The 134,624-nt window shown below is 41.3% G+C and overlaps 2 protein-coding genes across 2 annotated transcripts; one reads left to right on the forward strand and one right to left on the reverse strand.

Moving 5' to 3' along the window:
* Positions 1–8,383: 8,383 nt before the first annotated feature.
* MSH2 (mutS homolog 2) lies at positions 8,384–105,103 on the forward strand. Its single transcript, XM_053586955.1, has 16 exons — positions 8,384–8,716; positions 28,814–28,968; positions 32,697–32,975; positions 34,883–35,029; positions 38,215–38,364; positions 38,807–38,940; positions 53,327–53,526; positions 64,905–65,014; positions 87,726–87,849; positions 90,632–90,782; positions 93,829–93,926; positions 97,164–97,409; positions 99,036–99,240; positions 100,550–100,797; positions 102,629–102,804; positions 104,672–105,103. Exons 1-16 carry the CDS (start codon positions 8,506–8,508, stop codon positions 104,840–104,842), a joined length of 2,805 nt encoding a protein of 934 aa, XP_053442930.1. The 5' UTR covers positions 8,384–8,505; the 3' UTR covers positions 104,843–105,103.
* LOC128583356 (prothymosin alpha-like) lies at positions 8,998–23,486 on the reverse strand. The gene is made up of 2 exons (XM_053587539.1): positions 22,863–23,486; positions 8,998–9,063 (listed from the first exon to the last, which is right to left on the reverse strand). The coding sequence occupies exons 1-2, from the start codon at positions 23,205–23,207 to the stop codon at positions 8,998–9,000; spliced, it is 411 nt and encodes a 136-aa protein (XP_053443514.1). The 5' UTR covers positions 23,208–23,486.
* Positions 105,104–134,624: the final 29,521 nt, after the last annotated feature.

Raw genomic sequence — 134,624 nt, forward strand, 5'->3', positions numbered from 1 at the left:
CTCTGGAGTTCAAGACCAGCCTGAGCAACAGAAAGACCCTGTCTCTACAAAAACTAGAAAAACTAGCCAGATGTGGTGGCACAGGTCTGTAGCCCCAGCTACCCAGGGAGGCTGAGGCAAGAGGATTGCTTCAGCCCAAGAGTTTGAGGTTGCTATGTGCTATGATGCCACAGCACTCTATCCAGAGTGACAGAGACTCAATCTCAAAAAAGAGGAAAGGAAAAGAAAACTCATATTTCATATATGTGTCTTCTTACAATAGAGAAGCTAGAGAAAAGAAAATGTTATTGGGAAAATCATAAGGAAGAGAAAATGTATTTACTATTCATTAAGTGGAACTGGATCATCATAATGATCTTCATCTTTATCATCTTCACATTGAATAGGCGAGTGAGGAGGAGGAGGAAGATGAATGGTCTTTCTTGCTGTCTCACGCCATAGCACGCTACTCAGAGTGTCGGAGGTAGGGGAGGCAGAAGAGGCAGGAACACTCAGTGTAACTTTTATCAAAAAAATCTGTGTATAAATAGATTTGTGCAATTCAAACCTGCACATAAATAGACTTGTCCAATATCCCACAACGTGTAAAATATTTACTCTGGTCCTCTGCAGGAAGTTTGCTGACCCCTGCTCTCAGGTGGGATGGGGGCAGCTATTCACAGGCAGGTGTCTCAGCCCTCTATGAAATTGCTTGTGGGATGGAGTGGGAGACACTCAGGGAAGCCTCTGGATGCTGTCCACTGCCGGAGCAGCAGTGTGCTAGGGAAGCCACCCATGCTGCAAGAGCCTGATGATGGAGAAGCCCTGGGTGTTGCAGGAGCCTGCCAAGCCAGCACACCAGAGCTAGAAAACAATCCTTCCTCTTGAGGTGCCTCCCAGCGCCCTCTGCTGACCAAACTTCAGATCATTTTCACAGAAAAGGGAAAAGGGTGAATTTAAAAACAAAGGCAATAAGCCAACAACTGGCAGTCTTCAACCTGTTGCCTTCTTTCTAGTCTGTCCTGTCACTTCTTAAGCTACTGTTGCTAAGGTCAACACTGACCCTATTCCCCTAGTGTTGAATCGTTTGAATTCCCCGCAATCTATCAGCCGTTCTAACAATCTATCAGCCCTTTTGCCTATCCCAGTATGTTGCCTGTACATCATTTTCCTTGCCTTCACTAGTATGCTGATTGTTTTCCTCTGAAATACTGATGTTCCCAGGCTTTTTTTTTGGAGACAAGAGTCAGGGTCTCGCTTTTGCTCAGGCTAGTCTTGAACTCCTGAGCTCAGGCAATCCACCTGCCTCAGCCTCCCAGAGTGTTAGGATCACAGACGTGAGCCACCACACTGGGCCCATAAGAAATATGTTAATTGTTTGTTTATGTTATCAGTGAGGCTTCAGTCAACTGTAAGCTATTAGTAGTTAAGTTTGGGGGGGAGAGATGGAAAATGAGCCACTGTACCCAGTCTTTCCTCTCTTTTTCTTCTTGGAGGATTTCATCCATTGTTTTAGGCATACCTAGATGATAACAGAAGCACCATCTTCATTTCTGTCCTTCATCCTGAGCTTTGTACTAAACTGTTTCATGTAACTAGGCTTTAATAATCTCTTCATCTTCCTCCATGAACCTAGTCCCAAATTCCCTTCTTTTTTTTTTTTTTTTTTGAGACAGTTTCACTTCATCACCCTCGGTAGAGTGCCGTGGTGTCACAGCTCACAGCAACCTCCAACTCCTGGGTTTAGGCAATTCTCTTGCCTCAGCCTCCTAGTAGCTGGGACTACAGGTGCCAGCCACAACACCCAGCTATTTTTTTGTGCAGTTTGGCCGGGGCTGGGTTTGAACTCACCACCCTCGGTATATGGGGCCGGTGCCCTACTCACTGAGCCACAGGTGCCACCCCCAAATTCCCTTCTTTTACCTCTGCTGTTGCTTCAGTTGCCAGTTCCTGTGATTCTCCCCCCTAAAATATGCTCATCTTACACATTTCCCCTGAACTCTTTGCCACCCATCTAGTCCCTCTCCTGCACAAACCCCACATTTGCTACTAGAATTAGTTGCCTAAAGTTGATCATAACCCTTCTTTTTTTGTCATAACACTTTATTAAATTTCAAAATATAAAGTGGGTACACGTTTTTTTACATGGATAGCTTTTATAGTGCTTAAGTCAGGGCTCTTAGTGTGCCCATCACCTGAATAGTGTTTTCTGTATCTGATGGGTAAGTTTTTAGACCTCCCTCTTTTTTTTTGAGAGATAGAGTCTCACTATGTTGCCCTCCGTAGAGTGCTGTGGCATCACAGCTCACAGCAACCTCAAACTCTTGGGCTTACGCGATTCTCTTGCCTCAGCCTTCCAAGTAGCTGAGACTATAGGTGCCTGCCACACGCCCAACTATGTTTTTTGTTGCAATTGTCATTATTGTTCAGCTGGCCCAGGCCAGGTTTGAACCCTCCAGTCTGGGTGTATGTGGCTGGCACCTTAACCACTGTGCTACAGGTGCCAAGCCTAGACCCCCTCCTTTTTTGAGACAGTCTCACTCTGTTGCACCCTGGGTGTAGTGCTGTGGGGTCATAGCTCACAGCAACCTCAAACTCTTGGGCAATCCTCTTGTCTCAGCCTCCAGAGTAGCTGAGACTACAGGCATCTGCCACAACATCCAGCTAGTTTTTCTATTTTTGGTAGAGACGAGGTCTCACTCTTGCTCAGGCTGGTCTGCAACTCCTGGAACTCTTGGAACTTCTGCCTCAGTGCTAGCATTACAGGTGTGAGCCACTGCACCTGGCCTTCTTGATTTCTAATGACCGTTACATCTCTTTGTGTCTATCCTGTGCTCATCGATTGATTAGTCCCCAACCATTACAGAGAACATGTGTTTGTTTTTCTATTCCTGAGATTCTTTGCTTAGGATAATGGTCTCCAGTGCCATTCAGATTTCTGCAAAAGACGTTATTTCATTCCTTTTTTGTGGCTGAGTAGTACTCCATGGTATACAGTACAGTATATACATTTTGTTAATCCTCTCATGAATTGATGCACACCTAGGTTGATTCTGTATCTTTGCAATTGTGAATTATGCTGCAATAAACATTCAAGTGCAAGGGTCTTTGGTAAAATGACTTCTTTTCCTTTGGATAGATACTCAGTAGGGGATTGTTGGATTGAATGGTGTGGGTCTACCTTTATTTCTTTGATGAATCACCGTACTGTTTTCCATAGAGATTGTACTGATTTGCAGTCCCACCAATAGTGAATGTGTATAAGCATTCCTATCTCTCTGCATCCATGTCAACATCTATTGTTTTTTTGAGACAGAGTCTTACTATGTCGTCCTCTGGTAGAGCGCTGTGATATCACAGCTCACAGCAACCTCAAACTCCTGGGCTTAAGCGATTCTCTTGCCTCAGCCTCCTGAGTAGCTGGGACTACAGGTGTCCGCCACAACATCTGGCTAATTTTCTTGTTGCAGTTGTTCTTGTTTAGCTGGCCCAGGCTGGGCTCGAACCCACCAGCCTCAGTGTATGTGGCTGGCGCTGTAACCACTGTGCTGTGGGTGCTGAGCCTGCTTTTTTGATTTTTTGATAATGGCCATACTGACAGTGGTAAGGTGATAACTCATTGTGGTTTTAATTGCATTTCTCTGATGAGTAGTGAAGTTGAGCATTTTTTTGTATGTTTTTTTAATATCTATTTTCTTTTGAGAAACTTCTGATGTCTTTTACCCACTTTTAAGTGGGTTTTTTTCTTGCTGATTTGTATGAGTTCTCTGTAGATTGATCAAAACACTTAATATGGCATAAAATCTACCCCTGTCCTCTGCCAGAGGGGCATATAAGGCTTTTCATAGTCTGGCCTTGTAGCAAGCACTTTTTCTCCTTTTGACTGTCCAGCATGCTATCTCCTCTTTAACCTAGGAAGTGTGTTTGTGTGTGTGTGTGTGTGTGTGTGTGTGTGTGTGTGGTGTTAGTGAAAATGACTTCTCTACCTCCCTTATTGGAAGTTTAAGGGCAGAGATCCTATTTTTGTTGTGAGCATCCAGGACATAAGCATCCCCACCTATGACTTTTTGTGATGAAAAGAAATAAGGACTGTTGAGCACACACTCATGGCAATGGTGTCATGAGACCAGTGACACCAGTCATAGGAGCATTGCAGAGCTGGCATTCCAGCCAGTGGGGTCCTATGGTCATCTAGCTGTGGTCGCTCTGCTTGGTCTCCTTTGGCCCCTTCTTCCTCTCCATTCCTGCTGCCAATAACCTGCTCCAGAATTTCATCCCATGTCTGGATTAATGTAATTAGTGACTTCCCTAAAACCAAATTCTCCACACTCTAAATCAGGGGTTCTCAACTTGTGGGTTGTGACTCACAGGAACTGTATTAAAAGGGCCTTGGCATCAGCAAGTTTGAGAACCACTGCTCTAAATCATTTGTCAATGTCATTCATAGAATTAAAATCTACTCATAATCTGCCTTATTTCCCACTATATCCCCAATATATCAAATTTTACTGCTTTGAAGATTTTCCTTCCTACTCCAAATGTTCCTGTTCCTATGTCTACTCACATCTTTGCTTGGGTTCTATCTTGTCTTTGCTTATTATGTTCTTTCTTATGCCTGGGAAACCCTCTACCCAGCCAAGGCTCAATGCAAGATCTATTTCTTTCTTAAATCCTCTTAACACTTCAACCTCTGCTCTTTCTACTTTCACTTAAAGCATATATAATTTCACAACTCTTTCCCATCATCCTAAAACATGTTCCCCTTCCCTCACTAAAAATTCCCACTGACACTGTCTCCCTAACAAGCTACCATTCACATTCCCATCTGTCTTTTCCTTTCTTATCAAACTTAAAAGGGAACTAGCAAATTCTGCTTTCAGAATGAATTCTTAATGAACTGGTAGAGCTTTTGTTCCCTATGTTTAACTATAAAGAGCTTTTTCAAAAACTAAAGATGACTTCTTGAGATTCTTTGTCTATTTTTTTTTCTTCTTGAGACAGAATCTTACTCTCCCACCCTGGATAGACTGCTGTGGCATCATCATAGCTCACAGTAACCTCAAACTCTTGGGCTCAAGTGATCCACTTGCCTCAGTCTCCCGTGTAGTTGGAGGGACTACAGATGCTTGCCACAATGCCCAGCTACTTTTACTATTTATAGTAGAGATGGGAATCTCAGTCTTGCTCAGGCTGGTCTTAAACTCCTGAGCTCACAGGATCCTTCTACCCCAGTCTCCCAGAGTGTTTAATCACAGGCTTGAGCCAGCAGGCCCAATCTATCCCCCTTCTTGAATTTAATTGTGTTTTTCTCTTGTGTTGTAACATTTCTTTGTATATTCTGGATATAAGCCACTCATCAGATAAAGATTTTATTTATTGGGCGGCGCCTGTGGCTCAAGGAGTAGGGCGCCGGTCCCATATGCCGCATATGCCGGAGGTGGCGGGTTCAAACCTAGCCCTGGCCAAAAACCAAAAAAAAAAAAAAAAAAAAAGATTCTATTTATTTATTTATTTTTGAGACAGAGTCTCAGCTCACAGCAACCTCAAACTCTTGGGCTTAAGCAATTCTTTTGCCTCAGCCTCCCAAGTAGCTGGGACTACAGGCACCTCCCACAACACCCGGCTATTTTTTGTTGTTGTTGTTGTTGTTGCAATTGTCATTGTTGTTTAGCTGGCCTGGGCTGGGTTTGAATCCGGCTCCCTTGGTGTATGTGGCTGGTGCTGTAACCACTGTGCTACTGGCATCGAGTCCAGATAGAAGATTTTACACCCACTAGAATAGTGATAATAAGGAAGATAGACAATAACAAGTGTTGGTGAGGCTGTGAAGTTGGAACCCTCATACATTGCTCGTGGGGATGTAAAATGTTGCATCAGTTTGGAAAATAGATTGGTAGTTACTCAAAATGTTAAACACAGCACATAAATCATATGGATTGTTGTTTGGCATAAGAATTACAGTTAAGGGCGGCGCCTGTGGCTCAGTCGGTAAGGCGCTGGCCCCATATACCAAGGGCAGTGGGTTCAAACCCGGCCCCGGCTGAACTGCAGCCAAAAAATAGCTGGGCATTGTGGCGGGCGCCTGTAGTCCCAGCTATTCGGGAGGCTGAGGCAAGAGAATCGCTTAAGCCCAGGAGTTGGAGGTTGCTGTGAGCTGTGTGATGCCACGGCACTCTACCGAGGGCCATAAAGTGAGACTCTGTCTCTACAAAAAACAAAAAAAAGAATTACAGTTAAATATAATTAGCCGCGATCCTTTCTCCAGGCATATTAAAATATGAGCGTATTAAAAATATGAGCTAGGAGAGCAGCGCCTGTGGCTCAGTGGGTAGGGTGGCAGGTTCCAACCTGGCCCTGGCCAAACTGTAACAAAAAGTAGCCAGGTGTTGTGGTGGACACCTGTAGTCCCAGCTACTTGGGAGGCTGAAGCAAGAGAATCGCCTAAGCCCAGGAGTTGGAGGTTGCTGTGAGCTGTGACACCACGGCACTCTACTGAGGGTGATAAAGTGAGACTCTGTCTCTAAAAAAAAAAATAAATAAATATGAGCTAGGAGTTCCACTTGGTCTAGATATATATATGGAAGAGCAATAAAAACATCTCCACATGCAAACTTGTATACAAAAGTTCATAGCGTAATGGCCTCCAAATGTCCAGCAAGTGATGAATGGATAAATAAAATGTGATGTAGACATACAATGAAATATTATTTAATAATAAAAAGAAGTACTGATACATGATATAACATGGATGAACTTCAAAAATATTATGGTAAATGAAAAGCCAGTCACTAAGTTATATGATTCCATTCATACGAAATGTTGAGAAGAGGCAAATCTATAGAGATAGGTAGAAGATTAGTGGTTATGACCCATTGTAGGTAGGTGAGGCCAATGAATATGTTTGAACTCCCCCCTTTCCCTATTCTGCCGCTGAATTAAGTTTGGGCCATTTCGGTTGGGGAAGGGCAAGGTGAACAGGATTGTGCAATACCTTTTCTAAGGGAATTAATTAGAAAATTAATCGATGGGTCCTTAGCTCCTTCAAGTTTTTGCTCAACATTTACAAAAACTTCAATCTTAAGTTTTTTGTCTTTTTTTTTTGAGACAGAGTTTCACTATGTCACCCTCTGTATAATGCTATGACATCATAGCTCACAGCAACCTCAAACTCTTGGGCTTAAGCAATTCTCTGCTTCAGCCTCCCAAGTAGCTGGGACTACAGGCGCCCGCCACAATGCCCAGCTACTTTTTGGCTGTAGTTGTCATTGTTGGGCAGGCCCGGACTGGGCTTGAACCTGCAAGCTCCGGTGTGTGTGACTGGTGCCCTAGCCGCTTGAGCTATAGGCACCGAGTCTAATCTATATATTTTTCAAATGTACTTCTTCTTCTTCCTTTTTTTTTGTTTTTTGAAACAAAGTTTCACTTTGTTGCCCGTAGTAGAGTGCCATGGCTTCTAGATCACAGCAACCTCAAACTCTTGGGCTCAAATGATCCTCCTGCCTCAGCCTCCCAAGTAGCTGGGACTACAGGCACCCACCACCACGACCGGCTATATTTTAGAGACTGGGTCTCGCTCTTGCTCACGCTGGTCTGGAACTCTTGAGCTCAGGCAATCCACCTGCCTCTGTCTCCCACACTGCTGGGATTACGGGCGTAAGCATCTAATGCATTTCGTTTACTTAACTAAATCCTTTCATTAGAATGTAAGCAGAACAACGGCTGTGATTTTTCTTTTTACTGGTGCTCCTGGAGCCAAGAAGAGCCATACAGTCCGAGCAGGCCATATAAATACACATTTCTGAATGAATGAATTTTTTTTTTTCTTGTGGTTTTTTGGCCGGGGCTGGGTTTAGAACCCGCCACCTCCAGCATATGGAACCGGCACCCTACTCCTTGAGCCACAGGCGCCGCCCCTGAATGAATGAATTAATCAAAGAGTGGACTAAACGAGAATTTGGCTAGTAAGAGGCAGTAAGGAGGCTGTGGGGCAAAAACCTGTGTTTGCTTAAAAAAAAAAAAAAAAAAAAAAAGGAGGGCACAGTTGGAGAGGGGCACAAGTTTGAAAAAACTACTGGGAGGAGGAGGAAGTTTAGTTTTCCTTTGTTTTCAATGATCTTTGTAGTGTCACACCCACGCTTCCTGGCTCGAAAGCTCCACACCCGCCGGGAACTTCCCACCTGGTCGCCGCCCGCCCAGCCTCTCAGCTACCTGAATTCCAATTGGCGTATCTCCGAAAACCTGGAGAAAGGATCGCGGCTAATTATTCGCTTCTGCGGGCCCAAGCGCGACCTGGGGGCAAGCATGCGCAGTGGACAGAGTCCCAGAGTTCGCGGGAAGCTGGGCCGCGTCTGTTTATGATTGGCTGCTACAGCAGACTCCCGCCCAGCAAAACCCAGCGCTGGATGCTGATTGGGTGTATCCTCAGAGGCCGACTCCGCCTGCGGGGCGAAGGAGGGGAGGCGGGAAACAGTGGTGGGTGCGGGGTCGTGTGGCTCTCTCAACCAGGTGGTGGAGTAAGGTTTTGAAATGGCGGTGCAGCCGAAGGAGACGCTGCAGCTGGAGAGCGCGGCCGAGGTCGGCTTCGTGCGCTTCTTCCAGGGCATGCCGGAGAAACCAACCACCACGGTGCGCCTCTTTGACCGAGGCGACTTCTACACCGCGCACGGCGAGGACGCGCAGCTGGCCGCCCGGGAGGTGTTCAAGACCCAGGGCGTGATCAAATATATGGGGCCAGCAGGTGAGGGCCGGCACGAGCGGGCTCGGGAGGGACCCGGGATCCTAAGCGGGCAGTCTCCCCCACCCCACCCCAAAGAAGTGAGTGGCGAGCAGCCTTTCCGCCACGGGGGCGGGGACGTTGGTGGTGCCTTGTCCAGAATTCTGCTTCCCCCTAGCCCTGCTTTGTGCAGTAGGGACGGCCCCGGCCAGCTCAGCCCCCAAATCCGTGCCTCTCCAGGTGCCAAACTCATAACTAACACTCACGAAGTATTGACACCGTCCCTGGCTTTTAAAAATATTTTTTCATTTTCCAGCAGTCGCGTAGGTCTCGCGTTGGCCTGTAGCATTCATTGCAAACGCTGCCAAAATCTTTTATTACAAACAGCAGCCAGGAGTGAGATTTAGACTAGAGGGAGATTTGGGAATATTTTTTATGTCACCTACATAATTTTGTGCACATGACAACTCCATTTATGCTGCCGGCCCACTTTAGGGATCTGTAATCGACCACTATTGAGTAGTATGGGGAAGTGGTCAGAACCGTAGACTCTGGAGGCGAGCTGCTTGGATTCAAGTCGCCGCCCCTGACCTTGGGCTAGTCATGGAAGTTGTCTGTGCTTTAGCTTGGGATTCAGTGCCCTCCATCACCTGGCCCCATCTCCCCCTGCATCCTTCAGCATCTTTTGTGGAAAGCTACGGACTTCTCATTCTGTGTGGGCTGCATGTTCTAGATAGTTAATGTTGACCTCTTTTCTTCCCGACTTCTTTGCTTTTTCTTTTAGTTCTTATAATGGAAAGAGCATTCTAGGGGGAGTAAGGAGTTGTGGTTTCTCGTCCTGAGTCTGCCGCGTGCGAATGCGGTATTACTGAGAAAAGATGTTTCATTCATTAGATAGAAATTTGTTGTCAGGGTTATGGACACTAGATGAAAAGGCAACATTTCCACTTTTGTAGAGCTCACTCTATTGGAGAGCAAGGCAGACTTAATTACAAGATGGAGATTTATGGAAGTGAGCTCCATAAGAAGTTGGTCAAGATGCATAGAGGCAGGATCGCCCAAGCTGGAGACTTCAGAAAGAGGCATGGAAAACTAAATTCCATTGGGAGTCATGGGTTAATTTGAGAGGGAGAGGGCCTGGAAGGAGGTAGACTGGGATCTTTGGTGTAGAAATTGAGGGGGGGTGGGTGGGATCAGATGACAAAGGCTTTTTATGTTGTGCTGAGATACTGGAATTTTATCCTGTAAGCAGTGAAAAGTTAAAGACTTTTCTTTCTTTCTTTTTTTTTTGTAGAGACAGAGTCTCACTGTATCGCCCTCGGGTAGAGTGCCGTGGTGTCACACGGCTCACAGCAACCTCTAACTCTTGGGCTTACGCGATTCTCTTGCCTCAGCCTTCCGAGCAGCTGGGACTACAGGCACCTGCCACAATGCCCGGCTATTTTTTGGTTGCAGTTTGGCCAGGGCTGGGTTTGAACCCGCCACCCTCGGCATATGGGGCCGGTGCCCTACTCACTGAGCCACAGGCGCCTCCCGACTTTTCTTTTTTTTAAGACAGAGTCTCACTATATCACCCTTGGTGAGTGCTGTGGCGTCACAGCTCACAGCAGCCTCAAACTCTTGGGCTTAAGCGATTCTCTTGCCTCAGCCTCCCAAGTAGCTGGGACTGCAGGCACCCGCCACAACGCCCAACTATTTTTTGTTATTGTTGTCCTCATTGTTGTTTAGCTGGCCAGGGCCACGTGGAAGGTACTGTCACCACTGAGCTATGGGCCTGAGCCAAGACTTTTAAGTAAATGTCAAATAGTGTGTTGGATCATTTTGGCTATCCTGTGGAGGATGAGTAAGGGGCAAGAGTTGAGATATAGGACTAGTTAAGACTAACCAGAGATTGTTATAGGTGGCTTCATGGTTAATGATGGTCTCAGTTCCTTTTTTCAATGTAAAGCAATTATTTGGATCCTGTTACTCAAGACTAGAGCACATAGCTCTTTTCTTGAATTCAGTTTAGAGTGCTAAAACGCATTTTGAGTGGTATAAAAAGTTCTAAGCTACTGTATACATTTTCATTTGGATCACTGACTTTTTTTTGAGAAAAGATTTTATTTTATTTTGTATGGAACTTTAGCAAAAGTTGTTTACCATTTCAGAAAAATACATTGCCAATGGCAATACCTCTCATATATTTGAGTCAGAAACATACAAAGAAACAAAATCCAGCAGTATTAATATGCTGTATAATTATTCCATTCTTGGTGATTCTATGTTTAGGGGCAAAAATTAGATTACTTATTAAAGTGTTTTGGTGTGATCATACCTGAATGTGTATCTATTGAAATACATATTATTGGTTATTAATTATTTTTTAAATAAATTTTTTACATTAAAAAAATACTTCAGAATATTATGGAAGGTACACACATTTTGCTTTTGTATATTTTAGGTCAAAGTTATAAATGTGTCCTTCACCCAGAAAGTGTATGATGTACCCACTAAGTGTAAGTTTACTCGCCCCTTCTCCCCTCTTCCATATACTTGAATTCCCTTTAGTTTTGTTTCCATATGTGCAAATACCTGTTGATCAACAAGTTCTAAGTATTGAGTACATGTGGTGTTTGTTTTTTCATTCTAGCCATACTTCCCTTAGGAGAATAGTTTCTGATTCCATAAATTGTTACAAAAGACACCATAGGTCACCATTTTTTATGGTTGAGTAGTTTTCCCTGGTATACAGATATCACATTTTATTAATCCATTCATGTTTTATTAATGGGCAGTTGGGTTGTTTCCACATCTTTGCAATTGTGAATTGTGCTGCTATAAACATTCTAGTGCTGGCTCGGTGCCCGTAGCACAGTGGCTAAGGTGCTAGCCACATAAACTGAGGCTGGCAGGTTTGAACCCAGCCCGGGCTAGCTAAACAATGATGACAACCTCAACAAAAGTAGCTGGGCATTGTGGCAGGCGCCTGTAGTCCCAGCTACTTGGGAGGCTGAAGCAAGAGAATTGCTTAAGCCCAAGAGTTTGAGGTTGCTGTGAGCTGTGATGCGATGGCACTTTACCAGAGGACGACATAGTGAGACTCTGTTTCAAAAAAAAAAAAATTCTAGTGCAAGTTGTCTATGATAAAATGTCATTTTTTTTCCCGTTTGGGTAAATTCTTAGTACTGGAATTGCTAGATCAAATGGTAGTTCTACTTTTAGTTCTTTAAGGCATACTACTTCTTTGCAGTCCCACCAACAGTGCTTGAGTGTTGCTTTCTCTCCACATCCTGGCCAGTATCTTGCGTTGGGACTTTTGATATGCACCATTCTCACTGGTGTTAGGTGATAATTTCAGTGTGGTTTTGATTTACATTTCCCTGATGATTAGAGATGTTGAGCATTGTTTCATATGTTTGTTGGCCATTAGTCTGTCTTCATTTGAAAAGTTTTTGTTCAGGTCTTTTTACCCACTTTTTAATGGGGTTGTTTGACTTTTCATGTTGATTTGCTTGAGTTCTTTGTAGATTGTGATTATCAGCTCTTTATCAGGTATATAGCATGTAAATATTTTCTCCCATTCTGTAGGTTGTCTATTTGCTCTGTTGATTGTGTCCTTGGCTATGCAGAAACTTTTTAATTTGATCAGGTTCCATTTTTTTCCTTTTTTTTTTTTTTTTTTTAAGAGACTTTGTCGCCCTCGGTAGAGTGCTGTGGCATCACACCTCACAGCAACCTCCAGCTCTTGGGCTTAGGTGATTCTCTTGCCTCAGCCTCCCAAGTAGCTAGGACTACAGGCTCCTGCCACAACACCCGGCTATTTTTGTTGTTGTTGTTGTTGCAGTTTTGGCTGGGGCCAGGTTTGAACCTGCCACCCTTGGTATATGGGGCTGGCGCCCTACTCACTGAGCTACAGGTGCCGCCCCATTTTTTCATTTTTGTTGTGATTGCTTTTGGATCTTCCGCCTAAATTTTTTACCTAGGCTGGTATCTATAAGAGATTTTCCAACGTTTTCTTGTAGAATTGTTATATTTTCCTGTGTTAGGTTAGTCTTTCCATTTTGAATTAATTTTTGTGAGTAGTGAGAGGTACAGGTCCTGTTTCAGTCTTCTACATGTGGCTATCCAGTTTTCTCAGCACCATTTATTGAATGGAGATTCTTTTCCCTAGTGTATGGAATATGAGGATGAATTCATATTCTGATCCATAGGTCAAATTTGCATATTTATGCCAGTATCATGCTAACTTGATTCTGTAGCCTTGTAGTATAGTTTGAAGTCTGGTAAAATGATCCCTCTAGGTTTGTTCTTATTACACAAGTTTGCATTAGCTATTTGGGGTCTTTTCTGATTCCATATCAAGTGTAGAACTATTTTTTCTAGATCTGTGAAAAATGATGTTAATACTTTAATGGGGATTGTCTTGAATCTGTATGTCACTTTGGGTACTATAAACATTTTAACAGTGTTGATTCTGTTGATCCATGAGCATGATAGGTTTTTTTTTTTTTATTTTGGCCAGGGCTAGGTTTGAACCCGCCACCTCCGGCATATGGGACTGGCACCCTACTCCTTGAGCCACAGGCGCTGCCCAGCATGATAGGTTTTTACATTTGTTTGTATCCTCTGTGATTTATTTCCTCAGTGTTCTGTAATTCTTCCTGTAGAGGTCTTTCACCGCCTTAGTTAAGAATGTATTCCAAGGGCAGGGTGCGGTGGCTTACGCTTGTAATCCTAGCATTTTGGGAGGCTGAGGTGGGTGGATCACCTGAGCTCACAAGTTTGAGACTTGTCTGAGCTACAGTGAGACCCCATCTCCAAAAAAATAGCCGAGTGTTGTGGTGGGTGCCTCTAGTCCCAGCTACTCGGGAGGCTGAGGCTAGAGAATCGCTTGAGCCCAAGAGTTAGAGGTTGCTGTGAGCTATGACACCAGAGCACTCTACCAGGATCGACAAAGTGAAACTCTGTCTAAAAAAAAAAGAAAAAATATATATATTGCAAGATATTTCATTTTTTTTCTGATGCTACTCTGAAGGGTATTGTCTCTTAAATTTGATTCTCACCTTGACTGTTGCTGAATGTGAAAGCTACTACTGACTTGTGTACATTGACTTTGTAACCTGAAACTTTGATGAATTTATTTATCAATTCCCTCGTTGGAGGGCCGGACTATAGTTTATAGTTCCTTGGGGTTTTCTAGATACGAAATCATATCGTTGGCAAAGAGCAATAGTTTGATCTCTTTCCCCATTGGAATACTCTTGATTTCCTTCTCTTGTCTGATTGCTCTGGCTAGGACTTTCAACACCATGTTGAATAGAAGTGGCGATACCCTGTTTTTCCAAAAATAAGACATCCTCCGAAAATAAGACCTACTTACAGGAAAGATAAGACGTCCCCTGAAAATAAGACCTAGCGCATCTTTGGGAAACAGGGTAGTAGACAACCTTGTCTGGTTGCAGTACTAAGCAAGAATGCTTGCAATTTTTCCCATTCAATAGTGGATTTTTTTTAAAGCACCCATTAAATATTCTAATACTTTTATTTTTGTAGTTTAGATTGTGAAACGAATAATGGATGCTAAGTATTACATCTGTTTATTGGGAAGGGAATTTTGTATGAACAATCAATTATATTGGAGCACAGATGCAAAAAAACCAGAATGCCCCCTTTGTTGCCCTTGAGTTAAATGTGAGTGTTTAACAGGGACATTTCTAGAAATAGAACAATCTAGACCAGGTGTCCTCAAACTTTTTAAACGGGGCCAATTCACTGTCCCTCAGACCGTTGGAGGGCCGGACATAGTTTAAAAAAAAATGATGAACAGGGTGGCGCCTGTGGCTCAAGGAGTAGGGCGCCGGTCCCATATGCTGGAGGTGGCAGGTTCAAACCTGTCCCCGGCCAAAAAAAAAAAAAAAAAAGATGAACAAATTCCTATGCACACTGCACATATCTTATTTTGAAGTAAAAAACAAAATGGGAACAAATACAATTCACACCACTTCATGTGGCCCGCGGGCCGCAGTTCGAGGACGCCGGACCTAGACAGTTACCTCATCTTAATCATGTTGAGAGTGTGGTTAAAGGTGAATTTAACTTTTCAAATAGATTAGCAAGGAAATATGAGTTATTCCCAAGGATCTATTTCTCACGTTAGGGACTTATACCAAAAGCATAAAGTGTTGTTCTAATATTTATTTGGGATTACAGTAAGAGTTATAAGAAGATGGGTAGTTTGTTGCTAGAAATTGACTGAAATAACTGAGAAAGGGAGGTACTCAAAAATAAAAATGTACCATGATTCCCTGAAGCTGGTGAACTGTACAAGGTGAAATGTAACTAATGATTTTGTACATTGATATAAGGTTGCCAATACTTCTTTTTGGGGAGGTATTTTTCTTCATTTTAATACCATGTCATCTAGGCAGAAGGTTAACTAACTGCTTTTGCTATGCTGTTCCCCTAGAAACCTCATAAGGTAAAGAAAGTTAGTTATGTTTCCAGGCAGCATTGCTTGTTACAAAAATGATCCCAGATTAGTAAATTACATTGGACTTGAGGAAATATAAATACCTGATAAGGACCCCATACTTTGAGCTGTCTAAATTCATTGCCTCTCAAAACTAGCATGTTCCTTGTGGGGCTGCTGGAAGCTGTGCTCATGGAGTGGTATAGGAGACACTGGCTCCTGGGGGCATGAGCTTCTAAACCAGGGGTCCTCAAACTTTTTAAACAGGGGGCCAGTTCACTGTCCCTCAGACTGTTGGAGGGCCGGACTATAGTTTAAAAAAAAAACCATGAACAAATTCCTATGCACACTGCATATATCTTATTTTGAAGTAAAAAAGCAAAACGGGAACAAATACAATCACACCGCTGCATGTGGCCCACGGGCCGTAGTTCGAGGACCCCTGTACCAAGATAATTTGGTCCACACATGTAGATTTGCTGTTTGCACCTGAAGAGTCCTGAGGAGAAGGGCCGTGTGGACTGCAACTACATGCTGAGAGGAATGTGTGATACTGTCCAGCTGGCAAGAGATTTCTGAGTGGACTGATCATACGTGTATGGTTATCTTCTTAGGGTGAATGTTTAGTTGAACCTGGCAGTCAAGTGCACTTACTAGTTTTTTGGGTTAAAATGATCAATTTGTGAAACGATGGTTATAGTATACGTGGTTTTAAAACATTTCCTTACCTGACAAATGAAAATGTTGATAACTCTGAGTTGGTACCTAATTTTCTGTTTTTGAAATATGCTGGTCTGTGAAATCTAAATGCCTAAGAACCATTCTTATTCTGGATTTAGTTTAAAAAAATAGGCAAAAGTTACAAAATTACAGGGCTGGCTATGTTATGGTGAAACAATATTCTTATTTTCTGAGCAATTTGGTTGTATATTAATCCTTGAAAATCTTCATGGACATATAAAGGATTCCTACAATTCAGTGTAAAAGTACTGGCAGAAAACTTTACAGAAGATATTTAAGTCCAATAAATTGTATGACAAGGACTTCAGTTAGTCATCAGAGAAATGCAATTTATTTATTTATTTATTTTTCAGACAGAGTCCCAAGCTGTGGCCCTGGGTAGAGTGCTGTGACATAACAGCAACCTCAAACTCTTGGGCTCAGGTGATTCTCTTGCCTCAGCCTCCCAAGTAGCTGGGACTACAGGCGTCCACCATAAGGCCTGGCTATTTTTTTTGTTCCAGTTGTCATTGTCGTTTGGTGGGCCTGGGCTGGATTCGAACCTGCCAGCTCTGGCGTACGTGGCTGGTGCCTTAGCCACTTGAGCTACAGGCACCCAGCCGGGAAATGCTAGGAAATGCAATTTAAAACTGCAGTATAATACCACTATTTTATCATTAGAATGACTAAAAATGCAAAAATGATGGCAAATAACAAGGGGTGGTAAGGATGTGGAACACCTGGAATACCTATACACAGCTGGTGGGACTTTTTTTTCCCCCTTGTTTTTTTTTTTTGTTGAGACAGAGTCTACCCTATGCCCTGAGCAGAGTGCAATGGCGTTGTAGCTCACTGCAACCTCAGACTTGGCAGCCCTTGGGGTTACAGATGCTTGCTGTGGCACCTGGCTGGGTTTTTCCATGTTTGTTTTTTTTTTTTTTTTTTAATGAGTCGGGTTATCACTCTTGCTCAGACAAGCCTCAAACTCCTGAGATCAAGCAATCCTCCCGCCCCAGCCTCCCACAGTGCTGGGATTACAGCGCCCAGCGCTGGTGGGACTTTTTTAACTGGTGCAGCTATCTTGGCAATATCTATTAAAGTTGAACATACACATATCCCTTGACCCAGCAGTTCTACTTAGCGGTTTAACACTCAGGAGTATACACCAACAGAAGTACATACATATTTGCTCACCAAAAGACATGTAAAAGAATGTACATAGCCCTAAATGGGAAATTACCCAAATGCTAATCAGTAGTAGAATAGATAAGTAAATTTTGGTTTATTCAAAGTAGAATATGCTGTAGATAATGAACAATACTCTATGTTCATTATGGGTGAATCTCATGAAAATTGTGTTGAGTAAAACAGAAGCCAGGCATAAAAGGGAAGTTACAGTTTGATGCTGTTTAGATAAATACAAAAATAGCAAACATAATTTATATGCTGTTAAGAGTCAGTGTGGTTACCCTTGGTGGGGAAGGAGTGAATGACTGACTAGGAAGGGGCACAGGAAGAGAGGGTGTTTTCTGGGGCAAGTAGTTTCTGTTCTTGATCTGGATCCTGCTTTTTAGGAGTATGTTCAGTCTTATAATTCATTGGCTCTACATTTATCATAGGTATAACTTATCATAGGTATACTTTTCTGTTTGTATAATCTCTTGTACTTCAAGAAAAAGTTTAGAAAATGCTCTTACCTTTTAATTAGTAATGCCACATCTAGGAATTTATCCTAAGGAAGTAATCAGATAACTGTACACATTCATGTTCAGAAATGCTTGTCACGTCATTATTTTTTTTTTTTCCTTAGAGACAGGATCTTGCTCTCTGTCGCCTAGGCTGGGGTGCACTGGTGCGATCATAGCTTACTGTAACCTCAAAGTTCTGGGCTCAAGCAGTCTTTAGTAGCTAGGATTATAGGTTCATACCAGCATACCTAGCTAATTTGAAACATTTTTTGTAGGGATAAGGTCTTACTATGTTGCCCAGGCTGGTCTTGAGCTCCTAGCCTCAAGTGATCCTCCCAAAATTCTGGGGGATGAGTCCCTGTCATTATTTATAACAGGATTATTTACTTATATTCTAACAAAGAGAGGGACCTAAGGATATCTGTGCACCCATGTTATTTGCAACATTATTCATAATAGCCAAGATATATATAGAAACAACCTAAGTATCCATTGATACCTGAATGGTTAAAGAAACACACACACAGTGGAATATTATTTATCCTTAAAAAGGAGGTCTTGCCATTGTGACAACATGGATGAACCTAGAAGACATTATGCTAAGTGAAACAAGCCAGACACAGATAGGAAAATGCTGCGTGATCTCACTTACATGTACATTAAAAAAAAAAGTTGAATATGCAGAAACAGTAGACTGATATTTACCATAGTGGGGTGAGGAAAAGGAAATGAGGAGATGTAGGTCAAAAACAAAGTTGCAACAATGTAGGATGACTAAGTCTGGAAATCTAATACACAGTATGAGGACTATAGTTAATGTTGTATACTGAATATTTACAGAGATAGTAGATTTTAGGTGGTCTTACCTAAAGTTAACTAACTGGAGGGTGGTGCCTGTGGCTCAAGGAGTAGGGTGCCCGCCCCGTATACTGTAGGTGGCAAGTTCAAACCTAGCCAAGGCCAAAAACTGGAAAAAAAAAAGAAAAGAAAAAGAAAGTTAACTAGCTGAGGTGGTGGGTGTGTTAATTTCCTTTAGTGTAATAATCATTTTACTATGGATGTGTATATCAAGATAACATTTCTTAGTGTACTTTAAGTACATATAATTTTTTTTTTTTTTTTTTTTTTTCTGGAGACAGAGTTTTGCTCTGTCTCTCAGGTTAGAGTGCTATGGCCAGCTTAGCTCACAGCAATCTCAAACTCCTGGGCTCAAGCAATCCTCTTGCCTCAGCCTCCCACATAGTTGGAATGACAGGCTCATGCTACCATGCCTGGCTAATTTTTTCTATTTTTAGTAGAGAGAGGATCTTGATTTGCTCAGTCTGTTATTGTCCTAAGCTAACACATATCCTCCCACCTTGGATTCCCGGAGTGCTAGACATGAACCACCATACCTGGCTAAGTATATATCATTTAAAAAAAATGAACAGAGGGCAGTAATTTCATAAGTTATGGCACCAAACTTAAAGTCCCTCTATTTGTTCTCCCAGGACTGATTTCCAGTATTTCTTTTGCAACTTTCACTTTAGCTCCCAAAGTCCTCATATTGTGTGTGTGTGTTGTTTTTTTTTGAGACAGAGTCTCAAGCTGTCGCCCTGGGTAGAGTGCTGTGGCATCACAGCTCACAGCAACCTCCAGCTCCTGGGCTCAAGCGATTCTCCTGCTTCCACCTCCCAAGTAGCTGGGACTAGGCACCTGCCACAGTGCCTGGCTATTTTTCGGTTGTAGTTGTCATTGTTGTTTGGCGGGCCTGGGCTGGATTCGAGCCCGCCAGCTCAGGTTTATGTGGCTGGCGCCTTAGCTGCTTGAGCCACAGGCACTGAGCCAAAGTCCTCATATTGTTTTATTTTAGTCTCTTTCCCTTCCGTTACCCCAAACAGTTGTTCTTTTCTTCCTCCATTTTTCTACTTACCTACTCTCAGTTCTCATTTTCTGGATAACAGTTTTCCCTATAATTTTTGGCCTCTTCACCTTCTGCTCTTACCTAAACCCAGCTCTTTAAACCCTGCTACTCAAAGTGTTGGCATCACCTGAGTGTTAGAACTTTAGAATCTGAGGCCCCACGTCAGACTTGTTGGATATTAATCTTTGTTTAAGGATGTCCACAGGTAATTGATACACACCTCAGTCAGTATTTGAGGAACCTTGATAGAGGCTGTACTTCTGCTCTTGACAATCTTGGATTTTGTTACGTTTCCTTACATTCTTTTTTTTTTTTAATTTTTTTTTATTTTTAGAGACAGAGTCTCACTTCGTCGCCTTTGGTAGAGGGCCATGGCATCACACAGCTTACAGCAACCTCCAACTCCTGGGCTTAGGCGATTCTCTTGCCTCAGCCTCCCGAGTAGCTGGGACTACAGGCGCCCGCCACAAAGCCCGGCTATTCTTTTTTGTTATTGTTGTTGCAGTTTGGCCTGGGCTGGGTTTGAACCTGCCACACTCAGTATATGGGGCCGGTGCCCTACTCATTGAGCCACAGGCGCCGCCCACACTCTTTTTTTCATTGTTGTTGAATCAAAGTCTCACTTGTCGCTTTCGGTAGGATACCCTGGCATCACAGCTCAGAGTAACCTCAAACTCTTGGGCTCAAGCGATTCTCTTATCCTCAGCCTCCTGAGTAGCTGGGACTATAGGCACCCGCCATAACACCAGGCTAATTTTAGAGATGGGGTTATGCTCTTGCTCAGGCTAGTCTTGAACTCCTGAGCTTAGGCAATCCACCTGCCTTGGCCTCCCAGAGTGCTAGGCGTTACAGGCGAGCCACCAGACCAGACCTCTTTCCCTACATTCTTTAGCAGTCTTGTCTTTGACTATGGAAAATATAATTGCTAGCTGAGAACTCCATCAATTTCTTGCCCTTAAACTTGTACTTTTTAAAACAATATGAACATACAAGTCACTTACTTAAAATGTGTTTACGGGGGTTTTTAATATATTCACAAAGTTGAGTAACAATCACCACAGTAAATTTTAGAAAATTTCCCTCCCTTTTGGAATGAAATCTAGAACATTTAACTTCAAAAAGAAACCTGTACCATGATTAGTCACTCTTTTTCTCTTATAATCTCCCCAGTCCTAGGCAGCCACTGATCTATTTTCTGTCTCTAAATTTGCTTATTATGGACATTTATTTTTATTTTTTTATTAAATCATAAACACATAGATCATGTCTACATTATGCATTTATGAGGTACAATGTGCTGATTTCATACAGAGTTAGGAACGCTTACATCACACTGGTTAATATCTATACCTCATCTCATTTACTTAATTATTGTGTTAAGACATTTATACTCAATAGATCTGACTGTACTCTTGAAATATGCACCATAGATGTGATCCCACCATTTACCCTCCCTCGATCTGACCTCCCTCCTCCTCTCCCATTCATCCTGGGCCATAGTTGTGATCTGTTCTTCATACGAAAGTGTGAGTGGAAGGGTAATTGGTGGGACTACACCTACGGTGCATCTTACAAGGGTACATGTGAAACTTACTAAATGTAGACTATAAACGTCTTAACACAATAACTAAGAAAATGCCAGGAAGGCTATGTTAACCAGTGTGATGAAAATATTTCAAATTGTATATAAAATGAGTGCACGGTGCCCCATGATTGCATTAATATACATGGCTATGATTTAATTAAAAAAAGAGAGAGAAGGTGTGAGTGATTGTAAATTGATTTCATAGTAGTACTGAGTACATTGGATATTTTTTCTTCCATTTTTGAGATACTTTACTAAGTAGGGTATGTTCCAGCTCCATCCATGTAAACGTAAATGAGGTAAAGTCTTCATCTTTTTTTTTGTAGAGACAGAGTTTCACTTTATTGCCCTCGGTAGAGTGCCGTGGCATCACACAGCTCACAGCAACCTCCAACTCCTGGGCTTAGGCGATTCTCCTGCCTCAGCCTCCCAAGTAGCTGGGACTACAGGCGCCCGCCACAACGCCCGGCTATTTTTTTGTTGCAGTTTGGTCGGGGCTGGGTTTGAACCCGCCACCCTCTGCATATGGGGCCGGCGCCCTGCTCACTGAGCATAGACACTGCCCCTTCATCTTTTTTTTTTTTTTTTTGTAGAGACAGAGTCTCACTTTATGGCCCTCAGTAGAGTGCTATGGCATCACACAGCTCACAGCAACCTCCAACTCCTGGGCTTCAGCGATTCTCTTGCCTCAGCCTCCCGAGTAGCTGGGACTACAGGTGCCCGCCACAACACCTGGCTATTTTTTTTGGTTGCAGTTCAGCCGGGGCCTGGTTTGGGGCCGGGTTTGAACCCGCCACCCTCGGTATATGGGGCCGGCACCTTACCGACTGAGCCACAGGCGCCACCCCAACCCCCTTCATCTTTTTTAAGGCTGCATAATATTCCACAATATACATATGCCACAATTTATTAATCCATTCATGGGTTGATGGGCACTTGGGCTTCTTTCATGACTTGGCTATTATGAATTGAGCTGCAGTGAACAATCTGGTGCAAATATCTTTGTTATAAAGTGATTTTTGGTCTTTTGGATATACACCTAGGAGAGGAATTGCAGGATCAAATGGCAGATCTACTTTTAGATCCCTGAGTAGTCTCCATACCTCTTTTCAAGAGGGACATATTAGCTTGCTCTCCCACCAGCAGTGCAGAAGTGTTCCCTTTTGTCCACATCCACGCCAGCATCTGTGGTTTTGGGATTTTGTTATGACATTTCATGTAAGTGGAATCATACATTATGTGATCTTTTGTGAGTTGGCTTCTTTCACAATGTATTCAAATTCATGTTACCAGTTCTTCACTAACAAATAATATGCCGGTGTGTGGATAATCCTACATATTTTTTTTCCTTTTTAAAGTACTTTTAAGAAAAAAAGCAGGGCCTTGGAAGTTTTAGTTTTTTTTTCCTCCCCTGTTGCAAATTCTCGTGGTTTTGGTTGGGTAGTGAAGAGCACATGTCATCTGCGGGTGGCACTGCCTGCCGTGGGCGGGCGGGCAGGCCTCTCTACTCCAAGGTGACCATGTTTAGATTCCAAGACGGGAAGTGGAGGGTGAATAGGTCACGGTGGCCTTTTTTTTTGTAGAGATAAAGAGTCTCACTTTACTGCCCTCGGTAGAGTGCCGTGGCATCACACAGCTCACAGCAACCTCCAACTCCTGGGCTGAGGCGATTCTCCTGCCTCAGCCTCCCGAGTAGCTGGGACTACAGGCGCCCGCCACAACGCCCGGCTATTTTTTTGTTGCAGTTTGGTCAGGGCTGGGTTTGAACCCACCACCCTCGGCATATGGGGCCGGCGCCCTACTCATTGAGCCACAGGCGCCGCCCTGGCCTTTTTTTTTTTTAAGTTTAACTTTTCCTTTTTTGCTGTCTCGTCATCCTCCTCAGTCTTCTGCTTCTTGGTATCAACATCCTCCTCATCATCTTCAGCTGCCCTTTCGCCCGTGGTGGCCTCAGCGTCCTCCTCTTCATCTCCATCCTCTTCTTCACCATCACCTTCTTCCTCTTCTTCATCTACCTTATTGTCAGCCTCCTGCTCCCCATTTTCCTCATTAGCGTTCCCATTAGCAGGGGCGTCTCTTCCATTCTCTGCCTCGTGCACACCTTCCTTCTTCTCCTTTAAGTCCTTGGTAGTGATCTCGGAGCTGGTGTCCACCGCTGTGTCTGACATGGTGGGGCACGTCGGTGATCCGATGCGGGGGATGGAAAAGAAAGCGAGAGTTCGGGGACCCTGGCGATAAAGCTGCCGGAGTCCGCAGCGGCGGAGGAGGAGCGCGGCGGAGGTGGTTGCCACCAGGGGGAAGCCGGACCCAGGAACAATGCCAAGATGGCTTTTCAGAGCCGCCAGTCAATCCTACATTTTGTTTATTCACCTGTCAATTGCTTTGATTTGTTTCTTGATCCTATACTTTTAATTTCATCTGTGTCTGTTTGGAAGAATCTTCAGTGTCATTGAGAAATGAGCCTTTGCTGTGCTCTGGATCCCATCTCTTCTTCTCAGAGATGGCTTTCTGTTTTTCTTTTTCCCTGAAAAAAAATTATTTAGAAGACATCACCTCTTGAAAGCTTTCCTTCGAGCCTAGTTAGCTGCCCTTCTTAGGTGTTCCTTGCCCTAGGACCTTCTCCCTACCCTAGAGATAGTTTACTCCTGCCTGCTTCTCTTAATGGATAGAAAGCTCCAGAGCGCAAAAATTGTATTTTAATTCATCTCTTTCTCTAAACACCCAGCACCTGGCACAGATGGAGGTGGAGGTTTTAAATTATTCTTGAAGAAAAGAACCTTGAGTAGTGAGGCTATTTCACTTTTTTCTCTGGTAACCCATTTCTTTCTTTCTTTCTTTTTTGTTGTCGCCCCCAGTAGAGTGCTGTAGCATCACAGCTCACAACAACCTCAGACTCCTGGGCCAAGCAATTCTCTTGCCTCAGCCTCCCGATTAGCTGGGATTACAGGTGCCTGCCACAATGCCCGGCTATATTTTAGAGATGGGAGTTTCATACTTGCTCAGGCAATCCACCTGCCTTGGTCTCTCAGAGTGCTAGGATTATAAGCGTGAGCCACCGTGCCAGGCTTGGTTCCCTGTTTCATACCAGGAGGTCAGCCCTACTGCCTAGCTAGCTGCACTTAAGATGCTTGTCAGGAAGCATGACTTAAAATGCACTGCTACCGGTACAGTGTGACACAAAAACTCCTTCAAGAGAAATAGTACCTTTGGAGGATAATCTTGAAGACTGGGCAACCTATCTGTTTGTTCATAATGGGGGTAGGGAAGTCCCGGGCAGGGAGTGGAGGGAAATCACGTCATATACCTTTTTACCTCGACCCACTCAGTAAGAAATCCCCACAGTTGTTCCTGTTGACGTGTCAGCAAAAAGACTGAACCATTGTTCTGTTTCTTTCTCAAGAACAGTCCAGATAACATTGATATGCAAAGTAGTCAAGTGTAAGAGTGGTAGGGCTTGTGGATCTGAGTGTGTTTATGCATCTAGAGAAAAGCATTCTAATTCAGATGCTTTAAAACCCTATATTGGCCAAAAAATTCTCCTGCTGGCACATCTTATTGGATTGATGATTTAAGAGCTGTTCCAGAATTATGCCAGACCAGTGGTTTTTTTTTTCCATTCTCCATATTTGTTTTTGCTGAATTGTGTTTTAAATTGAGGGATGATATGAAAAACAGTGTTTTTGAAACTTACTGCTGTATTTACTGAAAGTTGCTGCTTACATCCATAATAGCATTTATGAGTATTGCTGGCAAAATCTGTCTTTAGTTTTGTATTAACTATGGTTTGGTGCTTATGTTGAGTAAGTTTGCTGTTTTGATGCATGTACATAATACATAACTTATGTAGAGTTAAAGTAGATAGGCTAATATTACGTAGCCAGTCATTCTGGTTTGCCTGGAACTGAGGGAATCTTGGGCAAACCATAAGGAACTGATCATCTCATATGCTATGCAAAAACAGGAAATAGCTGGGCGTTGTGGCAGGTGCCTGTAGTCCTGGCTACTCGGGAGGCTGAGGCAAGAGAATCGCTTAAGCCCAGGAGTTGGAGGTTGCTGTGAGCTGTGTGATGCCATGGCACTCTACCGAGGGCCATAAAGTGAGACTCTGTCTCTACAAAAAAAAAAAAAAAACCGTTCTGTGAGACTGTTACAGGCTAACTCAGATAAGAGACATGCTGCAAACTCGAGTCCTTGCACCAGCCAAATTACAGACCCAAGAAAAATATGCTGACACTGCAAGCCTCTGACACTCTGGTAAGAGCCCAGGAGGATAACATCTTTACTTCTGATAACAACAATTTGGCGCTCCTTGATAGAAATCAGCTCCCCTTGCAAGCTATAAAAGCTAACTAAACCCTGCTAACGTCCTTTAGATCTTAGCCAGCTTGTACCCAAGTGTCAAAAGAAACATTGCCATCTTTCTTATACTTTGGTCTTGAGTGTTCTGATCCACTCCATTTCAGTTTTTACCTATCAAAATCCAACAGACACCCTCAAAACCAGCTCAAATCTTGCCTCTCTAGGCCCTAGAACATTCCTTGTGACCTAATCCAGGACTGGCAAAGTGAAGAAGACCAAGCAGGTAACGAATAGAGGTCACATAAAATTAAAACAGAGCTAGCAGGTAACGAATTGATCCGACAGAGACCATATAAAATGGGGGGCACTGTGATAAAATAAGGAAAGCAAATGAGGGCAGAAGAGGACTCTCAACTCCCTAAATCAGAGGGAACAGCTACTCAGTTTATATTCCCAATAATTTATGCTTAGTCTCAAAAGAAACTCAAAACCTAAATTTTTCCATAAAAATCTCTCCACTTAAAAAATACAGACAATTCGGGCGGCGCCTGTGGCTCAAGGAGTAGGGCACCAGTCCCATATGCCGGAGGTGGTGGGTTCAAACCCAGCCCCGGCCAAAAAAAAAAAAGAAAAATCTAGACAATTCCAACTATCATGAAAACACTATTCAGGCCACCAGTTGTCAACTCAGTAAATTCAACACAACTTTTGTTCAGATGCCTGTAGTCCAAGTATAAATGGATACATGAACAAATTTCAATGACCCCTATGCGTGGTTTTTTTTTTTTTTAATTGCAGTTTGGCCGGGGCCAGGTTTGAACATGCCACCCTCGGTTTATGGGGCCAGCGCCCTACTTACTGAGCCACAGGCACCGTCCTGGTTTTTGTTTTTTGTTTTTGTTTGGAGACAAGAGTCTCACTCTGCCAACTTGGGTAGAGTGCCGTGACATCATTGTAAGTCACAGCAAACTCTTGGGCTCAGGTGATTCTCTTGCCTCATCCTCCTGAGTAGCTGAGACTACAGGCGCCCACTACAACACCTGGCTAGTTTTTCTCTTTTTGGTGGAGACGGAATCACATGCTTGCTCAGGTTGGTGTGGAACTCTTGATCTCAGAAGATCCACCCACCTTGCCCTCCCAAAGTGCTAGGACTACAGGCCTGAGCCACCAGGGACAGAGTAATGGCTTCTTTTTTTTAGTTTGTTTGTTTGAGACAGAGTCTTACTGTGTCGCCCTTGGCAGAGTACTGTGGCATCACAGCTCACAACAACCTCAAACTCTTGAGCTCAAGAGATTCTCTTGCTTCAGGCTCCCAAGTAGCTGGGACTACAGACACAACACCTGGCTATTTTTGGTTGCAGTTGTCATTGTTGTTTAGCAGGCCCGGGCTCGAACCCGCTAGCTTTGGTGTACGTGGCTGGCGCCCTACTCACTGAGCTACCGGTCACTCTTGGTAGAGTGCCATGGTGTCATAGCTCATACTAACCTCAAACTCTTGGGCTCAGTGATTCTCTTGCCTTAGCCTCCTGAGTGGCTGGAACTACAGGGACCTGCCACAACACGCGGCTATTTTTTTTTTTTTTTTTTTTTTTAAAGAGATGGGATCTTGTTCTGGCTCAGGCTGGTCTCAAACTCCTGAGCTCAAGCAGTCCACCTACTTTGGCCTCCCAGAGTGCTAGGATTGTAGGCATGAGCCACCGCACCAGCCTCAAGAGTATGGCATTGTTTTTGTTGACAAATCTATATATTCATTAGTAAGAGACTAATTCAATTATATAACACCCTTCTAGTAGGAATGTTTGCAACTGTAAACAGAAAGAAATACAGTATATACTGATGGACTGTTCTCCAAAATATATTAATGTTTAAAAGAAAACATGTTATGGTGTTGAGGGCCATAAGCCGGGCCTCCCCAAACTCTGGAATTTGCCTACTCCCTACTGCTCCCATATAAAAGGGGTCTCTAACTGCTCCTGGATGTACCCAGATGCCATCTTTGCCCTGCCCAGGCAGACGACTGTCTCTTTCAATAAACTTGCCCTAAACCTCTCCACTGGCAGTCTCTTGTGTTTGGGCACCTTTCATGGGGGACTTTTTTTTTTTTTTTTTGAGACAGAGCCTCAAGCTGTCGCCCAGGGTAGAGTGCTGTGGCATCACAGCTCACAGCAACTTCCAACTCCTGGGCTCAAGCAATTCTCCTGCCTCTGCCTCCCAAGTAGCTGGGACTACAGGTGCCCTCCACAACGCCTGGCTGCTTGAGCCACAGGCACTGAGCCTCATGGGGGACTTTATGTATAGCGTGCAACTATTTACGTAAAAGAGGAAAAGAAAAAAATTTTTTTTTTTTTTTTTGAAAGAGACTCTCAAGCTGCCTTCCTGGGTAGAGTGCTGTGGTGTCACAGCTCACAGCAACCTCAAACTCTTGGGCTTAAGTGATTCTCTTGCCTCAGCCTCCCAAGTAGCTGAGACTACAGGTGCCCTCCACAATCCCCGCTATTTTTTTGTTGTTGTTTTAGCTGAACTGGACTGGGTTCGCAACCGCCAGCCTCAGTATATGTGGCTGGTGCACTACCCACTGCATAGGGACTGCCCGAAATGAAATATTTTATATCTGCAAATGTGTGTATGGATTATGTTTGGAAATATAGTCTACAAACTGGTAAATTAGGTTGGTGAACTGAATTTGTAGAGGACAGTGGTGAAAAGGAGACTTCACTTGTACTCCTTTGAACCTTCGAGTTTGAATTATATGAATATTTGACCTAGAACAGTTTGCAATGGATAATGACTAATTGATTTTCATGGACCTTTTGAAAAGTTAATTCTATCTTACATAAATACTGTATAGTTTTTATATGAGACTTTTATTCAGACTTGTGAAAAACAAGTTATAAAAAAGGACAAATAAGGTTACTCATTCTTTTATCTTTATATCATCTTTAGAAGTTTAACTTTCTGTCTTCTCGCCCGTAGCTCACTGAGTAAGGGCGCTAGCCACATACACTAAGGCTGGCGGGTTCGAGCCCGGCCAGGCCTGCTAAATAACAATGACAACTCCAAGCAAAAAATAGCCAGGCATTGTGGTAGGTGCCTGTAGTCCCACCTACTTGGGAGGCTGAGACAAGAGAATCTCTTAAGCCCAAAAGTTGGAGGTTGCTGTGAGCTGTGACGCTAGAGCACTCTACTGAGAGCAACATAGTGAGACTCTGTCTCCCAAAAAAAAAAAAAAAAAAATAGTTTAGCTTTCCATGTTCACGCTTCATAGAAGCAAAGGGGCTATATTTATTCAGTATTTTATGTCTCACTTAACATAGTCCTTGGACCTAATTGCTTGATAACCAATTTATTGAATGCATAAATTAAATTATTGAGAACTCTATTAAGACTTCTTGGAGAAGCATTGTTAGGTACTTTTGAACACTTACTACCTCAAATTTGTAACATGTACCTGTAATTCTTTTTTTTTTTTTTTAAGGAGCAAAGAATCTACAGAGTGTTGTGCTTAGTAAAATGAATTTTGAGTCCTTTGTGAAAGATCTCCTTCTGGTTCGCCAGTACAGAGTTGAAGTTTATAAGAATAGAGCTGGAAATAAGGCATCCAAGGAGAATGACTGGTATTTGGCATTTAAGGTAATTATCTTTTTTAAAAATTTACTTTTTTTAAGAGTAGTAAAAAATGAAAAAATTAGGAGTGCAGCTGTGCTTTCATAATCTGAGCAGGTTTTCATAATAAGATGCTTTGAAAAACTTCAGTGGTATTGAGCATGTGGTTTTTAAAAAGTAACAGTTTAATAACAATTTAGAAATTGAATAGATCGTTATAAGGTAAATTTGAGTACATTGAACTTTGTCACTGCTCCTAAAACAATTGTAGCTAATAACCTGGACATGAAGTTGAATACCAGCATTAAACAAAGATTTGATTTTACTGTTATATTTTTGAAGTGCACAGATTTATATTATACCAAATTCTCGTTTATGCAGTTTTTTTATGTTTATATATATATATATATTTTTTTTTTTGTAGAGACAGAGTTTTACTTTATTGCCCTCGGTAGAGTGCTGTGGCGTCACACAGCTCACAGCAACCTCCAACTCCTGGGCTTTGGCGATTCTCCTGCCTCAGCCTCCCGAGTAGCTGGGACTACAGGCGCCTGCCACAACGCCCGGCTATTTTTTTGTTGCAGTTTGGCCGGGGCTGTGTTTGAACCCGCCATCCTTGGCATATGGGGCCGGCGCCCTGCTCACTGAGCCACAGGCGCTGCCCCTTTATGTTTATATTTTTGTATATAACTTCTTTTCCATTAGATTATAAATTTATGTTAGTTTAGGACATTGGTGTTGATAACTGCGTCCCTTGGTGTGCCTAGGAAGGTGCACTGACAGGCATGTGTCTAACGCCTTTAAGGAGATAGTAGTGCTATTGAATTTTTTTTTTTTTTTAGATAGAGTCACTCTCTCACCCTGGGTAGAGTGCTGTGGTGTCTTCATAGCTCACAGCAACCTCAAACTCTTGGGCTCATGTGATCCTCTTGCCTCTGCCTCCCAACCTTAGACTACAGGTGTGTGCCCCCAGGCTCATTTTTCTATGTTTAGCAGCAACGATGTCACGCTCTTACTCAGGCTGGTCTCGAACTCTTGAGCTTAAGTAATCTACCTGCCTTGGCCTCTCAGAGTTCTAGAACTGCAGGCGGGAACCACCATAACCGGCCCAGTGCTGCTGATTTTTGTTTTATTTATTTAATGGCTGTCTTTTTTTTTTTAGTCTGTAAGGTCATGCGTTTTTCACACATGCAACACCTGCAAAGAGTATGTTTTAAGAAATACTAGATTGAATTAATGGTTAAAATGTTGGGGAGATAAGATTTTTCTCAAAAGGGAATAAGTGAATGTATGGTAAGGGGGACAACACTCTGGGCTTGCAGTCAGGTTCATTTCTTTTCTTTCTGTAATGCATGATCTTGGCAAATACCCCAACTTTCTCCTGTATCTGTCTTTTTGGTTTTTTTGGGGGTTTTTTTTGAGGCAGAGTCTCACTCTGTTGCCCTAGGTAGAGTGCTGTGGTGTCATCATAGCTCTCAGCAACCTCAAACTCTTGGGCTTAAGTGATCCTCCTGCCTTAGCCTCCTGAGTAGCTGGGAATACAGGAGCCCGCCACAACACCTCGCTAGTTCTTTCTATTTTAGTAGAGATGGTGGGGGGTCTCATCCTCAAGCTGGTCTTGAACTTATGAGCTCAAGCAAACCACCTGCCTTGGCCTCCCAAAGTGCTGTATCTATTTCTTACAATTATAAGTTTTTAGGATGCTTTTTGACTTTAAAGTTCTATGAGTTTTTTATTGTGAGGTTTCAGATAATATTTAAACATCTTATGTTGAAGCTGTGTCAAAACACTATTCTTCACTCTTCATTCCATATTCCCTCTCCCCCTGAATACCCTGGCAAATATAGGCATTTACTGTAGGTTTTATCTGTGAGATTTTACCATCCAACAATATTAGAGCTTCCTGTTTTAATTGTTGCTGTACTGAGAAAAGTAGGACCAACAATTTTAGCCTATGTCTTGAAAGGATTTTAATGTAAAATTAAGGGTATCACAAAGAGATGTTTTCTATCCCATTCTTTTTTTATTTTTTTGAGACAATCTCACTATATCATCCTCAATAGAGTGCTGTGGTGTCACAGCTCACAGCAACCTCAAACTCTTGAGCTTAAGCGATTCTCTTGTCTCAGCCTCCCAAAAAGTTGGGACTACAGGAGCCCACCACAACATATGGCTATTTTTTTGTTGCAGTTGTCATTGTTGCTTTAGCTGGCTCGGGCCAGGTTCTAACCCACCAGCCTCAGTGTATGTGGCTGGTGCCCTACCCACTGAGCTACGGGCATCGCCTTTCTATCCCATTCTTAGCAGAACTGAATAAGTAACAGAACAAAATATGAAATCACAAATTCAGATGGTTGCCGTGATGATCAGCTGATCACACCTTCCTTAATGTCATATCAGAATTCTTCAAGGTGAATTTTTTTTTTTAAACTCCAACCCTGTAGGTCAGGGGAAAAAAAATCTTAAGATATGTATCTTTACTAGGTTAAAAGGAAGGTATCTTCATCCTGACATTTTAAGAAGTTCAGATCTGGCTCGGCGTGGGTAGCACAGCAATTAGGGCACCAGCCGCATACACCACAGCTGACAGGTTCAAATCCAGCCCAGGCCTGCCAAACAACATGAAATTCATTTGTTTCATATATATCTTATATACATAGCCTGAAGGTAATTTTATTCAATATTTAAATAATCTGGTACATGAAATAAAGTTTATATTAAATACTTAATATTTGGAATTTTCCACTTGTGACACCGTATTTCTGTGCAAAAAAATTTCAGATTTTCGAGCACTTTGAATTTTTTAATTAGAGATACTCAATTGTATTGAAAATAGGCCAGGGACCCTTTATTTGGAAATCATGATCTAGAACAATTTCTACATTTTATAAAGAAATGTATTTATTGACTTAGAGAGGTGTCTTTCCCAGTTCAATATTTAAGCTAATAGGACTATTCTCCTATGTGATATATCTATTCGGTGAAAATACTGATATGAGCAACCATTAGGTAGTTTGAGAAAATAGAAATTTAAGCATAGCACTAACAGGATTACCAGTTTGGGTACTTTAATGATTATGTGTGTATAAACACAGCTGCCAAACTTCAGACTGAAAATCACTTTTGATACAATTATTTTTAGATGTGCCCAAGTGTTCTGAGAATATTTGGAAACAGGAAGAATATTTTATAGAAAATGTAATAATAGGGCGGCGCCTTTGGCTCAGTGAATAGGGCGCCGGCCCCATGTGCCGAGGGTGGTGGGTTCAAACCCAGCCCCGGTCAAACTGTAACAGAAAAATAGCCGGGCGTTGTGGCGGGCGCCTGTAATCCCAGCTGCTCGGGAGGCTGAGGCAAGAGAATTGCGTAAGCCCAAGAGTTAGAGGTTGCTGTGAGCCGTGTGACGCCACAGCACTCTACCCAAGGGCGGTACAGTGAGACTCTGTCTCTACAAAAAAAAAAAAAAGAAAATGTAATAATAATTATAATTTTTTATAAGAAAAAGTGAGTAAAATTCATCAAGTTTGGGTAATTCTTGTTTGCTAGTAAAATTTCAAAGTATGTTCAGTTTCTTTTTTTTTATTAGATCATAGCTGTGTACATTAGTGCAGTCAAGGGGTACAATGTGCTGGTTTCATATATAATCTGAAATGTTTTCATCGAACTGTTTAACATAGCCTTCATGGCATTTTCTTAGTTATTGTCTGAAGACATTTGTATGTTCAGTTTCTTAAAAGATTTTATTTTTTCTTTAGGCTTCTCCTGGCAATCTGTCTCAGTTTGAAGACATTCTCTTTGGTAACAATGATATGTCTACTTCCATTGGTGTTGTGGGTGTTAAAATGTCCACAGTTGATGGCCAGAGACAGGTTGGAGTTGGGTATGTTGATTCTATACAGAGGAAGCTAGGACTGTGTGAGTTCTCTGACAATGATCAGTTCTCCAATCTTGAGGCACTCCTGATTCAGATTGGACCAAAGGAATGTGTTTTACCAGGAGGAGAGACTGCAGGAGAGATGGGGAAACTAAGGCAGGTAAGAAGATCAACTCTAATGATAGAGAGTCCGAGCCTAGGAAAAGCTCTTTAATTAACATGATACTCTTTTATTTAAGAAACAAATTAATTCAAAAGTCAGATTTTTTGTATCTAATTAATGTTTTATTTTGAGGAACAAAATAATGATGTTTAATCTGTGATGGAAACTTTGTGTCTCTAATTAGAGATTTATTTTACCTCAGCTCTTGTCTCCTCTCCTTTCCTCTGTCCTTCCTCCTTACCTTACTTTGTTCCAAAAGAATAATTACTATCTCAAATATTACTGTATGATTTATCAAATAAGATGCAGTTCTTTTGGGTTAGTTTTTGATAGTTTGAATGGAACTATATCTTCCAAGGATTCTTTTCTTTCTGTGGGCCTCACATACCATGAACATGCTGTGCAAATCTATGATTGTCATTTTTAGCATAGATAGTGTCTCAGCAAATTTCCACAAGCGAAATTAAATGTTTTTTGGTTTAATTTTCTTATTTTTGTTTTGAGGCAGGATCTCACTCTCTCACCTAGGTAGAGTGGGAGTGTATCATCAGAGCTTACTGCAATCTTTTTTTTTTTTTTTTTTTGATTTTGGCCAGGGCTAGGTTTGAACCTGCCACCTCTGGCATATGGGACCGGCGCCCTACTCCTTGAGCCACAGGCGCCGCCCGCTTACTGCAATCTTTAACTCCTGGGTTCAAGCTATCTTCCTGCCTCAGTCTCCCGAGCAGCTGGGACTACAGGTGTGCATCACAAGGCCCGCTATTTTTTCTATTTTTGTTAGAGACAAGTCTCACTCCTGCTGAGGCTGGTCATGAACTCAAGAGGATTACTCAAGCAGTCCTCCTGCCCTGGCCTCCCAGAGTGCATGGATCACAGGCATGAGCCACTCACTATACCTGGTCCCACAAGTCATATTCTATTACGAGTTTATGTTGTTGATTGAGACAGAGTCTCACTCTATGACCCTAGTTTGAGTGTCATGGCGTCATAGCTCACAGCAACCTCAAACTCCTGGGTTTGAGTGATCCTTTTGCCTCAGCCTCCCAAGTAGCTGGCTTGTCGTTCTATTTTTAGTAGAGATGGGGTCTTGCTCGTGTTCAGGCTGGTCTAGAATTCCTGAGCTCAGGCTATCCACCTGCCTTGGCCCCTCAGAGTGCTAAGTTTACAAGTGTGAGCAACCGGGCCTGACCCTATTATGAGTTCTTACTGTTAACTTTTTTTAAAGTTTTATGTGAAGATAATATTATATTTTAATAAAAATCATTTTACAGATTTTAAAAATGTATTTATTTATTTATTTTTTAGAGACAGTCTCACTTTATGGCCCTTGGTAGAGTGGCATAGCATCACAGCTTACAGCAAACTCCAACTCCTGGGCTTAGGTGATTCTCTTGCCCCAGCCTCCCGAGTAGCTGAGACTACAGGCACCCGCCACAACACCTGGCTATTTTTTTGTTGTAGTTTGGCCAGGGCCAGGTTTGAACTGACCACCCTTGGTATATGGGGCCAATGCCCTACCCACTGAGCCACAGGCACCACCAAAATGTCTTTTCTTTTTTTTTTTATTGTTAAATCATAGCTGTGTACATTAGTGCAATCAAGGGGTACAATGTGCTGGTTTCATATACAATCTGAAATATTCTCATCAAACTGTTCAACGTAGCCTTCATGGCATTTTCTTAGTTATTGTATGTAGACATTTGTATTCTGCATTTAGTAAGTTTCGCCTGTACCCACAAACTGTCTTTATACATGTATGTTACCAATGTTTTGCACACTGTGTAAACATTTAGTATGGGTTGATAATCTGTTAAATTCTCATCAGTTTATATTTACAAATGTTAAAATTTTCTTTATTGCTTTTCTCATTCCTTTTATCCTTTGAACTATTTCTTGTAAAATAGGTTATTCAGAGAGGAGGAATTCTGATAACAGAAAGAAAGAAAGCTGACTTTTCCACAAAGGACATTTATCAGGACCTCAACCGGTTGTTGAAAGGTAAAAAGGGAGAACAGATGAACAGTACTGTTTTGCCTGAAATAGAGAATCAGGTATGTAGAGTGTAAACATCTATTCTTAAATTATAATAGTGACTTTTTAGAAGTATGTAGATTGTAAACATGAATTTATTCTTAAATTATAATAGTGACTTTTTAGAAGTATGTAGATTGTAAACATGAATTTATTCTTAAATTATAATAGTGACTTTTTAGATGTATGTAGATTATAAACATGAATTTATTCTTAAATTATAATAGTGACTTTTTGGAAGGCTAATTGATCTCAAAACCTAAACTGCATCAGTAATATTAAGCTTATTTTATCTATGATAAAGCTTATACAAAACTCAAGGAAATGACTAGAAAAATTTAAACATAACCTTAAATATAATTTCATTATTTTTATGTTACATGTATTCCTGGAGTTTGGAGGGTTTTTTTTTTTTTTTTTTGTAGAGACAGAGTGTCACTTTATGGCCCTGGGTAGAGTGCCGTGGCCTCACACAGCTCACAGCAACCTCCAACTCCTGGGCTTAAGCGATTCTCTTGCCTCAGCCTCCCAAGTAGCTGGGACTACAGGCGCCCGCCACAACGCCCGGCTATTTTTTTGTTACAGTTCGGCCGGGGCCGGGTTTGAACCCGCCACCCTCGGTATATGGGGCTGGCGCCCTACCGACTGAGCCACAGGCGCCGCCCATGGAGGGGGTTTTTAACAGTTTCACATGAGAGAGCCTGACTTCTGGTTCCTAAGTAGATTAAGGTATCATAATGACTGGAGGGGAAAAAAGACCTCTCCTGTCTCATTTTTATTACATAGCAGTTGTTGGGTCTTTAATAGATTACTTCATCTTTCTGAGAGGCAGTTTCTCATTATCTGTTATACAGGTTGACTATAAAGTCTAAAATTTTATGTCTACAATTTTTATAAGTCTAAAAATAACTGCCTTAAAGGATTGTTACAGAGATTAGTAGGTAATAAGGGTGAAAATATATACAAACAACACATAGTAATGCCATAATATTATAAATATTACATCTAAAAGTTTGGCTCAGAAATGGACACTGTTACGTATATTTAGTGATAGAAATAAGTTCAATATAAAAAATATAATTTTTATGAGATTTTTGGTGATAGAAGTTTATCTTACTGGTCAAATCTATTCTTTTTTAAATAAATTTTTATTTTAAACTAGATCACTAAATGTGGGTTTTATTTTTCCTTTTTTTTTTCCCTTTTTTCTTCTTTTTTTGAGACAGAGTAAGACTGTCGCCTTGGGTATATCATAGCTCACAGCAACCTTGAACTCTTCGGCTCAAACCATCTCCTCTTATCTCAGCTTTCCGAGTAGCTGGCACTACAGGCACCTGCCATGAAGTCCAGCTAGTTTTTTCTATTTTTAGATAAGGTCTCACTCTTGCTCAGGCTGGCTTCCCACTCCTGACCTCAAGTGATCCACCAAACTCAGCCTCCCAGAGTGCTAGGATTACATGTGTGGGCCACCATGCCTGGCCATTGTTTTTTATTTAAACAAGACAGAGCAGACTTTATAAACTGCAAGTTTTTCTCTCTGCCTCCTGATGATATAGCAGGCAATTCCTGTGACAGCCTTATACATTTATTAGAGTTTGACAAGGGCATTACTATGTTATCAAATGGGAAAAATAGGGATACTCATAGTGCATAGTAGCAGTATATTTTAGTAAGTAGAATGTGTCATTGAGTATCAGTGTGAGGTACTGAATTTTACGCTGTAGTAATAATATAGGCAATGAGAATATAGGTAAATAATTTGAATTTATTTTGTTTAGATATACATACGGAAAAGTGCATATACCATTAGTATGTACCTGAATTTTCTTTTTTTTTTTTTTTTTTTTTGTAGAGACAGAGTCTTACTTTATTGCCCTCGGTAGAGTGCTGTGGCATCACACAGCTCACAGCAACCTCCAACTCCTGGGCTTAGGCGATTCTCCTGCCTCAGCCTCCCGAGTAGCTGGGACTACAGGCGCCCGCCACAACGCCCGGCTATTTTTTGGTTGCAGTTTGGCCGGGGCTGGGTTTGAACCCGCCACCCTCGGTATATGGGGCCGGCGCCCTGCTCACTGAGCCACAGGTGCCGCCCTGTAACTGAATTTTCATAAAGCCAATATACCCCCGTAACTAGGACTCATGAAACAGAACATTAGGAGCCCAGAATCCCATTTTGGTACTTTTTCATGTTCATTACTGCAACTAGAGGGTAGATTATACGTCACCTTGTTCTCAATTTTTATAGTTTATATAATTGGCATTATATAGTATATACTCTTGTGTCTAGTTTCCTTCATTCAATATTATAAGTTTTTTTTGAGACTCAAGCTGTCACCCTGGGTGGAGTGCCATAGTGTCACAGCTCACAGCAACCTCAAACTCTTGGGCTTAAGTGATTCTCTTGCCTCAGCCTCCCAAGTAGCTGGGACTACAGGCACCCGCCACAACGCCCAGCTATTTTTCTGTTGCAGTTGCCATTGTTGTTTTTAGTTGTCCCGCGCCAGGTTCAAACCCGCCACCCTCGGTTGTATGTGGTTGGCGCCCTACCCACTGAGCTACAGGCTATGACTATGTTTATAAGATTTTACCCATATTGAGTAGTTGTGGATGGTTTGTGCTTATAGGGGTAGTATTGTTATAATATTCCAAAGTGTGAATTTATCCATTTTACTCTTGATAGGCATTTGGGTAATTTCTATTTTAGGCTCTTATAAAATAATGCCGCCAATTTAGTTGATTTTACTTTCTAAAAATTCTTATTATTTTTTTGTGACAGAGTCTCATCTGCTGCCCTGTGTAGAGTGTGGTGGCCTCATAGCTCATGACAACTTCAAACTCTTGGGCTTAAGTGATCCTCTTGCATCAGCCTCCCAACTGGCTAAGACTAGGCACCCACCCCCACACCCAGATAATTTCTGTTTTTAGTAGAGATGAGTCTTGCTCTTGCTCGAGCTGGTCTTGAACTCTTGAGCTTAGATGATCTACCTGCCTCAGTCTCTCAGAGTGCTGGGATTATAAGTGTAAGCCACTGCGCCTGGCGCCTAAAAATTAGAGATTTATTTAAACTTTGATTTTCTTGGTTCAAATTGGGAAGGAACACTAAGGAAAATGATAGAATTTGTAATTTATTTTTGTGTTTGTTTTCTCGACTCTAAAATTAGTCCTTGTGATATAGGAATCTTCTATTTTAAATTCTTAATTTTAGGTTGCAGTTTCATCATTGTCTGCAGTAATCAAGTTTTTAGAACTCTTATCAGATGATTCAAATTTTGGACAGTTTGAACTTACTACTTTTGACTTCAGCCAGTACATGAAATTGGATATGGCAGCAGTCAGAGCCCTTAACCTTTTCCAGGTAAAAAATAATTATAATAATAATATGGCCTTGGTGCTCCTGGGATCAAGCCATCCACCTCACTCTCCAAAGTAGCCAGGACTATGAGTGCGTGCCACCATACCTGGCTCTTGAATTGCTGTGTTTTGCTTTTCTAGTTTCAAGCTATATATAGTATATATCCTGACTTTATGAATAATTTTGTATATTAACAGCAATTCTTTTAACATGACGTTCTAAGAAGTTTTAATAGTTAAAAAAAAAAAGTGTGGTTTTGGCTTAGAGAACAGTCAGCCTAAAATGCAGATTAACAGGTTGAAAAGTTGGTTTGGAACTTTTGTGGAAATTCCTCATTTAATATTTTAAGAATATTATGTGTTCTTATTCCCCAAATTATTTACTTACTTTTCATGGCGTAGTAAGGTTTTCACTAATGAGTGTGCTTTTCTTTTTTGTATACTAGGGTTCTGTTGAAGATACCAGTGGCTCTCAGTCTCTGGCTGCATTGCTGAATAAATGCAAAACCCCTCAAGGACAAAGACTAGTTAACCAGTGGATTAAGCAGCCTCTCATGGATAAGAACAGAATAGAAGAGAGGTACATTACTAATGTATACTTTTGTTTTTATTTTTTTTTTAATTTTTACATATACATGTGTTTATTAGGTTTCCATTTTTTTGCCTTCACAAAATTAAAAAGCCTTAAAATTTAATAACGTTTAAGATATGACTAGAAACAAAAACCTTGTAAAGAACAAACGAACATAAATACAATCAGAAAAGGAATCAGACAGCTGCTACATCGAAATATTAAGCAATAACAATAATGATGATAATAATGATGCAAAGAAAGCATTCACGTTGTCAAATAAGAGTATAGAATATTAGGTATAGTATAGTATAGAATGCTTTGACTCTGAGATTCAGTATGGAGTCATCAGTTAACTTTTTTTTTAAGTCTCAAAAATAGACAACTAATATTTATAAATAAAAGTAAAAGATAATTTCGAAAAAACAGATCATGCCAAATCTTATAGACAATAGAAAAAAGAAGAACTACTTCAAAATCATTCTACTTGATCTGGGTACACCTGATATTAAAATTGGAGAAAATGTATTATTATAAAGGGGAAATTACAAATATATGTCACTTATAAATGAGGATGCAATATCCTAAACAACATATTAATAAGTTGAATTAAAAATTAATGTTTAAGTAACGTACTTTGGTCAAAAGTAAATCCAATTTATGTCAGAATTTGTCACTATTTTCTTATCTTGTTTTTTTTCTTCTTTTCCTTTCCCTCATCCTACTTGCACTACAAGTGATGTATACTTTTGTCAGCTTTAAGTAATTTGATTAAAGATGATTATACTATTATTCTAATATATAATTTTGCACCTATATTTTTAGCATTTAACTGCACAGAAAGCTACATGGTAATGATTTCAATTAATTTCAATTAATTAAGGATTCTTTTTTTATTTTTTAAATTTTTATTTTTTATTTTTTTAATTTCAGCTTGCTTGTTCATTCTTCGTTTGAAGTACTTTTTTTTGTTGTTTATTTTCTTCTGTTTTTTTAATGTTCTTCCTTTGGCAATTCTCTTTCCTGTTGCCTCCCCAGTAGCTGGGATTACAGACGCCCCCCACAACGTCCATTTTTGATGTTAGTAGAGATGGGGTCTTACTCTGGCTCACTGCTGCTCATCCAGGTCTCGAAACTCTGAGCTCAGGCAATCCACCCACCTCAGCCTCCCACAGCTCTGGGACTACAGGCGTGAGCCACCATGCCCGGCCTAATTAAGGATTCTTTAAAATACTTTTTAAAAACTATTAAAAATATAAAATTTTAGGGCAGCACCTGTGTTTCAAAGGAGTAAGGTGCCGACCCCATATGCCGGAGGTGGTGGGTTCAAACCCAGCCCTGGCCAAAAACTGCAAAAAAAAAAAAATATATATATATATATATAAAAATATAAAATAAAATTTTATTAGAGAGGTTGTATGGTGTAGACTTGGGAGCCAGAGTATCTGGCTCATATTATGTGTAATTTTGGACAAATTACTCAACCTCTCTGTCATAGTTTCTTCACTTTTAATCTTCACTCTTAAAATGATGCTAACTCCTCTACTTTCTCGTGTTGTTATGAAGATTAAATGATTTAATATATATAAAATACTTTGCACTATGGCCTGGGCAACAAAGTGAAAACTTATCTCTTGTTATTTTTATTTTTATTTTTTTTTGAGACAAAGTTTCACTGTCGCCCTCGGTAGAGTGCCATGGCGTTACAGCTCACAGCAACCTTCACCTCTTCGGCTTAAGCGATTCTCTTGCCTCAGCCTCCCAAGTAGCAGGGACTATAGGCCCCCATGAGAACGCCTGATTATTTTGTCGTTGTTGTAATTGTCATTATTGTTTGGCAGGCCTGGGCTGGGTTCGAACCCGCCAACTCCGGTTATATGACTGGTGCCCTAGCCACTAAGCTATAGGTGTTGAGCCATAAACTTATTTCTTCAAAAAACAAGCATGTAGATTTGAACAAGGTCTGGCACATAGGAAATACGTCATTGTTCTAGAAAGGATTTAAGGTGACCTAAACATAGATTTCAGAAAATCTTTAAAATTGAGGGAATTAAAGGTTATATAATTTTGCTACCTTAAATCACTACTAATTTGAAATATTTTATTTTTAGATAGGAGTTTTAAAATTGGTTCAGTGTGGTGGCTCATGCCTGTAATCCCAGCACTCTGGGAGCTGAGGTGGGAGAATTCATTGAGTTCAGGAATTGGAGACCAAGAGTGAGACCCTGTCTCTACAAAAAATTGAAAAATTTTGCATTGTGGTGGGCACCTGTAGTCCCAGCTACTCGGAAGGCTGAGGCAGGAAGATTGCTGAAGTCTAGGAATTTGAGATTGCTGCCAGCTAGGTTTACACCATGGATTTTCAAAATAACTACCATGTAAACTACCCAAAATTCAAGAAGTAACATAACTAGCATCGCAGAAACTCCTCTGAATTCTCCTGCTAATTACTACCCCTTCTCCTCACTTTAAGAGTAACCATTGTCCTGACATCATAGATTAATTGCTTTTGCCTCTTTTGACCTTTATGTAAGTAAAATCTTTTTTTTTTTTTTGTAGTTTTGGCTGGGGCCAGGCTTGAACTCACCACCCCTGGTATATGGGGCCGGCGCCCTACTCCTTGAGCCACAGGCGCTGCCCGAGTAAAATCATTTTATGTAGTACTCTTTTTTTTTTTGTAGTTTTTGGCCGGGGCTGGATTTGAACCCGCCACCTCCGGCATATGGGGTCGGCGCCCTACTCCTTTGAGCCACAGGTGCTGCCCCTTATGTAGTATACTCTTATATTACATAATCTTTTTTTCTTTTTTTTTGGCCAGGGCTGGGTTTGAACCCGCCACCTTTGGTATATGGGGCTGGTGCCCTACTTCTTTGAGCCACGGGCGCCGCCCTAATCTTTTTTTCTTAAACATGGTTGTAATCCTAATGTTGTTCTATGCCCTATTTTTTTTTTTTTTTTTTTTGTAGAGACAGAAATGGGTATATGTGCAAATACCTGTTGATCAACAAGTTCTAAGTATTGAGTACATGTGGTGTTTGTTTTTTCTTTTTTTTTTTTTTTTTTGTAGAGACAGAGTCTCACTTTATGGCCCTCGGTAGAGTGCCGTGGCCTCACACAGCTCACAGCAACCTCCAACTCCTGGGCTTAAGCGATTCTCTTGCCTCAGCCTCCCGAGTAGCTGGGACTACAGGCGCCCGCCACGGTGTTTGTTTTTTCATTCTAGCCATACTTCACTTAGGAGAATAGTTTCTGATTCCATAAATTGTTACAAAAGACACCATAGGTCACCATTTTTTATGGTTGAGTAGTTTTCCCTGGTATACAGATATCACATTTTATTAATCCATTCATGTTTTATTAATGAGCAGTTGGGTTGTTTCCACATCTTTGCAATTGTGAATTGTGCTGCTATAAACATTCTAGTGCTGGCTCGGTGCCCGTAGCACAGTGGCTAAGGTGCTAGCCACATAAACTGAGGCTGGCAGGTTTGAACCCAGCCCGGGCTCGCTAAACAATGATGACAACCTCAACAAAAGTAGCTAGGCATTGTGGCAGGCGCCTATAGTCCCAGCTACTTGGGAGGCTGAAGCAAGAGAATTGCTTAAGCCCAAGAGTTGGAGGTTGCTGTGATCCATGATGCCACGGCACTCTACCGAGGGCAACATAGTGAGACTCTATCTCAAAGAAAAAAAGTTTAGAAGTTTAGAAATGGGGGTGTTGCTTGTGTGAGGGTATATGGTATATGATGCCCCTAGACTTCTTTACAGGTTGTGTTTTCATTTTGGCCTCAACGTTTGTTCAAGAATATCTCTACCGAGTCCACATTCTGTGGAAATAGAGCTGCCTGGAAATCATACACTGAGTGTAGTTTCTTTCTTTCTTTCTTTCTTTTTTTTTTGTAGAGGCAGAGTCTCACTTTATGGCCCTCAGTAGAGTGCCGTGGCGTCACACAGCTCACAGCAACCTCCAACTCGTGGGCTTACGCGATTCTCTTGCCTCAGCCTCCCAAGTAGCTGGAACTACAGGCACCCGCCACAACGCCCAGCTATTTTTTGGTTGCAGTTCAGCCGGTGCCGGGTTTGAACCCGCCACTCTCGGTATATGGGGCCGGCGCCTTACTGACTGAGCCACAGGCACCGCCCTGAGTGTAGTTTCTTTAACAGTCAAGTATTACTTGAGCTTATGAGGAAGAACAGGAGGTTCTACTCTACTGCTTTGCTTTTCTAAGTCACGTTTAGTGGAGAACCATAAATTCTGATTCCTGGGCTGCTCTGAGATCTACTCTGAGTTTCATTTTGCCTTTCTATGCAGCCTGCACTGCAAAGGCACTGTTTTTCTAGTGCTTTCATGGGTACCATGAAATTTAGCCCATTGGTCCTTTGTCATAATGGTCTCTCCCTCTTTACCTTTCTTTCTCAATTAAAAGTTGCCAGAGCTGTGCCCAGTGGCTCATGTCTGTAGTCCCACCTACTCAGGAGGCTGGGGCAGGAAGGTCACTAGTTCGAGTCCAACCTGGGCAAAGTGCCGACACCCTGATGCTATTTGGTCCATTGTACTTCACGGTGTCTGCCCTACCTTTCATTCATAATGGGTATTACTTTTATTTCATGACTCATTTTAGTGACTAACCCCAATTGTTTTACTTTCCTTGAAAGCTTCCAGCTATGTCCTCCTCTAAGCAGATGGTTTCTTCCTTAATTCTTGTGACCTCAGAATGTATTTATATTTTTAGACTTTTACTCTTTGGCTCTTTCTCAGAAGAATGAACACTTTTGTCCTTTCCAAAGCCAACCATTTTACCCATGATCATAGTATTTTTGTATTTCTTCTCTGCTTTAGTTTTCTTCCAGTCCAACCTTTTCTCCTTGCAAGTCTCTGCTCTTGCCTTTCCCCTCAAGTATTCTTTCTCAAATTTCATCTCTGTAAATACCAACTATTCCCGTAGCAATTCTTTGCTTTCTTATCTATGTATAAATACTTCATTTTGTTTTATATCTCATTTGTTACTCAGCACTAAATGTAAAGTGGAGACACATTCATCTCTTCCATTAGATTATTCTTTGAAAGCGTTCCTCTCTCTCTCTCTTTTTTTTTTTTTTTGAAACAGAGTCTCACTTCGTAGAGTGCTGTGGCATCACAGCTCACAGCAACCTCAAACTCTTGGGCTTAAGTGATTTGCTTGCCTCAGCCTCCCAAGTAGCTGGGACTACAGGCACCCGCCACATGCCTGGCTATTTTTTTGTTGCAGTTGTCATTGTTGTTCAGCTGGCTCAGGCTGGGTTCGAACCCTCCAGCCTCGGTGTATGTGGCCAGCACTGTAACCACTGTGCTACGGGTGCCCAGCCATGTTTCTCTCTTTTATAAATTGTCATACTCTTTTAAAATCTGTTCAGGCCCAGCACATATCTGCTACTTTAATGTATCAAATGAGTGACCCTGACTGTATTAACCCATGTAAAAAACAGATCATTAAAAACTTGTAATTGCAGTTCTTTAGACACTATATTTGCTCTCAGCCTTAGAAATATGGTGTTATGCAATCTGAGTCAACTCTTCTTTTAATGAGAGCCTAGAAATGCTAGTTTTAAAGCATAGAATGTTGATTTTAAAGTACCAACGATTGAATGATTAGTTCTATTGGAATTTTAGGGGTTAAATGACTCCCAGTTATCTTGGGTGCCAGTCAGTTTGCAAATTAATTATTATATTAAATTGTGTACAGCTGAATAATTTTATTGAGTGAGATTGGTAAGCATACTATGTTATGCCAATGGTAACTTTGATACTTCTAAAATTGTGATTCAAAAGTGACATTGTCATGGAAACAGCAAAGTAGTCTTTTTTTCTTTCTTCTTTTAGCCAGAAACATACACTGACACTATAATTAGTTCTGAAATGATACAGTGAATAAACTTGTGAAACTACCTATTTATTAGGCTTTTAATGATAGACTAAAGACAGGGTGTCCATAAAGTTTGTGGTCAATTTAAAATAGTGGGCTGTATAATTGCTTTGTGCTGTTCTTTTCCCCCATTGATTATTATTTGGCTTTAAATTTGGGAACTTAAGGAGAGAAGCCTAATGGTTGTTTCTGAATTTCTGAAAATACAGTTTGTTTAAGATGAAGATATGTTGTAGACAAAACATTTGAGTCATTTAGAAGAGGTTTGAATGTCTTGTCAGGACAAACTAGAGTTATCACCTCTCGTGTTCCTGGGCTTCAGAGAAATAAGACAGAAAGCATAAAGGTTATATATCAGGTATAGAGAGTTTACTTTTTTTACTCCATAGCACTTATCAGTGTATCTCTCTACCTTCTTTTTTTTAATTGAGAGTACATGTCATAGAAATCTTTTCTGGTACAGTAAATGCCTGAATTGTTCTTGTTTATAGATAGCCCCAGTGACTTGGCTCATAATTACAAACTTGGTAGTAAATTATTTTCCCACTGGGCGGTGCCTGTGGCTCAGTGAGTAGGGTGCTGGCCCCATATACCGAGGGTGGCGGGTTCAAACCCAGCCCTGGCCAAACTGCAACAAAAAAAATAGCTGGGCTTTGTGGCAGGCGCCTGTAGTCCCAGCTACTTGGGAGGCTGAGGCAAGAGAATCGCGTAAGCCCAAGAATTTGAGGTTGCTGTGAGCTGTGAAGCTACGGTACTCTACCGAGGGTGACAAAGTGAAACTCTGTCTCTTTAAAAAAAAAAAAGGGGAGGGGGGCGGCGCCTGTGGCTCAGTCGGTAAGGCGCCGGCCCCATATACCGAGGGTGGCCGGTGCCTGTAGTCCCAGCTACTCGGGAGGCTGAGGCAGGAGAATCGCTAAAGCCCAGGAGTTGGAGGTTGCTGTGAGCTGTGTGATGCCATGGCACTCTACCGAGGGCGATAAAGTGAGACTCTGTCTCTACAAAAAAAATTATTTTCCCACTAATTTGGTATTTTGCATACACAAAAAATATATATCTGTTGTCAACTGCCTAGGTGTTATCTTCCCATTTTATAGACTTTTAGTTATTTTCTCTCTTTTTTTTTTTGTCCAGGGCTGTGCTTGAACCTGCCACCTCTGGCATATGGGGCCGGTGCCCTACTCCTTTGAGCCACAGGCACCGCCCAGTTATTTTTCTCTTTTAAAAAGTAAATTTTTATTCAAATTTCTTTAAATTAGTGGCCTCATGCAGTTTTTCCCTCCAGGGGATATTCATCAATGTCTGGAAACACTTTTGGTTGTCATAGTGGGAAACAGACTGTATAATGGGTAGAAGTCAGGGGTGCTATTAAATAAGCACAGAACATCCCTTTATAATAACGCATCATCTAGCCTAAAATGTCAGTATTGCTGAGGCTGAGAAATTCTGCTCTAAATATATGCTTTATGTGTTTACTCTGGAGATAGCATATTTTTCCCTCATATACCATGTTAGATAAACCTTTTTATGATGCAGGAATTATAAATGCTGGTGGAGAGGTCAGTAAATAAGAGATTTAGAAAGCAGATTCATTTCCTTTTTTAATCCCTATGTAATTTTATAGTAAATTTACTGATCAGGTAGTATAAAAATATAGAGAAAACGGTTGCTTTTCTGATAGTATTTTGAACTTTGAATCATTTGTTATGCCCAAGGCCTCCAGAAAAATTTGCAAAGCCTATATTCAGTACCATCCAGGGGTCCTCAAACTACAGCCCAGGGGCCACATGAGGTGGTATGATTGTATTTGTTCCTGTTTTGTTTTTTTACTTCAAAATAAGATATGTGCAGTGTGCATAGGAATTTGTTCATAGTTTTTTTTTATACTATAGTCCGGCCCTCCAGTGGTCTGAGGGACAGTGAACTGGCCCCTGGTTTAAAAAGTTTGAGGATCCCTGGCTCCCTCCCTTCCTCTCACTATGTCGCCCTTGGTACAGTGCCATGGTGTCACAGCTCTCAGCAACCTCCAACTCCTGGGCTTAGGTGATTCTCTTGCCTCAGCCTCCTGAGTAGCTTGGACTACAGGTGCCCACCACAACGCCCAGCTATTTTTTGTTGCGGTTTGGCTGGGGCCAGGTTTGAACTCGCCACCCTTGGTATATGGGGCAGGCACCCTACCCACTGATCCACAGGCACTGCCCTAGAACACTGTTTTACAAACTGCAATTTGTGACTGAGCAGTTGGTTGTGTGTAGTTAGCGTAGTGAGTGATAAAAAGCATTTTTGAAAAATACAGAAGAAAATAAAGCATATCATGTAAGTATTGTTTTGTGAAATCTATTTTAATTATATATTTATGCATGTGTATGTAGCATCATGATATAAAGACATAATTCTTGCTGTAGGTTACACTGAAAGAAATAGAAAGCACAGTTTTGACACACAGGGTAAGTGGATAGCCACTTCAGCAGTGATTCCAGCAACAAGCACTTTCCTGAGAAAACTTCTGCTCATCCACAGGCACAAGAACTTAAAGAGCAAGAGGAATTGAAAGGAAAATTAGGGCAAGTAAACAGATAAAAGAAATCACCCATGAGGAAGAATCAGCAGAAAACTCCAGGCAACATGAAGAACCAGTCCAGAACTACCCCGCCAAGGGACCATGAGGTAGCTACTGCAGAGGATTCCACCTATACAGAAATGTTAGGAATGACAGAAAGGGAATTTAGAATACACATGTTGAAAACAATGAAGGAAATGATGGAAACAATGAAGGAAACTGTTAATAAAGTGGAAAATAACCAAAAGGAAATTCAAAAACAGAATCAAATAAGAGATGAACGATATGAAGAATATAAAAAGGATATAGCAGAGCTGAAGGAAATGAAACAGTCAATCAGGGAACTTAAAGATGCAATGGAAAGTATCAGCAACAGGTCAGACCACGCAGAAGAAAGAATTTCAGAGGTAGAAGACAAAGTTTTTGAGATAACTCAGATAGTAAAAGAGGCAGAAAAGAAGAGAGAGAAAGCAGAACGTTCACTGTCAGAATTATGGGACTTTATGAAGCGTTCCAACATACGAGTTATAGGAATTCCAGAAGGGGAAGAAGAATGCCCCAGAGGAATGGAAGCCATACTAGAGAATATTATAAAAGAAAATTTCCCAAATATCACCAAAGATTCTGACACACTGCTTTCAGAGGGATATCGGACCCCAGGTCGCCTCAACTCTAACCGAGCTTCTCCAAGACACATTGTGATGAACCTGTCCAAAGTCAAGACCAAAGAAAAGATTCTGCAAGCTGCCAGGAGTAAGCGCCAGTTGACCTACAGGGGCAAACCCATCAGATTGACCGCAGACTTCTCTAATGAAACTTTCCAAGCAAGAAGACAATGGTCATCTACCTTTAATCTACTTAAACATAACAATTTCCAGCCCAGAATTCTGTACCCTGCTAAGCTAAGCTTCAAAATTGACGGAGAAATCAAATCATTTACGGATATACAAACATTGAGGAAATTCGCCACAACAAGACCAGCTCTACAGGAAATACTTCAACCTGTTCTGCACACTGACCACCACAATGGATCAGCAGCAAAGTAAGAACTCAGAAATCAAAGGACAGAACCTAACCTCCACACTGATGCAAAAGATAAAACTAAGCAATGGACTCTCACAAAATAAGACGAATAGAATACTACCACACTTGTCAATTATCTCAATAAATGTTAATGGCTTGAATTCCCCACTGAAGAGACATAGATTGGTTGACTGGATTAAAAAACACAAGCCATCCATTTGCTGTCTGCAAGAAACACACCTGGCTTCAAAAGACAAATTAAAGCTCCGCGTCAAGGGTTGGAAGACAATTTTTCAGGCAAATGGAATTCAGAAGAAAAGAGGAGTTGCAATCTTATTTTCAGATACATGTGGATTTAAAGCAACTAAAGTCAAAAAAGACAAAGATGGTCACTTTATATTGGTCAAGGGAAAAATACAACAAGAAGACATTTCAATTCTAAATATTTATGCACCCAATTTAAATGCTCCCAGATTCTTGAAGCAGACCTTACTCAGTCTGAGCAATATGATATCTGATAATACCATCATAACAGGGGACTTTAACACTCCTCTTACAGAGCTGGACAGATCCTCTAAACAGAAATTAAACAAGGATATAAGAGACTTAAATGAGACTCTAGAACAACTGTGCTTGATAGACGCATATAGAACACTCCACCCCAAAGATAAAGAATATACATTCTTCTCATCACCCCATGGAACATTCTCCAAAATTGATCATACCCTGGGACACAAAACAAATATCAACAGAATCAAAAGAATTGAAATTTTACCTTGTATCTTCTCAGACCATAAGGCACTAAAGGTGGAACTCAACTCGAACAAAAATGCTCGACCCCACCCAAAGGCATGGAAACTAAACAATCTTCTGTTGAATAACAGATGGGTGCAGGAAGAAATAAAACAGGAAATCATTAACTTCCTTGAGCATAACAACAATGAAGACACAAGCTACCAAAACCTGTGGAATACTGCAAAAGCAGTTTTGAGAGGAAAATTCATCGCTTTAGATGCCTACATTCAAAAAACTGAAAGAGAGCACATCAACAATCTCACAAGAGATCTTATGGAATTGGAAAAAGAAGAACAATCTAAGCCTAAACCCAGTAGAAGAAAAGAAATATCCAAAATCAAATCAGAGATCAATGAAATTGAAAACAAAAGAATCATTCAGAAAATTAATGAAACAAGGAGTTGGTTTTTTGAAAAAATAAATAAAATAGATAAACCATTGGCCAGACTAACGAGGAATAGAAAAGTAAAATCTCTAGTAACCTCAATCAGAAATGATAAAGGGGAAATAACAACTGATCCCACAGAGATACAAGAGATCATCTCTGAATACTACCAGAAACTCTATGCCCAGAAATTTGACAATGTGAAAGAAATGGATCAATATTTGGAATCACACCCTCTCCCTAGACTCAGCCAGGAAGAAATAGAGCTCCTGAACAGACCAATTTCAAGCACTGAGATCAAAGAAACAATAAAAAAGCTTCCAACCAAAAAATGCCCTGGTCCAGATGGCTTCACTCCAGAATTCTATCAAACCTTCAAGGAAGAGCTTATTCCTGTACTGCAGAAATTATTCCAAAAAATTGAGGAAGAAGGAATCTTTCCCAACACATTCTATGAAGCAAACATCACCCTGATACCAAAACCAGGAAAAGACCCAACCAAAAAGGAGAATTTCAGACCAATCTCACTCATGAACATAGACACAAAAATTCTCAACAAAATCCTAGCCAATAGATTACAGCTTATCATCAAAAAAGTCATTCATCATGATCAAGTAGGCTTCATCCCAGGGATGCAAGGCTGGTTTAACATACGCAAGTCTATAAACGTTATCCACCATATTAACAGAGGCAAAAATAAAGATCACATGATCCTCTCAATAGATGCAGAAAAAGCATTTGATAAAATCCAGCATCCTTTTCTAATTAGAACTCTGAAGAGTATAGGCATAGGTGGCACATTTCTAAAACTGATTGAAGCTATCTATGACAAACCCACAGCCAATATTTTACTGAATGGAGTAAAACTGAAAGCTTTTCCTCTTAGAACTGGAACCAGACAAGGTTGTCCTCTGTCACCTTTACTATTCAACATAGTGCTGGAAGTTCTAGCCAATACAATTAGGCAAGACAAGGAAATAAAGGGAATCCAAATGGGAGCAGAGGAGGTCAAACTCTCCCTCTTTGCTGACGACATGATCTTATACTTAGAGAACCCCAAAGACTCAACCACAAGACTCCTAGAAGTCATCAAAAAATACAGTAATGTTTCAGGATATAAAATCAATGTCCACAAGTCAGTAGCCTTTGTGTACACCAATAACAGTCAAGATGAGAAGCTAATTAAGGACACAACTCCCTTCACCATAGTCTCAAAGAAAATCAAATACCTAGGAATATACCTAACGAAGGAGGTGAAGGACCTGTATAAAGAAAACTATGAAATCCTCAGAAAGGAAATAGCAGAGGATATTAACAAATGGAAGAACATACCATGCTCATGGATGGGAAGAGTCAACATTGTTAAAATGTCCATACTTCCCAAAGCAATCTACCTATTCAATGCCATTCCTATCAAAATACCAACATCATACTTTCAAGATTTGGAAAAAATGATTCTGCGTTTTGTATGGAACTGGAAAAAACCCCGTATAGCTAAGGCAGTTCTCTGTAATAAAAATAAAGCTGGGGGCATCAGCATACCAGATTTTAGTCTGTACTACAAAGCCATAGTGCTCAAGACAGCATGGTACTGGCACAAAAACAGAGACATAGACACTTGGAATCGAATGGAAAACCAAGAAATGAAACTAACATCTTACAACCACCTAATCTTTGATAAACCAAACAAGAACATACCTTGGGGGAAAGATTCCCTATTCAATAAATGGTGTTGGGAGAACTGGATGTCTACATGTAAAAGACTGAAACTGGACCCACACCTTTCCCCACTCACAAAAATTGATTCAAGATGGATAAAGGACTTAAACTTAAGGCATGAAACAATAAAAACCCTCCAAGAAAGCATAGGAAAAACACTGGAAGATATTGGCCTGGGGAAAGACTTCATGAAGAAGACTGCCATGGCAATTGCAACAACAACAAAAATAAACAAATGGGACTTCATTAAACTGAAAAGCTTCTGTACAGCTAAGGAGACAATAACCAAAGCAAAGAGACAACCTACACAATGGGAAAGGATATTTGCATATTTTCAATCAGACAAAAGCTTGATAACTAGGATCTATAGAGAACTCAAATTAATCCACATGAAAAAAGCCAACAATCCCTTATATCAATGGGCAAGAGACATGAATAGAACTTTCTCTAAAGACGACAGACGAATGGCTAACAAACACATGAAAAAATGTTCATCATCTCTATATATTAGAGAAATGCAAATCAAAACAACCCCGAGATATCATCTAACCCCAGTGAGAATGGCCCACATCACAAAATCTCAAAACTGCAGATGCTGGCGTGGATGTGGAGAGAAGGGAACTCTTTTACACTGCTGGTGGGACTGCAAACTAGTACAACCTTTCTGGAAGGAAGTATGGAGAAACCTCAAAGCACTCAAGCTAGACCTCCCATTTGATCCTGCAATCCCATTACTGGGCATCTACCCAGAAGGAAAGAAATCCTTTTATCATAAGGACACTTGTACTAGACTGTTTATTGCAGCTCAATTTACAGTCGCCAAAATGGGAAACAGCCTAAATGCCCACCAACCCAGGAATGGATTAACAAGCTGTGGTATATGTATACCATGGAATACTATTCAGCCATTAAAAAAAATGGAGACTTTACATCCTTCGTATTAACCTGGATGGACGTGGAAGATATTATTCTTAGTAAAGCATCACAAGAATGGAGAAGCATGAATCCTATGTACTCAATTTTGATATGAGGACAATTAATGACAATTATGGTTATGGGGGGGGAAACAGAAAGAGGGAAGGAGGGAGGTGGGTGGGGCCTTGGTGTGTGTCACACTTTATGGGGGCAAGACATGATTGCAAGAGGGACTTTACCTAACAATTGCAATCAGTGTAAACCTGGCTTATTGTACCCTCAATGAATCCCCAACAATAAAAAAAAAAAAAAAAGAAATAGAAAGCACAGATTTTTAGTAAATTGCAAGAGCATTATGAGCTACATGTTCTACATGTATTGTTCTTGAAACAAGTTGAGATTTATTTTTATTTATTTTTATTTTTTTGCAGTTTTTTGGCTGAGGCCAGGTTTGAACCCGCCACCTCCAGTATATGGGGCCAGCACCCTACTCCTTGAGCCACAGGCACCACCCGAAACAAGTTGAGATTTTAATTATTGGCTTTGGGAAGCATTAAATTTTTAAATATTTTTGGCTTTGTATTGTCAAGAGCTAATTTTAGAAAGCATTCTGAAAATTTATAATGCCTTCTGACAGATTATTGGATTTGGCAACATGCCCCAGCTATAATTCTGTTTCATTAAACACCACTGTTTACATGAGCAACAATGTGTCAGTAACAACAATGTCCCAACAATGAAATTCTTCTATTTAAAAAATGTCAATTTTCTGAAAGTCAAACAAAGTTGGTTATATTTTAGTATGACATTGCTTAACTGAACATTAATTTGATGCGTAATTAATTGGGAAATGCCTGCCTCATTCATGGTGGTTTTCACCCTCTAAAACAGTGGTTCTCAGTCTTCCTAATGCTGTGGCTCTTTAATACAGTTCCTGTGGGTTGCACAGGTTGAGAACCGCTGCTCTAAAAGAAACTAACATTTCAGAATAGACAAGCTGGAAGGGTTGAACTCATTCAGTTGAGACTTATATGCCTAGTAGACACATAAAATATTTATACTAAAATATTTAAGACTAATTCTAGTCAATTTATTTCAGATTAAATTTAGTGGAAGCGTTCATGGAAGATGCAGAGTTGAGGCAGAGTTTACAAGAAGATTTACTTCGTCGCTTCCCAGATCTTAACCGACTTGCTAAGAAATTTCAAAGACAAGCAGCAAACTTACAAGATTGTTACCGACTCTATCAGGGTATAAATCAACTCCCTAATGTTATACAGGCTCTGGAAAAATATGAAGGTAACATGATCTCTTTTGTTGGTTTGTTTTTCTTCCCTCTTATAGTATATATTTGGCAAATGTGCTGTCCTTACAAAGTTGATGGCAGTGATTCACTCTTACAATACATTAAATTTTTCTAATGACAGGCTGTGTTCACCTATGCTTTGTGACAGGAGATAGGAGACATCTTAGATTTTTTGCTTTTTAAAAATGATTGTTAGAGTTACTGAGTTTATTACTAAGTTCTATTGCACTAACAGAGGCAGTTAAACAGGATTTGATGGCTGAAGAAGACTGACAGGACCAAAAATGACAGTGCTTACACATGTCAGTTTATTAGAGGAAAAGGGAATAATTCAGTAGCAGCAGTAAAGTTAGGATATGCATTACAGTCAGAGGTTGTCACGGCAAGTTGTCCAAAGAGGTCAGGTGCAGGTACTGATTGTCTTGTTCTTTTGTAAAGTTGGTGTTGGGATGTGTACTTTCTCAGATCAGGATGTGTACACAGGACACTGTGGAACCAGGGAGCCTTAGCTAGGCCTCTCTCATATAGTAAATGGAAAGCCTTTTATTTTTCTGAGAAAGTATGGGCCTTGAGTTTGGAACTCCCATAATTTTGTTTCCCCACCCTTTATTCTCACTTTGCTTTAATCTCTGTATTGGCTCATTACCACCAAATGTTTAAAAATACTCACATCTGGCTCAGCGCCTGTAGCTTAGTGGCTAGGGTGCCAGCCACATACACTGAAGCTGGTGGGTTCAAACCCAGCCCAGGCCTGCCAAACAACGACAACTACAACAACAACAACAAAAAATAACTGGGTGCTATGGCAGGCGCCTGTAGTCTCTGTTAGGTGGGATGAGGCAAGAGAATTGCTTAAGCACAAGAGTTGGAGGTTGCTGTGAGCTGTGATGCCATGGCACTCTACCAAGGGCAACATAATGAGACTGTCTCAAAAAACAAAAAAAATACTCCTATCTATCCTTTTTTTTTTTTTTTACTGTTTTTTGCCAGGGGCCAGGTTTGAACCCGCTACCTCCGGTAAATAGCCGGTCCTACTCCTTTGAGCCATAGGTGCTCCCCCATCTATCCTATTTTAAAAAGGTACTTTTGTCCCTAGTTTTTATTTAATACATTGATATCTTTCTATTCCCAGCCAAGTTTTTGAAAGTCTATACTTAATATCTTTCATTCACGTGTCTTGTTTTCAGCCTTGACCACAGGACTGAAGTGACATTTGGTAGGTGACCTATTTTTTGCTAAATTTAGTGAATACAGTCTAGTCTTTACCTTCCCATCAGGCTTCACTGATGAATTTGACTGCCTTGATCTTCCTGAAACTCTCCTTTCTTTCTTTCTATTTTTTTGTTTGAAACAGAGCCTCAAGCTATCTCAAAAGCTTGAGAGTAGAGTAGAGTAGAGCCGCGGCATCACAGCTTACAGCAACCTCCAACTCCTGGGCTTAAGCTATACTCTTGCCTCAGCCTCCCAAGTAGCTGGGACTATAGGTGCCTGCCACAACACCCGGCTATTTTTTGGTTGTAGTTGTTGTTTGGTAGGCCCGGGCTGGATTTGAACCCACCAGCTCTTGTGTATGTGGCTGGCACCTTAGCCGCTTGAGCTACAGGCGCCAAGCCTGAAACTCTCCTTTCTAGGATTTTGTTAAACTTTTTTTTTTTTTTGTAGAGACAGAGTCTCACTGTACCGCCCTCGGGTAGAGTGCTGTGGCGTCACACGGCTCACAGCAACCTCTTAACTCCTGGGCTTACGCGATTCTCTTGCCTCAGCCTCCCGAGCAGCTGGGACTACAGGCGCCCGCCACAACGCCCGGCTATTTTTTGGTTTCAGTTTGGCCGGGGCTGGGTTTGAACCCACCACCCTCGGCATATGGGGCTGGCGCCCTACTCACTGAGCCACAGGCGCCGCCCTGTTAAACTTTTTTGTGTTCCTTGTTTTCATTTTGTTTTATGGTTATTCCTCTTTATCCTTGTTTTTTGCCTTTTCCTTAAGTGTTTTCCTCACCCTTTCAAGTTCTGTTTTTACTTAATACAGGCACTTTAATGCTGGGATTCTTGAATGAGTTCGTGGAGTCTTCCTAAAATTTTATGCACAATTTTGTATATATATGTATTTTTTCTGGAGAAAGGATCTGTCCCTTAGATCAAATATTTATTTATTTATTATTTTATTTTATTTATTTATTTTTGCAGTTCTTGGCGGGGGCCAGGTTTGAACACACCACCTCTGGTATATGGGGCCGGTCCCCTATTCCTTGAGCCACAGGCGCCACCCTAGATCAAATATTTAAAGCATATGTTAACACTCCCTTTGTCCAAAAGTAAGAAGAACTGCTCAACACACATTTCTTTGGGTCATCTTTCTCACTTTCTGGGATAATTGTGGAAGTTAGGAATTGGGAATGGGGCCAGTTTGGCTGCCTTCTTCAATCTCCCTATATAGTCATGTTCTAAAATACTGAAGAGTTTTGCAACAAGTTAATAATTTCCTACTTTTGTGGGATTATATTTAACTTACAGACATGTGAGAGATCATAACATTATGTTTGGTAGTTGTCCAGTTAGGTATTTGAAGTCTTATAGCTTGGAAAGAATTAGGGGGAGAAGACTGTTTAAGGTTGTGGCCTAGAGCTGTGTTCTTTTATACAGAATATTTGTGATTCTAGTGTACCCTGGTCATTGGGAACCCGAAGGAGCACTTGAGTTTTGTTTTGTTCTGTTTTTAAAGAATGGCATTTTGCAGAGTTCAGCATACCTCCTTAGCGTATTTATTTCAAGAAGAAAAATCTAAAGAGGAAAAAAAAAGAAAATCTAAAGTGGGACTAATTTGTTTTTTTTTTCTTTTTAATTTTTTAAAACTTTATCAAATTAATGTGAGTATTTAGGTTACATTGTTCTCAGGGTAAAGTTCCATTTGTAGAAGAGCCCCTTACCCAGGGGTGTGTTATACACCCTCCCAGTGTGCACATTAGGTGAGATCCCGCCTCATGCCCTCCCTCCTTCTGCCATACGTCCTCCCCCTGCCCTCCTCCTGCTTCCCTCAACCCCTGAACTGGACTAAAATAGTGTCTTAATGTTCTTAGGAGCATGTAATTGTTTTTATATTGACTTCATATTAGTGTGAGGTACATTGGATATCACTAAGAAGAATGTATTTCAACTCCATCCAGGTAAATGTAAAACATGTAAAATCTCGGGCGGCGCCTGTGGCTCAAATGGCCAGTGGGGCGCTGGCCCCATATGCCGGAGGTGGTGGGTTCAAACCCAGCCTTGGCCAAAAACTGCAAAAAAAAAACAAACATGTAAATTCTACATCTTTTTTAACGGCTGCAGAGTATCCATGGTATACATATACCACAGTTTGTTGATCTATTCATGGGTTGATGGGCGCTTAGGTTGCTTCCACGACTTGGCAATTATGAATTAAGCTGCAGTAAACATTCTAGTGCAAATGTCTTTGTGCGAAAATGATTTTTGTTCTTCTTGGGTAGATACCCTGTAATGGGATTGCAGGGTCAAGTCTACTTTTAGATCTTGGAGGATTCTCCATACTTCTCTCCAAAAGGGCTGTGTTAGTTTGTAATCACACCACAGTGTAAAAGTGTTCTTTTCTCTCCACATCTACCCCAGCATCTGATGTTTTGGGACTTTGTGATATGGGCTAATCTTGCTGGGGTTAGGTGATATTTTAGAGTGGTTTTGATTGCATTTCTCTGATGATTAAAGATGATGAGCATTTTTTCATGTGTTTTTTGGCCAATCATTGTCATCCTCGGTAAAGTTGCTATTCAGATCTCTTGCCCACTTATAGAGAGGGTTGTTTGCATAAAGTGGGACTAATTTGTGATAGACCAAATGCACTATTTTTAAAAATAAAGTCATGACTTTAAAATTTTATTTATTTATAAGCAAACAAACAGGGTCTTACTCTTGATGCCTGTGCAGTGGTATTATCATAGGTCAGTGTAACATCAAACTCCTGGGCTCAAGCAATTCTCCTGCCTCAGCCTCCCAAGCAGCTGGGATTACAGGCATGAATCCCTATACCTGGCTAACACTTATTTTTTTTTTTGTAGAGATGGGGTTTCACTATTGCCCAGGCTGTTCTAGAACTCCTGGCCTCAAGTGATCTTTCTACCTCAGCCTCCCAAAGTGCTTATATTATAAGTGTGACCCACTGTGCTTGTTGGTGACAGAATCTTACTCTGTTGCTCAGGCTAGAGTGCTGTGGTCTTAGCTTAGCTCACAGCATCCTCAAACTCATGGATTCATACAATCCTGCCTCAACCTCCTGAGTAGCACCTTTACAACACCTGGCTAATTTTTCTATTTTTAGTAGAAATGGGGTCTCGCTCTTGCTCAGGCTGGTCTTGAACTCCTGAGCTCAAGTGATCCTCCTGCCTCAGCCTCCCAGAGTGCTGGGATTATAGACATAAGCCCCTGAGCCTGACCCAATTATTTAATAAATTAATATATTGGTAGAAATTGAGTATGCTCTCCTGTTATTTTGTGATTTTTTTTGTTTGTTTTTGTTTTTGCTTTTTTGATTAACTCTAAGCTTAATGTTATCTTAATATCATTCTGGAAAAAAAAAAACTGAAAATAAAGTGAATTCAGAGACCAGTAGGGGGCAGCAACAGTATGGAAAGCAGATTTGCTTTGCGTGATAAAAGCTCTCTTTTTCCTTTTTCAAAAAAATAGAGATAGGCTTTGCTCTGTCTACCAGACTGGAGGGATGTACAGTGGGCCCAAGTGATCCTCTTGCCTCAGGCTCCCAAATGGCTAGGACCACAGGTGTGCTCCACCACACCTGGCTAATTTTTCTTATTTTTTGTAGAGAATGGGTTTCACTGGGTCGCCCAGGCTAGTTTCAAATTCACCTGAACTCAAGTGATCTCCCGTCTCAGCCTCCCAAAGTGCTAGGATTACAGGCATGAGCCACCACTATGGCCAAGAAATAAATATATGTGTGTGTGTGTGTATTTTTTTCTTTTTTGAGACCGAGTCTCACTTTGTTGCCCCTGGTAGAGTGCTGTGGCATTATAGCTCACAGCAACCTCTAACCCTTGGGCTCAAGCCATTCTTTTGCCTCATCCTCCCACGTATCTGGGACTATAGGCACCCGCCACAACACCTGGCTATTTTTAGAGACAAGGTCTTGCTCTGGCTGGGGCTGATCTTGAATTCATGAACTCAGACAATCTACCTGCCTCTGGCACCCAGAGTGCTAGGATTACTGGCATGAGCCACCATACCTGGCCTTAAGAAATATATTTTCATTGTTACTTAGTGCATGCCACATACACACTGCCTATGTAAAAAATAAATTGTATGAAACTGAAGCAGTGAATACACTGGAAATGATAAAGAATACTACTACGTGTAAGACTTTTCTATTTTATTACAAAGGTGAATCTTTGGATTTTGCCTTTAAAATCCATTTCTTTAAATAAACCTACCAAGTCTTTAGATTGGCTAAACTCTTTCCCTGGTCATGTGTTTCCAAAACACTCTGTATTTTCCTGTTACCTTACTTGCAATCCTTTTTCGTAATTAATTTGTTGAATGCGTAATTTGTTGAATGGCTGTGTCTCTCCTTCCCCACTCAAACCTTACAAGCATAGAAGGATGTACATGAGGAGTGAGCATACTATGCAAATTTCTACTACATAGTAGGCCCTTAGTAACTTCTTTTGGGAGAATGAGAAGGAAGGTACCATTTAATGTGGGAGGAGAATATCAATGAACATTCATTTTCATATTAGAGGAAAAACTGAAAATTAACCAGCATAAGAATGGGGAACTACTTAGTTAAAGGTGAAATGTTGTACCAGGTATTCGAGATGCTTTGTCTTGTCATTGTTATTTTAGAAATCGTGAAAGCTTGCTGCTGCGTACCTTATTTTACTTTAGTCTCTCTACTGATAAAAACATATTAGCAAAAATTGATTAATGGTTTACATCATAATGAAGGACCAATAGCTAGAGATTCTTAGAGAATATTAGGAAAGAGAAGCAGAAAATAAGAAAAGGTTCAGTAAACACTTGGTGTCCTCACTGTGTTTTAGACACTGCTAGTTGTCAAGGCTGGGACAGGAAGCAAAAACAAAATCTTATCTCTGAAAGCAAGAAAAATAGACACTAAACAAGTACTCCCACAGCAGCTAAAAATATGGTTTTGATGTTATGAAAGGAAAATTCTAAAGTGTTATATCAAGAAAATACAGTATTTGATATGTTTTTTGATAATACACAAGCCAAAGTAGTTTTCATAGGTGTTTTTTCCATTCACAAGTTAAGCTCTCTAGATTCAATAAAGATGGTCTCCTTAGTATTCCTTTCAACTTATAAATAAGTAGCCTGAACATAGGCAAGGTGGAGAAAATAAGTCCCAGAATTATAGTTAATAGATCAATTATGGTTTAGATTTATAAGCTGGCCTGGGCAGTATTCCAGGAGTGTATCTTAATGAGCCACTTAATGTTGATAGGCTTACGGGTTTTCAGTTTATTCTGAAATCTCTTACTGTTTTTATATAGTAAGTGATAATGGTGATTAAATTATGCTTTGGATTGTTATATGAATGTTAAATACTTCTGCTTATTGACCAAGACATGGCAGCAGTTGATGAGGTACATAGCTGTATTCTTTTTTATCACCCACGGTAGAATGCTGTGGTATCACAGCTCACAACAACATCCAACTCCTGGGCTTAAGCAATTCTCTTGCCTCAGCCTCCCAAGTAGCTGGGACTACAGGTGCCCACCACAATGCCCAGCTACTTTTTTTTTTTTTTTTTGGCCGGGGCTGGGTTTGAACCTGCCACCTCTGGCATATGGGACCGGCGCCCTACTCCCTGAGCCACAGGCGCCACCCCAGCTACTTTTTTGTTGCAGTTTGTCCGGGCCCGGTTTCGAACCTGCCACCCTTGGTATATGGGGCTGGTGCCCTATCCACTGAGCCACAGTGCTGCCCATAGCTGTAGTCTTGAAAATGAAATTTTTTTTTTTTTTTTTGAGACAGAGCCTCAAGCTGTCGCCCTGGGTCGAGTGCCGTGGCATCACAGCCCACAGCAACCTCCAACTCCAGGTCTCAGGTGATTCTCTTGCCTCAGCCTCCCAAGTAGCTGGGACTACAGGCACCCGCCACAACGCCCAGCTATTTTTTGGTTGCAGCCGTCATTGTTGTTTGGCAGGCCCGGGCTGTATTTGAACCCACCAGCTCAGGTATATGTGGCTGGCTCCTTAGCCACTTGAGCCACAGGCACCGAGCCTGAAAATGAAATCTTAAAGGAATTGTAATTGAATCTTGCTAATTTTTTTTTTTTTTTTTGAGACAGAGTCTCAAGCTATGGCCTTGGGTAGAGTACCATGGCTCATGGAGTCATAGCTCACAGAAACTTCCAACTCTTGGGCTCCAGTGATCCTCTTGCCTCAGTTTTTCTATTTTAAGTAAAGACAGGGTCTTGCTTTTCCTCAGGCTGGTCTCGAGCTCGTGAGCCCAAGCAATCCACTCACCTCGGCTTCCCAGAGCATTAGGATTACAGGCATGAGCCACTGCACCCGGCTAACAGTCTGGAATTCTTAAAAATTATTCAATGACTTGATTACTTGGACATTTCACATTTTGATGCATTTAAAAAGCGAACAATTACTTCTCTGTCAAATTTTGACTAGATAGGCATTGTGCGTATTAAAGCTAATGACCAACGATTGATTGCTTCATTAGTCCCTTGCTCCCTTCCTTCATAAAATCATTCATTCAACAAGTATTGATTTTTTGCTTTGTGTCAAACAGTAGTCTAGGAGTTACAAGGGTAGATGTGATAAAGTCCCTGTTTTGTGGAGATTCTGTAATAATGGAAGGGTAGAGTGACGCAGATAATTAGGAAATAAATCAGCAAGAATTTCAAATAGTAATAAGTATAATTAAGAAAACATTAATGTGATAAAGTGATTTGTTAGGGTTCAAAATATATCTGGAGACACTACAAAAAGAAGGGTTCTTTAAAGAATTGCTAGTTTAAGGTGAGACTTGAACTGTGAGAAGAAACCAACTGTTAAGGTCTTAGTGGTCTGGATGGGGAGGCTAGTGGGTTCTGCCAGTGCAGATACCTAAACTTGGCATGAGCTTGACTTGTTGAAGGAGTGTAGGAAAACTAGAGTGGTCAAGCATAAAAGTGGAGAATTGGGGCAAGGCCTGGATGATATTTTAACCTTTATGTACCATTAATCCTTTTGGCTTCTTAGGTATTCCTCGAACCCCTTCTCCAAATAAAATTCTCCAAATTTTATTTGCATAAAGTAAAACTCATGGTGTTATAAAGGAAGCCAATTTCTATTGAAACATAGTTATCAAAACATAAAACAAATTCTTGGGGGTGGTGCCTGTGGCTCAGTGAGTAGGGCACCAGCCCCATATACCGAGGGTGGCAGGTTCAAACCTGGCCCTGGCCAAACTGCAAACAAAAAATAGCCAGGTGTTATGGCGGGTGCCTGTAGTCCCACCTACTCAGGAGGCTGAGGCAAGAGAATTGCCTAAGCCCAAGACCTGGAGGTTGCTGTGAGCTGTGACGCCATGGCACTCTACCAAGGGCGACAAGGTGAAACTCTGTCTCTGAGAAAAAAAAAAAAAAACAGGGCGGTGCCTGTGGCTCAAGGAGTAGGGCGCCAGTCCCATATGCCAGAGGTGGCGGGTTCAAACCCAGCCCCGGCCAAAAACCACAAAAAAAACAAACAAATAAATTCTTGGTATGGAAATATTCATTCATTCATTCAGAAAGAGTCTCACTCTGTTGCCTCAGTCTAGAGTGCTATAGCATCAGTCTGGCTCACAATAACTTCAAATTCCTGGGCTCAAGCAATCCTCCTGTCTCAGCTTCCTGGGTAACTGGGACTATAGGCACCTGCTACAATGCCTGGCTAATTTTTCTATTTTTAGTAGAGAGAGGGTTGCTCTTGCTCAGGCTTTTCTCAAACTCCTGAGTTGAAGGCCTCAGCCTCCCAGAGTGCTCAGTTTACAGGGAAGAGCAACCATGCTAGCCCTGTTCTTTTTATTAAGGCATTAAGAACATCTGACAGAAAGTCTTTGAATTAGGAATGAGCTTAAATGATACTTTGGAGTAGCTCCCAAAACTATAATATAATATGATAGGAAGATATGCTGGTCTTTTGATAACAAAGACACAGGTACTGGTAATATTACTGTGATTTGTTGCCTTTATGAATGATGGAAGGAAATGCTACATTTCAGTTAGAAGTTAGAGAAAATAAAGATTCAATTTACTTTTCTATGTTTATGTACTATTGTGAATTAAAGGGATTCTTGGATTAAGACCCCAGGGTAACTGTGCAGGGCTTTCTAAACTGTGGTAACTAGTACAAAATGTAGTTTTTCATAACCCAATTGGAAATTGACAGTTGAGGCTTAGTACAAGACACAAGTAAGGGAAGGAATTAGGGATACTAGTAAAAATTTGCAGGGTAAGTGAGCAGGTGAGCTCAGAATGGTTTGGTAGACTCTGTAGACCCTTCAGAGAGACGCAGCAAAGTGGACCTGTGTGTTTGAGAGGCTAGAGGACATGTTTAGGGTGAAATAGTGTCTCATTATTTATACAGGTATTTCTGTACTAATACTATGTGTATATTCTTGGAAAGCCTTCTTTAAAATCATGTGCTAGAAAAATAGCAAACTGTGGGGGAAATAGGGTTTGAGGCAGACTTGACATGAAGTTTTTAAAACTATCACCAACAAAAGCATTAACAAATTTTAATAAAATCAGTGGCCTCCATTGCATTTGCATCTAGCATCAGGTAACTTTGCAGTTTGGAGCTCGTTTCTTCCTTTGAGAGGTGTAGGTCAGTGAGGGGCATTTGTTTCTAATGGAGGTCAGTTTCATCAAAATTAAAAACCTAAAAGCGGGGTATAGAATTTTATTTATTTATTTATTTATTTATTTATTTATTTATTCATTTTAAACACTGGTTAATGTTTTAGCACCTTGAGCCTTCCTACATATCTTAACATAGTGGAAAACACAGTGAGCATTAAGCCAACTACTCGGAGTGAGGTCTTCATTGCTAAGGCTTACTCTTGTATTAGAGCTTGCCTGTGCTCTATTCAAAACATTAATAGGCTGGGGAAAAAATTCATGAACTAACACCACCTCTGCATTTTGCTGCCATCGTTCCTTTATTTATCAATGCCACGTGAACTGAGTTGGAATAAAGAACCAGGCATTGTAGCACAACAGACAATATGTGGGCAAAGTGTTTTTCATAGTGTGTCTAAATGATGTTTCACACATACATACTATTTTCTAAATACGTACAGACACTGTTGTGATTAATAATAAAACATGATTTTTTTTTTTGAGAAAGAGTCTCACTATGTCACCCTCGGTAGAACTTCTGTTAAGTGTCAAGGAGTATACTAAGTGATGAATGTAATTATCTCATTTCTTCTTCTTCTGGGTAGCCACTGTTATTATTCCATTGTTTAAAAAAAAGAAAAGGGAGCTCAGAGTAATGTGCTCCAGATAACAGAGCCAGTAGGTAGCAGAGCTAGGACTGGCACCCAGGTCTCTGTTCCTGTTCTACATTTTATCTTTTCTGTTGCTTTCCTTCTTACATAATTCCCTAGCATGCACTATTATATACCATCAAAGAAAGTTCTTTTTTTTTTCTTTTGAGACAGAGTCTCACTGTGTTGCCCTTGGTAGAGTCCTGTGGTGTCACAGCTCACAGCAACCTCAAACTCTTGGGCTTAAGCAATTCTCTTGCCTCAGCTTCCTGAGTAGCTGGGACTACAGGTGCCTGCCATAATGCCTGGCTATTTTGTTGTTTGTTGTAGTTGTCATTGTTGTTTAGCAGGCCCAGTGTTTGGGCCAGTGCCCAAACCAGTGAGCTATGGGCACCGAACCAAGGAAAGTTCTATTATGTAAAAACTAGGCTTGATTTAACCTTTGTTAATTTAAACACTGTGTTACTAATGGAAATTAGGAATACATGTATAAAGTAAGCTTAGAGGTCTTATTTCCATGTCTTTGACTACCACAAAGTGATAAGAAGTGAAATTCATTTAGTTATAATTAAGTCTAGTACTCATTGTGAGGGAGATTACAGACAAGCCAGATAGGCAGTGTATTATTAGTAGGAAACTTCTAGTGCTAGATTATCTCCCTTTCTGTAAAATAGAGTACTAAATGTATTTGAATTAAAACACCTGAGTAAATAGCAACTTTGGAGACCTGCTGTACTATTTGTACTATTTGGATCAAATAAATGTTGCTTGTTATCTCAGTCAAATTTTTATGATTTATAGTCTTGTATTTTTAAAAATGAGGTTTTAAAATTTATTTTTTTATTGCTTTCTTTTAGGAAAACATCAGACATTATTGTTGGCAGATTTTGCGACTCCTCTTATTGATCTTCGTTCTGATTTCTCCAAGTTTCAGGAAATGATAGAAACAACTTTAGATATGGATCAGGTATGCAATATACTTTGAATTCAGGCAGCAGAATATTTTTGAAAAGCAAAGACCACATTAGAAAAGTTTGCAAATTTCTCTTTTTAGTATTTGTGCCATCATTCCTTTATTTATCAATACCACATGAACTGAGTTGGAATAAAGAACCAGGCATTGTAGCACAACAGACAATATGTGGGCATATACTGTTTGGCACCTTTGTAGACAGTGGGTATAAGATTAAGTGACAGATGAGAAAAGGATTTTTTTTTTTTTTTTGTAGAGACAGAGTCTCACTTTATGGCCCTCGGTAGAGTGCCGTGGCCTCACACAGCTCACAGCAACCTCCAACTCCTGGGCTTAAGCGATTCTCTTGCCTCAGCCTCCCGAGTAGCTGGGACTACAGGCGCCTGCCACAACACCCGGCTATTTTTTGGTTGCCGTTTGGCCGGGGCTGGGTTTGAACCCACCACCCTCGGTATATGAGGCCAGCGCCCCACCGACTGAGCCACAGGCGCCGCCCAAGACAAGGATTTTTTAAAAAACAACAGTTGTTCTACTGAATAAAAATAAAGATTAATGGAGGAAATGAATATTGGGCATAACTAGCCTGGTTAAACAAAATCTCATAGACAGTTTTACATATGCAATTGACTTTTACTTATCTCCATGAGAGAAGGAAAATTATAGTCACTAGGAAAGAGAAGAGAAGATGGGGGAAAATATAGAACAAGAGAAAACTTCTCTTTTGTTTATTTCCTATATAGAGAAGTTCTTTGGGAGAGGAGGTTAGAGTATGTGTATATCTCCTAAATAGTTGTCATAAATAACTAAAACGTTAACCATGACTCTAAATACTGTTTCCTTCCAAAGTTCTTGTTAACAGAGAACATTTTGTGTTTAATTTAAATGATCTAAATCTTCAGGTCTTTAACAATTTTGAATGGAAATTTGTATATAAAATAAGAATAGTTTCTGAAATAGTTGAAAATATCCTTATATGAAAATGAATTTGAAAGCAAGATTTATGAAATGGTAAGGTTTTGTTTTGTGTCTGTGAAAAATTGGTTTATATGAACAAGTTTAATATGATGAGGACATTGAATATAATGTATTTAAACTGTGACTTTGATATTTTGAAATTTTTCTGAATTAAATTTCCTATTAAAATGATTATGCAGGGAATATGTGCTTGTATTCATATTAAGGTAACAGCATATTTGCTAATTACTAGGTCTTTGCATTCTTCCTAATGCCTGTGAGTTTAATATTTGTCCTGTGTGATGTTGACTTGTTTGGGTCATTAATACTTAAACAAGTTAAATCTCATTTGTTCTGTGCTGTCTGGATTTAAAAGTGCATAACTGCGTGTAGGTACAGTATATCTTAAGTCATTGATAGGCAGTCTTTTCCATTTACTTGCAGGTTAAACAACCAAAACACTCGTACTATTATCCTTCATTTAGGAAAACTTGCATTTTGGCTGTTTTTTCTTGCATTAGTGGAATGATTTTAGGTGCTTGATAGATAAGGAACTTTTTTTGTCAGCAAGAGGCAGAAATACTGTTCCAAGACACCTGGATGCTGAATGTGTTTTACACATGCCTTTCTGAGGATGTAGCCTTGCTTAATATGATGGGGCAGAGTTGGGTATTTGTAAACATTCCTTTCAGAGATGTCCAGCCTTTTTTCTCTTCCATACATTGGAAAAAGAGCTGTCTTGGGCCACACATTAATACACAAACACAAAGAAAGATGATGAGCATAAAAAAGGTCTGCATACTTTTCATGATACCACATACCACTGATAAGCAAAAAAAAAAAAAAAATCACACAAATCAGTATTTCCTTCCTTCCTTTGTTCCTTCTTCCCTCCTTCCATCCCTTCCTTTCTGAATCTCACTCTGTTGCCCTCCATAGAGTGCTATGGTATCATACTCACAGCAACCTCAAACTCTTGGGCTCAAGCAATCCTCCTGCCTCAGCCTCCAAGTAGCTAGAACTACAGGTGCCTGCCACAATGCCCGCTAATTTGCAGCCCTCCTGCAAATTGCTGGGTATCAAGCCCAGAATCAGGGCTTTAAGTGTGGGATAGAGTTGCAGAATTTGCATTTTCAACACATACCCAAGTTTGTTGATGCTGCTTGTTCAGGGACTGCACTTTGAGAACTACTTGCTTAGTAAATTGGGAATGTAATTGACCTCAAAATGAGACTGAGTATAGTATGTTTTTCCACCAATTTGTAGCCTCTCTGAAATGCTGCGCACACTTAGGCAATCACTGGGTAACATCTAGCCAAACATTGGTTTTAACAACTGAAATAAGTGACTGAGGCAAAGATCTCAATTATTTGAGGTTTGTTAAGCTAGCTCTAGGGCATATCTAGGAAAAAGTCATCTGTGGCTGTTTATCCAAAGAGGTTTTCAGGATGTTTCATATTTATACATTTTCTTAAAAGACAGGTAAGGCATGTTGGAAGAGGGGCAAATGGTTACATCCTGTGAGACTTTAGTTAGTGCCTATGTAATGCAAATATTCTAACTAATTTGGACAGACTGGAGTGTAATTCAGGCACTGAAGGGCAGGTGTAACGTGCATTTATTCAACTTAGGGCAGCTGAAGAGCTAAGTTACATCCTGCTCTTATCCAGCTCCTGGCAGCTGGAGAGCTGAGCTACATGGGAAGTCTGCAGTCCTCCCAAAAGAGGTCCCGTACACCTGTATACCTGGGAACAATAGAGGCAAGGTGCCAAGCAGCATTTACGAAAGCACGACTTCATTGTACACAGTTACAGCTATCTGGTTTTATTATTTGCAAAATCTATTCATTGGTGATAGCGCCCACTACTGTGATAATTTTAAAAGGCAACAGGATGATAAAAAATTCTTAGTACTTTCATTTTACATCCCTTTTTGTCTTTTTTTTTTGTTGTCGTTTTTAAAGTCATACAATATTTTGACTGAATAGGATCAACCTTGGGGATGTGTATCTGCTTGACAGGCTGTTTTTAGAGATGAGGTCTCACTCTGGCTCAGGCTGGTCTCAAACTCCTGAGATCAGGAAATCCACCCGCTTCCACCTCCCAGAGGGCTAGGATTACAGGTGTGAGCCACTGCACCCAGCTGATACGTTCTTACTTGTGGTTTTTATTTAGAGTGCTTGTGGGTAGTTTTTCACAGTGATATTTATACATAACTTAAGTGGGGTTTTTTTGTTTGAGGCTTTTCTGCCTTTAAATGTAACATGTATCAGGATAAGTGAAACAAAATTCAAAGAAGTATAGAGGCAAAGAAGAGGTAGGGTTGGGAGGAACACATTGCCAAAATCTTGGTATTTGTCCCTGAGGGTGCATCAGAAGGAGGACAAGTGGTTGAGAAGGAAAAAGGAGTTTGTTAATTTCCAGGCAAATAAGGGAAAAGTAGACTCCTGTCTCATAGTACCATTTTCCTCCCTATCAGCAGAAATACAGAGCTTTTTGAGGGAGGGTTTTCAGTTTCAGGGTATTATATAGTTGATGATTCTCACTGATCCTATCTCTGTCTGAAAGGTAAGAGGTGGAGACATTCTGCTGACCTCTGCCCATCCTGGAATCTCCTATAGCACAAAAGAACAAAGGACACTCCCTTGCTCCTCCTGACCACTGGCCTGAGGCAGGGAGTAGGTTTTAGGTCTCTGAAGCGGTTAGGGAGTTTTGAGACAGAAAACATTTTTACTGTTTTTCAAGTCTCCTCTCAGTTATAAATACATTTCTTCTATCCTCTTAGGTTTAGTGGCTGTGCCTGAGAATTAAACTGACAAAAGGCAGAGTCACAGGAGAAAAGGATGATTTCACATGACATGGAGCTTTTCAGAAAAGAAGTGAAAACAAAGAAGCAGACTGGAGAGCTCATATGCCATTTTAATAAAGGTTGATAAATTGTGGAAATGTGACAAGCTAAAGGAAAAGGGTTTGGGTTTCTAGGGGTGATACATTTTGGGAAGATAAGTATATGGGGAAACTAATAGAAGATAAAAGTTATTTTAGTAAGGTTTATGCAGATCCAAATCCAGGTACCATCTCAGTGAGTCAATGGATGATAAAAAAGAGTTCTCTTCCTGGTAGGAAAGATATCTTCACAAAGGGAAACAGACATATGCTCTACTTTTAGGCAGGAAGGGGGTGGGGCAGAGAGTTCCTTCTGTGTATGGTATTTCTTAGTTATCTTCATCTCAAAATAATCCTTATGTCAAAGTGGCATACTTTGAGGTAGCATATCCTGATCCTCTTCAGGGATCATCTTCAATGGTTCCCCCCCCCCCCAGGTGAACAATGTTAACAACCTGGTGTGCTTCCTCTAACTCCATTATACTAATTTTCCCTGTTGTGGTTTAAGGATTTTTTACTTTGATCAGAAATAGCTGAAAATTATTTGTTAAATTAGAATTTACTCTGTCTGTAAATTAGTGGTTGGTGTTGATTTGGGATTAGAGGGCTTTTGCTGTTGTTGTTGTCTTCAGGATCTGTCTGTCATCCAGGCTAGAGTGCACCAGGATCATCATAGCTCACGACAGCCTCAGGCTCCTGGGCTCAAGCAGTCCTCCTCAGCCTTCCAGGTAGCTGAGGCTACAGGCATGCACTACCATGCCTGGTTAATTTTTCTATTTTTGGTAGAGTCCAGGGTTCTCTCTCAGGTTATACTCAACTACTGGACTTAAGGGGATCCTTTGCCTCAGCTTCCCAAGGTGTTTTAGATTACTGTTGTGAGTGAGCTGCTGCACCTGCCCTGGTTGTATTCTTGATCTTCTTTCCTATAATATATTGGGCTACCTGAGAGGGAAATAAAAGACAATTGTTCTTGATGGATCCATGTGGTTTTTATGAAGATAGAGGGAAAGCCCTTCCCAAGACTTGTTGATCTCTAAGGGCCTTTAATTCAAAACACTGTTTATACCAAGAAGTCATATTTTGGGGTGAAATTCCCTGAGCTCCTTCAGTATTGTCTTAAATAAATCAGATTCCTACTTAAAAACCAAGGAATCTTGGCTCCCTAAAGGTTTGCTGAAAAATCACTGACATGAGGGAGATTAATTAAAAGAAGAAGAGGCATACAAATTTACTTAATGTGTAAACACTGGAGCCTTCAGAATGAAGACCTTTTAAAAGATAAAAGGAAGTTACCCATTTTTATGTTTAAATTCAGTACAGTATAGACATCCATGTAGAAATATGATAGGTATGATCTAATGCTAACAGATCAATGGGGAAACCCAGCAAGCCTCTGGAGATTCTTCTTGGCCTCTCTGAGCATGTATTCCTTCCTTTGAGGTGTGGGACAGGACCCTCTTTGCAATGGGGTTATTATGACCTACAGCCCAACAAAATGGGTCATATAATTTCTTTATGGCTAGTTTTTCCACAGAATAATTTTAGGTTTAATTATGGGCTTTGTGGTGGAGAGGGTTCTGGCTTTTTTGACCCACGTTGGGGAAGAATTATTTTAGTTTTCTTTAGCTAGGTAGACTCCGGAGAACAAGACCGAGAGATTGGAGGAGAGGGGCAAGGCAGAGAAAAACTGCTTCTGAGACTGGAGGCTTCATTTTTCTGAACTCCAGTAGTATCTTCTTTAATCTCAGTTACAAACTTTTTGAGAGGTTTAAGAGTAGAGTCTGGCCAGGGTCCGCAAGAAAGAGAGGAGGCCAGTCCAGGGATTAAGGATAGGTTGTATTTTAAAGGAGCAGAATGGAGCCTGACCAGAAGTCAGCTCCCCATGGCTTACATAGTTTCAAGGGACTTATTACTAGTGTAGTTGGAATGTGGGAGAGGGTCATGAGAGGTGAGGGAAGTCATCTTTCCTGCAGAGTGAATGAGGCTATGTCTAAGACTAATTTTAGAATTACTGCCTTCCACAAAAGGTGTTAATCTTGCAGAAAGGCCTTATCTCTGGTGCCATCCAGGACCAGCGTAGGAGATTCTGATGCTTCCCAGGTACACCAGCCTTGAATGATTTGAGGAGGGTAAGGACGGGGTTGCTGTGACCATGCCATTTGGTCTCTGACTTGCCGTCCTCCCAGGCTGGCTATATTCTTGTCAGGGTCGTGAGGATTTACAGGAGTGTGGGAAAGGGTTGCTGTAATCATGCAGTTTGGTTTCTGCCCTGCTTTCTTTTGCTACCTGTCTCCCAAATAGCTGTGCTTTTGTTAAGGTCCTGAGGATTTCTTCCCCACATTTTATACTTATCTCAGTTTATAAGGTGAATTCAACTCTTCACTGTCACTGTAGATATTTGTAATGAATTTAGGCATTTAAATTACATGATTCAGAACCACTTTGAGGAGATCTCCAGGGGGCATCAGTTGTTTCATGAGAAACTTCTGAAAGCTTTATTGTTCTCAGCCAGCTGTCTACTTAGTGCCTGTGAAGAAGGGAGCAGCATTTACAGGAGTGGCTTTTTGTTGTTGTTGTTTGTTTTGTTTTGTTTTGTTTTTTGAGACAGAGTCTCACTCTGTTGCCCTCGGTAGAATGCCATGGTATCACAGCTCACAGCAACCTCAAACTCTTGGCCTTAAGCAGTTCTCCTGCCTTAGTCTATAGGTGGCCGCAACAACACCCTGCTATTTTTTGGTTGCAGCTATCATAGTTGTTTGGCAGACCCAGGCTGGATTCGAACCTGTAGCTGGTGCCTTAGCCACTTGAGCCATAGGCCCCAAGCCCAAAATGGAATTTTAAAAACCCCAATCAATATAAAAATAAGATAGGATAGGCAAGAGGAATCAAAAAGAGGAATACAAAAGAAAAAAAAAAGAGGAATAACAAAAATAATCTGGTAGAAATAAATCCAAAGATACTAATAATCACAATAAATATAGTGGACTAAAACAATTTAATTTAAAAATAAATAAAATCTCAGGTTGTAAACCTTTTTACCTAAACCAAAAATTTTAAACAAGAGCAATCAAGATCCTGAAGCATTTCTTTGAAGAAACATAACAGGAGATGAAACACAGCTTCATCCGTAAGATCACTCAGGAAAAGCACAATTGAAACAATAGCTACCTCTTAGGTCAGTGGTTCTCAACCTTCCTAATGCTGCAGCCCTTTAATACAGTTCCTGTGGGTTGTGACCCACAGGTTGAGAACCACTGCCTTAGGTGAAAGTGATCCAGTCAAAACAAAATTGGATTGGTCAAAAACGAAGGTCATGGCAACAGTTTTGTGAGATGGTCAAGGCACTTTCCTTGCGGACTTTCTGGAATGCCAAAGAATGATAACATCTGCTCATTATGAAAGAGTTCTAAGAAAATCAGCCTAAGCTTTAGCAGAAATAAAAAAATGGAAAACCTTCGTCAGAGGATTCTTCTCTACCACTCATGTCAAAGCTCATTTGTCTTTCACACGAGGACAATTTTGAGAGAGAGATTTGATGGGACATCTAGGCATTCACTTTACAGTCCTGATTTGTCTCCTAACTACTTTTTGCTACCTAATCTTAAAAAAAAAAAAAATCCTTAGTACTCATTTTTCTTCAATTAATAATGTAAAAAAGACTGCACAGACATAGTTAAGTTTCCAGGACCCTAAGTTCTTTAGGGATGGACTAAAATGGCTGATTATCATCACTTATAAAAGTATTTTGAACTTGATGAAGTTTGTGTTGAGAACTAAGGCTTATATTTTTATCTTTTAATTCCATTTTTACATAAACTTTTTTAAGTTTATGCAAAAACTTGTATAAACTTGTTGCAACACTGTTTTACAACAGTGTTTTGTCATTTTTTAAAAGGATGGCTATAAACAAAAATGTAACATTGAAAAGGTTCATTCTAGGTGGGGAGAATATAAATACTTACCCTTTTTATATATTTTTTTCATTTCTGAGAATAAAAATTGTAAAACATTACATGTACTATCTTTTAACTTATGTATACTCAAACAGTAATCAGACAGTTGTATCAGGATCATCCAAGTGTGGCCTTTTAAAATCTATTTCATGCTTCTGTCCCAGTATTTTCAATAAAAATTTATTTAAATTTGCTACTTTTCCTAGCGCCAGTGGCTCAGTGAGTAGGGCGCCGGCCCCATATACCAAGGGTGGTGGGTTCAAACCTGGCCCCAGCCAAACCTCAACAAAAAAATAGCCAGGCGTTGTGACGGGCACCTGTAGTCCCAGCTACTCAGGAGGCTGAGGCAAGAGAATCACCTACGCCCAGGAGTTGGAGATTGCTGTGAGCTGTGAAACCATAGCACTCTACTGAGAGCAATAAAGTAAGACTCTGTCTCTACAAAAAAAAAAAGGTGCTACTTTTCCAATAAATGAAACATTAAGAAGTGTATGTAAAATTATATTCAAAGAAATGATCCAAATGCAGCATTAAAACATTTAAACTTAATACATATTATTGAACCACCCAACCTAAAAGAAATTGTTTAATTTTATGTGAAAACTGTCTTTTTTTGTGCTTTATCTTGGGGTAGTTATCTGCATTTACTTCAAAAGTAGAAAATCTAGAATAATTATGGAAAGTAGCCACAGAAAACACCTGAAGTATTTACACAAAGCTGGCGGGCAGGTGGTGTTACTAACAAAGCCACTCCTCATGGATGACAACTACAACCAAAAAATAGCCAGGCGTTGTGGCGCGCACCTGTGGTCCCAGCTACTTGAATGGCCGAGGCAGGAGAATCGCTTGAGCCCAGGAGTTGGAGGTTGCTGTGAGCTGTGTGAGGCCACGGCACTCTACCCAGGAAGACAGCTTGAGGCTTTGTCTCAAAAAAAAAAAAAAAAAAATTCCATTTTGTACTTTCCTTCTGTCCCTTGTCAGTCCTGTCCCTTACACATACTGGTTTGGAATATACGCGCACGCGCACACACACACACATACATATATATATATTTTTTTTTTAAGGTAAGGATGAAATGATGAAATAGAGTTTACTGAGAAAGATAACTTTCAGGGTAAGAAAGTTTACAATGCAGGATATGTTCCCCGGGGACTGTGAATGGCCCTCCATCGCCAGGGCAAGTAGGCAAAGAGGCCCGTATATATATTTTTTAATGTTTATACTTAACTCATCAGAGAAAAGCCTATCATAATGTTCTCATTTATCCCCCTAAATATTAGGACTTTAGGACACCTTAAATCAGATTGTATTTCTTCCTTACTGTCGTGTCCTAGTTCTGTCTTTTTTGCCTCTCAGATTTCCATTGTGCAAGTCGATGTTAAGTTTAGATTTATCCATATGCTTACTAGTTTCTTTGCTATTCTGTCCTTGCTGGTTATTTTTTAGAAGTTCCTTTCTTTGAGGTCTGTTACTCAGTTTTGTTTGTTGGAGGATTTCTAGATTTCACCCTCGTTCTGGAAGGGCACTATATCTAGCTAGGTGTACCATTCTAGGTTGACGGTTCTTTTTCCTCATTACCTGTGACGTCGTATTGTGCTGCCCTTTGGCTTACATTATTACTGCTGTTTAGAAGTCCTGGTTCCGCCCACATCACAAAATCTCAAAACTGCAGATGCTGGCGTGGATGTGGAGAGAAGGGAACACTTTTACACTGCTGGTGGGACTGCAAACTAGTACAACCTTTCTGGAAGGAAGTATGGAGAAACCTCAAAGCACTCAACCTAGACCTCCCATTCGATCCTGCAATCCCATTACTGGGCATCTACCCAGAAGGAAAAAAATCCTTTTATCATAAGGACACTTGTACTAGACTGTTTATTGCAGCTCAATTTACAATCGCCAAAATGTGGAAACAGCCTAAATGCCCACCAACCCAGGAATGGATTAACAAGCTGTGGTATATGTATACCATGGAATACTATTCAGCCATTAAAAATAATGGAGACTTTACATCCTTCGTATTAACCTGGATGGAAGTGGAAGACATTATTCTTAATAAAGCATCACAAGAATGGAGAAGCATGAATCCTATGTACTCAATCTTGATATGAGGACAATTAATGACAATTAAGGTTATGGGGGGGGGGAAGCAGAAAGAGAGAGGGAGGGAGTGGGGTGGGACCTTAGTGTGTGTCACACTTTATGGGGGCAAGACATGATTGCAAGAGGGACTTTACCTAACAATTGCAATCAGTGTAACTGGCTTATTGTACCCTCAATGAATCCCCAACAATAAAAAAAAAAAAAAGAAGTCCTGGTTCCAGGGCTGCTCCTGTGGCTCAGTGAGTAGGGCGCTGGCCCCATATACCAACGGTGGCGGGTTCAAACCCAGTCCCGGCCAAATTGCAACAAAAAAATAGCTGGGCGTTGTGGCCAGCGCCTGTAGTCCCAGCGACTTGGGAGGCTGAGGCAAGAAGTCTTGGTTCCAGATATCAATTCTTTTTCTCTGTCCAAGGATAGATTTCTTTTGATTTTTCATAGTTGGATTTATTGTGTTTTATCAATTAGAGAATTTCATGTCTTTCATCAATTCTGGAAAATTACTGATCATTCTCTCTTTGAATATTATGTTCCTTTCTTGTTTTCTAAAAACTATGATTGGACATATGTTAGACTTTTTCTGCCATGTGTCTCTGTGCTGCTCTCTTTATGATTATTTCAGACACTCTAATTCACTGGGTATCTTGTAACTTCTCATGTTGTTTAACCAATTCATCAGGTTTCTTTTTTCAAAGAGTATATTTTTTCATTTATAAAAGTTACTTGATCTCTTTCCAGACTCTGCCAGTCTGAGTTTTGTGTTGTTTTATTTTTTAAAGTAGCCTTGTTTTTTGCTCACGTGTTCCATTCTCTTTTATAGTTTTGTGTGTGTGTGTTTTGAGACTTTGCCTTTCGTAGAGTGTTATGGCATCATAGCTCACAGCACCCTCAAACTCTTGGGCTCAAGCAGTGCTCTTGCCTCAGCCTCCCACGTAGTCGGGACTACAGGCACCCACCACAACCCCCTGCTATTTTTTAGAGAGCGGGTCTTGCTGTAGATCAGGCTGGTCTCAAACTCCTAAGCTAAGGCGATACACCTGCCTCAGCCTCCCAAAGTGCTAGGATTATAGGCATGAGTCACTGTGCCCAGCCTTATTTATTTGTTTGTTTGTTTATTTATTTATTTATTGTTGCAGTTGTCGTTGTTGTTTTAGCTGGCCCTGGGCCGGTTTGAACCTTCCAGTTTGAGTGTATGTGGCCAGTGCCCTACCCACTGAGCTACAGGCACCGCCACCCAGCCACTTTTATAGTTAAATATTTTAATTACACTTGATAATCCATCTCTTGGGTTTTAATCTCTGATCCTTGTTTCTGTTGAGTTCTTCTTTTTAAAAATTTTTTTTTTAACTCTTATTCTTCGTATCTAGTTTCCTTATCTGTTTTTTTATGTTGAGATTATAAATTGTTGTTTAGCTGGGTTCTATGCAAATCATGCATCCTCTCCCAGATAAAATTTGCATTTGCCAGGCACCCCACAGTGTAAGTAGCCTAAGAATACTTTTAGGTTCATTTCTCAGCCTGGAGTTTTTCAGATTTATTAGGATAAAGAAAGATTTAGCTGCTAAAAAAGAAACCAACAATATATAGCAGTGGTTTAAACAAGAATTGAGGTTTAATTTTCATCATAACAGTCTAGGCATAACAGCACAGGCCTGGCAATGCAGGCAGCTCCACTGTGTCTGGGACCTGGCTCCTCCCTTGTTATTCAACCACCCCTACATATTGCCTTCATTTTTAAAGTCCAGGGTGACTTGCCACCTTCTCTTCATTCCAGCTGTTCAGAAAAGATAAAAGGGGAATGGCTCAGCGCCTATAGTTCAGTGGTTAGGGCACCGGCCATATACACTGGGACTGGTGGGCTCGAACCTGGCCGAGGCCTGCTAAACAACCATGACACCTACAACAAAAAAATAGCCAGGCGTGTGGCAGGTGCCTGTAGTCCCAGCTATTTGGGAGGCTGAGGCAAGAGAATCACTTAAGCCCAAGAGTTTGAGGTTGCTGTGAGCTATGACGCCACAGCCTTCTACTGAGGGTGACAAAGTGAGACTCTGTCTCAAAAATAAATAAATAAATAAATAAATAAAAAGACAAGGGGAAGAGGAAGATGCCTTCTAGAAATGGTACACTTCATTTCTATTGGCCAGAATTTATTTGTATGCCTTCAACTAGCTGCAGTGCAAGCTGGGAAGCATAGTCTTTGTTCTGAGTAGTTATGTGCCCTGCTAAAAATTATCAGTTCTGTCACTGTAGAAAGGAGGGAATCAGAAATAACCAATAACCAGCAGCTTCTGTGATTGCCAGCACAAATACAGTGGTAGACATTTGGTTGTTTTTTTTTTTTTTTTTTTTTTTTTGAGACTGAAAGGGTCCCTCCATGTCACCCTCAGTAGAGTGCTATGGCGCCGCAGCTCACAGCAACCTCAAGTAGCTGGGACCACAGGTACCCTCCACAACGCCTGGCAATTTTTTTTGTTGCAGTTGTCTTTGCTGCTTAGCTGGCCTTGGTAGGGTTTGAACCCGCCACCCTCAGTGTATGTGTCTGGCGCCATAACCACTGTACTACTGGCACCAAGCCTGATTTTTTTTTTTTTTTTTTTTTGAGACAGAGTCTCACTTTGTTGCCCTTGGTAGAGTGCCTTGGTGTCATAGCTCACAGCAACCTCAAACTCTTGGGCTCAAGCCATCCTCTTGCCTCAGCCTCCAGAGTAGCTGAGACTACAGGCGCCTGCCACAACACCTGACTGTTTTCAGAGATAAGGTCTTGCTCTTGCTCAGGCTGGTCTTGAATTCCTGAGCTCAAGCGATCTATCCACCTCTGCCTCCCAGAGTACTAGGATTATAGGTGTGAGCCACTGTGCCCAGCCTAATAGCAGGCATTTGAAATCTAAACTCCTGTGAAGGCAGGCTTTCAGTCACATACTGTCAGGGAAGAGGTTCTGTTCCTATCTTCCCTTACCAAGAGGAACAGGCTGGTAGAGATAAGTTCCCCTGTTTTTCCCATTTATCATGAGGTGTGTTTTTAAAATGGTCCACCTGGCTTATGATGGGGCCGCTCTACTTTGCAGAGACTCAGAGCTCTAGTTTCTCCAACTCAGCTATACCTTATTTGGAAAAATGTTTTTAGCATTTTGTCTAATATTTCTCAGAGTGGAGCTTTTAAAAATTCATTAACGATCTCTAGTATCTTCCATATTTATACCTCCTTTCGTGTAACCTCATTCAATAACTGTGTTTCTGATGCCCAGGTAGGTGTTATTGTTGGAAAAGAAACTAGGCGATAATAGGAGTCAGATATTGTGTTTGTTAAAAGACTTCAGTGCTAGGTAAGTATACCTAGTTGGGTGGTGTATTTTATTTGCCCAGATTGTGTGGGGAGAGTGATATATTGATGAAAATGACCAGTTTGCTTTGTGGCCTTTAGAATATTTATTTTAGTAAGTTAGAGCCTACTTGTTCACTTTTCCACATCTGTCTTTGGTCTCCTCAGCAACTTTCAAAATAGTATCCCCTATTTGAGGACAGAGAATGTAAGAAGATTCAATTTTCTTTTCTGCAGATTTAGGATTATTAAAGAGAATACTCAGGATTTTGTTGATTTACCAATAGATTTCTGGAAGGTGTATGTGGGGGAGGGTGGCTGTAGGAACTTGGCCTTGCTCTGATCACCTCTCCTCAGATTCATTGGAAGAGGCAAGTTCAGTAGCATAATTTTAATATACTATTGAGTGTATCGTTATTTTGTTCCTGAATTATCATAAGTCTTGGTCCTTATTTCTAGATACTCTTCATTATCTGTTTAAATTACTGTACCGTATTCTATTCTATTGACGTACCTTAGTGCAAGTGTTGTGATATTTTTTTATTTTTAAATGTTGCTGTTAACATAAATCTGCAGAAATTTTATTCAGCTAGGTGTCATTTTGCTTCTGTTGCATTATTTCCTTAGATTGAATTCCTAGGAGTAGAATTGTTATGTCACAGTATAACAAATATCTCTGATTCTCCTTGTATATTGCTTTCTTCATTTTTAAAGGTTATACCAATTTAGATGCTCACTAGAAATGAATGAGTATACTAATTTCTCTGTAGCCTCACTAGTATTTGGTGGTAGTTTCTTTAAAAAAAAAAAAATGGAATAGCCAGGCGCGGTGGCTCACGCCTGTAATCCCAGCACTGTGGGAGGCTGAGGAGGGAGAATTGCTTGAGCTCAGGAGTTCGAGACTCGCCTGAGCGACAGTGAGACCCCGACTCATGAAAAAAAAATGGAAAAACGCAGCTGGGCGCCGCAGCGAGCACCTGTAATCCCAGTGACTTCCAGAGGCTGAGGCAACAGGGTGCCTGCAGCCCGAGTCTGAGGTTGTGGTGAGCTACCACACCCACTGCACTCTGCTCGGGGGCATAGGGTGGGACCCTGTCTCAACAACAACAACAACAACAAAAATGGAATAATCTCAAGGTTGCTGAAATATTCATCTTTTCTTTTTATAGCATCTTTCTTTCTTTTTTTATTGTTAAATTATAGCTGTGTACATTTGTGCAATCAAGGGGTACAATGTGCTGGTTTCATATTCAATCTGAAATATTCTCATCAAACTGTTAAACGTAGTCTTCATGGCATTTTCTTAGTTATTGTATGTAGACATTTGTATTCTGCATTTAGTAGGTTTCACCTGTACGCATTCTAAGATGCACCGTAGGTGTGGCCCCACCCATTACCCTCCCTCCACCCCGACTTCCCCCCTCCCTTCCCTTTCCTTGGCCCTTTCCCCATATTCTTGTGCTATAGTTGGGTTATAGCCTTCATATGAAAGCTATACATTAGCTTCATAGTAGGGCTGAGTACATTGGATACTTTTTCTTCCATTCTTGAAATACTTTGCTAAGAAGAATATGTTCCAGCTCCATCCACATAAGCATCAAAGAGGTAAAGTCCCCATCTTTCTTTAAGGCTGCATAATATTCCATGGTATACATGTACCACAATTTCCTAGTGCATTCATGGATCAATGGGCACTTGGGCTTCTTCCATGACTTAGCGATTATGAATTGGGCTGCAATAAACATCCTGGTACAGATGTCTTTGTTATATTGTGATTTTTGGTCTTCTGGGTATATACCTAGTAAAGGAATTATAGGATTGAATGGCAGGTCTATTTTTAGATCTCTAAGTATTCTCCAAACATCCTTCCAAAAGGAACATATTAGTATGCATTCCCACCAGCAGTGTAGAATGCACATTTCTACACATCCACGCCAACAGAAAAGGGGAAAAGTCCCCTTTTCTGCACATCCACGCCAACATCTCTGGTTTTGGGATTTTGTTATGTGGGCTACTCTTACTGGGGTTAGGTGATATCTCAAAGTAGTTTTGATTTGCATTTCTCTGATGATTAAGGATGATGAGCTTTTATTCATGTGTCTGTAGATCGTGCGTCTGTCTTCTTCAGAGAAGTTTCTCTTCAAGTCCTTTGCCCACCCTGAGATGGGATCATTTGTTCTTTTCTTGCTAATATGTTTGAGTTCTCTGTGGATTCTGGTTATTAAACCTTTATCGGAGGTATAACTTGCAAATACTTTCTCCATTCTGAGGGCTGTCTGCTTGCTTTACTTACTGTGTTCTTGGCTGTGCAGAAGCTTTTTAGCTTGATCAGGTCCCAGTAATGTATTTTTGATACTGCTTCAGTTGCCTGGGGAGTCGTCCTCATAAAGTATTCACCCAGGCCGATTCCTTCAAGAGTTTTCCCTGCACTTTCTTCAAGTATTTTTAGTTTCATGTCTTAAGTTTAAATCTTTTATCCAGTGAGAGTCTATCTTAGTTAATGGTGAAAGGTCTGGGTCCAGTTTCAATCTTCTACAGGTTGCCAGCCAGTTCACCTAGCATCATTTGTTAAATAGGGAATCTTTTCCCCACTGGATGGTTTAAATTGGCTTGTCAAAGATCAAATAATGGTAAGTAGCTGGATTCATCTCATGGTTCTCTATTCTATTCCAGACATCTACTTCTCTGTTTTTGTGCCAGTACCATGCTGTTTTGATCACTATCGATTTATAGTACAGTCTCAGTACTATAGCCTGATTCCTCCTGCTGTGTTTTTATTGCTGAGCAATGTTTTGGCTATCCGAGGTTTTTTCTGATTCCATATAAAACGAAGTATTATTTTTTCAAGATCTTTAAAATATGATAATGGAGCTTTAATAGGAAATGCATTAAAATTATATGTTGCTTTGGGTAGTATAGACATTTTAACAATGTTGATTCTTCCCAGCCATGAGCATGGTATGTTTTTCCATTTGTTAACATCTTCAGCTATTTCTTTTCTTAGAGTTTCATAGTTCTCTTTATAGAGATCTTTCACGTCCTTTGTTAGGTATACTCCCAAATATTTCCTCTTCTTTGGCACTACTGTGAAAGGAACAGAGTCCTTGACTGTTTTTTCAGCTTGGCTATTGTTGGTATATATAAATTAGGCTACAGATTTATGGGTGTTAATTTTGTAGCCTGAGACATTGCTATTTTCCTTGATCACTTCTAAAAGTTTTGTAGTAGAATCCCTGGTGTTTTCCAGACATACGATCATGTCATCTGCAAAGAGTGAAAGTTGGATCTCTTCTGACCCTATGTGGATACCCTTGATTGCCTTTTCTTCCCTAATTGCAACGGCTAGAACTTCCATTACAATGTTAAAGAGCAATGGAGACAGTGGGCAACCTTGCCTGGTTCTTGATCTAAGTAGAAATGATTTCAGTTTAACTCCATTCAATATGATATTGGCTGTGGGTTTGCTGTAAATGGCCTCTATTAGTTTAAGAAATGTCCCTTCTATACCAGTTTTCTTAAGTGTTCTGATCATGAAGGGATGCTGGATATTGTCAAAAGGTTTTTCTGCATCAATTGAGAGAATCACATGGTCTTTATTTTTTAATTTGTTTATGTGCTGAATTACATTTATAGATTTACATATATTGAACCAGCCTTGAGAGCCTGGGATAAATCCCACTTGGTCATGGTGTATAATTTTTTTGGTTTGTTGTTGGATTCTGTTTGTTAGGATCTTATTGAGTATTTTTGCATCAATATTCATTAGTGATATTGGTCTATAATTTTCTTTTCTTGTTGGGTCTTTCCCTGGTTTAGGGATCAAGGTGATGTTTGCTTCATAGAATGTGTTGGGTAGTATTCCTTCTTTTTCTATATTTTGGAAGAAGTTTAGTAATATAGGTACTAGTTCTTCTTTAAAGGTTTGGTAGAATTCTGACGTAAAGCCATCTGGTCCTGGGCTTTTCTTTTTAGGGAGATTTTGTATAGTTGATGCTATTTCAGAACTTGATATAGACCTGTTCAACATTTCCACTTCATTCTGGCTAAGTCTTGGTAGGTGGCATACTTCCAAATATTGGTCGATTTCTTTCAGATTTTCATATTTCTGAGAGTAAAGTTTCTTGTAATATTCGTTAAGGATTTTTTGAATTTCTGAGGGGTCTGTTATTTCATCTTTACCATTTCTGATTGATGAAATTAGAGATTTTACTCTTTTTTTCCTGGTTAGGTTGGCCAAAGGTTTATCTATTTTATTGATCTTTTCAAAAAACCAACTTTGGGATTTATTGATCTGTTGTATAATTCTTTTGTTTTCAATTTCATTTAATTCTGCTCTGATTTTGGTTATTTCTTTTCTTCTGGGTTTGGGGTTGGAATGTTCTTCTTTCTCCAGTTGCTTGAGATGTCCCATTAAGTTATTAACTTCCTCTCTTTCCATTTTCTTGAGGAAGGCTTACAGTGCTATAAATTTCCCTCTTAGGACTGCCTTTGCAGTATCCCAGAGGTTCTGATAATTCATGTCTTCTTTGTTGTTTTGTTCCAAAAATTTGGTGATTTCCTTCTTAATCTCGTCTATAACCCTTCTATCCTTCAGCATAAGGTTATTTAGCTTCCATGTTCTTGTATGGGTATGCAGATTCCTGTTGTTATTGAGTTCAACGTTTATTTCATGATGGTCTGAGAAGATGCAAGGAATAATTTCTATTTTTTTTTTTAAATTTGCTGAGGTTAGATTTGTGGCCTAGGATGTGGTCTATTTTGGAGTATGTTCCGTGGGCTGATGAGAAGAATGTATATTCAGTTTTGTTGGGATGAAATGTTCTGTACATGTCTGTTAAGTCCAGATGTTGAATGATTAAGTTTAGATCTAAGATTTCTTTGCTTAGCTTCTTTTTGGAGGATCTATCCAGCACTGCTAAAGGGGTGTTAAAATCTCCATCTACTATGGAACTGGAGGAAATAGAGTTCTCATGTCTGTTAAAGTTTCTCTTATAAATTGAGGTGCGTTCTGGTTGGGTGCATAAATATTAATAATTGAAATCTCATCATATTGAGTATTACCTTTAAGAAATATGAAGTGTCCATTTTTATCCTTCCTTATTTTGGTTGGTTAATACCTATTGCATCTGCGAATAGGATTGCAACACCTGCTTTTTTCTGCTTTCCATTTGCCTGGAGTATAGATGACCAACCCTTCACCTTGAGTCTGTATCTGTCTTTTAATGTAAGATGCGATTCTTGTATGCAACAGATATCTGGCTTGAGTTTTTGTATCCAGTCAGCCAACCTGTGCCTCTTTACAGGACAGTTTAAACCATTCACATTAATTGAGAATATTGATAAGCCTTTCAAGAGTCTGGTGAACATTTTTAATCCTTTTGCAACTGTGGAAGTTGGAATTTGATCAAAATTTTCTGGGTGGGTTTACTTTTGTGGTGAAGTATTATGCTGGTCTTTGTGGAGGATAGGTCTGAGAATATCCTGGAGAGCTGGTTTAGTTGTGGCAAATTTCTTCAATATGTAAATGTCATTAAAGTATTTAATTTCTCCGTCATAAATCAAACTCAGTTTAGTTGGGTACAGGATCCTGGGTTGAAAGTTATTTTGTTTTAGGAGATTAAAAGTCCATAACTATCCTCTTCTAGCTTGAAAGGTTTTGGCAGAGAGATCTGCCGTTATTCTAATATTCTTCCCCTTGTAAGTGATGGTTTTCTTTCGTCTGGCTGCTTTCAGAATTTTCTCCTTCATATTAACTGTAGTGAAATTGATTATGATGTGTTTGGGGGATATCTTATTTGGGTTAAGTCGTGCTGGAGTTCTGAAACTGTCTGCTATCTGAAATTCAGAATCTCTTAGCATGTGTGGAAAGTTCTCCTTCATAATCTCATGGAGAAGAGACTCTGTGCCTTGTGAAGCCACTTCATCACTTTTGGGGATCCCTATAAGATGAATATTGGTTTTCTTTGAATTATCCCAGAGCTCTCTGAGAGAGTGATCTGTTTTTGCCCTCCATTTCTCTTCCTCTCTGAGAGTTTGGGAGCATTGGAAAGCTTTGTCTTCAGTGCCAGAAATCCTTTCTTTTGCTTGCTCCATTCTGTTACTGAGGGATTCTACTGTGTTTCTCAGATCTTTGAGGGCTGCAACTTCTTGTCTCAATGTGTCAAAATCTTTGGTCATTTGGTCTTTGAATTCATTGAATTTTTGAGACATCTTTTGGGTTACTGCTTGGAATTCTAATTCTATTTTATTTGCTATCCAGATTCTGAATTTGATTTCTGACATCTCAGCTATTTGTGCATGGGATCTTGTGCTGTGTCTGCCCCATTGTTCCTTGGGGGAGTTGATATACTCTGATTATTAATATTGCCAGAGTTTTTCCTTTGATTTCGCCTCATGATTGTTTTTCACCTTTGCCTCTGGCCATCCTCAGAGTTGGGGTGGTGTCTCTCTGAGATTAGATCACTCTATTGTTGCTGGATCTTTGTAGGGAGTGACCCTGTGTATCTCTTCTGGGGCTGCCCCAGCCAGGGAGTTCTGGTGTGGGAGCAGCTCCGGAATGTGACACCCCCCCATCCAGGACAGGGCTGTAGGTGGTGCACACGGTTCTGGGGGTGCCTGGTGCCCAGTGACTTTGGCACAGAGGGCCCAAGGCTCCAGCAGTCTCTGGCCAGGAGAAGGACTCCGGAGGGCATGCAGCTACCAGAGTCCCTGGCCAGACGAGTGGGTGGTGTGGAGGCAGGGAGGGTACAGGAGGGAGGACACGGGGTTGCGCAGCTTTCGGAGTTCCAGGTCAGGGTGTGGGAAGGCCCAGTGGGTGGGGGAGCAGGTCCTGGCGCAGCTCTTACTGAGGTCCGGGAGGGTCCCGGCGCGGCTCTTACCGGGGTCTGGGAGGGTGCGGATCGCGGGTTGCCGCGCGGCTTTTACCCGTGTCCTGGAGGCTGCCCATCGCCGGTCCTGGAGCAGCTCTTCCGGAGGTCCCGGAGGGTGCCGATCTCGGGTCCCGGTGCAATATTACAGCATTTTTCTATGAATTAGTTTACTACTTATTTTCTCATCTGCTAGTTGTAGGTGCTTAATGCTTGCCTATTTAATAGCCTTGATGTTTTTCTTTTTTTTTTTTTTTTTTGTAGAGACAGAGTTTCACTTTATGGCCATTGGTAGAGTGCCGTGGCCTCACACAGCTCACAGCAACCTCCAACTCCTGGGCTTAAGCGATTCTCTTGCCTCAGCCTCCCAAGTAGCTGGGACTACAGGTGCCCACCACAACGCCCAGCTATTTTTTTGGTTGCAGTTTGGCCGGGGCCGGGTTTGAACCCGCCACCCTCGGTATATGGGGCCGGCGCCTTACTGACTGAGCCACAGGCGCCGCCCCTACCTTGATGTTTTTCTTATGCCAGCAAATGAGTGCCTTTATAAAAAGAAAATGATTATGTTTTGTGAAGCTATTTTTACAAATCTTTCATCTTTTAAAAGTCACATTTATATAAAAATTTAAATTTTAACATAGAAATGCTCCTAGTTTGTTTTATATTGAGGAAGTTATTTGATAAATATTTTATTCTCTTTTTTCCTAGCTTTCTATAATTTGATTTTAATTACTATTCCTTCTCTAGGCCCCTTTTTGGTGTGTGAAAGTGTGCTCTAAGTAATCAGGAGTAATTATTTTTTCCTGTTGAGACAGGGTCATACTATGTTGGTCAGACTGGTCTTGAACTCCTGGCCTCAAGCAAGCTTTCTGCCTTGGCCTCCCTAGGAGCAATTTATCTCAACCTCATTTGTTAAATTTTTTTTGTCATCCAGTTTTAGAAAACTGACTGTTATTGTATTAAGAGTATATAATATACAAATATATTATTTGCCTATTTAGTAGTTTTTAATGCCTTATAAGGATAGATTTTACTTTTAAATAATGCTCTTTTTAGTTTTAATTATTTTATTTTTGTTTAACTTTAATTGTTTTCTTTCAAAAAGGATTTCTATTGAATAGTCACTAGGAATGAATAGCTCTTAATATATTTATGCCTCTTCCTTTAAGTCTTTTTTTTTTTTTTTTTGAGACAAGAGTCTCACTATGTTGCCCTGGGTTGAATGCTGTAGCGTCACAGCTCTCAGCAACCTCAAACTCTTGGGCTTAAGCAATTCGAATCCACCAGCTCCAGTGTATGTGGCTTGTGCCCTAACCACTGAGCTATAGGCACTGAGCTTTTTTTATCAATTCTTTGATATCCATTAGGCAGTTATCTTTACAAAGGCCCTATTGTATAATCAAGATTTTGTTTCTGACTATGAGGCCTGTTTTTCTTTTCTCTTTTCTTTCTTTCTTTTTTTTTTAAGTCTTACTTTTGCCCTTGGTAGAGTGCAATAGCGTTACAGCTCATAGCAACCTCCAAGCTCTTGGGCTTAGGCGATTCTCTTGCCTCAGCCTCCCAAGTAGCTGGAACTACAGGTGCCTGCCACAATGCCCAGCTATTTTTTGTTGCAGTTTGGCCAGGGCTGGGTTCAAACCCTGCGGCCAGCACCCTATTCACTGAGCCCTAGGCACCACCCAGTGAGATGTTTTTCATTATAGTTTCTTGCTGTTTATTACTGGTAAGACGTTACTGAAACGGGGAACATAAAAGGTATGTTTTTAAAGTTGTGAGATTTTAGCTGGGTGCGGTGGGTCATGCCTGTGATCCCAGCACTTGGGAGACTGAGGCAGGTGGAAATCATCTGAGCTCACAGGTTCAAGACCAACCTGAGCCAAAGCAAGACCTCGTCTCTAAAAATAGCCAGACGTTATGGCAGGCGCCTCTAGTCCCAACTACTTGGGAGGCTAAGACAAGAGAATCCCAGGACTTTGAGGTTGCTGTGAGCTATGATGCCAAGGGTGACAAAGTGAGACTCTGTCTCAAAAAAAAGTTATGAGATTTTGATGAAGTGTTTGTTTTGGTTTTTAGAGCTAACTTAGATTCCTCAGATGGATCCTTGGTTTGGGCATAACCACACATTCTATTATAGATTTTGTTTGTTTGTTTGTTTGTGGTTTTTTTTTTTTTTGCAGTTTCTGGCCGGGGCCGGGTTTGAACCCGCCACTTCCGGTATATGGGGCCGGCGCCCTACTCCTTTGAGCCACAGGCGCCTCCCTATTATAGGTTTTGAACATTGACTCTTCCTCAGAGATGTTTAGGGAAAATGTTTCAAATATTGTTTAGGAAAAAATATAAAAATCTATAATACTATTAGGGCCGTATGCATCATTAGCCCTGAATCTGTTACATATGAATAACTTTATTTTATAATTTTTACATCTGGAGCTCTCAGCTCCTAACATTCAGAACGGTATATCTCTTAATAAATAGAAACTTAATAGTTGTGACTGAGTAACTTACTGATAGCAAATCATTTAACTTAAAACATTAGTGATAAAATGTTAGAAGAAAATATTTGTTTTTATGATTTATATCTTTTTATGTCATTTATACAATTTAGCTACTCTTTGTTCTGATTATAGGTAGAAAACCATGAATTCCTTGTGAAACCTTCATTTGATCCTAATCTGAGTGAATTAAGAGAAATAATGAATGACTTGGAAAAGAAGATGCAGTCAACATTAATAAGTGCTGCCAGAGATCTTGGTAAGAATGGGTCATTAGAGATTAGAATAATTCTTCTGTCTATACAGTATCGACACTGGTGCCAGAATTTTACTAATTATCCATCCAGAAGATGACTTGATGTTCTTGCAAAACAGAAATTCCCCAACAGGCCCTTGCATGATGTCTTTTAAATAAGATCTATTTTAAATGTCACCTCCATTGTAAGTCTGATTCTCCTAGGAAAAGTTCATTGATTTGGTTTTGGAGTTTCTAACCATTTCCTTAATATCAACATTTTATAATTTGTCTTCTTTACTAGATTATTAATTCCCTAAGGGTTCATTTTTTAATTCTAGATTTTTAACTTTTTTTTTTTAATATGTTTGTCAAATGAATAAAATAATTCTAGAATGTTACAACTAGAAAATCTCTTGGAACAGTAATACTTAACCTTTTAGATAATCTGATTAAAGTCATGGATCCTCTTCCCAGAAGTATCCCCATAGCTAAATATACAAAAAAAAATGCAGATAGTTTCCCTAGAGAATCCAAATATGGACTAGATCTCAGATTAAGAACTTTTGCCTTAAAGCTATTGAAGTCCACCTCACTCATTTCATAGCTCAGCATACTGAATGTTTAAGTATTTGGAGTTAAAAGTTACTGTATATTTTCTTAATAATTCAAAATTTCTGGCTTGGCGCCTGTAGCTCAGCAGCTAGGGCACCGGTCACATACACCAGGGCTGGTGGGTTCGAATCCAGCCCAGGCCTGCCAAACAACAATGACAACTACAACAACAACAAAAAATAGCCAAGCATTTCTGTGGGCACCTATAGTCCCAGCTACTTGGGAGGCTGAGGCAAGAGAATTGCTTAAGCCTAAGAGTTTGAGGTTACTGTGAGTTGTGACGCCATGGCACTCCACTGAGGGCAACATACTCTGTCTCAAAAAATAAATAAATAAAAGTACTGACAGGTTTTTATGTTTCACCGTATGTTAATTTGGGTAGAAATTTTTCTACTGATACTTGTTTTATGAAGAAATAATTCTATTAAGAGTACTGTACATTAAATAATGCCTATTATTGGTCTATGTCATTGAATGCTAATGAGAAAATTAATGACAAACATTTGTGTTTACAGTTTAAATTAATTCCATTTTAGGATTAAATAAGTTTGTTTTATAAAAGAACAAACTTTATAAGAACAAACTTTTTTATAAGCAACAGAAACAGTACTCAAATTGAGAAAGAAACATTGTAAGAGGCAACTTTGTGACGCTTTTTACAAGTTTCTAGTTTTCAGCATGTTTTATAAAATTAATAGGTTGGATTCTGTGCTTGATTTCTAAGTTTCTTTACACTTTAAGGATATGAGGCTGATTTTAGATTTATGATTTTCATGGTAACCTAAATATGCAAGTGTTACATATAGTATTTATTCTGTGAATACCATTGTCTTTCATGTTTATTAACAAGGTTGCTAATGTTAACAATACACTAAAACTGCAACATGTACCTTGTGAAAATGGTCATTTGGCCAGATGTATAATCCCAGCACTTTGGGAGGCAAAGGCAAGAGCATCACTTGAAGCTGGAATTCAAGACCAGGCTGGGCAACATGGCAAAACCCTGTCTCAGGAAGAAAGGGGGAAGGGAAGGAGGGAAGGAAGGAACTTTCGTTTGATTGATCATCAATTGATTGCAGTCTTTCATTGTAGAACTCCCCTTTCCCTTTGAATGTTTTAAGAAATTCTGTTGTTCATTGGACAGATTTTATTTCTGCATGGGTCTCAACGGTCCCTTTCCTCACTGGTCATTGAGATCTGTATTTTATTTTCATAACAATAACATTTTATTATTTTTAATTATCTCTTCTGGTTTGTGGTCTGAAGATCACATGGATGAATGAAATTATGACGAGAGGAATAAAATAAAAATTCAAAAACATTGGTTGTGGCTGGGCGTGGCAACTCATGCCTGTAATCCTAGCAATCTGGGAAGCTGAGGTGAGTGAATTGCTTGAGCTCAGGAGTTTAAGACCAGCCTGAGCAAGAGTGAGACCCCATCCATCTCTACTAAAAATATAAAAAAACTAGCTGGGCATTGTGGTGAACCCCTGTACTTCTAGCTACTTGGGAGGCTGAGGTAGGAGGGTCGAATTGAACCCAAGATTTTGAGGTTGCTGTGAGCTAGCAGAGGCCACGGCACTCTAGCCTGGGGCAACAGAATGAGACTCAGTCTTAAGAAATTAAATTCTTAGTTGTGTAAAAGTCTAGAGGATCAGTCACATTGTTTGCTTTGCAAAGTGTCCTAAACTTAACAGAAAATATATGTACTAATTTTCTTAGACTTTCATTTTCAGAGTCTCAAGTTTTTGTTTGGAAATTGTATTTGTTCACTTTAATTATGCTCTGTATTATCAGTTCCAAAGAAGTGCTTTGATTAAAGAAAAAATCCTTATGCATAACTTCTCGGGGATCAGGCTGTGCCATTCTCATCTATGCACAACATCTAGGACAGTGTATTGCCCAGTGCTGTGGCTCTGTAGCTTTGGATGGGCTTACCCGGAAAGCAGCTTCTATGTCAGAAGCAGACATTCATAAGGGAGTTTAAGGATTTTATAGATATCCTTAATTCATGTAGTTTTCAAGTGAAGTAGTGTTTCAGTCTTTTCCAGTTAGGTAATACTAATAATTTCTAGTATGACGTCATGTAATAAAAGTATTTTTTCCAATATCTAGATTTATTAAAGAGTTACAGTGAAAAATGTCTATAGGTATTTATGACATGCTTTTTCTTTTCTTTCTGGTTATGAAGGCTTGGAACCTGGCAAACAGATTAAACTGGATTCCAGTGCGCAGTTTGGATATTACTTTCGTGTGACCTGTAAGGAAGAAAAAGTCCTTCGTAACAATAAAAACTTTAGTACGGTAGACATCCAGAAGAACGGTGTTAAATTTACCAACAGGTTTGCAAGTCCGTGTTTTTAAGCCTTTAGTGGTTCCGTGGATTTTCTGATGTAATGTGAATGTTGTGTGATAAGGGAGTTTTACCTTATTCATTATTCATTAATATAGGCATCAGGTAAAATACAAGCTTTCTTTTCTTCCAAGTAGCTATTCAGGTGTCTCAGCATCATTTGGTAAATAATCCATTTTTCCACATTGACTGAAGTGGTCCTTTGGGTCTGTTTCAAAGACGGCTCTTCCCCTTTTGTCTCACCATTATATCATCAATACAAAATAAACTATGTTACTTACATCATGTTTCCGTATCTAGAATAGCTAGTTTCACTTCATGTCTCTGCTTTAGTTTTTTTTAAGAAATCTGTCATTGGTCAAGCCAAAAAATTATTTTACCAGTCTCAATGAGGACTTCCACTAGATTATAGCTTTTAAAAGTCATAATATTTCATGTTGAAAAAAATCATATCAGTATTTTCTGCCTTTTCAGGAAGTTTCTGAAAGAAGTTATTTAATAGGCAAAGAAAGATTATTAAGAAATTTTCTGTAGCTTATGAGAAGGCATTTATTCTTTCTCCTTCTGTTTTGTTCTAAAACCTGTGGCCTTCCTTACTCCCACTCATCCTAAATATTCCCAGTATTTTATAGGCAGCTTACATATATATATATATATATATATATACACACATATATGATCCTCTTTATTCCATGTATTTAACAAGTATTTTGCATGTCTGTTATATTCAGACATTATTCTATGTACTTAGCCACCCCAATAAAGAAAATAATCTGTTTTAGTTTGTTACTCGTAACAACTTTCTGAAGTCAACAGGGCAGGTGTATCCCTCTCATTTTACAGACAGAAGCCGAGGCGTCAGTCCTCCTGGCTTTAACAGCTAGTAGCAATGGATACTCAGATCTAGATGTTCTGTTGCCAAATATAGTTGTGTTGTTTTTTCAGCACACTAGTTCAAGAAATGTAGGTATTTAAGCTTAGATAAGACAACTTTGGGGTGTTGTAATCATCTTCAAAATGCCCACGGAGGCCAGGTGCCGGGTCTCATGCCTGTAATCTCTGGGAGGCAGAGGCTGGTGAATCCTCTGAGCTCAGGAATTCTAGACCAACCTGAGCAAGAGTGAAATCCCATCTCTACTAAAAAAAGAAAAACTAGCTGGGCACTGTGATGGGCCCCTATAGTCCCAGCACTTTGGAGGCTGAGGCAAGAGGTTGGTTTTGAGCCCAAGAGTTTGAGGTTGCTGTGAGTTATGACAATGCCCTAGGGTGACTGAGTGAGAGGCTGTTTCAAAAACAAAACAAAACAAAGCAAAAAACACCTCATGGGTATATATAAAAGAGATTAGACTAAATGGCCACATAGTTTCAAAAGTGAAAAATTCATTCATAGGTTGTGACCTCCACCTTTGCTTTGGTGTCTTACAGCTCTTGTCCTTTCTCACACGGACTGATCTCACAAATCTTTGCCTCTTGTTTTTCTTTAATTCTTCCCACTTCCTATTTTATGTAGACTTTTGTGTTGCTCCTTGCCTGTGTTACTGTTCTTGAGCTATGCATGTCTACTGTGCCATTGACTGGTTTGGGGTTCACAGTTGCCTTGGTGAACTGATTTCCTCCCACGTCTAAGAATTAGTTCTCCTTCTTTCCTTTCTCCTCTATGTCCCATCTTTTTATTCTTAATTTCATTTCCTTCTTTGATGCCAAGGAATATTTTTTCCTCATTTTATTTATTTATTTATGAGACAGAGCCTCAAGCTGTCACTCTGGTTAGAGTGCTGTGGCATCACAGCTCACAGCAACCTCCAACTCCTGGGCTCAAGTGGTTCTCCTGCCTCCGCCTCCCAAGTAGCTGGGACTACAGGCGCCTGCCACAACGCCTGGCATTTTTTTTGGTTGCAGCCGTCATTGTTGTTTGGCGGACCTGGGCTGGATTTGAACCTGCCAGGTCAGGTGTATGTGGCTGGCACCTTAGCAACTTGAGCCATGGGCGCTGAGCCTCCTCATTTTATTTTTATCTGCCTTCAATTTTTTTTTTTTGGGGGGGGGGGACAGAATCTCACTTTGTCACCCCCAGTACAGTGCTGTGGCATCACAGCTCACAGCAACCTCAAACTCTTGGGCTCAAGTGATTCTCTTGCCTTAGCCTCCTGAGTAGCTGGGACTACAGGTGCCTGCCACAACGCCTGGCTATTTTTTTGTTGTAGTTGTCGTTGTTTGGCAGCCCCAGGCCAGGTTTGAACCCACCAGTCCCAGTGTATGTGGCTGGTGCCCTAGCCGCTGAGCTACAAGTGCTGAGCCTGCCTTCAATATACATTTTTTTTTTTTTGTAGAGACAGAGTTTTACTTTATTGCCCTCGGTAGAGTGCCATGGCGTCACACAGCTCACAGCAACCTCCAACTCCTGGGCTTAGGCAATTCTCTTGCCTCAGCCTCCCGAGTAGCTGGGACTACAGGCGCCCGCCACAATGCCTGGCTATTTTTTTTGTTGCAGTTTGGCCAGGGCTGGGTTTGAACCCGCCACCCTCGGTATATGGGGCCGGCGCCCTGCTCACTGAGCCACAGGCACCGCCCTGCCTTCAATATTTTTATATTTCAACTTGTAATTCATTTTCTCATCAAGTTGTTCAGTAAGATTTAGTTTTTAAAACATTTTCCTCATTTTGAAAACTAGTTAAGCTATAGTAATGAGAAATAGCATCTGTGTGTGTGTTTTAAAAGAGGCGGTGGCCTCTATTCTAAATTAGTATTCCAATCAAATATTTTATAAAAGGGCACATATCAGAATTTTACTCAAGGGAATAATAGTTATAGCAAGAATTGTGCTAATGTGTTTATTCCAAACAGCATTAAAGAACATTAATAGACTGAATTGCAGGCACATTTACCCCTGATGAGTTGCCCATTTTCCACTTAATGTTTCCATTTTATTATTTTGATGCTTCATAGGATAGATACTCTGGATATGTTTATGTAGTACACATTACTTCTAGTAGATGTTTTAATATTTTTAACAATTCCATTATCTTGATTTGCAGTAAATTGACTTCTCTCAATGAAGAATATACCAAAAATAAAACTGAGTATGAAGAAGCCCAGGATGCCATCGTTAAAGAAATTGTCAATATTTCTTCAGGTAAATTTAATGGAACCTACATGTTTAATGTTCTGAATGTGACCTGGTTTTGGTAATAGAAAAATCATCAGGATATTTGAAGAATGTTTATGTGTTGTTTTTTCTTCTTAAGCCATTACATACTGTACTTCAGTATGTTAGATTCCCTGTAAAATAAGGCATGCTGTATTATAATAGGAAATGTAATTGGAAATTACTCCTGTACATATAATAATAAGATAGTGCAGGCCAAGGAATGGGAATACCCTAAAGAACAAAAATCTGCAGAAAAGCATATCCACCAAGGTTGGCAGGTTCAAAACCGGCCTCAGTCAGCTAAATAACGACAACTGCAACAAAAAATAGCCAGGCTTTGTGGCAGGCACCTGTAGTCCCAGCTACTTGGGAGGCCGAGGTAAGAGAATCGCTTAAGCCTAAGAGTTTGAGGTTGCTGTGAGCTGTGACAGTACAGCACTCTACTGAGGGCGACATTATGGGACTCTGTCTCAAAAAAAAAAAAAAAGATGTTTTGGTCTTCTTTCTTACTGTGAACTTACTCTTATCAAAATGTTAAACTCTTGTGCTCCACTAATTCATCCACGTTTCTTTCTTTCCTTTTTTTATTTTTTTTCTTTATCTTCTTCTTTATTCTCCCTTCTCCTTCTTACTTTTTTAAAACAGAATCTCAGTCTGTTGCTTTAGCTAGTATGCAGTGGTGTCATAGCTCATTGCAGCCTTGCAATCTCAAACTCCTGTGCTCAAGCAATCCTCTTGCCTCAGCCTCCCACGCAGCTAAGACTAGGCAACCCCACCACACCCAGATAATTATTCTATTTTTAGTATAGATGGGGTTTTGTTCTTGCTCAGATTGGTCTTAGACTCCTGAGCTCAAGTGATCCTCCTGCCTCACCCTTCCAGAGTGCTAGGATTACAGGTGTGAGCCACCATGCCTAGCCTTAATTCTTATAGGTTTCTATTGGTACATGCTAGGGTAATGTGTTTCCTTTTCCTTTAAAAAAACTGTTAGATAGAAGAATAAATTTTAAAAGAGGAAGAGAATCATGCATACTCAACCATTCGCAGGTTAATTTTTGTTTTACAAATATTCTTTCACTTTTATAGGGAAAAGGGGAATCAATGAGTCAATTTTTTTTTTTTTGCAGTTTGATTAAACTCATTATTTTGTGTTTTTCTAAAAGTAAACATTCTTCCCTTGAATGTTCTATGAAGTTTTTGACATAATTGATATGAGTGTGATAGTCCACAAGACCAACCCATCCAACCTGTTAACATTTAGAATCTATAAAATGTAACTATTGCTAGTAGTCTTTACCTGTTTTGTTATTCATGAGTCAGGCAGTGCCTTTTTAACATACAAAATAGCTTTTTGGTTTTAATACTCACATGTAGTAAAATCTGTTTTTTGTTGTTTTTTTGATTTTGTTTTTTTGAAACATAGTCTCATCCTGTCACCCTGGGTAGAATGCTGTGGCATCATAGCTCACAGGAAATTCAAACTCAGGCTCCAGCAATCCTCTTGCCTTAGCCTCCCGAGTAGCTGGGACTCTAGGCTCCTGCCATAATGCCTGGCTAGATTTTTCAATTTTTAGTAGAAATGGGGTCTCACTCTTGCTTAGGATGCTCTTGAACTCCGGAGCTGAAGCAATTCATCTGTGTCAGCCTCCCGGAGTTCTAGGATTACAGGTGTGAGCTACTGCACCTGGCCTGCAGTAAAATCTTAACAATATTTATGTGATGGTTAAAAGATCTAAATTTATACTGAAATCCTCTGCACGTGAGGAGGTGGTACAAATGTTTTTGTTACATGGATAGCTTTTATAATTTCATTTTATGGCTGAGTAGTACTCTTTGGTGTGTCTATGTTTATGGAAGGAATGAGGCCTATCTATACAGTAGTACCTCAGTTAAGTTGACCACCCAAGGGACTGTAACAAACCAGTCAATATATGGAGGTGGTCAACATAAGGAACTAGGCCTACTGTATTGATAGGTACATGTGGTGCATGTCTAGTCTGACGAAAATTAGGTTAAAGTGAGATAGTCCGTGTAGGGAGGTGATCAACTATGGAGGTTCTAGCGTGTATGTGTGTGTGTATACTCACACGCACCACATTTTGTCTTCATTTGATTCTTAAAATGTGGGAAAAGGATGTGCCTTAAAATTGAGTATGTGCCTTGGATATTACTACACTCTGCTTCTTTTACCTTATCAATATATTATTATTATTTTTTTTTTTGTAGAGACAAGAGTCTCACTGTACCGCCCTCGGGTAGAGTGCCGTGGCGTCACACGGCTCACAGCAACCTCTTAACTCTTGGGCTTACGCGATTCTCTTGCCTCAGCCTCCAGAGCAGCTGGGACTACAGGCGCCTGCCACAATGCCCGGCTATTTTTTGGTTGCAGTTTGGCCGGGTTTGGGTTTGAACCCGCCACCCTCGGCATATGGGGCTGGCGCCCTACTCACTGAGCCACAGGCGCCGCCCATCAATATATTATTGAAAGCTTCTCCTTGTTAGACAGAGTCTCACTTTATGGCCCTCGGTAGAGTGCCGTGGCCTCACACAGCTCACAGCAACCTCCAACTCCTGGGCCTAAGTGATTCTCTTGCCTCAGCCTCCCAAGTAGCTGGGACTACAGGCGCCCGCCACAACGCCCGGCTATCTACCTCATTTCTTTATAAACAATTGCATAGTTTTATATTTCGCCTGGTAAAGGAAGACATTACATTACACTCTAATTTTGAAATCTGTTCACAATGAGGACATAGCAACACATTTTTTTTTTTATAGAGACAGAGTCTCACTGTACCGCCCTTGGGTAGAGTGCCGTGGAGTCACATGGCTCACAGCAACCTCTAACTCTTGGGCTTATGCGATTCTCTTGCCTCAGCCTCCCGAGCAGCTGGGACTACAGGAGCCCACCACAATGCCCGGCTATTTTTTTTGCAGTTTGGCCGGGGGTAGGTTTGAACCCGCCACCCTCGGCATATGGGGCCGGTGCCCTACTCACTGAGCCACAGGCGCCGCCAGCAACACATTTTTAACCCTATGTTTAGTTTTAAATATTCCTTTCCAGTTTTGTTACAGCTAACTTTTGTTTACTTTTTAAAAATATATAAATTAGGAAGTGAATTTTGAATTCCAAAATGGGGGGATTAATTTATTCTTATAGCTTCTATTTGTAGATAGAAATATTGAGTATTCCTCTGTACATTCTCTGTTTTTATTTTTATGCAGGCTATGTAGAACCAATGCAAACGCTCAATGATGTGTTAGCGCAGCTAGATGCTATTGTCAGCTTTGCTCATGCATCAAATGGAGCACCTGTTCCATATGTACGACCAGTCATTTTGGAGAAAGGACAAAGGAGAATTATATTGAAAGCATCCAGACATCCTTGTGTTGAGGTTCAAGATGAAGTTGCATTTATTCCTAATGATATATACTTTGAAAAAGATAAACAGATGTTCCACATCATTACTGGTAAATAACTTAGTTTATGGACTTGGAGGGAGATAATAACATTTTCCTTTTTTTATGTTGGAGTAGAAATATATTGAAAACTGACCAAGAAAATCCCAGTCCTTGATATTAAAATAAGAACATGTTATTCATACTTGTTAGTCATATATTCACATTTGGATTAGAAGGAAGATTTGGAAGGTCGGATATAACGTTATGAGAGAATATTGTATTCACATAAAACTTCTGTTCCTTGAGTTCAAAGCTTTTTTTTTTTTTTTTTTTTTTGAGACAGAGTCTCACTTTGTCGCCCTTGGTAGAGTGCTGTGGTATCATACCTTACAGCAACCTCAAACTTCCAGGCTCAAGCGATTCTCTTACTTCAGCCTCCCAAGTAGCTAGGACTACAATGCCCAGCTATTTTTAGAGACAGGGTCTCGCTCTTGCTCACGCTAGTCTTGAACCTGTGAGCTCACACAATCCACCTGCCTTGGCCTCCGAGAGTGCTAAGATTACAGGCATGAACGACTGCACCCGGCCCCAGTTCAAAGCATTTAAAAAAGAACATCCCTTCAACTTCAAATCTTACTTTTGAGCCAGTCATTTTAATAGTACAGTCACTGACAGTCAGGTAGAATGGCTACTGGAGGACCTCAGCTTGGGGTAGCAATTATTTTAAAACATGGTACAATATTCATGTGAAATTTGAAGAAAGTAGCCTTACATGTAGACTAATGTAGCATGTCTCACCTAAGAGGGGTTTTTCGTTTTTGTTTTTCTTTTGGAGACAGTCTCATTCCATCACCCTGGGTAGAGTGTCATGGCATCGTCATAGCTCACAGCAACCTCAAATTCTTGGCCTCAAGCAATCTTCTTGCCTCAACCTCCTGAGTACCTGGGACTACAGGCGAGCATTACTATGCCCAGTTAGTTTTTCTATTTTAATAGAGACAGGGTCTTTCTCTTAAGGATCAGCTGTTCTCTAACGTCTGAGCTCAAGCAGTCCACCCACCTCAGCCTCCTAGGATGCTAGGAATCAGCTGAGGTATTTAGAGAGATCTTAACCAGATTCTGGAAAACAAAAAGGGAAGTAGAAGTCTTTGGAGAAGTATGTTTTTAGAAAGTTAGTGATTATATTGTATTTCCCAAAGGTATTGATACAATCTAACCCCAACTAATAAAGTGCACATTTTCCCAAGAAAAGGGTCGTGTCTTAGGGCTTTAGTGATTTGAAGGATTTGACCATACTGATTGATTCACTAGTGACCCCACTTACTAATGAGTAACGCTGTTGAATTAAACAATTAGGTTTGTTACTCTTCTGGAATTATCCTGCAGACAGCTCTGTGAGCCATGGAAAATGTGTGTGTGGTCTTTCTAGGCCATGGTCATATTAAAGATAAAGTGTATTTTTCATTGTTCCTCTTGATAAAAGGCCCAGTGTCAGTTTGTCTGAAGAAATAATAATGGAATCACTTCTAAAGGCAGTCATTTTTTCACGTTTTCGGGCAGCTTGTGTTCTACTTCTGTGCCACATCATTGTGACCCAGGTGAAACATCATCAATGTGCAGTTAGGCCTAACAGTCCATTTATTAGTAGCAGAAAGAAATTAAAAATCTTCCTTATTGATATAATTTGTCTTGTAGGCCCCAATATGGGAGGTAAATCAACATATATTCGCCAGACTGGGGTGATAGTACTCATGGCCCAAATTGGGTGTTTTGTGCCGTGCGAGTCAGCAGAAGTGTCGATTGTGGACTGCATCTTGGCCCGGGTAGGGGCTGGTGACAGTCAGTTGAAAGGAGTCTCTACATTCATGGCTGAAATGCTGGAAACTGCTTCTATCCTCAGGTAGGAACATGTCCCAGTCTTCTGAAATTAGAAATGTATATCCTTGTCCTGTGAGAAATGCATTTGCAAATTTATCTATAAGACATTTGAGAACAATTATCTTAATCATTTTCCTATGTATTTATTATTATCTTAAAAGGGCAGTTGATCATAGTTGTGAAAAACTCTGATTTTTAAGTTGTCTCTTGAAGGTGTCTGGTAGTAAGACACCTTATGGATCTCTTTCACGTCCATGCTTTTGCTTGCATTGTTCACACTACCTAGAATGATCCTTCTCACGCTTTACCCACCCATGTTCTGTCCAATCTTTAAGTCCCTAATGACAGGAATTCTATTTCTCTGATGATTTTTCTGGTCACTTGAGTCTAAGATCGTGGGTGCTTCTCTAAACTCCTACTCTTTAACTTACCTCTAATTTATTAATTACTTTAGAGGCTACTGAAGTATTTAGTTTGATTTCACTTTTTAGAAGCTTTCTTGAAGACAAGGACTATGCCTTCTGTGTCTTTGGTATCTTCTAAAGCACTTTGCATATAGTAGGTCCTTAGTACATTATGTCTTGATTTAACTTTTGAGAGTTTCCATTATTTTAAGGAAGTATAAAAACAGTACAAGTGTTCTGTATAGTTATGAGGGAGCAGGTTAATATTTACAGCTTATAAAAAGGAATAAGCAAAAGATGTCAGCTGGCAATTCACAGAAAAAGAAACAACTGGTGAGCCCATGAAAGGCTATCAAATTCTCTAATTAAAAACAAGTTTCCTTCTTTATATTTGGTTAAAAGTGAGAAAAGAAATGGTAATATCTGGTATTGATAGGGCACACAGTTTACATAACCACGAGCAGAATATGTGATTGCCATGTCATCACTCCCTGGTCCCATCTTCATTTGATTTGTTTTTTTGTTTGTTTTTGTTTTTGGCCGGGGCTGAGTTTGAACCTGCCACCTCTGGTATATGGGACCGGCGCCCTACTCCGTTGAGCCACAGGCGCCACCCCTGTTTGGTTTTATTCTTTCAAAATCTTGGCTGATTTGATTGGGAGGAAATGAACAATAGCTTCTTCATTTGGAAGTTCTTTGATTACTTCTAGTGCAATTAGTAACTTTTATTCACCATTTGTCTTCCCTTCTATCCATTGTGTATGTTCATGCCCAACTTTCCGTTGAGGCATTAGTGGTTTTTATATACTTTATTTATATATTAAAATAATGTTATGTTTGTGGAATGTCTTTTCCCAATGTATTGTCTTGATGTTGTTATTTCCACTTCCACATTTAATGGGAAATTTTATGTAATTATGTGCTCAGGTCTGCAACCAAAGATTCATTAATAATCATAGATGAATTGGGAAGAGGAACTTCTACCTATGATGGATTTGGGTTAGCATGGGCTATATCGGATTACATTGCAACAAAGATTGGTGCTTTTTGCATGTTTGCAACCCATTTTCATGAACTTACTGCCTTGGCCAATCAGATACCAACCGTTAATAATCTACATGTCACAGCATTAACCACTGAAGAGACCTTAACTATGCTTTATCAGGTAAAGAAAGGTGAGTATATGTTGTTGGTGTACTGTAAATTCAAAATACGACAATGAGAAACTTGCTGCCCTTGAAATCATCCGTAATTGCCTTATTTCTTCTAAGTTAGCATGAATCATTGATTTTTTTTATAGACCACACCTCTTAATTTACAGTCTGGAGGCAAAAACATGGTACATTATCTATATTTCTGTGTCTCATATATAGGACTACTCATTCTGAAGCAGTCACAGGAAGAATAATTTGTACTCTTAAACATCACCATACAGGGTTTTTTTACTACCTCCCATGGCAGTGTATTTTCTTGTCAAATTAGATACTATATAAGTATGCTTTGAAGTTCAAAGGCTCTACCTGTTACTGTTTAATAAAATCATTATTATAATTATTTTATTGTATTTGTTGTGTTATAGAAAGGAGTTCACTCCAAGCTGGGGGGTTCCAGAATCCTAAAATTGTTGCTAGTTATTGCATGTAGAATGACTTACCTTTGGTATTTCATCGTTTCAGAAGAGTTTGTCATTTGTAGGTCTGGCACCCAAATTACTGAATTGATGAGATTAATATACTATAAGACTTTATGGGGTATTTTTTTGTTGTTTTTTTCTAGTTTTTGTTATTATTTGTTGTTTGTTTTTTTGAGGCAGAGTCTCACTCTTTCCCAGGCTAAAATGCTGTGGCGTCAGCCTCGCTCACAGCAACCTCACTCTCCTCAGTTCAAGCCATCCTCCTTCCTTGGCCTCCAGAACCATTGGAACTATAGGCACTTGTCCCAATGCTGAGCTGATTATTCTATTTTCATTATTGTTTTAAACTACAGATAATTTTAGTGAATCTGGTAATGAGCAGATTTGGTTTTGCTTTTAAATCATTGTGTTTTGTGTGCTATAGAAATGGGTGTAGGATAGTTTTTTAAAGGCCAGATGAAGTTTGAAAATAGAATTCATCCTTCCCTGTAGGTGTGGATCAATCATTTGCTTCGACTTCATTTTTGTTTGCTTCTCTTAGTTGTGCAAAGAGTCAAGCTCCAGAGTACTTGGGGTTTATAACTAGACCAAAACAATTATTTACAGTTGATAGGTAGTTGAAGCAAAAGCAGAATCTCTATAATAATTTTGCAAGCGTCACTTGTATCTTAGAAAGAATTCCTCAACTCACTTTACTTCCTGCAAATGGGGATGAAGATAAGCTACCTAGTCTATACATTTTACTAGTGACTAGGGGCAAGAATTCCATTGTCATTTGCTTGGAGTAGTTCAGAATCAGAATGAGATTACGTGAGAATGGTAGTAACTGTTCTAAGAAAAGTATTGTAAATTCTGAAATGTATTTAGATGATTTTCCTGAGTTGCAGTCCCTAGATAAGGACTGTAGGCAGATCCAGAGGATAGACTATTCACTAATAATAAATCAGTATGTTTTGAATTAAATGACACTCTTAATTAGTGGCACTTTTACACATTTCTGTCTTTTTCTTAGTACTTTAGTTTCTCCCTCATGAAATGAGAAAACCTCAGATAGTTGGTTAATTCTCCTTCATATTAAGATATTTGTCTAGGCCTTTGAGGATTATCTATCAAACTTTTCCTCTGCTATGTTAATTTTTCTTACTGCCGTTGTCAAGGATAAACTATAATACTGTGTGCCAAGTCATAATCACTTTTCATTGGAGGCGTAATTAAGATTCCTTTATCTTACTTGCTCTGAAACATTTGGCTGATGTATTTGAAGTAATCCAGAATTAGTTTCTTAATGACAAGGTAAAAAGTGTAAGTTCCATTTATGTAAATTGTTGTCTCTTCTTACCCAGTCTCCTCATACTCCCCCCAATTTCTTGTAGGTGTCTGTGATCAAAGTTTTGGGATTCATGTTGCAGAGCTTGCTAATTTCCCTAGACATGTAATAGAGTGTGCTAAACAAAAAGCCCTGGAACTTGAGGAGTTTCAGAATATTGGAGGATCACAAGGATATGATGAAATGGAACCAGCATCAAAGAAGTGCTATTTGGAAAGAGAGGTTTGTCAGTTTGTTTTTGCAGTTATTTATTGTTACTATAGTGTGGATCAGTCATTTGGATCAGTGTCCCCCCCCCCCCCTTTGTAATTCTACTGTTTACTTTTTTGATCATTTCTTACTGGCTTTCACTTATATTTCCTTCCATGGCTAAGCATACATACATGTTTCATTTTGGTTTCTGTACTATACATCTGCATGATCAAAAGATAACATTTTGAGTACCAGATTTAAAAAGTAAGAGTAAAAGAACATTAATCCAGGTTTAAAATTAGTCATCAAAAAGAGCTATAGAAGGCTCTGCACCCGTAGCACAGTGGTTATGGCGCCAGCCACATGCACCAAACATGGCTGGTTCGAGCCCAGCCTGGGCCAGCTAAACAACAATGACAACTACAACAACAACAAAAATAGCCTGGCGTTGTGGCAGGCGCCTGTAGTCCCAGCTACTTGGGAGGCTGAGACAAGAGAATTTCTTAAGCCCAAGAGTTTGAGGTTGCTGTGAGCTATTGACGCCATGGCACTCTACCCAGAGCAACACAATGAGACTCTGTCTCAAAAAGAAAAAGCTATAGACATCCATCTTTGTAAGGAATATATTGAGTCCTGTTAAATTACATATTTACTGAGGTAAGATAATGACAAAGAAATTTTAAAAACATGAGTTGTATTTTTTGCCCTCCAATAGGTTAGAATGTAGGTAGAGAGATAATAATGTAATATAGAAGAGGGGTATATGACAGATGTTTATTCAGGAAAGCTGTTTGTTGACAGATTATTTCAGTTCTCATAAGAGAAGTGGATCTTACATTCAGCTTTCTCTGAATAGGTCAAATTTTGACATTCACACAGAAAACCTACTTTTTGTTAAAATTAAAGGCTTACTAGTTCTCTTTAATGAATATAAAAGAATTTTAATTCACTGCCTTGTTCTGGCAAAATTCACTGTACATTGTGACATCTTTTTACTCATCATGGTTTTAGCGGTTTCCAGTGAATTTTTTTATAGTTTTATCTGTTGTACCTATTGTACAAAAGGGGAAATATATCATAATTTTTAAATTTTAGGTAAGGAAGGTTGTCATCCTAAATATGAAGTAGTCTTTGTGTTAGTCCCTTAATGTGTCAAAAGCTCTCTGTGATCTGGGATTAGGCAGGTTCTTTCATATAATCCCTGGTTTCTAATTAGAACAGAAGTCACATGCCTTTGATAATATTAATTATAATTATTTTGAGCCCTGTAAGGTTGGTGATAACATCCCCATGTTATGGATGAGGAATGTGGGTTAAGGAATTTGTCCAAGGGTTACATAGCAAGTAATACACCGTGCTTTTTGGAGTGGCAGTAACTGGGCAGTAAAATAAAAGGGAAGCTTTGTGTGTGTTAAATTTTCAGTGTCTGTTTATGTCTTGTAGTACTCTTTGTAAGCCTTGAGTTCTTTTTTTCTAACAGGATCAAGTTTATGTATCAATTATAAAAATGGAGGGACTGGGGAATTACTAAAGTTTTAGTTCCTTTGTCATTAGCAACTGAAAATAGATTTATAAATGTCCTTCTAATAACTTGCTCTGAAGAAATATGGCCCCTAGGGCGGCGCCTGTGGCTCAAAGGAGTAGGGCACTGGCCCCATATACTGGAGGTGGCGAGTTCAAACTGGCCCTGGCCAAAAACTGGGGGAAAAAAAAAAAGAAATATGGCCCCTAAGGGCTTTTGCTGTATGTTCTAGATAGTGTATACTTATAAAAAATGAAGTTGTTCTTCAAATATTGGGTGGTATGTTTAGACGGAAATGAAACAATTGATTGCTGTCTAATGTGACTTTTGGAAAAGATATTTTAATAACTAATGGGACATTTACATGTTTTTCAGCAAGGTGAAAAAATTATTCAGGAGTTTCTGTCCAAGGTGAAACAAGTGCCCTTTACTGAAATGTCAGAAGAAAACATCACTATCAAGTTAAAACAGCTGAAAGCCGAGGTGATAGCAAAGAATAATAGTTTTGTAAATGAAATCATTTCACGAACAAAGGTTACTACTTGAGAAAATCCCACCAATGGAATGAAGAAAATATTAATAAGCTACTGTCTGTAATACTTTTGTATTGTTTTATATTAACCCCTTTTCCATAGTATTAACTGTCAGTGCCCATGGGATATCAACTTAACAAATATTTAGTACTGCTTTTCTGAGTACGTTTCATAGACCTTTACTTTAAAAAATGAGAATTGTAACTAAGGACTGTTGAAATGGACATGGGCTATAATAAGCAATTTTATAAATAAAATCATGTAGTTTGTGGAATTTGAGATGACATTGTATTTCTTTGCAATGTGACTTCTGTACATGTTTGTTTCCAAATGGTATGGAAGAAACAGGTAGCCCAGAGACCTTGTAAAAGTAAAGGATCTTAACAAAGCTGGGGGTCACTATGGAGATCATTGCCAGAGCTTTCCCACAGTGCCCACCTGTTGACAGGAGCCAGGTTGGCTGCATACACATTAGCCAAGGAACTTACAAATCCAGAGTCCTAGTATGATCCTCTTTCCTATCTTCTAATCTCTTGCCCCTAGTCTGTAATGAGACTTAGATATCCGGATTTTAATAAAACCTTTTAGATCAGGAACCATGATTTAGTCTACTTCACTAATTTTATAAGAAAAAGATAAAGGTGTTAAGAGCTAGTGGCTGGTCTTGCACAATGTGAGGGGAAAAAGACACTCTTTTCAATAAACGCAGTGGGATGGTGGTGTATCCATATAGGAACAAATGCAATAGGACTGCTATCATATGTAACAGTCTGATTAGACTAATATCATATGTAAAAGTAAACTCCCGTGAATTTTAGACCAAATACATATAAGCCACAATTATCAGACTTCTGGGTTTACTTTTGTAGTTCTATAGAAGGTAATAAAGGAAAAGATTTTTATGTCCTAGGCTTTGGGAAAAACTTCCCAAGTCACAAAAAACATCATTCCTAAAGTTTGATATATTTAGCTATACTGAAACTAAAAGCTTTTTTTTTTTTTTTTTTTTTTTCATTAAAAGCCACCACAAAATGAGAAGACATGATACGTAATGGAAGAACATACTGGAACCACATAAAGTATCAAGGAGCTAGGTGCAGTAGTGCATGCCTGTAGTACCAGCTCCTGGACAAGGGGATCGTTGGAGTCCAGCCTAGGCAACAAAGCAAGACTGCATTTCTTTAAAAAAAAATCAAAGAATTAACATTCAGAATAACAACTCCTACAAAATCACTAAGGAAAGGGGTCACTTTAGTCTCCATATAAGTCAATAACAAAAAAGACAAGCCAATTAAGAATGAGCAAAGAATCTGAATTTTTTCTAAAGGAGATATGCACATAGACAACGAGCACCTTAAAAAGATGCAGATCAAGGAAATCCAAGTCAAAACCATAATGAGCTACCACTTCACACCGATTAAAATAGTTAAAGTCAGGTGATAAGTATTGTCAGAGGAAGTGGAGAAATTGGAACTCTGGTGCACTGCTGGGGGGTGGGGTGGGGGATGTAAAATGGTACAGCTGCTTTGGAAGTCTGGCAGTTCCTCAAACATAACAGTTACCATAGTCTCAGCAATTCCACTCCAAGATACATATTCAAGAGGAATAAAAATATATGTCCACACAAAACTTGCACACAAATGTTTATAGCAGGATTATTCATAATATCCAAAAGGTGGAAATAAATGTCTAAGTAGGTGAATGTATAAATAAAATGTGGAATATCCATCAATGGAATATTCTGTCATAAAAGGAATGAAGTGCTGATACATGGTACACCTTGGATGAACCTTATAACCATTGTGCTAAGTGAAAGAAGCTGGTAACAAAAATTTACACATTATATGGTTTCATTACATTTCCGTGAAAGTTCAGAATAGAGAAAGCTATAGAGACAAAATAGATGAGCAATTTAGGGCTGTGAGCCAGAGATTAGAGGAATTATGGAGTATAAAAGTTACAGGGTACTGTGTTTTCTCTGTGAGAGAGAAATTCTAATATTGGTGGTGGTTGTACCTGTCTGTGAATATACTAAAAACCATTGAACTGTACATAGTTGAATGAATCAGATGGTTATGGGAACTATAAACCTGTTTTTAAAAGAAGTTCAGATGCTTCACTCAAGAGGAAAGATTTCCATGCCAGGCACAGTGGCTCACGTCTGTAATCCTAGCACTCTGGGAGGCCGAGGCGGGTGGATTGCCTGAGCTCACCAGTTTGAGACCAGCCTCAGCAAGAGCAAGAAGACCCTTTCTCTAAAAATAGCCGGGTACTGTTGTGGGCGCCTGTAATCCCAGCTACTCGGGAGGCTGAGGCAAGAGAATCACTTGAACCCAAGAGTTTGAGGTTGCTGTGAGCTATGATGTTACAGCGCTCTACTGAGGATGACAAAGTGAGATTGTCTCAAAAAAGGAGGAAAGATTTCCTAAGTGGTCCATAAACATGAAAAGGTTTCAGTCACCAGTGAGATGAAAACCATGCCAGGCTATCCCCTGCTTACTCTATTGCCATTTTGACTAGCATTTCAAGAGTGCCAGTGCTGACTGTTGGTGACTGTGTAGAATAACACTGCTGGTGAGTGTATGATTATCTAGTGAAGTGGAAAATATGCACACAAGTCCAGCAGCTCTACTCTCACGTGCATGATAGAGATGCTTTTGCACATGTGTTTCAATATGTATAATAGTCCCAAATTGGAACAACCCAGCAGCGAAAATAAACTACAGCTACACAAAATAACATAGATGGAATCTTAAAACATTTAGTAAAAGGAATGACACAAAAAGGCTACACAGTTTTTCCTCATTCATATGAAGTTTAAGAACAGATGATAATTGGCCAGATGTGGTGGCTCACACCTGTAATCCCGAGGCAGGAAGATTGCTTGAGCCCAGGAGTGAGGTTGCAATGAGCTATGATGATGCTACTGCACTCAAGCCTGGCACCATGGCAAGGGTGGGGGTGGGGGGTTACGTGTTTGGGGATGTAGTCATGGTGATGACTATAAAAAAAATGGCGTAAGTCAGGAGAGTGGTTGTGGGGCATGAGGTACTGATAGAAAGGGGGCAAGCCAGGCTTCTGGAGGGCCATAGGATTCTATTTTGACCAGAATGGTTTCGCAGGTATTTGCATTATATTTTCTGCAATTTTTTTTTTTTTTTGTAGAGACATAGAGTCTCACTTTATGGCCCTTGGTAGAGTGCCGTGGACTCACACAGCTCACAGCAACCTCCAACTCCTGGGTTTAAGCGATTCTCTTGCCTCAGCCTCCCGAGTAGCTGGGACTACAGGAGCCCGCCACAACGCCCGGCTATTTTTTTGGTTGCAGTTCAGCTGGGGCCGGGTTTGAACCCGTCACCCTCGGTATATGGGGCCGGCACCTTACCGACTGAGCCATAGGCGCCGCCCTGCAATTTTGTTTTATGCATTTAAAATGTGGTATGAGAACAAATTGAAATTTAAGACCAATGATTCCTTTTAAAATGCTCAATTAGCCATGTTCTTTTTCCTCATCATTGGTAATTTAGAGTGAGTTACATCAATTGTTCTTTTCTAGATGCCAAAAGCTTAGGAAGAAGGCAAACTTAAAGATTTTAAATGTGGCAATCTTTTTGGTTTACAAAATCATTTAATCATTTATAAATGGAAAACTTTTACATAAAGCAAAAATGCCAGTGAAATATTTCATCCTTTGCTTAGCTGTGGAAGAGTGTTTTTAATTTTGCTGCACAAAAGCATGCTTAAAGTGGATATCAGGTTTTAGTTTTGGTTGTTAAGGCTACAAGAAATGGGGGGAGAAGAGGAAACTGTTGATTCCAAGAAAACACGTAATCTACTATGCTCTGATAAATCAGGCTGCTTTCATTTCTCTAAAAGAGACTTGGTGTTTGGTTGTAAGATGTTTTTGAAAATGAAAAAAGATAATAGATCTTCTTAAGATATTTTAGATGTAAGCTGTGCTTACTACATGAATATGCTAATGAAACAACCAGGCCTTCCATTAGAGTCTCCTTCCTGTTAGAATTTGAGATGTAGGGCGGCACCTGTGGCTCAGTCGGTGGGGCGCCGGCCCCATATGCCGAGGGTGGCGGGTTCAAACCCGGCCCCGGCCAAACTGCAAAACCAAAAAATAGCCGGGCGTTGTGGCGGGCGCCTGTAGTCCCAGCTACTCGGGAGGCTGAGGCAAGAGAATCGCTTAAGCCCAGGAGTTGGAGGTTGCTGTGAGCTGTGTGAGGCCACGGCACTCTACCGAGGGCCATAAAGTGAGACTCTGTCTCTACAAAAAAAAAAAAAAAAAAAAGAATTTGAGATGTAAAACAAAATATAAACTAATTTCTGACCTGTCAAAAGTTTTGCTTAAAATTTAATTGTAATATTATTTAATGTTTCTTCCCCACTTAAACATGAATTTTGGGTAATACCAGAGTAAAACCGAATATATTCTATATTATCCAAGATTTAAAACTCAACCATACTGTACCATGGAATTTGGCCATATAACCATGTTTCTTAAAAAATACTTGATTTAAAAAATGTTTTAAATTAGCAATAAATCAAGATGCAATTGTTTTAGTAATTGATTTGTTTTCTGAAAATACTGTTTTAGGATTGAAAATTGTAACAAAACAGGTATAAGAACAATGTTTTAAGATAGATATTTTAAGATTCTGACTCAGGCTCTATCGACTAAGCTAGCCGGGTGACTAGGATAGATATATTTAAATAATAACTTTTCCCCTTAAAATCTCAAATGTTCCACATACTAAGCACATCCTGTTAGACTTCTTGAGTATTAAATACATCTTCTATCCTTGGTCTTTCTGCATTTAGCTTTTTTGGGAAGTATGTTTTTACCCACAGCATATGGTATGAGCTGCTGATTCAGTATTGAGTGGCTCTTTAAGCTTGTTAGTTACATTCTGCTGATTAAAATGGTGTGCAGAATAGTCAGGAAAAAGCAGTCCCTGATCTGAAATAAATTAAACAATGTTAATTAGCTTATGGGGAAGAACAAATGAGTAGAGAGAATTCTCCTCTACAAAGGAAATTTCTCTTATTACCTTCCTGGACTTGATGTGTTTGGGTTAAGGAGATAGGCTGGAGAAGGTGATGAAAATGTCCAGAAAAAATTGGAAATGCCACCAATTTATAATACTGGCTTTCTACTAAAAAAGATGAGGACTTTACATCTTTTGCATTACCGTGGATGGAGGTGGAACAATTCTTCTTAGTAAAGCATCACAAGAAGAGAGAAGCAAGAATCCAGTGTACTGATTTCTAATATGAAGGCAGTAGATGAGCTAATGGGGGAGAGGGAGGGGGATGGGTGATCACAGGGTATGGCACATCTCTTGGGGGCGGGACACAATTATAAAAGGGACTTTATCTAACAAATGCAATCAGTGTTAACATTGTACCCTCGATGAATCCCAAACAATTAAAAAAGGAAAAAATAAAATCCTGGCTTTCTGCCTGATGCCCCCTCTCCACCCCCACTTCACTTTCCTTGATAAAGCCACTGCTTTCTCTTACTGTTCTGCTTCGGAACTTACCTCTACAGTTTTCAGATGCCTGTGAACATTCTGATGCAGTGCTTGGAGTTGCAGAGGAAATGATCCCTTCTAGATATCTTGTTGCTGGTAGGAATCAGTGTCCCCTCTTCTGGGCAGCAGGAAGCTCTTTCCTGCCTTTCATCTGATACAGCAATTTCCCCACCTCCCTGAAGAAACATGTATCAGGGCGTCAGATAACATGCAGAACATGAGCAAATTCAATGTATGTAAACACATGCTCACTTCGATGTGTGCGTTGTCCAAACCAATGTACCCACACACATCTCTCTTCCAGCCACGGAAGCAATTCAGCAGTGGCATGAACCATACGGAGATGGCAGGTTTGGGGCAGCCTTGAATGGACTGCCTTGGTCTTATTTCTGGATTTGGTGAGAAGAAGATAACACTGTTATTGCCTCAGGTTCATTTCAAAGAGCAAAAGAGAAATGAGAAACTCCCTTAAACAGTTAAATTTAGAACTAAGAAAAGAATTCTATCACAGCACAATTTCGTACTATTTCTAACAAAAGAACAACGGCAGTGAATTCATTGGTATAAACCACAGCAAGTAACATATGATCATTACGATTGTGTTTATGTCCTGGAATTTTGTTGATTATAATGAGCAGTCAAATAAATTTTATGAGTAATCTTAGATACAGTTTTAAGCCAAATTAAGTATAATTAAAGACAGTGCCAATTTCTAGTTCAGCCACTGAGCTGCAATTTTATTATTTTTATTTATTTTTGAGACAGAGTCCCATTGTGTCGCCCTGGGTAGAGTGCTGTGGCGTCACAGCTCACAGCAATCACTAACTCTTGGGCTTAAGTGATTCTCTTGCCTCAGCCTCCCAAGTAGCAGTGACTACAGGCGCCTGCCACAACGCCCAGCTATTTTTTTGTTGAAGTTGTCATTGTTTAGCAGGCCCAGGTTGGGTTCAAAACTGCTAGGCCTGGTATATGTGGCTGGCACCCTGACTACTGAGCTATGGGCACTGAGCCATATTTTTGATTTTCTTTTTTTGAGACAGTCTCACTCTGTGACCCTGTGTAGAATGCCGTGGTAGCTCACAGCAATCTCAAACTCTTGGGCTCAAATGATCCTCTTGCCTCAGCCTCCTGAGTAGCTAGAACAACAGGTGCCCGCCATAATGGCCCAGCTAATTCTTCTATTTTTAGTAGAGAAGGGGTTTTGCTCTTGCTCAGGCTGGTCTCAAACTCCTGAGCTGCAATTTTAATATACATTGTCCATCGTAGGAAGATGTATTTTTCCATTTTTTTCTTATATAATGGTTAAGACTTAATATTGTCAATTCTTCAATGTTTTTATTGCTAAACATTTGCTCAGCAAGACCCATCAGAAAATGACCTTACACATTGAATTCTTAACATTGGAATGTGGGTTAACAATTTGACAACATTAAATACCTAGTGAGTATCTATAAAGTGCAAAGTTACTATGCTGGGCTACTCCTCGTAAACAACACTAAAAGACTGGTACTTTTATTATCTACATTTTCCAGAAGAGGAAAGCAAAGGTACAGAGGTTGATTCACTTGCCCAGGTCACACAGCTGGTAAATGGCAGAGCTGGGATTTGAACCCTATCTCCCTGTCTCCAGAATCCATACTTTTGTTTTTTTGCTTAGAAGCTTAAAGTATAGTTAGGAATCTGAGATGCACAAATGATAAATTTAATCTTTCTAAATGTTAAGTGTCAAAATGAGCGGTGTAGGCAATGTAACAGGAGTTATGAAAAATAAAGAGTATAGTACAGATGTAAAGTATTCCTGACGCGGTGCTGGGTGCTGACAGCCCTATCCTTCTCTCCTGTCTGCCACAGACACAGCCAGAGGTGTCCACCAGGACCCCTGCTGCCCACTTGGCTCACTGCTACCAATGCTGCTCTCCTGGGGCTTCTTCACAGTAAGGAGAGAGAGCAGTCAGGAAACTGCATTCTTTCGAAAGTTCACCAGTCACCAAACACTGACGTTGAATCAAGTGACTGCACTGTACCCTGTTTGGATGAAAGATTGTGTTAAAGGACAAGAGAGATGATCAGCCAGAAAGATGAAAACTGGGGAATTAAAATAAAATGCCACCAGTGTTTGCAGCAAGACACTGAAGTTGGTGCCCTCAAATATTCTGATCACTTGGAAGATATGTACAAAGTTCTGTCATGAGCCAGGAATGCTTTATCCAGCCTATATGGAATAAGCCTGGAGCTTCCCTTTATTAATTACCCTACTCTTAATATGTGGTTATGGAGTAAACTTCAGATGACTAAGCCCTACAGATCTGGACGAGCAGTTGAGTTAAAATGAATGGCAATGCATGTTATTAAGAAGACTTGGGTTCTATCGTTGCTTTGCCACCTAGCTGTGGCACGGTGACTTTATACTGGTCAATATCACTCTTTTGGGACCCTCTCCTGTAATTTAAGGGGTGTGGAATATTAGAGTATTCAAGTGTCATATCTTCAGGGCCACCCAATGCGGGATACAGACAATAGTGAGCTTAAGGTGGAATATCCCTTCAATTACACCTAAAAGCAAAAATTTAAAAACATCACTGGCCAAGCAAGTATGTCTTGGTCTGAATTTGGCCAAGGATCACAAGTTTGTGCCCTTTGGGGTGCGGTAGTATTTCAAGATAACATGAAACGATTTTTCTGTACATACTGAAAAAGGGCTCAAGCTTTGGTTGCAGTTAGTCTATGTCCAATAGATGCTTCCAAATAGTCACCCCAAGGTGGCCTCCACCCACTTCCCGCCTTCTTTAAGTGCCATCTTAATAATCTAGCTCATAATTTTTTTTTTTTTTTTTTTGAGACAGAGTCTCACTATGTTGCCCTCGGTAGAGTGCTATGGCGTCACAGCTCACAGCAACCTCAAACTCTTGGGCTTAAGCGATTCTCTTGCCTCAGCCTCCCAAGTAGCTGGGACTACAGGTGCCCACCACAACACCTGGCTATTTTGTTGTTGTAGTTGACATTGTTGTTTTAGCTGGCCCGGGCCGGGTTCAAAGCCGCCAACTTTGGTGTATGTGGCTGGCGCTGTACCCACTGTGCTACGGGCGCTGAGCCTAGCTCATAATTTTCTAATCAGCAATAGAGCACTTTGCTGCTTTATTTTTATTGTTAGCTGTGATCTTAACAGCCCCGATAGGTTGGCTGTTGATTAGAAATATTCACCAATGATGCCTTCCCCTTAAGCCTTTTTGGTGACCAAGGATCAGGCACAGAGGAAAAAGAGCCAGTGAATTTCAAGCAGATAGAATGGGGAGGAGCCACGGAACTATCCAGGTTGCCTGAACAAGAAAGGTGAGGTGATTGGATCAAAACAACACTTCCAAAGTTTATCTTTTAAAGAGCATCACAATAGTATACTGCCCACCTCAATTGTGAGTTTTATTCATTTAGCTTAAATACGTACAAGTGATTTAGAAAAAATAATAATATTGGGATGAGGGAAGGATATAAGAGTAAATCTTTTTCTGTGAGATAATGTCTAAGATTGGAAAGTAACAACAGCATTAGCATGTTATTTAAAAATACAGAGGTAAGTATTAGAGGAGTCAACTAAGAGCTGAAAGACAGAAACTCTGGGGCAGGGAGCAGGGCAGCATTGAGAAGCAGCTCCTGTTTTTCATTATAAGCCTCATGATACTATTTAATTTTTTAAAATGTTATTTGTTGCTTTTATAGAAATCAACATTATTTTGAAAATGAACACAGAAAGAAAACTGTCTAAAAGTATACTCAAATAGTGATATTATTCACTTTGCACATTAATGCCCAAACCCAGCCCCGGCCAAACTGCAACCAAAAATAGCCGGGCGTTGTGGCGGGCACCTGTAGTCCCAGCTGCTCGGGAGGCTGAGGCAGGAGAATCGCTTAAGCCCAGGAGTTGGAGGTTGCTGTGAGCTGTGTGAGGCCACGGCACTCTACCGAGGGCCATAAAGTGAGACTCTGTCTCTACAAAAAAAGAAAAATCCAACAGTGTCATACTCCCACCCCAAATAAATCACATAATAATGCAAGGTCCTTCTCTTGGGGAAAATCTAAACTGATAGGAAAAATCTGTTTATTCTAAATACAGGAATTATCTATTAATACAAAGTATCTTCAAGCACCCTTAAAATTGTGACTAAAAAGAATTTACTGTGCAGGCTCAGCACCTGTAGCTCAGTGGTTAGGGTGCTGGCCACATACACCAGAGCTGGCGGGTTCGAACCCGGCCCAGGTCAGCGAAAAAAATGACAACTACAACAAAAAAATAGCCGGCGTGGCGGGCGCCTGTAGTCCCAGCTACTTGGGAGGCTGAGGTAAGAGAATCACTTAAGCCCAAGAGTTTGAGGTTGCTGTGAGCTGTGACGCCACAACACTACTGAGGGCAACACAATGAGACTGTCTCAAAAAAAAAAAAAAAATTACTGTTTAAAAAAAAAATCCTACCTGGGTCTAGGGAGGAGGAGGGTGGAAATGGAGAGTGACTGTTAATGGGTACAAGGTTTCTTTACAGGGATGATAAAAACTGAGATGATAAAATCTAAAATTAGATCGCAATGATAATTGCGAAACAATATACTAAAAACCACTGACTTGTACACTTTAAATGGGAAAACTATTATAGCATGTAAATTATATATCAATAAAGTTGTTAAAAATAGTAGCTTAAATAAGATGTAAAACATATAATAGCCAACACTTAACGATCTATAAAATAAATTATAATATCCATTTTTACAAATGAAACAGGCATAGAGAAGCTAAGCGATTCGCCTAAGATCATTAGACATAAATAGATCAGGATAGAAGTTATTTTTCTTTTGTGTCAAAGAAATTGGAGGGGGGGGCAAGTAGGCAGTCTAGGGCTGATAAGCAGCAGGGACTCTGGATCCTTTGAGCTTGTTCCTCCACTGCACAGCTTCTCTCAAGGTCACCTCATGGTCCAAGGTGACTGCTGGGGCTCCAACAAATGTATCCACATTTTAGGAGCAGGAAGTACACTGAAAGGATCCTCTTCCTACCTTTCAGGAAACAGAAGTTGTATACACGGCTTCCACTTGCATCTTTCTTAGGAGAATTGGGTCACATGTCTACACTGTCAGACCCTGGGAAATTGAGTCTTCATTTATAAAACTCATTTTGAGGCTGGGTGCCATGACTCATGGTTGTGATCCTAGCACTCTGGGTGGGAGCTCAAGAGTTTGGGACCAGCCTAAGCAAGAGCAAGACCTTGTCTCTACCAATAATAGAAAAATCAGCTAGGGATTGTGGCAGGGACCTATAGTCCCAGCTACTCAGGGGGAGGCTGAGGCAGGAGGACCACTTGAACCCAGGAGTTTGAGGTTGCTGTGAGCTATGATGACACCACTGCCCTCTACCAATGGCAACAGAGGGAGACCCTATCTCAACAAAACTCATAGAAACCTGGGCGGCGCCTGTGGCTCAGTGAGTAGGGCGCCGGTCCCATATGCCAGAGGTGGTGGGTTCAAACCCAGCCCCGGCCAAAAACCACAAAAAAAAAAAAAAAAAAAAAAAAACTCATAGAAACCAAAACTGATTTTGGAAAGCACGTTTTATGAGCAGCAAGGGATTTCCAGTTTGGTGCTTAGTAAATGCTTTGGGATGATGACGTTTCCTCTTCCGCCCACCATCTTCACAGCCCACCTCGTCTTTCATTATTTCTTCTCAAAGCATCATTTGGCTGCTCTCTGGTCTTCGTTTCCTTTCTTTCTATTCTGTAATCACTGAATCCAACTAAACACAAAACTCAGTACTCTGGATATCTTGTTCAAATTACCAGCACGGTGCTAACCATGGAGCAGGCTTTGGGAAACTCTTGTGCACAGAGTGTGGGCTCCTTGGGGGTAATGGGTTATTGACACCCTTGAGCAGGAACTCTGGTGTGCCCCAATGTGCTTACTTTCTCCTCTGGGCTGTAAAGAAGAGCGGTGGAACACTTCAGTGTCCTTGGCAAGGCTGGAACATAAGTCCCCACCCCAATAGGCTGGAACATAAGTCCCCACCCCAATAGGCTGGCTGAGCCTCCAACCTTCATGTGCTTCCTCTCACCTGGGCTTCTGTGTCAAACACCCATTTCCAGGCAGGGCCTCATCACTCAGGGTCATTAAGTAAAATAGATAATTAATTTGTTTTTGGTTTTTTTTTTTTTTTTTTTTGAGATAGTCTCACTCTGTGTCCTGGCATCATGATAGCTCACAGCAAACTCAAACTCTACAGTTCAAGCAATCCTCATGTCTCAGGGTCCCAAGTAGCTGGGACTACAGGTGCCTACCACAAAGCCCAACTAGTTTTTCTATTTTTAGTAGAGTTGGGATCTCATTCTTGCTCAGACTGGTCTTGAACTCCTGAGCTCAAGCTATTCACCCACCTTGGCCTCCAGGAGTGCTAGGATTACAGACAGGTTTAAACCACCACTCTGGGCCAGGATAATGAATTTTTATGTGTTTGGAAATTGTTTTTCTCCACCCCTGCTCTTGAGGTTGATTAACTTAGCTGGAAATAATGAACCTGAATTGAGTTTCTGAGCATGGATCTAAGTGGTAATTACTGAGTTGGTACCTTGTTTATGAGGCCTTTGGATGACCGTCATACTTATTAAAAGAATCCTTTTTTCTCCCCCATTCTTCCACCAATTTTTCTCTTGGTGTGAGAACTGACAGCCAAAACATAAATGAGCTGGAGGGAAGAACAGTTTCTCTTTTCTTTTCTTTTTTGAGACAGAGTCTCACTATGTCACCCTCAATAGAGTGCTGTGGTAACACAGCTCACAGCAACCTCAAACTCTTGGGCTTAAGACAGTCTTTTGCCTCAGCCTCCCAAGTAGCTGGGACTACAGGTGCCTGACACACTGCCCGGCTATTTTTTGTTACAGTTGTCATTGTTGTTTAGCTGGTCTGGGCTGGGTTTGAACCCGCCAGCCTCGGTGTATGTGGCTGGCACTGTAACCATTGTGCTACAAGCGCTGATCCCAGTTTCTCTTTTCTAGGAGTTGTGTCATATTTCTAAAAGGCAGTGCTATAAGTACTCCATTCCCTTGCAGAAGAAATGTCAGGGACACTTCACTGAGGGCAACTCCAGGGAAAGAATGGCCAGTCCAGGACTTCCATGGGTGGTCACTGGCCACATTCCTTCCCTCCTAGAATCTTGCTCACAGAGGCCCCAGGGTCATCTCATGGGGATTTGGGGGGCCATTATTGTTTTCTTCTGGCTTTTCTCACTAGATATTTATGACTCTTTCAATGACACACTCTTTCACACTTGCTTGGAACCAATTCATGTATGTCTCTTAATTCTCCTATATGAAGGAGACTCATACTTGTCCTCAACTGGCTTCTTACAAGTTTCAAAGGCAGCAAGGAGTTAATAAGCAATTCTATCTACAGGGCTTGGGATGCTTGGTGAGCCTGTAGGGACATCACAATCTTCCCTGGAGATAGTCCCATGATGACTCCTGCTCAGATTTTGTGGTCATTGAAGGTCCCAAGTGACAGTGAAGGACTCCATTTCCTAGGAATCCTAGTGACTTGGCCTTTCTTTGACTTTAAGACAGTGGTTCTCAACCTTCCTAATGCCATGGCCCTTTAATGCAGTTCCTGTGGGTCACGACCCACAGGTTGAGAACCTCTGATTTAAGACGTTCTCTTACACATCCCACCTGAATGCCCAATAGCTAAATAAGAGAAGGCTCAAATTCAAAGCCCATTGACCTGAAGCTGGGTTGTTTCAGCTCCACATGTAGCTCTTACCTCCCTGGTCCCTCTCCCTTCACTCAAACCATATTGCCCCCCAACCGTCCAAGAAGCCCAAGGGCTGAGTTCACTGGTTGCATTCTCACCACTTTTTTTTTTTTTGTAGAGTCAGAGTCTCACTTTATGGCCCTCGGTAGAGTGCCATGGCATCACATGGCTCACAGCAAACTCCAACTCCTGGACTTAAGCGATTCTCTTGCCTCAGCCTCCCGAGTAGCTGGGACTACAGGTGCCCGCCACAACGCCCAGCTATTTTTTGGTTGCAGTTCAGCCGAGGCCGGGTTTGAACCCGCCACCCTTGGTATATGGGGCCGGCGCCTTACCCACTGAGCCACAGGCGCCGCCCGCATCCTCACCACTTTGAATATACTGACATTAGTTTTTACTCACCAGCACGAGTTTTGATCTTCCAATTATACCTCTGCCCAGCTGCTTCCTAATCTTTAGCTCTACTTGGCCTGATCTCCTCTTGTCCTGGCTTGAGTTCCTTCCCTGCCTGTCTTTGTCCCCCACTTCAGCCACCGTAGCACCAGCTCCTGAACTGGTTGAGGCTTAAGCTGTGCAGGGATCCCTTCCCCATAAGGGGTTCATTTCATGTGACTGTGACAGTCCTCAGATGATCAGAGTTGTGAAGGCTCAAACAACCATATCAAGTTCAAACCCTTGATTCAGATGTGACTAAACCAAAGACCAAAGGCACACAGGTGGTATGAAGTGGGACTACAGGAACAGAGGTGGTGATCGCTGGGTTCCCCCATCTCTGGGTGTCTGGACCAGCCTGGACAGATGACTACTGCTAAGCCTTCCACAAACTCTAATCCTCTTTGACAGTGAGGTAACATCTTGTCTTGTTTGTTCACCACCATCTCCCCATCTTTCCCATTGGGGCTATTCTCTTGCAGTTCTGAAGGGGCTGCCAGTCACAGGACCCATTGTCCTGGCCACCACAGTGGTCCAATGACCCAAGCTGCACCACCAGAGTTTATGTTTAGATTCTGGGGACAAGACACTATCCTTCCTCCTCAATTGTGAAACTTGGATGTTGCTGGAACTGTTCGTGGACACGCCTGCACCTCTCTTCATCTTCTTGCACCCCACCCAGCCATCCCAGGGAGCCTGTCAGCAGCAGGAAAGAATTAGGTCAACATACAGGGAGAGGAGAGCCATTCTGTGGTGGGCGTTGGGGGATGGAGGGGGGAAGGCGCAAGATCCAGCAGAAGAGAGCTGGCACATTGGAGGAGCCCTGGAGTTTCTGAGGCCAGCTTCACCTCTAGATCTCACCAAGTTTTCCAGTTCGCTTTTGGCTGCTCTCTTATTCTCTGACACCAATGGGGTGTCCAAAGTTCAATCTACTGCTGATACTAACTATCTGGAGTTAGCTCAAATCCCATAGGTTAAGAGCTCAGTCCCACAGACTAGCCCCACTTCACAAATCACCTGCAAATGCAGGGGGCAGTCCAAATGACCCACATTTCTGCCCAGCTGACTACAGATTTGGGATTCCCACAAGCCCTCCTCAGGTTTGATAATTTGCTAGAACAACTCATGAAGCTCAAGAAAGCACTTTACTGGCCATTACCAGTTTACTGTAAAAACTAAAACTCAGGAATAGCCAAATAGGAGCGATGCTGCCATTTGGGGGGTGGTGTGGGGCTGCCATGCTCTCTGGAGTGCATCATCCTCCCAGCACCCAGCTACCAACCTGCAAGCTCCCTGAACCCCATCATTTAGGGATTCTTTGGAGGTTTCATTAAGTAGGCCTGACTGATTAAATCACTGGCCATTAGTGACTGGATTTGATCTCTAGCTCTTTTACCCAGAGGAAGCAGGGTACTGGCAAATACCTTCTCCTTTGGCCAAAACTTCAGCAAACCTCCTCTGAGTCCTTTCTGAGTAGGCCCCGACTGTGGACTTCCCTCTCTGCCTTTGTAGACTCTAGTTTGAGAAGAATCATGCCCCTTCAGGCAGTTTAGCAGTAATCCCCATCCTTGGCCTCACCTGGCCTGCCTTCAGCTAGAATTCCCCTCTCCCCTGACATTTCCTCTTAGTAATTTTCCATCCACTGACCTCCAACCTGCTCTTTGGCTATAAATCCCTACCTGCTTCACTGTAGTTAGAGTCAAGTCCAATTTCTCTTCCCTCTTGTAAGACCCCGTTGCAGTGGGTGGTCCCTGTACCTACCACCAGGACACCCCTTGGGTTGTCTGCTTTCTGCCTTTAACAAGTGTTGTGAATAAATTTTCTTTAACAGCACCCCCGAACCAAAGAAGTGAAGCGATGACTAGAGAAGCAGCTCACATCAGCATACTTCCTTGTAGGATACTTGTGAGGATTCCAGGAGAACAGGCACAAGAAAGGCCAAGCACAGTGTTCAGCTCCTAGCAAGCCCTCAATCAATGTTAGCTGCTGCCATGATGAGGCTGGTCTTGGTGGTGAGCAGGGAGGTAGTACGCCCTGTGCCTTGCATGAGGGTGGCCTGCATCTGGCCAAGTGGGGCTACACGCCTGCCTGCACTACCCTATGTGCCCAGTGTACACGGATTGTCTGCTCAGAGGGGCACTTCGTTCTACCTCAAAAGAAGGGGCCTCGCTCTTGCTCAGGCTTGTCTCCAACTTCTGAGCTTAAGGGATCCTCCTGCCTCAGCCTCCCAGAGTGCTAGGATTACAGGCATGAGCCACACACCTGGCCTTTGAAAATCATTTTCTAGGACCCAGAAGCTTGCTGAGCCTGGAGTGTCTTCTCAGAGGGAATCAACCCAAGGCATAAGGAGGTGGGCACTTAACAATATCCTATTGCTGTTAGCTTGGGGATCCAGGCAGACCATCTGCCTTGGGCACTCGGTGCAGAGGAACTTTGCTGAGGGAGGACAACAAACGTGGTGGGGGCAGGGAACTAAACTGTTCAGTTTGTGCTATGCATACTTATAATGCTCACAGACAAGGGCCTGGAAGCCCAGAAAAGGAAAGTTATTTGCCCGTGGTCACTGAGGGGGGGTGGTGTGGGGCTGAGCTGATGGAAGGAAGGAAGACTGGCTTCCCAGGGGTCCTCATTCCTGGAAGTGGCTTGCAGAAAGAGCACTGTCACAGTCTTTGTTGTTCCGGCACTGAAAAGGAGCTGTTTAAGCAGAGGAAGGGGAAATTCAGAGAGCTGAAGGGCCTTGCCCAAACTCACACCGCTGGTAAGGGTCAGAGATAGGTCTCCCATCCCCAAATTCATCACACCAGATAACACGACAGCATTGTCTCAGCAACATCTTTGCAGGAATCTTTTTTATTTATTTTTTAAACTTTATTCAAATCAGTATGAGGGTACAATTTTTAGGTTACGTTGTTCTCACTCCTGGTAAAGTTCCATTTGTAGAAGAGGCCCTCTCAATGTGCGCATTAGGTGAGATCCCGCCTCCTGCCCGCCCTCCTGTCCTATGTCTTGTAGTCAAATTTGTCCTACAGGGGTGAGTGTCAGCCTATGGAGAGCATGAGAGTTGGGGTCTTTCTTTCAGCATGTGGATGGGTCCTTTTTCCTCATGTGATAACAAAACAGAGGAGATTTTTCTTTCATCAGTTACCAGCTATGGTGTTCATCAAGCACTTTCATTGAGAGATATTACCCCCCACTTCCAGATTCTTCTTGGGGTTCAACTGAAACATGGCAGGACTCAGGAGGTGGTGAGAGGCCTTGGAGCTATTCAGTGAATGTCTAGCCCAAGGAGGCTGTCCTTAATGTAGCCATCATTTCCTTATTTAGCTCATTCAAAATCCCTCATGGACGGCCCAATTAAAATCTTGGAAGAAACCTGGGCTGTGTAAATTGTCCTCGAAGGAGCAACTTAGAGCTGAATACAGTAAAATGAAAGGCAAGACAAAGCCATTACCAGAGTTAGACTAATTAGAATTTGAGGCATCTTCCTGTGCAAAAGGAACAAAATGTTCTGGTGGTCTTCACTGGGAAAAGAGAAATGTTTTATCAAATAAAATGTAATCCTGGCAATTGCCTTCAATTGCAGCTTGAAGAGAGGCTTAGGAGTGTTTAATCTCTCAACACTTTCTCTATACCTCTCTTATGACTCTTTTCACTTCATGTCAAGTTATTTATATCATCATTTTATACATAATTTTTGCTTATTGATTCCCGTATCTACTACTGTGTACAACTTGCAGTAGTTTGTGCATAGTAGGTAGTCAATAAATGATATAAATACATGAGTAGAGGAATGGAAGGATAGAAGGACAAGTGAATGGATAAATGGATGGATGGGTGAGTGGATAGACAGAAGGATGAGTGAGTGGAGGGATGGATGAGTGGATAAAGGGAAGGACAAGTGGATGGATAAATGGATGGGTGGAGGAAAGGATGGATGCTTGGACAGCTGTCTTTTAGCTGTACCTTTCATTGTAATAAGCCATCACCGCACATACTATGGCTTTTCTGAGTTCTGTAAGTCCCTCTAGTGAGTTATTGAATCTCAAGGTCTTGGGGACCCCCAACGAAAGGTGCATGGACCAGAACCACGAGTGTTTCAAAGGTCCCACAGCAGGCTGTCTCATCAATTTTCAGCATCATGAAGTTAGTGAGGGGAGGGGAGGTTGTTTTTTTCCTTAAGTGAAATGGGGGAGAGATGCCTGGAAATCTCACCTCATAGGCAGCCACCAATTTGCCTGGGGTTTTTCCTTGAATGCTTCCCAGATATAAGTCTTTGGGCCCGGTGACGCACTGGTCACTTTGTCCTCAGCTGGCTGTGAGTGAGCATTGGTTGTGTCCTCCCTGACACGGGCACTGGAAAAGATGAGGTGGGAGTTGAAGATGGAGATATGGGAAGAAAAGAGATTTAATTCTTAAAAATTATGTTGCTGGGAGGTGCCTGTGGCTCAGTGAGTAGGGCACTGGCCCCATATACCACGGGTGGTGGGTTCAAACCCGGTCCCGGCCAAACTGCAACAAAAAAATAGCTGGGTGCTGTGGCAGGTGCCTGTGGTCCCAGCTACTCAGGAGGCTGAGGCAAGAGAATTGCCTAAGCCCAAAAGCTGGAGGTTGCTGTGAGCTGTGACACCATAGCACTCTACTGAGGGCAATAAAGTGAGACCCTGTCTCTTAAAAAAAAAATTGTGTTGCTTCCATGATTTATCTCTTTTTATCCTTATAAACCCTGATGAAATATGTAATAACATTTAAAGCTCCACTTTATAGTTGAGAAAAGCAATCCTCAGCAAAGGCTGTGAGTTGTCCAAGTAAATGGTAAAGGGATGACCTGGGCCTTATTCCTAGGGAGATTTGAGCTCCCAGAGTATGGAACCATGATGAGAACAACTACAGGGCATCAAAGGAACAAGTGTATATCAGTCAGGATAGGCAAGGTTAAGCTGAAGTAACAAACAATCCAAAAATTTTAGTGGCTTAAAATGACAGAGGTTTATTTCTTCTTTATAAAATACACTATAGATCTAGACAACTCTCCAGGCAACTGTGTGGGACTCTCCAGCTGGGCTTGGATCGTCTGGTGTTAGACCTTGAAATCACTAATGGAGAGGAAATGTTAGAAGAGAAGGTGCCCATGAACAGTGGAGTGTAGCAATCTTTGGGGGCTTGGGGTCAACACAACATTTTCCATGGTTATGGCTTGGTATGGTAGAGACAGCCAAGGTTCTCTGTCAATGGTCTCAGCAGATCTAGTTCAGGTGTTTCCCACATAAAACATTTTCCTATTGTGCAGTGGGTGAGCCAGAGGAAGGAATGAAATGCCAGTGGTGCTTGGCTCCCTCTTTCTATGGCCAGATGGCTTAAGGGGGCAATGGGAGCTGGTGGCAAATTTCTCTAGAGTTTCTTCATTAGAAAAAGTACCAATAAGGAGTAGCTGGTGTAGAGCCAGAGGAGCGGGGAGCTCACTGCCTGTGAGCCTGCAAGAGGAGCCAGGCACTGCAGGGCTTAACTCCTTCAAGGAAAGGCATCTTGGAGGAAGGACTACAGCATCCAGGAGAAGCTTGGGCCCTGGACTTCTGGGTCATAAAGCTTGCATCATTCCTATTAACTTGTTCAGGACTAAAAAACAATTAACATAAGAACTTCCCCCCTTTGTATTATTTTGACTTTTAACCAATGAGAAGGAAAATCCCTTATTAGGGAGGGGAGGAGTCAGGAGAGTAGGCTGAGGAGACACAAACATTCTGCTCTCTGGCTCTCTAGCCCAGGGGTCCTCAAACTGCGGCCCACGGGCCAGATGAGGCGGTGTGATTGTATTTGTTCCCATTTTGTTTTTTTACTTCAAAATAAGATATGTGCAGTGTGCACAGGAATTTGTTTATTGGTTTTTTTTTTTTTTTTTAATAAACTATAGTCCGGCCCTCCAACAGTCTGAGGGACAGTGAATTGGCCCCCTGTTAAAAAGTTTGAGGACGCCTGCTAGCCTGTAGAAATCTCCCTCCTGCTCTCCTGTCCCAAGCTCTGGGTACTCAGAAGAGATTCAAGGAAGTTGAAACACAGAGAAGAGGGCAGACTGAGAGACTCCTGTGAATGTTGGGGTGCTTGGTTAATAGTTTTAGAAGTTGGGTTGGGAGAGACTGTCACATAAACGTTAAATCAACACTGAAGACTCAGCATTTGTTAGAAACTTAGTGGAGAGGTGTCGGTGGGGTTCCATCTCCATCTACTAGGAGCCAAGGCTTTTCCCTCCCATCAGAACCTGGCCTTGGGAGAAGCTCTACTCTGAGTCATTTACACTTTAATGTGAATCTGTTATTAGACCCTCTCTCCTGGAGGTGTCTGGATTCCAAGAATGAACTTTTCTGTGAAAGCTGCTGTCACTGTGAAAGGCATTTCAGCACTCAAGGATTGTGAAGGGAGATGATTATGAATAAAGAAACAATGTTAGTTCATATATCTTCAGTTGCAAGTAAACCTAACTCAACCAGTGAAATTACTGGATTGCACTGCTGGGAAGAAACTGGAGGATGTTCTCAGACTTGGAGAAAGAGCTGCAGTGCTCAGCCTGCCTCTGCCCCCTTGACACAGTGGGCTTCTCCTCTCACTTAGGCTGATGCTCTGGGGCAGGGGTGTGGGGGTAGGGCGAGGGGACAGCAGTCCTGGCAAGGAGGATTTGGCAGGTGGGCATTTAGCATCACTTCCACCCTATTTCTAGAAGGCCATCCTGTACTGCAGAGGCTAGAATACTGAAAACTACATTCACCAGACTCTCTTGTACCTACTAAACTGGGCGAGATTTGGATTCTGCACATTAGATGCACTTGAGCAAGATCTAAAAGGTGGGTTAGAGGAGGAGCCCATGCTTCTGCTGTTTTTTGCTAGCAAGTGGGGGTATTTGGTTTTCCTAGAGGGGCATCTTTATCATAGTGGCACCTGAAAAGGGCTACTTCCTGATCGGGGAGAAATAGTAATCCCCCTAGTGACCTGGTTCTGTGGGCATGTCTTTCCTGAGAGTTAATCCTAGAGCTCAACCTAGAGTCTCTTCAGTCTTCCCAGGGATGGTGGAAGAGGCTTTTCACAGTCTAGGCTAGAGAGAAAAGAAAACCCATTGGAGGACATTGAGCACCAAGTGAAAAAGTTCATTGCCAAACAGGAAACTTGATTCAGGACAGGGCCTTTGAAGGCTGCTGAGAGAATGAAGTCTGGAGAGGAGAAATGAGGTTGCTCTTTTGAAATCAGAAGACCACAAATTATCCACCCCGGAGCAGGAAAGCAGCATCTCTGAGTGACACTAACTGGCTACTGACATTTCAGGTGTGCATTAGCTGTCTGGAGGCAGGCTGCTATGTGCATGTGGTTCCTGGGCCCAGGACTGTTGTGTCCAGTGCCCTGTGACATGCCCAAGTTGGGATAATGCCCCCGAGTCAGGTCATCTGTGTCAGCAAGCCAAGTAGTCAGGCCAGAATTTATCACCAGTGATAAATCTTTCTCTGCTTAAACAAGCTAGATTGGATTCTATTGCCTTAACTTGGCCCTGACTGATGCACCCTGGCCTAATTTATAAACCAAGACAAGAAAGAGCTACACCCTTAGTTCCAGTCTCAGGAAAGGCAGGAAACTTCTCCCCTGGCCTGGGGCATGTGCCCTCCATTAGGCCAATGGGTGTATCTTTGCAGATGATTAATCCAGCCTACGTGTGGAGTGGCAGCAGGCTCTGTATGCGGTCTCAGTCTCATTCCACACTCATCCCAATCCCCCCTGCCCTGTTGTCTGCTTGCATAGAAGATTGAAAGCCAAATGCTCCATCCCCAGCCTTCCTCATAAGAGGCGATGACCATGTGACACCCTTCTGGTCAAAGAGATGCCAACAGAATGTCCTAGGGGGGCCTAGGAAAAGGCTTGTCAGGAGAGAACATTTTGGCCTTCTCCTTTCCTACTTCTTGCTGCTAGTAACATGGATGTGAGCCGTGGAGGTGTAGCTGCCATCTGGCACCGGAGGTGACAAGCCAACACAGAAAGGATGGCAGAGGGGGAAGGAGGAGGAGCCAGCCTTACTGACAGTATCACTGTCACTGCACAGGCCCCAGACCACCTGCTCTGGAGGGCTGGTTCTGGTGAAGAATAAACCCTGACTTCTATTTCTCTAAGCCGCCCTTTGCTGGGCTTTCCATTACTCACAGTTGAAGGCTTTCCTCGCTGATACACAGGGACGCTGGCACGAACAGGCCCCCTAGACTGCAAGGAGATGCATGAGGGGTGGCGTTTTCCAAAAGGACAGGGATAGCGTTCCCAGTAGAAGGTGATGGGAAAACACCCTGGACTCACAAAGGCCAGGGCTCCAGGATCTGCTCCAGGGCATTTTAGCAAGCCTGTGCTCTGCCTGCAGGTGGCCAGCTCTTACTTGTCCTGCCCCATAGAACCTGTAACCTGGTTGTGAGAAGAAGGACTCTAAGAACCTGCCTGAGGTAATTTTAGGTGGAGGAGCAGAGAGGATGGGATATGGAAGGAAGAGGTCTTTTACCACTGGTATCAACTGCCTGCTGAGGTCGACAAACAGAGGAGGTGGCTTATTCTTTGCCACGTGGAAGACAGAAAAGGAATGAAGGGTCGGAGAAATAGACCTGGGTAAAGCACAAAGCGGCCCAGTGCTCAGTGTGGGGCCTCCACAGAACCTCTCAGAGCCCAGGGGCTACCCAGCTGTGATCTCCCTGCTTCTATGGTGACCTACTGACATGTCCTAGCTCATGGATAGCAGAGGACTGGATTCCTCTCCCCTCAACTCTGTAACCTCCATGGGGCCTAACCCAGAGTGTGCACACAGTAGGTTCTCATATATGTTTGTTGAACCAATGAACACGATACTAAACAAGTGGACTGGACAGAGTTGGGGGCTAGCAGGGAGATGTCATTTCTGCTTGGATTGGCTAATGAACTGCTGTGTGACCTCCTTGCAGGGGTCTGTTCACCTCCATCTGCAGAGTCAAGCAAGTGCACCTCCATTCTTTGTTCCCCCACTGCCAGAGCATTGCACTGTAAGCATCTGAGTTAAAGGAAGTAGCCTCATCAAGTTTCGCTTTGTGTCTTAATTACAGCAATTGTGGCACTAGGCTTTTATTATAGATATTTGTGTGCCTATGCGTACATACATGCATTTGGACCAATGCTATTAGAAGTCTGTCTATCTGGGCGGCGCCTGTGGCTCAGTGAGTAGGGCGCCGGCCCCATATGCTGAGGGTGGCGGGTTCAAACCCAGCCCCGGCCAAACTGCAACAAAAAAATAGCCAGGCGTTTTGGCGGGCGCCTGTAGTCCTAGCTACTCGGGAGGCTGAGGCAAGAGAATCGCGTAAGCCCAAGAGTTAGAGGTTGCTGTGAGCTGTGTGACGCCATGGCACTCTACCCGAGGGCGGTGCAGTGAGACTCTGTCGCTACAAAAAAAAAAAAAGAAGTCTGTCTATCTGTAACCCTAACCTATGTGGTGTCTGTGGTGGGAGGGAGAGAGCCACCCACAGAACATGAATGTTACCCATACTGGTGTAAAGACATGAAACCAAATGCTTTTACCCTGGGGGTGGGGCAGGGATGGATGCTTCATGGTGAATGGTGGGTGGGTGGCTTCCATAGGGAATGAGGGAGAAGAGAAATGTTCTATATCTGTGCTGTCCACTACAGTAGCCATTTCAAGCCACATGTGGCTAGTGAGCACTTAAAATGTGCTCAGAGTAAACAAAAAGCTAAAATTTAATTTAAATTCACTTACATTTAAATAGCTGTGTGTGGCTAGTGGCTGCCACAACTCCAGAGAATAGTACTTCACTGGTTCTTGGGGGAGCAGAAACAGATGAAAACCAGGATCTGGTGTTCATGCAGGCTCCCACGGCATGGGGTGGGGATGTGGGTTGCCCCTGCAACTTCAGCAGGAAGCTTGGTGGTCCTCAGCAAAGGATATTTCCTCCCATCCTACACCCAGGTGGCTGGGCCTGCCCCTTCAAGTCCTTGGAAGAGGGAGAAGTGAAACAAATTGTCCAAGCTACATCAAGCACTTTGCATATGTTTGCTGAGTGTGGCTCTCGATGGGACTCCCCATGGATTACATTTCTCCTCTCCTTCCTTTGTAGTTCCCCAAACAAGCTCCTGCTCCGGGCTTCTTATAGCTGCTCCCTTGCCTGGGACGCTCTTCTCTCTCTTGCTTAGATGCTCCCCACAGCTCCCTCTTGAGCTCAGCTTGCACTGCATCTTCTGAGAGCCTTTCCTACGTGCCCAGGCTGCCTGGTGGATGTAGAGCCTTCCGCATGCCATATGGCAGTGCCCCGTCTCCTGTCAGCCTCCAGGAGCCTGGAGCCCAGGGCCAGCAAGAGCTCCTCTATCTTTCTTACCTGTCTCTCTAGCCCCTAATATGGGCAGAGGTGGCTGGCCCCAAAGTAGATAAGTTTCTTGACTTCTCCGACAAAATGGGGGAAAGCCCCAAATTCCCAGGGCTAGGGAGATGATTAAATGAGATAAATCAACTCCCCTTTACTGATCTACTTTTTTGTTGTTGTTGTTTTGTTTATCAGGCCCAGGCGAGGCTGGAACCTGTGATCGCTGGTGTGCGGGGCCAGTGCACTAACCACTGACCTATGGCAGCCAGCTCCTTTAGCTATCTTCTTGATATTTTCATAGAAAGGGATTAACTGACCATAGAGGAGAGAAGGTTGAAAGTCTATCCATAGATTGCTGGCTGCGAGTCTAAAATGTTATAGAAATCATAGTCCTTTGGATTTGAAAGGAAACTAAAGATTATCTGGACAACCCACCTGTGTTCGTCACACAGCTGGGGCACAACTGGAAATGGCAACAGAGAGAGGAGTTGGCAGGTGACAAGAATGCAGGCTCCTCCACCACTGTGGTCTAGCTATGGGTCTTAGCTAGAAGCAGAGTAATAGGAAGCCCTTTTTCCAGAAATACCACAGGCCAATGTTTTTCAAACTGCTGGGTATGATTCATAGGCAGATCATGAAATCAACTAAATAGCTTTGACCAGCGTTAAAACAAAATGAAACCAGTGGAAAACAGCACACGGCCCATACACCACAGTCCTGTAAGACTTCTGACTTCATTTTATCATGTGATGTCATGATAGCCCCTGTTGTAGAGAGAAGAGGGGGTGGCTCATGCTTTTGGGTGACTGTGGTTGGCAGGGTGGGAGCACCTCTAACTTACTTCTCATAAGGCTTCTGGGAGGAAGGGGATGGCATCCTTATTCCATATCAGAGATGAGGAAATGAAGATCAAGGTGAGCTAAGTAACTGTCAGATTCAGAAGTAGCTGGGCACAGAGGTACACACTGGTAATCCCAGATACTCAGGAGGCCGAGGCAGGAGGATCACTTGAGCCCAGGGGTTTAAGACCAGCCTGGGCAACATAGTGAGACCCCATCTCAAGAAAATAAAAAAGATGATAGATCCAGAAGTAGAATTCAGATGTCCTGGTTTCTAAATGCTCTTCCTACACCACCATAATCTGAATGTTTTGTGTCTATAATGGGGTTTGAGACCATCGCTACCCATCAGAATTCCTTCAGAAAAATTAGAGTCTGCCTGAGCTCCTTCTCAGACAAATGAAATCAGAATCTTGGGTGGGGCTTGGGCCTCAGGATGCTTTCCAGCTCCATTTGGAGGGTCTAGTGTACAGCTGGGTGGGTCCATCTCCCAGCTACCCCAGCTTTGGCTTGGTTTGGCCAAGCTGCCCATGGGATCCCTTGGTGCCCTGGGCTCAGAGGGGTATCATGTTGTTTTGTGGAATAACTTCCCAGGGGAGCTGCCACCCGGACCCAATCCTGGAAGCTGAAGTCTCCAGGGCTCTCTCAAGAGGAGGTGTGAACAGGAAGAAGGGAGGCTGGCGGCTCTGACAGACAGAAAGCAAACAGCTTAAAGGGGTGGCAGGCTGCATTTTATTCATCGTTAATTTAAACACCCGTCAAGTCCTCTCTTGGAGTGCTGCTCAGAAAAATAGATGTATTGTTTAAGAAACCCTGCAGGCTTGCCTCACATGCTCTAACCCCCCTCCTGAGAGAATGCATAGCATAAAAATGATTCCTAAAGCATGGGGAGCCTCCATAGGGAAGAAGGGGAAGGGGAGGAGGCTGAAAGAAAAGGGCAGAGCCTTAGGCCGGGTTAGTGCAGAAATATCGCTTCTCCTCAATACACGCATGATGAGACCAGCGTGTGGGTACAGCCAGTTGTGCTCTGGGTTATCTAAAGGTGCCAGAGCTGCTCTGGGGGCAAGAGTCCAGGCCCCAAGTCCATGCTGATGAGCCTGCCTGGGGGTCAGGAATGGCTTTAGCAGGCCCTTCCTCCTCCCTCCCCACCACTGCAACAAATAAACAAAGCTCCAGCGCCTCTTCTGGACTCAGAAGTGCCCTAACATGTCTATCTGGATGTGCCTTCCAGACAGTGTGCAAGTGGAATTGTGCTTTTTGGTTTTTAAGAATGTAAAAAGTTACAGTAAGACCGAACTGCGTGGCCCATAGCTCCTACGGTATCTGCCTAGCTGAGCTGCTGTCTGCTTCAGTTCCCCAGAAGCTTCTCCTTTGGCTGTGAGGGCTTAGTCACCCAGAGGGGCTCTTCTGGAAGGTCTGAGGGATGGATGATCCTGGGTCAGTTAAGCAGCTATTTTCCAGATTTTGGCTTGGGTTTGGATGCTGGCTTCTGTGTAAAACATAAATACATGCAAATTATACATAAAACTCCCCCATGGAATTTTCCAGGCCCTAGTGGATCTCTAGGGAGTTAAAAATGGAACATCTTTCTTCTTAAAGTGGTCCAGACTTTAAGTGGATTTTTCCTTGGGCAAAGGAATAGTAGCTCTTCGTAAGGCTGGTGTGAGCGCGTACATACACACATGTGCACAAGGATGTTGTATGGCATTTTCCACAAACCAAGAGCCTGGGATGGCCTAATTCATTGATGGCTTCATGAGGCCTGGAAGCTCTGGCTTCACTTAGAGGACATAGAGCCCTGACCTCCTGGCTTTAGCAAGCTAGGACACCAAAGGTGGCTTTTTTTTTTTTTCTTTGCCAGAGACAGGGTCTTGCTCTTTCACCCAGGCTGGAGTGCAATGGTATAATCATAGCTCACTGAAGCTTCAAACTCTTGGGCTCAAGTGACCCCTGCCTCAGCCTCCTGATTAGCTAGGACTACAGGTGTGAGCCCCGAGCCTGGCTAATATTTTTTTCTTTATTATTATTATTTTTTATAGAGATAGGGGTCTTACTGTGTTGCCCAGAGTGGTCTTCAACTCATAGCCACAAATGATCCTCCTGCCTTGGCCTCCCAAAGTGCTAGAATTACAGGTCTGAGCCTGACCAAGGGTGGCTTCTTTAGCTTAGCTCTGAGAAAGCTCAGCTATTTCCCCAAATACTGGCCTCTGTGTGGCCACAGCCCAATGGCAAGGGCTTCTTAGAGTCCATTCCACCTTTAAGGGAGCCCGGAGTCCCAGCATGAGGTGAGTGAGTGCGGGACTAAGGAAGCAACTCTTAGAACCTTAGGGAGCTGTAGATTGCAGTGAGCTATCAGCAGTGGAGCAAACTGAAGACCCCCACAACCGTGGGAGAGGCCTCGGAGACTGGGGGAATGGTGTTCCTTCTTAGTCCGAGGTTCAGAAGAACCTATACCAAATAAAGGGGTTCCCATCAATGCATTGCTCCTGAAATGATAGGACGACCCAAGCAGGATGTCAAGCCACATGTCCTTTAGGCATGGGTCTAATGTTCCATCAAGTCCCCCGACTTTGGTAGCTCCAACTTTTTGGGGACGCAGTCGCTGGCAGCTGGGGCACTGAGCCCTTTGGCCTGAAGGGAGAGAAGGATGAAGATGTGTTATATCACAACAGTATGACTGAGATTGTGTTGGAGGAAGGGGACCAGGGGGACACTGGCAAAAATACATGTGTGCCACTGGATCCTGAGCTAAGATTGTACCCTGGAGTACTAGTGTTTCTCTGGGAAGTCCTCCCTTCCCTGTTTCCCCAAACCATGCTTATGGTTCCTTTAGAAGATTCCTCAAGCTGCCTCTAGTTGCCTCCTTCCAAAGCGCAGCATAGAAAAAGTGAAAACAACTAAGGCTGCAACATGAGTAACTTAGTATAGACTCTAGGAAGCACTGCTAACAGAAGACTGCCAAGGAGTGTTTTGAGTTTTTCTTCTCTGGAGGCAGGTCCTGGTTCCTCCCATGGATACAGGATTCTGTATAGTCCTGTGCGCTGGTTAAGGGATCACTTGGATGCCTTTTTAGGCCTGCTCAGCTCACAGTCTTGATGGCTGGGTCTCAGGTCTCCTGTTCCTGGGTAAGCTATTTCGCCTGCAGATTAAGTCCTCACTGTCTAGATGCCTCTATCTTGGGTATTTCTTCTTCCTTCTCTAGATGGCTCAGATCCCTAAGTTATTTCCTGTTGCCTAGGTGACATTTCTAATTGGATGCCTTTTAATTGTTCCTCCTTTGAAAGGGATAAATGTGGCACTTTATTTACAGGTCCTGTCAGAGGCTCCTGCCCTAGAGAACATGTGTCCCTCTGAGTGTGCAGTCCCTTCAGTGTGACCACAGCCACTGTCTCATAGGCCTGGCCTGAACAGCAGTCACAGTGAATCTTGGAGGTGTGGCTCTCAGAGCCAGCCTTCAGGATGTAGCAAGCCTGCCCTCTCTCCTGGCCAGCCCTGCCTCATGGGTTTCGCCTCAGATTAAGGCCTGTATTTAAAAACCAAATCAGAAATTACCCAAAGTAGCCAGTCACTGAGATCCCAGATAATTTTTCCTTCCTGCCTTGAGTTGGGGGGCAGGGAGAGGCGTTTGACATTCAAGCATGACTCTCACTGCTATGTGTGTGTGTGTGTATGCATGTGTACACATGCATGTATGTGTGCATGTGTGTGAGCATGTATGTGTGCACGCGCGTGTGTGTGTGTGTGCATGTGTGTTCCAGACACACTTGCCAGGGAGAGAGATTTCACAGCACAGCTCGGGCTGGCAGTGATGCGGTGGTATTTTCTAAGACTTCCTGTCAGAAGCTGTGTATATTGTTGGGTCACATTGGGCCTGAATAAACTCTGGCGTTTTATCTCTTTGGATGACAAAAGTGGGCAGACTGTTTCTTTACCGCCGCAGACCAGCATATTTTCAAGGAAGCCTGGGTGTCTAGACTTCCTCTAGGTCAGGGACCCCTAGTGCCACTGGGCAAGTGTGGACCAACCTGTCCCTCAACCTGAGGGTCACTCAGGGCAAAGCTTTGATCCTAAAATTTCTGCCAGTTTTCTCCCTCTTCCTTCCTCCACTTCAGTAGACTGCATGGAGAGAGCAAATTCACTTGATAAACAATGACAGTGGTTAGAATGGGATTGTGCCATTCCTGACCCCAAAACATTAAGGGCTCTGGAGCCAAATGCCCTGACATTGCAAGATGGCTGCTCTGGGGTTCCTAGTACTGAAGGTCCTGGTTTCCCCAAACCAGAGCTGGTGGAACCCTGAGTCAGGAGGAGGAGGGGAGGCAGGGGTCTGTGCTCTGCACCCCCAGGCTCTCTAAAAGGGGGAAAAGTCAAATTCATCATTGGCAGTTGAGAAAAAAAAATCCCCTCCAACAAAGAAAAATCTTATCTGAGAAGACTCCCATATTCCTGGTTAATAATGAAAAGAATTGCTGTGGATGATGCTAGTGAAAGAAAAGAGGGTTGGGGTGATTCAAGATGTGCCAGACCCCGGAGATGTGCAGCTGAAACAGAATAGGGTTTCTACAACCTCGACTCCCCTCCCTGCAGGCGCCTTGGGCTTTCTGCATTGTAAGTAGCTGCCCTGTGCGCTGTGCTAAATGGACCAACTCCAGGCTGAGAAAGGCCAGCTAAGACCCTCACCACTGCAATTTCCAAATCTGGAGGAAATGCCACAGCGGCGAGTTGGTGCTATGTTTCATCTCATTGCATAATACTACACCATTCTCTGTGTGTAGTGGCTGTTCTATATATATACATCGGGAGGCAACATATGGCTCTCCCCACCCCCACCTGTCAAAACTGTGACTGTATCAC

The sequence above is a fragment of the Nycticebus coucang genome, chromosome 4 (assembly GCF_027406575.1).
Source record: "Nycticebus coucang isolate mNycCou1 chromosome 4, mNycCou1.pri, whole genome shotgun sequence".
Classification (NCBI taxonomy): Eukaryota; Metazoa; Chordata; class Mammalia; order Primates; family Lorisidae; genus Nycticebus; species Nycticebus coucang.

What these genes read in the sequence shown, in the direction of transcription:
- MSH2 (XM_053586955.1), top strand. Translation starts at nt 8,506, where the DNA reads ATGGCGGTGCAGCCGAAGGAGACGCTGCAGCTGGAGAGCGCGGCCGAG. An exon ending in AAGTGCTGCCAGAGATCTTG is followed by an intron (nt 87,850 to 90,631) that starts GTAAGAATGGGT and finishes CTGGTTATGAAG; the next exon opens with GCTTGGAACCTGGCAAACAG. An exon ending in GGTGTTAAATTTACCAACAG is followed by an intron (nt 90,783 to 93,828) that starts GTTTGCAAGTCC and finishes CTTGATTTGCAG; the next exon opens with TAAATTGACTTCTCTCAATG.
- LOC128583356 (XM_053587539.1), bottom strand. Translation starts at nt 23,207, where the DNA reads ATGTCAGACACAGCGGTGGACACCAGCTCCGAGATCACTACCAAGGAC. An exon ending in TAAAAAAAAAAAAGGCCAGG is followed by an intron (nt 9,064 to 22,862) that starts GCGGCGCCTGTG and finishes TTGTAATAAAAG; the next exon opens with ATTTTGGCAGCGTTTGCAAT.